Below are 144,179 nucleotides of genomic sequence, written 5' to 3' on the forward strand. Positions count from 1 at the left end.
TTACAGGTCCACACACCTTACCGCCACGTTCCCACACCCCCTTCATTCTTGGTGAGCCACTCCCTGTTGTTTGGCATTTCCCTTCCACGGGTAAAGTACCATAAAAACAACCCCCGACCTCCTCAGCGGTTCTGAATGGTAACCACAGCCGCCCACGCGGTCTCTAGATGAGTGCGAAGGGCTGGTTACCCCTTCACCTTCAATGTAATTACCGTGAAAACACATGGAAAATATTTCACACATACACACTTGCGTACATAGACACACGAGTGTACATGTAGTGAATAACTCGCAGACGATAAGACTTGGAAGCACTTCTTTATTAACGAGCACCATCGGGGTTAACAAACTTAATATGTAGTCCGTCTATTGTCGGCGACGCTACTCAGGCAGGGCAGTTGGTAGGCTGCCTGACGAGCGGCGCCCCGAGAAGGTAGAGACAGAGACGACGACGAGAAGAATGGTGAAGACGAAGAGAAGAATGTCGACGATGGACTTCAGCAGCACGACAGGAATCTCACTCCAACAACAGCCCCGAGGTGTCCCACAGGGGCCCCTCTGATACTGTCAGCGTGGCCTGGCTCCGTCCCGGCCACGCCCCCTTTCTGTACCCTAATAGCGGGTTCCTGGTGGGCCCCTTCTGTGACCTTTCCCCTAGATCCTTGTCTTGTGTATATCCTGGCCTGCTGACGTGAGGACTGCCGTACGCCTCAGATCTCCTTTTCTGCCAGCAGCCAGTGCTATGCCGCTACATACATACACAGCAGTGTACAATCAGACACATGAGTGGATATACACACGGGAGGCCATCTGCTACAGCCTGGAAACTGATGATCATCTTTGCTGTCTTACGGTATTATAAACCACGCTTTCAAGATATACCATTCAGATGATTATGTAACGTTCATGACAGCAATTATAATAATTTTGGTTGACTGAATATAACAAATCACCGTTGTTGTCGAGATGCACCCTTATCAACACGAGTGTCCTTAAATAAATTGATGAAACAACGTCGACACAACAGTTGAATGCAAAGTACATGAAAGGCAAAGTTAAGAATAAAGGATATATGGATCCTAGGGGCGAGTATGAGAGATATTTCACAAATGAGAATGATTATCCGAACCAGTGTGATGTGGTAAAGGCAAACAAATGGATGTACGCACTTGAAAAAGGCGTGATGCACATTAATTAAACGAATCCATTAACAACACTCATTGAACACACGATGCTCCTTGATCTTCAATAACGTGTACCAAGAATTATCAAGCTGAACTTGAGGCCAAGCTGAGCATGAGGCCAATATTCTCAATATTATAAGTAACGAGCTAAGTTATCCGGCTTCGCATGGGTCTCAGTAATCAAATGTAAGAGTAATGTCTTGGCATGTTGTCTTAGAATAATTTAATGCTGCAAATGAAGTCGGTAAACGTGTATTTTGTTACGGTTGTTTTTATTGTGTGATACAGTCACATGACTTGTTTGTTTGATATGAGGACAGCTTTAAAATGTGTTAACATTGGAGAGCTTCAGGATATACAATATTGGATGTATTGTCATCTAGTGCCAATATGAATTTTTTTCGCATTGCCAACTCTGGAGCGACCAACATAGAGTTGGAATGAGAGAAACATGGGCTTAGCAGGCTTAAGCTAACAACTTTGAGTGATTGACCCTGTGCCTTGTTGATGCTCAATGCAAAACTGAGCTGGACAGGGAATTGAAGGAGTTTAAATTGAAAGAGCAGGTCAGAGGTAATGGCTGGAATGCGTGGAATTAATCCTGCTGCATGGTCAGTCATGATGGTCGATTCAATTACACGGGGCATCATTTTCTTCACAGATAATCGCGTACCATTGCAAAGTGTTGGTGGGTCTAGATTCCTAAGAAGCATGATGGGTGTGCCAATATTGAGGTTGGGTTTGTGTGGAGGCACACCAGGTGGTTGCAGAGAGTTGAGAAATTCTGTAGGGTAATTGGCTGCCTCATTAGTGTCCAGTACAGTGTCAATTGACCTGTATGTATGAGAAATACCTGGTAATTCAGAAAGGAGGTCGTTGTTAGTGATATTGACAGCGTCATTTTTTGGTGCGAGGATGCCTCTTTTGCATAGCCAATTGTGGTCATGTAAGTGGCGAAACATCACCAAAGACAACTTATACAAGTTACTGAAGTGTTGCAACTGTTGTGCCAATGTTGGTCATAGAGATACTTCTATCTGCATTGTCATTGCCCATTTTGAGCAGACTTACAGCAAACTGTGGCTTTGCCAGTGGTCCTGGTAATGTTGCAGGTAGGTGCCTCTGCGTTATCCAAATTAAAGTTCAATTTGAAGACAGATTGAGCTGTTCTTCAATCCTGTCAATAGTGACAGCAATGTATAATAATGCAACTGTATTGGAGATAATGTTGCTCTGCCGGATTTTGGCCAAAAGAAGATTTATAAATAAAGTTTTGCCAGAAATAAAATGGCACCACTGGCCGTGAAAACAGCAATAATAATCTTGTTGAAGCCTTCTCTTTGGCTTGGAAGCAGACTTTGCCCATGCAGTACGATGTATTCAGTAAGCTGCTGCTTGTTTTAGTTGGGTTCTCGCAAAAGGCTATGTGGCACATTATTATCTTTGTTTTGTTCTGGTTCAGGAAGGGCAAAAGTTTAGAGGCTAGCTCCACCTAAATCCTGAACTTATCTTCAATGATAATAAGAGCCTGATTGAAGATGGCATCATTGTAGTGATGTAGCAGGTTTGGATTTTGCACGTGCCTGGTGTAGAATGTCCTCTGCCAGATTCTCCTTGTGGTCGTGCCATAGTTGCAGAGGATTAGACACGGCACATGTGTGCAGCATCATGGCAAATAGGTTCCACACCATTGCTGGTGACAGAGTTGCAGCTGCCTCGTCCAAAGTGCTGTTCCATTGCTCATCATCCTATAGCAGTCCTCGGAGTTGGCAAGCATATTGGTAAGTATCACAGATGGTGCCATCACCTATTCGCAGCTCTTCAAATGACTTAGGCCGTTTGGCCTCATGTAGAAGCAGTCTGAGGTACAAGCATTTAAAATTGTTGGGATGTAAGTGTAAACACGGCCAAGTGCTTCACTGTTTTTGTGGGTAATTTGACACATTTTGTCCAATATTGCGGTGCACCTACTTTTCTCGCAACATTCTATGTATAGCACTTGGGTACCTCATGATGAAGCAGTGTCTGAGCAAAGCATCATCCCTACAGTGAAGGAAGAAAGCAGTGAGAGTTGTGTGTTGTGGGACTTGGGCTCGCGTATGTGCATGTGTCCATGAAGAAGACTCTTTTCCCATTCTCAAGGTGCACGCTGAGACAAAACACAGTGGGATGTCGCTCGTGAATGGGGAAGTTGAGGATTCTCAATATGGCTTCATTGGTGCTGATGTGTCTACCAATTCAAAGTTGTTGAACCTCATGATGCACTGTGCCATCTGTTGTGAGGCCCAAGATAGCTATGTCAGATCCTTTGTTGACATACTTGCACACAAGCTTACCCCGAGCTCTCAATACTGATGGTGCATTGTCTTTGAGGTATGCGCCTTTTGGCGTCATCTGGTCCAACACCATGTGAGACTGGGTACTAAGAAAAGTTGTCTCGAGTGTGTACCAATCAATTGCAAGGACAGTGCATACATTATCAGTGTTGTCTTTTTGTTTGCATTTTGACCGTAAATGTTGCGGTTAATGCAAGCATGATCCCTTGTAAAAAGGTATCAGTTTTGTTGCCAGATAAAAGGGTAAAAACATATTATATCTTGCTCCTGGCAAAGGTCTCATAATAGTTTTATTGTTCAATACCTAGCTTTATTAAAATATTTGCGTTAGCGTAAATTGCCGTCATCATTTCAATGTACATCGAGTTTCTCAGACTAAAAAGGTAAATGTGTAAAATATTCGTACGAGTTTGCTTTCCCTACTGATTGAAGCACGGGTTAGGAACACTGGCTTGTCACATGTGGCATAACGTAATGGCCATTTAAACATCAATCAAAGGACGTCACACGGGATCATCGTGAAGGTGACTGGGCCCAGCAGCAGCGCGTTCACCACTTGTTGAGGTTGGCGGTTTGCATCCGGCAGGCCGTCCTGTTTATCACTGCGGGTGTATGCAATATTACGCCTCGTCTGATTGAGAGTGGACGTCAAAGATCCCTGACGTCATTAGAAACGAGCCAGCCATTGTGTCATGTAATTCGAGGACAATGTAATACAATCGACCTTTCTGCATCGCGACTTTTCCCATGACGTTTTCGATATATCGCGGGGTCGGCATAAGAACATTTTATGGGAAATTTTGGGGAGTTTTGCGAAGGCCACAGACGACACGCGAAGGCTAGCAGACGACACACAAAACGTTTAGTAACTCATAAATGCATAAAACATATGTACAGTACTGTATAATATTAATGCATTTGATCTTTTAATACCATAAATATACCCACATTTTTTTAAAGGAATATTTTGTAAAAGTTTAAGTTTGCGAACAGAACGCAGAAGCCAGTAGACGACACGCAAAGGCTGGATATGTAGAGATATCTTAAACCCCCCGGCAGGAGGTGCTCGCTCCACTCACCAAGGTGACCACAACATTTTACGTGTTTTTTTCTAGATCGCGGGGGGCCTGCGCCCCCTAACCCCCGCGATGTGGAAGGGTCGACTGTAGAAGTGAGGGAATTTCAATGGCCCTACCACAATAATAGGCAATTTGCAGCTCTGCAATGTATTGTCAAAAAACCCTCACGAGGGAAATATTCAGAGTTCCAACTTGGGTGCATTGTTCACAAACTCTTCCATATTGATCCCGCTGCACGCGACTTGCTGATCGACTGTGGTGCACCTGGTTTATACTGCTGATAATTGAAGCTACCATTTTACCTAGGAATGGAATAGAACCCATGCCCCTTGGATTGCAAGTCTAGTGTACGAACCATTGCACAACAACAGTAACATTTTGACAGCAACTTCATTTACCCAATGTAGCTGCGATGAACTGCCAGCAGGCAGTGACGTGGCCCAGCAGTCGCGGTTCATGGCCTTGTTAGAGAATTGCAGATTGAGCCGGGCGACCTGCCAGCATTATAGCTGCAGTGTTTATCTACGTGACTTCACCCAAAGACCCAAAGAATATTGTCCCCAGCCCTGCTAAGGTCAGAAGTGGGCAGCATTGAGCCTCTCAAGATGGCTGCTTCTGAGTGTCCACCAACAAGGTCAGCAGTTTGCCAATGCAAAATAATCGATTACCTCTGCAAAGTTATGACGATTTATGTACGTGGATTACATCTGCATCACAACCCAAGCCTGTGATTTTGGCAGCCTTGAATGTACCTTGATTAGTCACCTGGCCATGGTAGCAGACTACAGTACTGCAAGAAATTGACACGTCGGCCAAGCAAAAGCAAGACAGTTTCCAGTGTGTTTCACCTACACAACGTTGAAGACAACTACGAGCTCAAACTGCATCTGAATGCCCGGTTGCTAATGTATGATGCAGAGCCTTTCTTCCTTGGAGTTATGTTGGAGAGGAGTCTGGCATTCCTTCAACAGCTTAAGGTATCCAGAAAGTTGTGCTCACGGCACAGTCTTCTAGCACGGCTGGACGCGTCAATCTTTGGCACTGTCGCCCACACACTACGTAGATCAGGTCTCATTATGGATTTGCAGTGAGTCCACCTGAGTCGCAGACCTTGTTCCATAGAAGCACCACATTTATCTGTAACACGTATACACAAAGGGGTAACTGCCCCTTTACCAGATACAGCCTAGGTTGGTGACCACCCAGGCAACTACATTATACATAGGAGTTACAGCTACGAAGGGTCGGACCCTCACTCGGGCCCCCGACCACGTGTTGAAGCCTTGTAGGATGTAGAGCTTCCAGCTTGTAGAATGCAGCGACCCCAGTCCCTCCGAGGGACCCACCTTATATCCTCCCGGGTCAGGGCCGGCTCCGCCCTCGGCCCCATCTACCTTTGCGAGCATTCTAGCTCGCTCTTAATCCCCCTCGAGAGCTCTCCCCGAACACGTGATCACCCTTAAGCCCCCCACCTGGGACCCTCTCTGTGGACACTCCGGATCACGTGTCTACGGGGTCAACCAGAGGGCCATGGCCCAGGGCAACCCTGTCCCGACATTCTCCCGCTCCCCCTTGTGATTTTTGCGTGGTGTCTGCGCTATCCCAGCGCTCACCAAGCCCCGCTAGGGCTGGTACTACACCCACCTATGGGGTGTACGCCATAACGGTGCATCGCACGCCATGCTCTGCTAGAACCGGCCTCACACAGCCACCCACACGGTCCATGATGTAGGAACATCGTATGGGACGGCCCTTCTGGGCCAGCACCATACAGTGACATCCCCGATGTCACTACATATTTGTAACGGTTTGTACAAGAACTTGAGTAAATAGAAGATGGTGGGGTATTCCACAGACAGGTAGTGTGAGGGAAAAAAGATTTAAACAACATTGGGTTAAAAATTCCATGGGTAACGATGTGCTCTAACTACTGGACCACATTTTTCCTGCACCCCAGTTAGAATTGCTCAAAAATGTCCTTCAATTGTGGGTAGGTTTCACGGAGATCCCACAGCACCTTCCAGAATTGTTTGACATGTCTTTTCACGCCAACCAGCTCCAGCACGTATTCAGTCGCCTTCTTGCTGCCTCGCCACTGCTCCTTTTCTTTCACTTCCTACACCGACACAGGCACAAAGCGTGTTGCTTAGAACAGGGCGATGTTCCAGGCATTAGTAAATTTTCAGATCCACTGCCAGGCTACTCTGTGTGTGTTTCAGTTAAATGGCAGTGCTAATGGCAAAGGTTTGACTTCGTTTGATGCTTGTGCATCGATGACAACACAATCCGTTGATGATGTTAAAATTATCCAACTGGGGGCACAAATCAATGTGAGCAAGAGTTTATTATAAAGTTTCGCTGCTATTAGGGACTCGTCTTGAAGGATGTTGGCCAAATTGATTAAAAAGTCACCATAGAGTTGGAGGCAGCTAGTGCCAAAAGGCTTCACTTTGCATCTGGCCTCGCTGACAAGGCACCTCCCCGTTTGCGATCCAATGACGTCATCATGCGTGAGGTTATCTCAGAATGTTACCCATCATGTGCCGTGTGAGGTTTTTTTTATTCTGCAGATAGGAATGTGATGTTATTTTTTATAATGAAATACTTCCGAGGACAAACGTTAAACATGTTCATAGAATACTTGGATCACCTACATGGAACATGTTAATGAGGGCCGTCGTATCTTCATTTTAAGGGCAGACTGCACACCATTCTACTCTCTCACCTTGTAATTTAACATTTTCAATTTGATCCTGATCCCCCTTTAATTACTACACCAGCCCATGGACATACCTGCACATTGAAGTCAGTGAATATATTTCGGCTCTGTAGTTGAGACAGCAGGGGTATCACGTTGGAGTGCAGTGCCTGGATCAGCTCCCGTTTATAAGATCGATTTTTTTCTTGCAGCGAAGAGTTGGTATACTTGTTCAGAAACAAGCTCGTCTTCTCGCAAAGCCTTTTGAAAAACACTGCAGTAAAAAAAGACAAAGTTCATGCTGTTTCAGCCTTAGAGATGGACAAGGTGAGGTTGGAGTGCTTTTGGAGAACGGAACTCAATCCTGAAAAGTAGCACCCATTTTCCTGAAGAATAACAATTTAATTAATTGTACATTACCTGACATGACATGGATCTGACACATGGACATAGACAGAAAGTGGAACACATGTATGCATATTCTTGGTTCTTTCGGTAAAGTCACGGAGATAGAAAATAAAAATAATAAATGTAAAATTAAAAAAATAAACTGAAAATAACAAAAGCTGTGTATGGTCTGAAAGACGTTCAACATACATGTATGCGTATGGTCCATAAGAAGTTAAACATACATGCATACAATTTTGGAAGAAGATGCAATGTTTAAGACTGCTGAGAAAATTAATTAGGCTTTGTTGGGACAGGTCACTAGGAGGATTGGGAGCCTGGTGGTGGAGACTAGCGATGGAGTGGCAGACAGAGGAGGGAATGCACCAAAGGGTGTGCACAGCGTTGAGTTGGAGGAGTAGAATTGGCTAAGGTTCTGGAGCTATATGGAATGTATCACATGACTATGTGGATTAACAGTGGCTTGGGGATGCATTCATTCAGCAGTGGATATAATATAGCTGAGGATGCCTCATAGAAATCGATTACAGGGCTATTAAGTAGGGTTAAAACTGTCGACTCGTTGACAACTGACTCCTTCGTGAGTGTGCTGGCCACTTGGTCACCCAGTGTTCAATTGGCCGTTATTTACATAAAAAAGCAGGAAGGCGTTTAAAATGTAGTGATTTCTCACCAAGAGAGCCCAGCCACTGCGTGATTTCAGGATACTTGTCCTGCACGGCTTGCAGAGCAAACAGCAGCTGGAGGCAGTAGTCATTGCCTCTGGATATGAAGTAGTTGAGCAGTGCCTCTGCAGACTTCTCAACATTATTCATGCCCTTGGCTTGAGTGAAGATCTTATTGGGAATTTGTCCTCGACTCGTCAGCTGTAGCAGGAGATGTTGGGGGTCTTTAGCGATCCACAACTTCAGATCCAACTTCTTCTCTTTAATGGACCGCACGGACTCACCTGTGACAAACAGAACTATGGATGCATTTTACATTTATCTTTTCATATGCATTGTCTTTTCGTTTAACTATCCTGTTATTCCAAAATGTGCCAAAAGAATAAAGGAGCAGGCAACATTTTTTATTACAGTATTCAACCATTTTGAAAATTAATATTGGAAAATTGTACAGTTGTACAGTATCCGTGCATATGCACGATGTATTATTAGTGTGGGTCATACCGTGCTTCTGAAACCAGCTCTTTAGTGGCTCGTAGTTCCTCCTCACATAGTAGAGACCTTTCCACAGTTCCCACAACGCCGTCTCTTCTTGGTTAAAGAAGTGATCTAGTATAACATCCACACACTCCTGTCCATGCTTGTTCTTGGCTGCTTGGCAAACTTCGTGTGGAATAGAATGTGATTCGTCAAAAAATTTCAGGAAGTGCGATGTATCCGCTCCAATCCATTCCTTGAAATTCCCCTTGTTTTCTTGGATGAGTTTCAATGTGTCACTCTAATTGTGGTCGTGAATTAGAGAACATGGGAGTTAAGTTTGTTATTTATATGTGCAATGGATTCCAAAGCATGCTTCATCCTAAGCATATATACTAAACAAATGAAGAGTGTTCAATGTGCATGCAAACTGCATCTAGTTTACCTGAATTCCATTTGAAAGCACATCAACACGTGGCACACTGATTCCATTGCTCTTTGTTTTGGTACTACCTGTGAATAAATACAATACTACTAGGTTACCATTGATTTAAGTGGACAGTTGGTGTGGTTAAATATTTTCTCACTTCATAGCAGCAAATTACCTTATTAGAACTGAATAATAATGATGATAAACACAGAATGTGAGACACTGAGATGAGAGTGATGGAGGATATTTACATTACAAACTTTATAAAATGTTCTACAGACATGAACAGGAATTTAGTTTGAACAATTGCAATAAAGATCAAGATGTCTCTTGATGCTACCACGCATCCCCAGTACCTTCAACCCTCTACCAAATCATGCAGTTGCTACACAGTTGATAAGCGACCTCAAGATCTGCTTAAACTTTATCTCACTATCTACACGTCGGTCTTCCCTTTGTTGTTACACTTCTGGAGACCACGCCAATGCCTGTCTCAACGATTGGCCATGACCCATTGTGTACACACGTCCCACCCAGCGCAAACGTGTTTATCTAAAGATATCTAAACCGCTTACAGATCATGTTCTCTTGCCAACTAATGCATTGCTTATGCTATCTTGCCAATACCTTTCTAGAATCACTCGTGCATTTGTGATCAAATTGCAACATAATCTTATTTTCAAACTGGAAGTAATGTTTGTCGTCACTATCATGGTGTGGTTGCTGGGACATGGCATCACGTGGTAATTGCTCCTTTTCCATTGTGTGCACGTTCCATTGGCATCTGAATCTCATCTGCCTCTAGTAACCCACATTACCAAGGCTCCCAGTGCCCTGTTGTGGACAACATTGTCTCTCGTGATCATCATCTGTATGCAGGTAGAGTTAAGACTACACAAAATGTCCCACACTCATGAAACCGATCTCTGTAGCCATCACTTCCAGAAAGGTCACTCATGATGTTGCCCATCTTCCACAACAAGGACATGGAGTTGTTTTTCTGGAGAGCAGAGCATTCTCAACGACCAAGGAAATCTCACTTCTAGACAGTGCTAAACCGAAGTTAAACATAACTAAAATAGAAGTGTAGCTAAGCACTGTCTCAACAGGTTAAAATATACTCAAGAATATGCTAGCCTGCAGAAGTATATTATTTGGGTCTCTCGGTAAAGTCACGTAGATACAGTAGGTTCAAAGCAGATAACAACAAAAATACAAGATACTACGACGTTGCGATCACAACACAAGCGATCGTCATCTTTTTTTTCCTCCTGATGACAATCGCTTGTGTTGTGATCGAAACGTCGTAGTTTTTTGTTATTTTTATTATTTTCTTTGACCATATCTACGTGACTTGACCAAAATACCCAAATAATATGAATTCCTGCCGTCACGAAAGCTTTAAGCCAAGATTTAGCCTGCAGAAGGATAGCGTTATATGGTCACTAAAGCTTTAAACTAAGTGTTACAATTGGTATAATAGATTTGTTGAATATTACACGGGATTTTCACGTATATATGCCAAGCCACACTTAACTTATCAGCTCAAATATGTATTATGTACATTTTATCAATCTCAATGTGTGCATTAGATCATTTTTGCAAATAAAAAAAATTGTTTGGATAAAACTACCACGTTCTTAAAGTCAACTTTGTGTCATTCATCCATGATTAAACTAAAGAATCAAAACTTTATAGGATCTATGAATGACCAAACATCCACAAACTTCATGAGTAGTTGTCCTGCATAAGTATAATGTGGGTTTACTCTCCAACACACCGGTGTGCTGAAGTTGTAACGAATTGGCATGTTTTGTAAATGTGACAAACCTTACTAAATTGGCTGCATCGGGTGGTGGCAGGTTTAACGGCACATTTATATCTAGATGATCTAACCCAAAAACCTCTTATGGTCATGATACCTAGCTGGATAAGGTGACATTGCGTGTATGACTTCCCGAACATTGTCTTGATGATGTTTGCTGTTTTTAATAATGTTAAATCGAATTGATGAGTTTGGTCTTGAGGATTGCTCTACAACTTATCAGTGAGATGAATCAACAATAATTGGCATATTAATCGCTAGTACACAGATCTAACGACACAGATTTGGTGCTATTATTCCGTGGCCCAACCCAAAAATGAATTATGAATCATGATGTTGCAAAAACCTACGTGTTAAGATTACAGGGCTGCTGTGGCAGAGTTACGATTGTCTGCTTGTCCTACAAATTATCATCTTTCCCGTTGTTTACATGAAAGAGGTGTAAGGCATTTTAAATTAAATAATAACTTACCAAGAGAGCCCAGCCACTGTTTGACTTCAGGATACTCATCTTGCACGGCTTGCAGAGAAATCAGCAGCTGGAGGCAATCATCATTGCCTCTCTTGATGAAGTAATTTAGAAGTAGCTCTGCACACTTCTCGCCGCCATTCATGCCCTTGGCTTTAGCGAAGACGGCATTAGAGATGAATGTTTGACTCTTCAGATGCTCTAGAAGATGGTGTGGGTCCCTACTGATCCACAGCTTCAGAGCTGACTTATTCTCTCGAATGCACTGCATTGCGTCACCTGTGATTGACAGCGTTGAATAAATGTCACGGGTATTTTTTTCATTGCTCTTGACTTTTACCAGAAGTGTGCTAAAAGAATCAAGAGGCGAAGCAGAGATGGGTTCATAATTGTACTCAAGCATTACGGCGTTTAACATGAAGCTGTTCAGTCACATGCCACTTGGTGAGTGCCATCTTGTTTTGTGGCACGGAACATAACTGATTAATTATTTGAAAGGGCAAGCACAAGCTGCAAAGTTGTACGGAATCCAAGCATATGAATGACTTTTATTCCTTGTTCATTGTGTAGTGACGTTAAATGGATCACTATGGCGCGTAGCGCCGAGTGCTGCAGAAATGGGCACAGAGCCTCACACACCATGCAGTACCACTCAATGCGCCACTAGGGGCATGGTACTGGGTGCTAGCAGAAGGAAGCCAGATGAGTACTACCGACAGAGTAGGGGATAACAGCCTCTGCCAGCGCCGCAGGTAATCGCCACAGAGTCGGTCACTGGGGGAGTGTGGTGGGGGTGGCTGGCGGCAGGGGGAGGGCATGCGAGGACGAGTCACCCCAGCACCGGGTTAAGCACGTGATGGGCTGGGGTGAGGAATGTGGGCCAAGGGTGAACGACGGGACACGGAAAGAGGAGCTGAGAAACGTCTAGAGAGTTCTCAAAGGGGGCGTGGTTAAGAGCAGAGCCAGAGAGGGAACAGGTGTGGTGTAATTCCAGAGGTAGGCGGGGCCGAGGGTGGAGCCAGGCCGCGCTGGGAAGGATAAAAGGGGAGCTCCGATCGTATATTGGGGCTGTCTGCAGGTAAAGTGGAACCCAAGTGATATATCTACGTCCTTGTCTTCGACATCGTGGGTCAGGCAGCACGTTGGTTGCTCTGACCCGATTATAGTTATCCTGTATGCGAGAGAAATAGGTGTATTGTGGTCCTATGTGTAACAAGAGAGATAGGTGTATTTAGTCTCGTGTGTAACGGTGTTGCACGAAGTGTAGAATTAACGTTTTTGCATCATAAATCGCGTCTCTGAAATGATTCACTACAATTGTAACAAAAGCCATACAAAATCAATTCACTGCCAGTACGCAACTCTTGTTATAATGAACGTGGGTCATACCTTGGTTATGAAGCCACCTCCACAGCTGCAAATAGTGCTTCCTCACAAAGTAGAGTGCTTCCCACAGTTCCTTACAGCCTGTGTCTCCTTTTTTTAAGAAGTGGTCCAGTATGTGCTCCACACACTCCTCTCCATGCCTCCTCCTGGCTGCGTTGTAAACGTGGTGAGGAATCCACTTATAGTCCTTGAGATGCTCCAGGAGGTATGAGGGATCAACTCCGATCCAGGCCTTGAGATTCTCTTGGTTCTCTCGGATGAGTTTCATTGTCTCACTCTCCTGGCTCCCCTGTAGGGGAGAACACGGGATCTGATTAATGAGGGATGAAGCCCACAGCTGTCCTTGTGAGTAAGCCTACACAATGAATAATTAATGTTGGAGTGAATGTGTAAAAATGCTGCGTTGATTGTACCTGAACTTCAATGAACACAAGATCAACAAGTTCTTCGCCTTCATCATTATTCTTTCTATAAGTAGTGCCTGTGAAATAAATGCCGTAAAATTAAGTTACAAACGATTCACTTAATACTTGATATGGTTGATCATTTCCTTCTGGTAGCAGAGCAAAACATTCAATTATTGGAACCCATATTCAATTCAAAGAGGTCATTTATACTACGAATATTTTAATACTGTTTTGAAAATGTCACAAATAAGTGGCTGCAGTGTTGCCGAATGAAAAGTAGTATTGAACGTTAGTGTCCAATCAGAAGTAATCAGTAGGAAGCAACTAAAATAGAAGTGTAGCGGAGTGCTGTGAAACTGCAGACTAAGGAAGCAGCAAAGTCGTTCCCCACATTGTGCTGATGGCCGCTAATCAGTGTCCCTGTGTTAAAAAGCATTTTCAGTGTCTCCACCACAAATTGATTTTCTCCCGTTGCCTTGCCGTTTCCACTCGACTCCTCAGCAATGATCTACGTTCATCATCCCCTGTAGTAGCCTTCTGGCTTATCTCTACACCTGCCACTGCTGAACAGTTCTTCCGAATATTATATTCCTTGTATCTTCTAAAACAAATATTAATCTCACGTTATTGCAAGCATCATATAACCATCTTCTTTTCTACCGCAATTCCATGATCTCTTAGTAAAGGACAAGTAATAAATATAACCTCATATAATAAGTCTAAACATTTTATCTGAGCAAATGTTTAAAGGTGGTTTTTAAAAGAACAAAGCCTGTTGAAAAATATGGATTTGGGAACCTCTAACATGTTGTCAAAGGTAGGAAAATTTTCGATGGCCACCAAAAATATCAGCTCATAGTCAACAAACATAGCTGGCCATAAAATTAATTTTGGGTTAGATTGATATAAATGTGTCGTTTCTAAGAAAAGCTGTCTCGGGTGTGGACCAATCAAATTCAAGGACAGTGCATATTATTATCAGAGTTGTCTTTTTGTTTGCATTTTGACTGCTTGTGTTGTGGTTATTGCAAACATGATGCCTTGAATAAAGGTGTCAGTTTTTGTGCCAGTTAAAAGGGTAAAACCTATTCCTATAAATGTGTCGTTAAACGCGACACCTGACACAGCCAATTAGCAAAGTTTGTTAAGTTCACAAAATATGCCAATTTGTTACTAATTCAGCACACTGCTGTGTTGGACCTTAAACCCACAATGTTTACAATTTGAATATGACGTTTCGCTGGTGATTACAACCAGCTTTGTCAGGTGATCATCAAACATTGTGAAGAAGTCTTCCTGTTTCAGTCGTAAAGAGAGTAAATGTGAAGCCATCATTGTGAGCATATCAGGTGCCAAGACTATAGGGGGTTTAATGTAGTAATATAAATTACAATGGATCATGTTAACCTGAGAATATGCAGTACCAATTATTAGTTGGGTTATTCACAGGTAACATAGTGGATGATTTTATGTTCACGTTGTTGTCCCTCCCCGAAACCTATGATTAGGATACATTAGATCTGAGATTATTCATATTGATCGGGAAAGCCTACGTGCTGCTAAAATGTTTATATTGAGGGTTAAGGCATTCATTTCCTATGAAAACAAATATTATTTATTGAAGAAAAATTTCCAAATATATTGGAGGCACAGACATTGTAATTCCGGAACACACATGTCATAGTGGCAGAAAGATAGACAATTACAATTTTCATAATATCTGGATTTGCAAGTTAGTAACATTTTAAAGGAAACTTTTATGATGGAAACATTAGTCAAATTGTAATCTCATCTAACATTCTAGGCCTTATTAGAGTCCTACCAGTCTCCAATACATGAAGTGCTCTCTCACCTACATATCCTTAGTCATTATTGGAGTCAGTTTGTATCTGATTCTTCAGCAGATTCTGCATGATGTTACTATTTATACTTTCTCTTGTTCAACACTATCACTGAGCCTGTTTGGTAGAGGTGCGCTTGTCTATTGGAGTGATGAACAGTTCCCTCAAGGTGAGCTGCGATTAACTAGACGTTGATCAAGAGTTAACTGCATTTGTTTTGAAAGCGTTTAACATCGGAAAAAATTATGGTAATTTCATTGGCAGAGTATTGAGTGAGATTAATGTATTTTGATTTAAAGCTTTCGTGAATGCAGGGATTCATATTCTTGGTTCTTTCCGTAAAGTCATGAAGAAGGGAAACAATAAAATAATAATAAAAAATAAACAATACAATTCTCACGACGTTTCGACTGCAACACAAGCAATCATTTTGCTGTGGTTTTCACACCTGATGATGCTTGCTTGTGTTGCAGTCGAAACGTCGTGAAAATTTTATTGTTTTATTTTTTATTATTTTATTGTTTCCCTTCTACGTGACTTTACCGAAAGAACCAAGAATATGAGATTCATGTCGTTGACTAAACTACTGATTGTGAATATGCATGCATTGAGAACTCAGGATTTGGAGTCTTGTTTTGTGGCACGAAATTGAGATTAATGTTGCAGTGGCTGCAAATATACAACAATTAAACTGATGCAAGATGGCTCATTAAGTTCTGGTCTCGCATAATGAGATAGTAAAGTACATGGGTATGGTGTATTTTAACAATCAAATATAGGGAACACCTTACTCTTTTGTGTCAAAATATGTATGGTGAGAAATGACTTAACAATTATCTTAATATGTAACAGTTAGTCTCTGAATATAATTACTTACAGCATGCACCTGTAAGATCTCAAGCGGTGTCGCCATGGTAGCATAAGAATACATTTTAATGGATTCATCCCGTTTTGGATATAATAATGGAACACTATACTTACCATAATGCTCCGATGTTTTTTTCAAAGTCAGCCATTTCCGTTTTATCTTGAGTAGAAAGAGACTAAATGCAGACAGTACCAGTCCAAGGACAGACCCCAAAACTATAGCTGCTGCAGGTGCAGTGTAGTTTCCTAAAGGATGAGAAACAAACATCTGTCAAAACCAGAACATTTGAAGTCTAATCCACACCTGCTGATAACACATATCAGATCACATTATGTGTATATTTATTATTCGCACCATTCTTATGGTGCAAGACTCTCATGAAGGAAGGTGCGGTGTTTCATAGACACTGTCTGCAATACGTTCTCAATAGGGAGCGAAGCTGCTATGTGGCTTCATGCACTTAACTCAATTGTGGGTACAGTAAACACTCACTATTCGCGAGTTCTGAATCCGTGGGTTTCGCGAGTAACTAAATGTATAATGACAATAAAGCCTGCATGCGGTGTGAGTGGACTATTGGCCATGGGAGATAATGACAGGAGAATCAGCCTACAGTGTGAATGCACTGGCGGCCACGGGAGGTAATGACAGGGGTATCAGTTGAGTGTGAAGGGACTGGTGGCTACGGGAATGATTGAGAAGGGAGCATGGTCAGATCACGAAAGAGGACAGTAGAGTCTGCTGTGGAGCTAGCATCCAGAGTGAGCGAGAATGAACGAGAAGGGGGGCGTGGCCTCGGTTGGTATATAAAGGAGATGCTCAGGAGACTCGGGGCTGTTGCCTGATGTCAAGTGAACGTGTCTTGAATAAAGTCCCATCTCAAGAGAAGTGTGCCAAGTCGTCATTACAAATGTGTAATGGGTTCAACTGAGTCGCAGATGTAGACTTTGGAGGCAATACATTTATTTAGTTCCAACACATGGAATAACTTCCCCTTAACAGAATAACAACCTTATGTGGTGACCACCTGGCTAACTACACTCATGATTACGTAACTGCTACTATGGACCGGGACCAACGACTTCGGCCCGGGTCCACGTGTTGGAGACTCGTTGGGCGGAGAGTGTAGATGAAGGGTTTTTTTCCTGGATGAACAACAACCCTGATCCCTCTTGGGACCCGGCTTATATTCTCTGTGTCATGGCCAATTTCGCCCTTGGCCAGGTCCACCTTCCACAATTATTGGGAGGTTCTGGGTCCCAACCACGTGACCCCCCCTAGGCCCCTCTTTGGGCCCCTCTGTCAACTTAGCCGGTCACGTGTCCTCCGGGGTCAACCAAAATGCTATGGCCTCACACAACCCTATCCTTCAGTCGGCACCCACACACCCTATCCTGCAGGGTTGGCATTGCACTTAAAGCGTGGTGCCATCCAGGGCTCTTATGCAGCACACACCGTGCTCCTCTAGGGCCGGTACTGCACCCGCAGCATTCAGACATCCAGTAATGTCACTACAAATGTATACTAATTCCCTATTCGTGGCCCACTGGACTTCAGTATTTGTGAGTGTACATCGTGCCAGACCACCAATACCTCCTCGGCTACCCACTTAGTCCTCAAGTCATGCAGTGATCCCACTAGGAACTCGCTATTGTGCAGGTTTACTTTATACTTACAATCCACTCGTTTATACATTTAGGTATGAACAAGTCGACTGAGTTGCATAAAATGCAGGAAAGTGTTATGGCTCGTGTTCTCCAAAATGATAACTGTGCATTGCTATCAAACACCTGCATCTACTGAGTCAACCTCCTAAGCTCATCAACATCACCACTACCCTCCATCAGAGTAAAATCATCATCCAAGGTAGTTACAAAAAACACATGGTTGTTTATAACGATTTTTTTTTCCAGATAAGGCCCACTTGTCAGATATGACTTGGCCACAAACGATAGCTCAATGAAGTGGCTTATCGAGGGGTAATTTAACGCAGCCAAATCATCTAAATGCATGTTTCTAAATGTGGAGGCGAAAAACCTGAGTACCCAGAGAAAAATCCATCTGACCACAGGGAGAACATCCAAACTCCAAATATACAGGTGTCTGGGTTGGGATCGAACCCCCGACCTTACGTATACCAGGCAAGGAACCACTGGGGTGACCACTCGTACAATGAACGTCACCCCATTTTTCCAATTGGAACTAGGTTTCCTCATGAGCGAATTCTGCAATCATGTGCATTTTCAAGAACAAATCCCTCGTGAATAGAGAGAGGGTTTTTCTGTGTACCTCAAATTTTGCGTAATTGGAAGCCAACACACTTGGCACACTCTTTTAGGAACAATATCACGGGATCTCTAATGTTCAGTGTGAACAATATGCAATGTAGTATTTATGGATAATATACCCATAATATTAATTAATGTGGTTGCTGGATTCGAACCCTGAACTTCTGCAACGACGCATTACCACTTAGCCATTCAAATTAAGATTGGCGTGAGTTGGTGAGGAGAGGCGGTAATGTCATGAGACGTCGGGGTGGTGAGTAGAAGGGTTTATGACGCCACGCGGGATTTGGGTGCAGCAGGGAGAGGGGGTGAATAATTGTCATTTCTTTTCCGCATACTGTTAGCAGAGATACAAATCATATTTCTGCATGAAATAATCAGTTTACGAAATCATCAGAGTCTGTACATATTTGCCATCTTCTTACCATAGACATTCTGCGGGTTCCTAATAGTTAAATAATAGCAATGCTCACCTGATTTAAATAAGGCATTCAATACCCAGCGTATGCCTGAGGTCGCTGCATTCTGGTTCCACTGATTCTGCTACTGATAGTGATAAAGACGATGCTAGGTATGATGATGATGCTGTCTCAAAGTGGTGAGTTGTAAATGAAACGTGCACAATGAATCCTGTTTTGGATTTCACCTTTCAAGAAAGATTATTTTACAGTTACTCTTGGTCATATTCACATTCAAACACGAGTCTGTATTTTGCCTTCATTCCTATGCAGCGAGCGTCTGCTATTTCAGTTACCAGACTGTTGTTGCTTTGACTGTCAAGATAACAAATCAACGTCTCTACTGCATAACTGATGGCACCGGTTACAGTGGCTGGTTAGCTCACCTGTGTGGGGCTTTTCATGGAGACAAATCCCTGAGCCAGGGTCTCTCTTGAGCCCCTGAATGCACTGACACACGGTGTCCTGGGCCACGGAGCAGGCGTGAGCCACCTCCTCATCTGCAATGAGAAGCATCACATCAAACCACTAACCTCTCCATTCAAACCAAAGTCAATTTAATAGTTTTGTTTTTGCATCATCAGTCACTGAATGAGAGAAAACAATGGTTGCCAGTTTGCTGCACATATAGAAATATCTATAACAATAAGCATACCATTTAAGACTGGGAAAGAAAAGTAACCACTGCTGTGTAAGGTTAGCACACTGAACTTGTAAGCCAGAGGTCACTGGTTACATTAATAATTATCATTGTGTAATTAGAGAGCGCCATCTAGGAGGTTACAAGGGGTTCCTGCATGGCCACCGCTGGGTAACCAGTATCCAATCCTAAGCGGGGATTCCATCTGGGCCAAAGGAAACGGGCAGAGTTGGAGAGAATAAACGGGAACCATTGGGAGGGTTCCACGAGGGAGCGTGGCTGAAGGTGGAGCTTAGCTCCGCCAAGAGGGATATAAGCGGAGGCAGGAGAGGACTCGGGGTCGGTGTGGGAAGCGTCGGGTCAGGACTGCATCGCTGCTCAACCTCTCCTCGCCGACGACCATGTGGCGAACTCCCAGCGAAGCAGCCGCTCCTCCCGGCACGCCGACAGCCAGCGGCAGTATCGGAGAGAGAGGGAGGCGTGCCACGACGGTGGACATAGAACGGCTCGTCAACGGCAGTAGAGAGAGAAAGGGAAAGGAGAGAGGAAGAGAGAGTGGAGATGTGCAGAGATTCTATAAATAAAAAGACGCCAATCAACAGTTGTCGTGATAGTCGTTTATTACAAATGTAAAAACAAAATGCCTCTGTCCACCCCGCACAATGCCATGTATCGTGAAACATCAATATATTTTCACATTGACTATTCAACTTAAAACAAAATTACTTATTAAAAATACAAAACGTAAAATAGTTAAACTGATAGGCTGGTGTTTCATGCTAACACCCTTGGAGTTACCATTGAGAGGTGGAATACCTCTTCCAAGAAGTCTGGGCAGTGTGGCAGTCGGCCAAATACCCTCTAGAGGGGCTGTCGTGGGCAATAACAAAATAGTATGCTAACCTCTTCCAAGATAGCTGGTCTTCTTGGAAGAGTAGGCCACATATCTGGCAATTAATTGCTAAAATAGTTACCAGTTTTGATTTGACAACCCTTGGCGGAATGCAGACGACTGTGATTTGACCATTTTCAGAGGTTATATTCATGTTATCCAATATGTACCTGAGAAAACATCCAAGAAATATAGTCCTCTTTGTCCCCTGTTGAGGTTGTTTGTTCATACTTCACCACACAGAGCAGGTTGGTAAAGGTGAGGAACATAGATGTAGAAAAATACTACAGAAAATAATACAGTCCAATTGATTTTGCTGCACTCCTCAGTACGCAGCCCTGTAGCGGTCTATATCACGAGTTCTATGCATGGTTGACCCCCACTTACACTTTTCAGCCTGAAACTTGTTTAGCTTCTGATATCTGATGAGATCAGTTACATACCCGAGAATGTGTCATTGGCAGGACATTATTAATTGCTAAAGATTCACAAACCAGGATATCAGCACTGCTGGTATCTTGGTCTGTTTGATATCCTGTTTTGTTTCTTCACTGTACACCCCAAATATAACTTATCTGCCTTATTACAAGATGCTGATGGCACTATTGGAATATGATGCATACAAAGAGATAAATCTCAAATACACACAATGCAGATATGGCAGTAACCTACTTGCTGTGCTGTCATTTACCTTGTCCGCAACTGCTGCACGGTGCACACTTCTCCTCATGGTTGACTCTGCTCATGAAGCTGCCCTCAGGGCATAGATTACACCCCGCTCTCCCTTTATTAGCTGCACAGTCGAACATCTTGTATGTCCCTGGAGGACAAAGCAGCGTGAGCAGGCCAAGACAAAATACTTCACTTTCGTATTGGTGCTGGACTAAACGTCCAAGCAGGAACTGATTCTTTGGGAGACAGAGTGGACAAACTTTAAGCACGCGCCTTTTAGGAACAATGCATCAACTCGATGCATATTGTTGTGTTTTTTTTATTTATTACAAATTAACCCGTCTGGTGGGGCCACTGGAATGGCACTACCAATTGGAGTTCCTTCACACATCTGTAGTGCGTCAACCTGGCCACCAAACAGGCACCTGAGTGCCATGCTTTTTGTTTCACACAGCAGTAGGGGTAGGGCAACGGTTCTCAACCTGTCTGCAAAGTCATGAAAAGTTCTCCACGGACTTCTGTTGTTTTCAATGTTATCGTGACAATCGAATGTCAAGGGGAGGGAAGTGTTATGACCCTAGATGGCCACTTCTGTGTTGCTTTACCTGCAGGGCACAGCTCACAACAGATGCCTCGTTGTGATTTGTAGAATCCATCACCGCACTCCTTGGCAAGAGACAATTTGTGCAGTAAAGAGATCTGCAGAACGGATCCATACAGAATGGTTGGGCAATCAGGCGGAGGAACTGAACAGCAATACGATCCAGCTAAATGAATCATAAATATGCGCCGTCTGCTTCACTCATATTAAAGAGCCCTGACATTCGCACCTTCAATTAGCACGGTTGGATGCGTAGGGTGTAAAAGAAGTTCACCCAACATACGTAATTTGAAAGGAGCCGGCCATTGTATGACGTGCCACAATCTAAATTTGCCAAATGTAAATTACCTGCTATACTCAATTGGGGAAAGCACCAATCATTGCCCCCGACTGACAAACTAATGCCCATTTGTAGGCCAGGTGCTGAGTTACCTTGTGATGTGTTTATGTTGCCTATAATTTGCACTCCTGTCATGTTTTTCTATATCTTGCAATTTCACGCCTGTCCTTGTCACGGCTGGTGGAAGGGCCTCAACTACTGGGAGCTCCAGGGGGTATTTGTCGACTCTTCCATGCTCACCAAACGTCTTGGAAGAGGTAGGGGAATTCCCAATTCAACCCATCACATCATCTTATCCTATCAAGGATGTGTATATATCGTCTTATGAATAACTTGAGACCTGACGATCAGACTTAACTGCGATGAACTCATTTACACTGCTGGGTGGACAGAGGTGGTGGTGTAGATTTAAATTGAGCCACAGACCACTGTATGGAATGTTCAGTGTGCTCACGACTACACCATGACAGCCCCCTTAATTTATCAGTTAAAAAAGTACAAATCTTCGTGCCCTTGACATTTATATATTTGTTGCAAAGTGACAATCAGTTATTTTATGTTTTAGCAGTTACCAGGAATGCAACAAATACCCTAATTTCCCTCACAAATTCAGCAAATATATTAAGATCCATCAGCCTGTTGGCTCTTCAGACAAATTATATCCTTTTAAAGCTTTCGTGACTGCAAGGATTCATCTTCTTTGGTTCTTTCAGTAAAGTCACGTAGAATGAGAATAAAATAATAAGATGAAAAATAAAATTCTCACAACGTTTCGGCCACAACACAAGTGGCCATCTTCAGGTGAAAGGAGCAAACCCATTATAGCTCTGTCGTCCCGACAGGTTTGCTCCTTTCACTTGAAGAAGGCCACTTGTGTTGTGGCCGAAACGTCGTGAGAATTTTATTGTTTTATTTTATTATTTTATTCTCATTCTACGTGACTTTACCAAAAGAACCAAAGAAGATAAATTCTACCCAGTTGTATTTGTTAAAGCAAGAACACTGTGGAGTGGTTTTGAACTTCTGGTTAACATCAGCAGGCAGGCTTTTTAACAAATGGAGCAATATACTACATACAAACTATTGGGCCCTGGTCAACACAATAACTAATGAAGTGTATACCCTCATCATTAATTGGCATGAAACATTAAAGATAAACGCAACGATACACAAAGCTACAATCTCTTTTCACATAGATGTAAAACTATTGTAACGATTTAGTCTATTGGCCTATTGGCTTTCCATACCAATTATGATTGGTGGATTACACAGAGATTGTTGTGTGCAGAGAGACAAACTTGCTGCGCTCTGAGGAGCCACATTATTTTCTGACCACTGAACATTACACTCATGCAGCATTGTCTAGATCCACTGCCTGCTGAGACTCTCATCCATGCCGTTATTCTTGCTTGGACTACTGTGACTCATTCTTACATGGTCCAGGTTACAGATGATTCAGAATGATTCTCTATAACTCCTCAACCATAGACACAAACGTGGTCGCATCACTCCAATACTGCATTCTCTCCACTGGCTTTCTGCCAAATCTCAGATTCACTGAAATATTGCAGTGACTGTTATTCTATTCGTCATGATCTTGCCCCTGTCTCTTACCTCTCCCCTCTCATCTCACTATGTTCATCGCCACGCACTCTCCTACTCGTCCCCTCTCATCTCACTATTTCCCCCCTCCATGCAGTCTCCTACCTCCCATCAAACCACTCTCCTACCTCTGCACTCCCATCTCTCTTCCTGAAGTTCACAAACTTAAAACTGAACGTATAATTTACTGTCTTGCCATATGGTACAAGAACAAGCCAATAGGTATTACATCTCAGTAGACCGTCTCCTAGATGTGCATCAGCTCTCTCTATATTAGCCTAATTAAAATCAGTTATTTTTCCATTAGCACTAACTGAATGAATAAAAAAGTTACTGGATTACCAAACGCATAAATGTCTTGAAAAATAATCAAAACAGTTTTACTTTTATAACCGACAATTGAAGGAGCTACCGTAGTGTAGTGGAAACTTATTGGCCATTCACAGGCGGCTGTGTGGTGCCATTAATTTTTAATAAAATGCAAACAACTCTCAATTGCAATGTACAACGCGTTGATAGGGTAGTGGTGCTACAAGTTGATGTAGGGTGGGGATGGAGACATTTTCGGGACCGTATGGGAGGTCAGTGGTGCTGTGGTGGTGAGTGTATGTGACTGGTGGGGTGTGGAAGAGGGTGTTGCTGTATGCTGATGAGTGATGGGGTTTAGAGGTGATTGGTGCTGTGTGGAAGGGAGTGGTCATGTATGGAGGTGAGTTGAAAACCTGGTTTAGTCACAGTTCAGCCTATATTTGTCTCTATGCGAGTCGGTGCCTCTGTATAAGTCGTTGGTGACAGGGCTTGAGTATCCGGTTTTACCGCATGTGGCTGAAACCTTGATATTAACCCAGGACCTCAGCGACACGTGAACCCTTTAACTGACAAATGACTGAGACAATGTGAGTGGTCGTCCTCACCATGAGGAGAAGTTTTACTCCCATCGTGAGCCCCGTTGGGTTTCTCCGCGAGGTCATGATACTCCGCTCTCCACGCCGCAGATGCTCAAACTCCTCCGTCGCTTGTCCAGCTCGTGTCCAGCTCAAAATGTGAATCCAGACAGTGCGACCTTAATTTACCGGCCTCGACGTTTTGCTGCATTCTTTGCAAGCATCTGTTGAAAATAAAATCACTGTGGATTATTATTTCGAATTATTGGATCAGGTCAAGACAATGCTTGATGGTGGTTGCAAATGAAGTAGTATCAAATGATTGTGTTGTTGAGCACACGCCCAATATCCCAATAGGTTGCCAACAATACTATAGTGAGACTGTAATTTGTTGATAACTACAGGGGGATAAACCATGCCTCCTCAGTCAAGGATTCATGGTTGGGTAGCAGAACGCCCAATAAAATAGTGAAAAAGAGTAATAGAAGGAAAGTTCATCCGATGAGGCGACTGTAGATCATTGGCAAGTCTACAGGTACATGGAATCAAGTCTAGATTTGAAGCTTTCGTGACTGCAAGGATCCATACTCTTTGGTTCTATTCGGTAAAGTCACGTGACTTTACCGAATAGACCCAAAGAGTATGGAATCAAGTAGCCAGAGGGCCCAGATGAACGGGCTAGCAAAGACTCAATGCTCGTAATGATGGTTAATATATTTCAAAATTACATCGTGAACACGACGTAACAGATGTTTCATCTATGGTCATGACATCTGCCTTGAGTGGGCCGTTGAGTGAGTGTGACCTGCAGTGTGGTGATTGAAGAGAGAACGGATGAGACAACAGGGGAATTCTGGTAGACCGAGACCTCAACATGGATGGAAGGATCGATGAGTGAAGTTCACGGGAACACTAAAAATAATAGTGGTAGCGATAGAAGAGTGATAAGGAGGTGACTGACGAGTGAAGCAGGAACTGAGAGCTCCAACCCAAATGTGACAATTCCAAATTTGGCCGAATTTGCACTTTGTACAGTAATCATTGTTTCCGATTAAAAAAATGAATCTGGCACGGAAAAGAAAGGCTTTGTTGCCTCGTATATGAGTATGTTGAACTTGTTTTGCATCGTATGTAGCCAACCGTGCTCAATCGGAAGTAGGATTGTTGTGTCAACCATATTAGTGGATATGAATATTATTATTCTTAGCTCTTTCGGTAAAGTCACGTTGAAGGGAAACAATAAAATAATAAAATATATTATTGTTAAACATGATGGATGGGACTGTAATTTCTGGAGTTGCGAGTATTGCATTATATCATTGACTTTACTTGATATTGTTGCCATTTATATGAAACTAGCGGTAAGTACCCGGCGTTGCCCGGGAGAAAAAGGCAGACACACACATGGACTTACACACAGACATCGACACACACATAGAAACCCATCGACTTACACGCACACACACACACATATGGACTCACACACACAGACATCGGCTGAAGAGACACACTTTTAGTTACACACACAAATCGACTCACACACACACACGTAGACTTACACACATGGACTCACATACACACATACATAGACTGAGACACACATTGACCTCCACACACATATGGACTTACAAAGACACACATATCGACTAAAAGACACATGGACTTACACACACACATGAACTGACACATACACATTGACTCACACACAGACACATGGATCTACACACACACATGGACGTACACAGACACATATCGACGCACACACATATGGACTGTCACACACACTACACCTTCTCTACTGCTGTAACACTCCACCTTCTCTACTGCTGTAAAACTACACCTCCTCTGCTGTACCACTACACCTTCTCTACTGCTGTACCACTACACCTTCTCTACCGCTGTACCACCACATCTTCTCTACTGCTGTACCACTACACCTTCTCTACTGCTTTACCACAACACCTTCTCCACTGCTGTACCACTACATCTTCTCTACTGCTGTACCACTACACCGTCTTTACTGCTGTACCACTACACCTTCTCTACTGCTGTACCACTACACCTTCTCCATTGCTGTACCACTACACCTTATCTACTGCTGTACCAATACACCTTCTCCACTGCTGTACCACTACACCTTCTCTACTGCTGTACCACTACACCTTCTCTACTGTTGTACCACTACACCTCCTCTACTGCTGTACCACTACACCTTCTCCACTGCTGTACCACTACACCTTCTCTACTGCCGTACCACCACACCTTCCCCACTGCTGTACCACTACACCTTCTCTACTGCTGTACCACTACACCTTCTCAACTGCTGTACCACTACACCTTCTCTACTGCTGTACCACTACACCTTCTCTACTGCTATACCACTACACCTTCTCCATTGCTGTGCCACTTCACCTTCTCTACTGCTGTACCACTACACCGTCTCTACTGCTGTACCACTACACCTTCTCTACTGCTGTACCACTACACCTTCTCTACTGCTGTACCACTACACCTTCTCTACTGCTGTACCACTACACCTTCTCTACTGCTGTACCACTACACCTTCTCCACTGCTGTACTACTACACCTTCTCTACTCCTGTACCACTACACCTTCTCCACTGCTGTACCACTACACCTTCTCTACTTCTGTACCACTACACCTTCTCTACTTCTGTACCACTACACCTTCTCTACTGCTGTACCACTACACCTTCTCTACTGCCGTACCACTACACCTTCTCTACTGCTGTACCACTACACCTTCTCTACTGCTGTACCACTACACCTTCTCCACTGCTGTACTACTACACCTTCTCTACTCCTGTACCACTACACCTTCTCCACTGCTGTACCACTACACCTTCTCTACTGCTGTACCACTACACCTTCTACACTGCTGTACCACTACACCTTCTCTACTGCTGCTGTACCACTACACCTCCACTGTGTAAACATCATCATTGGGATACAAAGACGGCCAAGCATTGTCTGGCCACAGCACCCATTTATAGGTACGCATTAACATCACTTGCCCCAGCAATACGTTAGGCTACACAGGGGATCTTTGTATTGTGTGTGTATGTGTAGGTGCGTGCACGCATTGTGTTTGCGTGTGTGCGTGTTACATTCCTGTCTGTGGAGGTTTTTGTTAATCAGAGGGAAACAAAACTTATCTCACCACTTCCCTACCATGTCCACACACGGGCAGAACAAGGTGAAACAAGGTGAACCATTTGGTTCTGAACTAAGACAATACAAATATTTCGCTTTACCGTAATTCTATGCCCCTGCGTCTACTATCTCCGAATTTAAAACCCCCCACTGACCTCGCAGTGAAGTAAGGTCACATCACTCCCCACAGCGCACACGGCGTGAGGAAGTCCGCATAGAGCAGGGGATTGACAAAAAAGATGCCACAAAAAACATCCTTAATACACACACAGTACATTACCCTCTTCATATATTACACCACATACACTTCTGTACCACTACACCTTCTCCACTGCTGTACCACTACACCTTCTCTACTGCTGTACCACTACACCTTCTACACTGCTGTACCACTACACGGTCTCTACTGCTGTACCACTACACCTTCTCTACTGCTGTACCACTACACCTTCTCTACTGTTGTACCACTACACCTTCTCTACTGCTGTACCACTACACCTTCTCTACTGCTTTACCACTACACCTTCTCTACTGTTGTACCACTACACCTTCTCTACTGCTGTACCACTACACCTTCTCTACTGCTGTACCACTACACCTTCTCTACTGCTGTACCAGTACACCTCTACTGTTGTACCACTACACCTTCTCTACTGCTGTAACACTACACCTTCTCTACTGCTGTACCACTACACCTTCTCTACTGCTGTACCACTACACCTTCTCTACTGCTGTACCACTACACCTTCTCTACTGCTGTACCACTTCACCTTCTCTACTGCTGTACCACTTCACCTTCTCTACTGCTGTACCACTTCACCTTCTCCACTGCTGTACCACTACAACTTCTCTACTGCTGTACGAGTACACCTTCTCTACTGCTGTACCACTACACCTTCTCCACTGCTGTACCACTACTCCTTCTCCACTGCTGTACCACTACACCTTCTCTACTGTTGTACCACTACAACTTCTCTACTGCTGTACCACTACACCTTCTCTACTGCTGTACCACTTCACCTTCTACACTCCTGTACCACTACACCTTCTCTACTGCTGTACCACTACACCATCTCTACTGCTGTACCACTACACCTTCTCTACTGCTGTACCACTACACCTCTACTGTTGTACCACTACACCTTCTCTACTGCTGTAACACTACACCTTCTCTACTGCTGTACCACTACACCTTCTCTACTGCTGTACCACTACACCTTCTCTACTGCTGTACCACTTCACCTTCTCTACTGCTGTACCACTTCACCTTCTCTACTGCTGTACCACTTCACCTTCTCCACTGCTGTACCACTACAACTTCTCTACTGCTGTACGAGTACACCTTCTCTACTGCTGTACCACTACACCTTCTCCACTGCTGTACCACTACTCCTTCTCCACTGCTGTACCACTACACCTTCTCTACTGTTGTACCACTACAACTTCTCTACTGCTGTACCACTACACCTTCTCTACTGCTGTACCACTTCACCTTCTACACTCCTGTACCACTACACCTTGTCTACTGCTGTACCACTACACCATCTCTACTGCTGTACCACTACACCTTCTCTACTGCTGTACCACTACACCTTCTCTACTGCTGTACCACTACACCGTCTACACTCCTGTACCACTACAACTTCTCTACTGCTGTACCACTACACCTTCTCCACTGCTGTACCACTACACCTTCTCCACTGCTGTACCACTACACCTTCTCAACTGCTGTACCACTACACCTTCTCTACTGCTATACCACTACACCTTCTCTACTGCTGTACCACTACACCTTCTCTACTGCTGTACCACTACACCTTCTCTACTGCTGTACCACTACACCTTCTCCACTGCTGTACTACTACACCTTCTCTACTCCTGTACCACTACACCTTCTCCACTGCTGTACCACTACACCTTCTCTACTGCTGTACCACTACACCTTCTACACTGCTGTACCACTACACCTTCTCTACTGCTGCTGTACCACTACACCTCCACTGTGTAAACATCATCATTGGGATACAAAGACGGCCAAGCATTGTCTGGCCACAGCACCCATTTATAGGTACGCATTAACATCACTTGCCCCAGCAATACGTTAGGCTATGCAGGGGATCTTTGTATTGTGTGTGTATGTGTAGGTGCGTGCACGCATTGTGTTTGCGTGTGTGCTTGTTACATTCCTGTCTGTGGAGGTTTTTGTTAATCAGAGGGAAACGAAACTTATCTCACCACTTCCCTACCATGTCCACACACGGGCAGAACAAGGTGAAACAAGGTGAAAAAAGGTGAACCATTTGGTTCTGAACTAAGACAATACAAATATTTCGCTTTACCGTAATTCTATGCCCCTGCGTCTACTATCTCCGAATTTAAAACCCCCCACTGACCTCGCAGTGAAGTAAGGTCACATCACTCCCCACAGCGCACACGGCGTGAGGAAGTCTGCTTAGAGCAGGGGATTGACAAAAAGGTTGCCACAAAAAACATCCTTAATACACACACAGTACATTACCCTCTTCATATCTTACACCACATACACTTCTGTACCACTACACCTTCTCCACTGCTGTACCACTACACCTTCTCTACTGCTGTACCACTACACCTTCTACACTGCTGTACCACTACACGGTCTCTACTGCTGTACCACTACACCTTCTCTACTGCTGTACCACTACACCTTCTCTACTGCTTTACCACTACACCTTCTCTACTGTTGTACCACTACACCTTCTCTACTGCTGTACCACTACACCTTCTCTACTGCTGTACCACTACACCTTCTCTACTGCTGTACCAGTACACCTCTACTGTTGTACCACTACACCTTCTCTACTGCTGTAACACTACACCTTCTCTACTGCTGTACCACTACACCTTCTCTACTGCTGTACCACTACACCTTCTCTACTGCTGTACCACTACACCTTCTCTACTGCTGTACCACTTCACCTTCTCTACTGCTGTACCACTTCACCTTCTCTACTGCTGTACCACTTCACCTTCTCCACTGCTGTACCACTACACCTTCTCCACTGCTGTACCACTACACCTTCTCTACTGCTGTACGAGTACACCTTCTCTACTGCTGTACCACTACACCTTCTCCACTGCTGTACCACTACTCCTTCTCCACTGCTGTACCACTACACCTTCTCTACTGTTGTACCACTACAACTTCTCTACTGCTGTACCACTACACCTTCTCTACTGCTGTACCACTTCACCTTCTACACTGCTGTACCACTACACCTTCTCTACTGCTGTACCACTACACCATCTCTACTGCTGTACCACTACACCTTCTCTACTGCTGTACCACTACACCTTCTCTACTGCTGTACCACTACACCGTCTACACTCATGTACCACTACAACTTCTCTACTGCTGTACCACTACACCTTCTCCACTGCTGTACCACTACACCTTCTCCACTGCTGTACCACTACACCTTCTCAACTGCTGTACCACTACACCTTCTCTACTCCTGTACCACTACACCTTCTCTACTGCTGTACCACTACACCTTCTCTACTGCTGTACCAGTACACCTCTACTGTTGTACCACTACACCTTCTCTACTGCTGTAACACTACACCTTCTCTACTGCTGTACCACTACACCTTCTCCACTGCTGTACCACTTCACCTTATCTACTGCTGTACCACTTCACCTTCTCTACTGCTGTACCACTTCACCTTCTCCACTGCTGTACCACTACAACTTCTCTACTGCTGTACCACTACACCTTCTCTACTGCTGTACGAGTACACCTTCTCTACTGCTGTACCACTACACCTTCTCCACTGCTGTACCACTACTCCTTCTCCACTGCTGTACCACTATACCTTCTCTACTGTTGTACCACTACAACTTCTCTACTGCTGTACCACTACACCTTCTCTACTGCTGTACCACTTCACCTTCTACACTGCTGTACCACTACACCTCTACTGCTGTACCACTACAACTTCTCTACTGCTGTACCACTACACCTTCTCCACTGCTGTACCACTACACCTTCTCCACTGCTGTACCACTACACCTTCTCAACTGCTGTACCACTACACCTTCTCTACTGCTGTACCACTACACCTTCTCTACTGCTGTACCACTACACCTTCTCTACTGCTGTACCACTACACCTTCTCTACTGCTGTACCACTACACCTCTCCTGCTGTACCACTACATCTTCTCTACTGCTGTACCACTACACCCACTCCACTGCTGTACTACTACACCTCCACTGCTGTACCACTACACCTTCTCTACTGCTGTACCCACTACACCTTCTCTACTGCTGTACCACTACACCTTCACTACTGCTGTACCACTACACCTTCTCCACTGCTGTACCACCACACCTTAACCACTGCTGTACCACTACACCTTCTCTACTGTTGTACCACTACACCTTCTCTACTGCTGTACCACTACACCTTCTCTACTGCTGAACCACTTGACCGTCTACACTGCTGTACCACTACACCTTCTCTACTGTTGTACCACTACACCTTCTCTACTGCTGTACCACTACACCTTCTCTACTGCTGTACCACTACACCTTCTAAACTGCTGTACCACTACACCTTCTCTACTGCTGTACCACTACATCTTCTCCACTGCTGTACCACTACACCTTCTCCACTGCTGTACCACTACACCTTCTCTACTGCTGTAGCACTACACCTTCTCTACTGCTGTACCACTACACCTTCTCCACTGCTGTACCACTACACCTTCTACACTGCTGTACCAATACACCTCCACTGTGTAAACATCATCATTGGGATACAAAGACGGCCAAGCATTGTCTTGGCCACAGCACCCATTTATAGGTACGCACTAACATCACTTGCCCTAGCAATATGTTAGGCTATAAAGGGGATCTGTATATTGTGTGTGTATGTGCAGGTGCGTGCACGCATTGTGTTTGCGTGTGTTCGTGTTACATTCCTGTCTGTGGAGGTTTTTTGTTTATCAGGGGGAAACAAAACTTGTCTCACCAATTCCCTGCCATGTCCACACACGGGCAGAACAAGGTGAAACAAGGTGAACCATTTGGTTCTGAAATAAGACAATACAAATATTTCGCTTAACCGTAATTATATGCCCCTGCGTCTACTATCTCCGAATTTAAAACCCCCCACTGACCTCGCAGTGAAGTAAGGTCACATCACTCCCCACAGCGCACACGGCGTGAGGAAGTCCGCATAGAGCAGGGGATTGACAAAAAGGATGCCACAAAAAACATCCTTAATACACACACAGTACATTACCCTCTTCATATCTTACACCACATACACTTCTGTACCACTACACCTTCTCCACTGCTGTACCACTACAACTTCTCTACTGCTGTACCACTACACCTTCTCTACTGCTGTACCACTTCACCTTCTACACTGCTGTACCACTACACCTTCTCTACTGCTGTACCACTACACCATCTCTACTGCTGTACCACTACACCTTCTATACTGCTGTACCACTACACCTTCTATACTGCTGTACCACTACACCGTCTACACTCCTGTACCATTACAACTTCTCTTCTGCTGTACCACTACACCTTCTCCACTGCTGTACCACTACACCTTCTCCACTGCTGTACCACTACACCTTCTCAACTGCTGTACCACTACACCTTCTCTACTGCTGTACCACTACACCTTCTCTACTGCTGTACCACTACACCTTCTCTACTGCTGTACCAGTACACCTCTACTGTTGTACCACTACACCTTCTCTACTGCTGTAACACTACACCTTCTCTACTGCTGTACCACTACACCTTCTCTACTGCTGTACCACTACACCTTCTCTACTGCTGTACCACTACACCTTCTCTACTGCTGTACCACTTCACCTTCTCTACTGCTGTACCACTTCACCTTCTCTACTGCTGTACCACTTCACCTTCTCCACTGCTGTACCACTACAACTTCTCTACTGCTGTACGAGTACACCTTCTCTACTGCTGTACCACTTCACCTTCTCCACTGCTGTACCACTACACCTTCTCTACTGCTGTACGAGTACACCTTCTCTACTGCTGTACCACTACACCTTCTCCACTGCTGTACCACTACTCCTTCTCCACTGCTGTACCACTACACCTTCTCCACTGCTGTACCACTACACCTTCTCTACTGTTGTACCACTACACCTTCTCTACTGCTGTACCACTACACCTTCTCTACTGCTGTACCAGTACACCTCTACTGTTGTACCACTACACCTTCTCTACTGCTGTAACACTACACCTTCTCTACTGCTGTACCACTACACCTTCTCTACTGCTGTACCACTACACCTTCTCTACTGCTGTACCACTACACCTTCTCTACTGCTGTACCACTTCACCTTCTCTACTGCTGTACCACTTCACCTTCTCTACTGCTGTACCACTTCACCTTCTCCACTGCTGTACCACTACAACTTCTCTACTGCTGTACGAGTAGACCTTCTCTACTGCTGTACCACTTCACCTTCTCCACTGCTGTACCACTACACCTTCTCTACTGCTGAACGAGTACACCTTCTCTACTGCTGTACCACTACACCTTCTCCACTGTTGTACCACTACTCCTTCTCCACTGCTGTACCACTACACCTTCTCTACTGTTGTACCACTACAACTTCTCTAATGCTGTACCACTACACCTTCTCTACTGCTGTACCACTTCACCTTCTACACTGCTGTACCACTACACCTTCTCTACTGCTGTACCACTACACCATCTCTACTGCTGTACCACTACACCTTCTCTACTGCTGTACCACTACACCTTCTCTAATGCTGTACCACTACACCGTCTACACTCCTGTACCACTACAACTTCTCTACTGCTGTACCACTACACCTTCTCCACTGCTGTACCACTACACCTTCTCAACTGCTGTACCACTACACCTTCTCAACTGCTGTACCACTACACCTCTACTGCTGTACCACTACACCTTCTCTACTGCTGTACCACTACACCTTCACTACTGCTGTACCACTACACCTCTCCTGCTGTACCACTACATCTTCTCTACTGCTGTACCACTACACCCACTCCACTGCTGTACTACTACACCTCCACTGCTGTACCACTACACCTTCTCTACTGCTGTACCCACTACACCTTCTCTACTGCTGTACCACTACACCTTCACTACTGCTGTACCACTACACCTTCTCCACTGCTGTACCACCACACCTTCTCCACTGCTGTACCACTACACCTTCTCTACTCTTGTACCACTACACCTTCTCTACTGCTGTACCACTACACCTTCTCTACTGCTGAACCACTTTACCTTCTACACTGCTGTACCACTACACCTTCTCTACTGTTGTACCACTACACCTTCTCTACTGCTGTACCACTACACCTACTCTACTGCTGTACCACTACACCTTCTACACTGCTGTACCACTACACCTTCTCTACTGCTGTACCACTACATCTTCTCCACTGCTGTACCACTACACCTTCTCCACTGCTGTACCACTACACCTTCTCTACTGCTGTAGCACTACACCTTCTCTACTGCTGTACCACTACACCTTCTCCACTGCTGTACCACTACACCTTCTACACTGCTGTACCAATACACCTCCACTGTGTAAACATCATCATTGGGATACAAAGACGGCCAAGCATTGTCTTGGCCACAGCACCCATTTATTGGTACGCACTAACATCACTTGCCCTAGCAATATGTTAGGCTATAAAGGGGATCTGTATATTGTGTGTGTATGTGCAGGTGCGTGCACGCATTGTGTTTGCGTGTGTTCGTGTTATATTCCTGTCTGTGGAGGTTTTTGTTTATCAGGGGGAAACGAAACTTGTCTCACCACTTCACTGCCATGTCCACACACGGGCAGAACAAGGTGAAACAAGGGGAACCATTTGGTTCTGAACTAAGACAATACAAATATTTCGCTTTACCGTAATTCTATGCCCCTGCGTCTACTATCTCCGAATTTAAAACCCCCCACTGACCTCGCAGTGAAGTAAGGTCACATCACTCCCTAAAGCGCACACGACGTGAGAAAGTCCGCATAGAGCAGGGGATTGACAAAAAGGATGCCACAAAACACATCCTTAATACACACACACAGTAAATTGCCCTCTTCATATCTTACACCACATACACTTCTGTACCACTACACCTTCTCCACTGCTGTACCACTGCACCTTCTCTACTGCTGTACCACTACACCTTCTCTACTGCTGTACCAGTACACCTTCTCTACTGCTGTACCACTACACCTTCTCTACTGCTGTACCACTACACCTTCTCTACTGCTGTACCACTACACCTTCTACACTGCTGTACCACTACACCTTCTCTACTGCTGTACCACTACACCTTCTCTACTGCTGTACCAGTACACCTTCTCTACTGTTGTACCACTACACCTTCTCTACTGCTGTAACACTACACCTTCTCTACTGCTGTAGCACTACACCTTCTCTACTGCTGTACCACTACACCTTCTCTACTGCTGTACCACTACACCTTCTCTACTGCTGTACCACTTCACCTTCTCTACTGCTGTACCACTTCACCTTCTCTATTGCTGTACCACTTCACCTTCTCCACTGCTGTACCACTACACCTTCTCCACTGCTGTACCACTACTCCTTCTCCACCGCTGTACCACTACACCTTCTCTACTGTTGTACCACTACAACTTCTCTACTGCTGTACCACTACACCTTCTCTACTGCTGTACCACTTCACCTTCTACACTGCTGTACCACTACACCTTCTCTACTGTTGTACCACTACACCTTCTCTACTGCTGTACCACTACACCTTCTCTACTGCTGTACCACTACACCATCTACACTCCTGTACCACTACAACTTCTCTACTGCTGTACCACTACACCTTCTCCACTGCTGTACCACTACACCTTCTCCACTGCTGTACCACTACACCTTCTCAACTGCTGTACCACTACACCTTCTCTACTGCTGTACCACTACACCTTCTCTACTGCTGTACCACTACACCTTCTCTACTGCTGTACCAGTACACCTTCTCTACTGCTGTACGAGTACACCTTCTATACTGCTGTACCACTACACCTTCTCCACTGCTGTACCACTACTCCTTCTCCACTGCTGTACCACTACACCTTCTCTACTGTTGTACCACTACAACTTCTCTAATGCTGTACCACTACACCTTCTCTACTGCTGTACCACTTCACCTTCTACACTGCTGTACCACTACACCTTCTCTACTGCTGTACCACTACACCATCTCTACTGCTGTACTACTACACCTTCTCTACTGCTGTACCACTACACCTTCTCTACTGCTGTACCACTACACCGTCTACACTCCTGTACCACTACAACTTCTCTACTGCTGTACCACTACACCTTCTCCACTGCTGTACCACTACACCTTCTCCACTGCTGTACCACTACACCTTCTCAACTGCTGTACCACTACACCTTCTCTACTGCTGTACCACTACACCTTCTCTACTGCTGTACCACTACACCTTCTCTACTGCTGTACCACTACACCTCTCCTGCTGTACCACTACATCTTCTCTACTGCTGTACCACTACACCCACTCCACTGCTGTACTACTACACCTCCACTGCTGTACCACTACACCTTCTCTACTGCTGTACCCACTACACCTTCTCTACTGCTGTACCACTACACCTTCACTACTGCTGTACCACTACACCTTCTCCACTGCTGTACCACCACACCTTCTCCACTGCTGTACCACTACACCTTCTCTACTCTTGTACCACTACACCTTCTCTACTGCTGTACCACTACACCTTCTCTACTGCTGAACCACTTTACCTTCTACACTGCTGTACCACTACACCTTCTCTACTGTTGTACCACTACACCTTCTCTACTGCTGTACCACTACACCTTCTCTACTGCTGTACCACTACACCGTCTACACTCCTGTACCACTACAACTTCTCTACTGCTGTACCACTACACCTTCTCCACTGCTGTACCACTACACCTTCTCCACTGCTGTACCACTACACCTTCTCAACTGCTGTACCACTACACCTTCTCTACTGCTGTACCACTACACCTTCTCTACTGCTGTACCACTACACCTTCTCTACTGCTGTACCAGTACACCTTCTCTACTGCTGTACGAGTACACCTTCTCTACTGCTGTACCACTACACCTTCTCCACTGCTGTACCACTACTCCTTCTCCACTGCTGTACCACTACACCTTCTCTACTGTTGTACCACTACAACTTCTCTAATGCTGTACCACTACACCTTCTCTACTGCTGTACCACTTCACCTTCTACACTGCTGTACCACTACACCTTCTCTACTGCTGTACCACTACACCATCTCTACTGCTGTACCACTACACCTTCTCTACTGCTGTACCACTACACCTTCTCTACTGCTGTACCACTACACCGTCTACACTCCTGTACCACTACAACTTCTCTACTGCTGTACCACTACACCTTCTCCACTGCTGTACCACTACACCTTCTCCACTGCTGTACCACTACACCTTCTCAACTGCTGTACCACTACACCTTCTCTACTGCTGTACCACTACACCTTCTCTACTGCTGTACCACTACACCTTCTCTACTGCTGTACCACTACACCTCTCCTGCTGTACCACTACATCTTCTCTACTGCTGTACCACTACACCCACTCCACTGCTGTACTACTACACCTCCACTGCTGTACCACTACACCTTCTCTACTGCTGTACCCACTACACCTTCTCTACTGCTGTACCACTACACCTTCACTACTGCTGTACCACTACACCTTCTCCACTGCTGTACCACCACACCTTCTCCACTGCTGTACCACTACACCTTCTCTACTGCTGTACCACTACACCTTCTCTACTGCTGAACCACTTTACCTTCTACACTGCTGTACCACTACACCTTCTCTACTGTTGTACCACTACACCTTCTCTACTGCTGTACCACTACACCTACTCTACTGCTGTACCACTACACCTTCTACACTGCTGTACCACTACACCTTCTCTACTGCTGTACCACTACATCTTCTCCACTGCTGTACCACTACACCTTCTCCACTGCTGTACCACTACACCTTCTCTACTGCTGTAGCACTACACCTTCTCTACTGCTGTACCACTACACCTTCTCCACTGCTGTACCACTACACCTTCTACACTGCTGTACCAATACACCTCCACTGTGTAAACATCATCATTGGGATACAAAGACGGCCAAGCATTGTCTTGGCCACAGCACCCATTTATAGGTACGCACTAACATCACTTGCCCTAGCAATATGTTAGGCTATAAAGGGGATCTGTATATTGTGTGTGTATGTGCAGGTGCGTGCACGCATTGTGTTTGCGTGTGTTCGTGTTATATTCCTGTCTGTGGAGGTTTTTGTTTATCAGGGGGAAACGAAACTTGTCTCACCACTTCACTGCCATGTCCACACACGGGCAGAACAAGGTGAAACAAGGGGAACCATTTGGTTCTGAACTAAGACAATACAAATATTTCGCTTTACCGTAATTCTATGCCCCTGCGTCTACTATCTCCGAATTTAAAACCCCCCACTGACCTCGCAGTGAAGTAAGGTCACATCACTCCCTAAAGCGCACACGACGTGAGAAAGTCCGCATAGAGCAGGGGATTGACAAAAAGGATGCCACAAAACACATCCTTAATACACACACACAGTAAATTGCCCTCTTCATATCTTACACCACATACACTTCTGTACCACTACACCTTCTCCACTGCTGTACCACTGCACCTTCTCTACTGCTGTACCACTACACCTTCTCTACTGCTGTACCAGTACACCTTCTCTACTGCTGTACCACTACACCTTCTCTACTGCTGTACCACTACACCTTCTCTACTGCTGTACCACTACACCTTCTACACTGCTGTACCACTACACCTTCTCTACTGCTGTACCACTACACCTTCTCTACTGCTGTACCAGTACACCTTCTATACTGTTGTACCACTACACCTTCTCTACTGCTGTAACACTACACCTTCTCTACTGCTGTAGCACTACACCTTCTCTACTGCTGTACCACTACACCTTCTCTACTGCTGTACCACTACACCTTCTCTACTGCTGTACCACTTCACCTTCTCTACTGCTGTACCACTTCACCTTCTCTATTGCTGTACCACTTCACCTTCTCCACTGCTGTACCACTACACCTTCTCCACTGCTGTACCACTACTCCTTCTCCACCGCTGTACCACTACACCTTCTCTACTGTTGTACCACTACAACTTCTCTACTGCTGTACCACTACATCTTCTCTACTGCTGTACCACTTCACCTTCTACACTGCTGTACCACTACACCTTCTCTACTGTTGTACCACTACACCTTCTCTACTGCTGTACCACTACACCTTCTCTACTGCTGTACCACTACACCGTCTACACTCCTGTACCACTACAACTTCTCTACTGCTGTACCACTACACCTTCTCCACTGCTGTACCACTACACCTTCTCCACTGCTGTACCACTACACCTTCTCAACTGCTGTACCACTACACCTTCTCTACTGCTGTACCACAACACCTTCTCTACTGCTGTACCACTACACCTTCTCTACTGCTGTACCATTACACCTTCTCTACTGCTGTACCACTACACCTTCTCTACTGCTGTACCACTACACCTTCTCTACTACCGTACCAGTACACCTTCTCTACTGCCGTACCACCACACCTTCTCTACTGCTGTACCACTACACCTTCTCTACTGCTCTACCACTACACCTTCTCTACTGCTGTAACGCTACACCTTATCTACTGTTGTACCACTACACCTTCTCTACTGCTGTACCAGTACACCTTCTCTACTGCTGTACCACCACACCTTCTCTACTGCTGTACCACTACACTTTCTCTACTGCTGTACCACTACACCTTCTCCACTGCTGTACCACTATACCTTCTCCACTGCTGTACCACTACACCTTCTCTACTGCTGTACCACTACACCTTCTCTCCTGCTGTACCACTACATCTTCTCTACTGCTGTACCACTACACCTTCTCCACTGCTGTACCACTAGACCTTCTCCACTGCTGTACCACTACACCTTCTCTACTGCTGTACCACTACACCTTCTCCACTGCTGTACCACTACACCTTCTCCACTGCTGTACCACTACACCTTCTCTACTGCTGTACCACTACACCTTCTCCACTGCTGTACCACTACACCTTCTCTACTGCTGTACCACTACACCTTCTCCACTGCTGTACCACTACACCTTCTCTACTGCTGTAGCACTACACCTTCTCTACTGCTGTACCACTTCACCTTCTCCACTGCTGTACCACTACACCTTCTACACTGCTGTACCAATACACCTCCACTGTGTAAACATCATCATTGGGATACAAAGACGGCCAAGCATTGTCTTGGCCACAGCACCCATTTATAGGTACGCACTAACATCACTTGCCCTAGCAATAAGTTAGGCTATAAAGGGGATCTTTGTATTGTGTGTGTAAGTGCAGGTGCGTGCACGCATTGTGTTTGTGTGTGTTCGTGTTACATTCCTGTCTGTGGAGGTTTTTGTTAATCAGGGGGAAACGAAACTTGTCTCACCACTTCCCTGCCATGTCCACACACGGGCAGAACAAGGTGAAACAAGGTGAAACAAGGTGAAACAAGGTGAACAATTTGGTTCTGAACTAAGACAATACAAATATTTCGCTTTACCGTAATTATATGCCCCTGCGTCTACTATCTCCGAATTTAAAACCCCCCACTGACCTCGCAGTGAAGTAAGGTCACATCACTCCCTACAGAGCACACGACGTGAGAAAGTCCGCATAGAGCAGGGGATTGACAAAAAGGATGCCACAAAACACATCCTTAATACACACACAGTACATTACCCTCTTCATATCTTACACCACATACACTTCTGTACCACTACACCTTCTCCACTGCTGTACCACTACACCTTCTCTACTGCTGTACCACTGCACCTTCTCTACTGCTGTACCACTACACCTTCTCTACTGCTGTACCAGTACACCTTCTCTACTACTGAACCACTACACCTTCTCTACTGCTGTACCACTACACCTTCTACACTGCTGTACCACTACACCTTCTCTACTGCTGTACCACTTCACCTTCTACAATGCTGTTCCACTACACCTTCTCTACTGTTGTACCACTACACCTTCTCTACTGCTGTACCACTACACCTTCTCTCCTGCTGTACCACTACATCTTCTCTACTGCTGTACCACTACACCCACTCCACTGCTGTACTACTACACCTCCACTGCTGTACCACTACACCTTCTCTACTGCTGTACCCACTACACCTTCTCTACTGCTGTACCACTACACCTTCACTACTGCTGTACCACTACACCTTCTCCACTGCTGTACCACCACACCTTCTCCACTGCTGTACCACTACACCTTCTCTACTGTTGTACCACTACACCTTCTCTACTGCTGTACCACTACACCTTCTCTACTGCTGAACCACTTGACCGTCTACACTGCTGTACCACTACACCTTCTCTACTGTTGTACCACTACACCTTCTCTACTGCTGTACCACTACACCTTCTCTACTGCTGTACCACTACACCTTCTAAACTGCTGTACCACTACACCTTCTCTACTGCTGTACCACTACATCTTCTCCACTGCTGTACCACTACACCTTCTCCACTGCTGTACCACTACACCTTCTCTACTGCTGTAGCACTACACCTTCTCTACTGCTGTACCACTACACCTTCTCCACTGCTGTACCACTACACCTTCTACACTGCTGTACCAATACACCTCCACTGTGTAAACATCATCATTGGGATACAAAGACGGCCAAGCATTGTCTTGGCCACAGCACCCATTTATAGGTACGCACTAACATCACTTGCCCTAGCAATATGTTAGGCTATAAAGGGGATCTGTATATTGTGTGTGTATGTGCAGGTGCGTGCACGCATTGTGTTTGCGTGTGTTCGTGTTACATTCCTGTCTGTGGAGGTTTTTTGTTTATCAGGGGGAAACAAAACTTGTCTCACCAATTCCCTGCCATGTCCACACACGGGCAGAACAAGGTGAAACAAGGTGAACCATTTGGTTCTGAAATAAGACAATACAAATATTTCGCTTAACCGTAATTATATGCCCCTGCGTCTACTATCTCCGAATTTAAAACCCCCCACTGACCTCGCAGTGAAGTAAGGTCACATCACTCCCCACAGCGCACACGGCGTGAGGAAGTCCGCATAGAGCAGGGGATTGACAAAAAGGATGCCACAAAAAACATCCTTAATACACACACAGTACATTACCCTCTTCATATCTTACACCACATACACTTCTGTACCACTACACCTTCTCCACTGCTGTACCACTACAACTTCTCTACTGCTGTACCACTACACCTTCTCTACTGCTGTACCACTTAACCTTCTACACTGCTGTACCACTACACCTTCTCTACTGCTGTACCACTACACCATCTCTACTGCTGTACCACTACACCTTCTATACTGCTGTACCACTACACCTTCTATACTGCTGTACCACTACACCGTCTACACTCCTGTACCATTACAACTTCTCTTCTGCTGTACCACTACACCTTCTCTACTGCTGTACCACTACACCTTCTCCACTGCTGTACCACTACACCTTCTCAACTGCTGTACCACTACACCTTCTCTACTGCTGTACCACTACACCTTCTCTACTGCTGTACCACTACACCTTCTCTACTGCTGTACCAGTACACCTCTACTGTTGTACCACTACACCTTCTCTACTGCTGTAACACTACACCTTCTCTACTGCTGTACCACTACACCTTCTCTACTGCTGTACCACTACACCTTCTCTACTGCTGTACCACTACACCTTCTCTACTGCTGTACCACTTCACCTTCTCTACTGCTGTACCACTTCACCTTCTCTACTGCTGTACCACTTCACCTTCTCCACTGCTGTACCACTACAACTTCTCTACTGCTGTACGAGTACACCTTCTCTACTGCTGTACCACTTCACCTTCTCCACTGCTGTACCACTACACCTTCTCTACTGCTGTACGAGTACACCTTCTCTACTGCTGTACCACTACACCTTCTCCACTGCTGTACCACTACTCCTTCTCCACTGCTGTACCACTACACCTTCTCCACTGCTGTACCACTACACCTTCTCTACTGTTGTACCACTACACCTTCTCTACTGCTGTACCACTACACCTTCTCTACTGCTGTACCAGTACACCTCTACTGTTGTACCACTACACCTTCTCTACTGCTGTAACACTACACCTTCTCTACTGCTGTACCACTACAACTTCTCTACTGCTGTACCACTACACCTTCTCTACTGCTGTACCACTACACCTTCTCTACTGCTGTACCACTTCACCTTCTCTACTGCTGTACCACTTCACCTTCTCTACTGCTGTACCACTTCACCTTCTACACTGCTGTACCACTACAACTTCTCTACTGCTGTACGAGTACACCTTCTCTACTGCTGTACCACTTCACCTTCTCCACTGCTGTACCACTACACCTTCTCTACTGCTGAACGAGTACACCTTCTCTACTGCTGTACCACTACACCTTCTCCACTGCTGTACCACTACTCCTTCTCCACTGCTGTACCACTACACCTTCTCTACTGTTGTACCACTACAACTTCTCTAATGCTGTACCACTACACCTTCTCTACTGCTGTACCACTTCACCTTCTACACTGCTGTACCACTACACCTTCTCTACTGCTGTACCACTACACCATCTCTACTGCTGTACCACTACACCTTCTCTACTGCTGTACCACTACACCTTCTCTAATGCTGTACCACTACACCGTCTACACTCCTGTACCACTACAACTTCTCTACTGCTGTACCACTACACCTTCTCCACTGCTGTACCACTACACCTTCTCCACTGCTGTACCACTACACCTTCTCAACTGCTGTACCACTACACCTTCTCTACTGCTGTACCACTACACCTTCTCTACTGCTGTACCACTACACCTTCACTACTGCTGTACCACTACACCTCTCCTGCTGTACCACTACATCTTCTCTACTGCTGTACCACTACACCCACTCCACTGCTGTACTACTACACCTCCACTGCTGTACCACTACACCTTCTCTACTGCTGTACCCACTACACCTTCTCTACTGCTGTACCACTACACCTTCACTACTGCTGTACCACTACACCTTCTCCACTGCTGTACCACCACACCTTCTCCACTGCTGTACCACTACACCTTCTCTACTCTTGTACCACTACACCTTCTCTACTGCTGTACCACTACACCTTCTCTACTGCTGAACCACTTTACCTTCTACACTGCTGTACCACTACACCTTCTCTACTGTTGTACCACTACACCTTCTCTACTGCTGTACCACTACACCTACTCTACTGCTGTACCACTACACCTTCTACACTGCTGTACCACTACACCTTCTCTACTGCTGTACCACTACATCTTCTCCACTGCTGTACCACTACACCTTCTCCACTGCTGTACCACTACACCTTCTCTACTGCTGTAGCACTACACCTTCTCTACTGCTGTACCACTACACCTTCTCCACTGCTGTACCACGACACCTTCTACACTGCTGTACCAATACACCTCCACTGTGTAAACATCATCATTGGGATACAAAGACGGCCAAGCATTGTCTTGGCCACAGCACCCATTTATAGGTACGCACTAACATCACTTGCCCTAGCAATATGTTAGGCTATAAAGGGGATCTGTATATTGTGTGTGTATGTGCAGGTGCGTGCACGCATTGTGTTTGCGTGTGTTCGTGTTATATTCCTGTCTGTGGAGGTTTTTGTTTATCAGGGGGAAACGAAACTTGTCTCACCACTTCACTGCCATGTCCACACACGGGCAGAACAAGGTGAAACAAGGGGAACCATTTGGTTCTGAACTAAGACAATACAAATATTTCGCTTTACCGTAATTCTATGCCCCTGCATCTACTATCTCCGAATTTAAAACCCCCAACTGACCTCGCAGTGAAGTAAGGTCACATCACTCCCTAAAGCGCACACGACGTGAGAAAGTCCGCATAGAGCAGGGGATTGACAAAAAGGATGCCACAAAACACATCCTTAATACACACACACAGTAAATTGCCCTCTTCATATCTTACACCACATACACTTCTGTACCACTACACCTTCTCCACTGCTGTACCACTGCACCTTCTCTACTGCTGTACCACTACACCTTCTCTACTGCTGTACCAGTACACCTTCTCTACTGCTGTACCACTACACCTTCTCTACTGCTGTACCACTACACCTTCTCTACTGCTGTACCACTACACCTTCTACACTGCTGTACCACTACACCTTCTCTACTGCTGTACCACTACACCTTCTCTACTGCTGTACCAGTACACCTTCTCTACTGTTGTACCACTACACCTTCTCTACTGCTGTAACACTACACCTTCTCTACTGCTGTAGCACTACACCTTCTCTACTGCTGTACCACTACACCTTCTCTACTGCTGTACCACTACACCTTCTCTACTGCTGTACCACTTCACCTTCTCTACTGCTGTACCACTTCACCTTCTCTATTGCTGTACCACTTCACCTTCTCCACTGCTGTACCACTACACCTTCTCCACTGCTGTACCACTACTCCTTCTCCACCGCTGTACCACTACACCTTCTCTACTGTTGTACCACTACAACTTCTCTACTGCTGTACCACTACACCTTCTCTACTGCTGTACCACTTCACCTTCTACACTGCTGTACCACTACACCTTCTCTACTGTTGTACCACTACACCTTCTCTACTGCTGTACCACTACACCTTCTCTACTGCTGTACCACTACACCATCTACACTCCTGTACCACTACAACTTCTCTACTGCTGTACCACTACACCTTCTCCACTGCTGTACCACTACACCTTCTCCACTGCTGTACCACTACACCTTCTCAACTGCTGTACCACTACACCTTCTCTACTGCTGTACCACTACACCTTCTCTACTGCTGTACCACTACACCTTCTCTACTGCTGTACCAGTACACCTTCTCTACTGCTGTACGAGTACACCTTCTATACTGCTGTACCACTACACCTTCTCCACTGCTGTACCACTACTCCTTCTCCACTGCTGTACCACTACACCTTCTCTACTGTTGTACCACTACAACTTCTCTAATGCTGTACCACTACACCTTCTCTACTGCTGTACCACTTCACCTTCTACACTGCTGTACCACTACACCTTCTCTACTGCTGTACCACTACACCATCTCTACTGCTGTACCACTACACCTTCTCTACTGCTGTACCACTACACCTTCTCTACTGCTGTACCACTACACCGTCTACACTCCTGTACCACTACAACTTCTCTACTGCTGTACCACTACACCTTCTCCACTGCTGTACCACTACACCTTCTCCACTGCTGTACCACTACACCTTCTCAACTGCTGTACCACTACACCTTCTCTACTGCTGTACCAATACACCTCCACTGTGTAAACATCATCATTGGGATACAAAGACGGCCAAGCATTGTCTTGGCCACAGCACCCATTTATAGGTACGCACTAACATCACTTGCCCTAGCAATAAGTTAGGCTATAAAGGGGATCTTTGTATTGTGTGTGTAAGTGCAGGTGCGTGCACGCATTGTGTTTGTGTGTGTGCGTGTTACATTCCTGTCTGTGGAGGTTTTTGTTAATCAGGGGGAAACGAAACTTGTCTCACCACTTCCCTGCCATGTCCACACACGGGCAGAACAAGGTGAAACAAGGTGAAACAAGGTGAACCATTTGGTTCTGAACTAAGACAATACAAATATTTCGCTTTACCGTAATTCAATGCCCCTGCGTCTACTATCTCCGAATTTAAAACCCCACTCTGACCTCGCAGGGAAGTAAGGTCACATCACTCCCCACAGCGCATACGGCGTGAGAAAGTCCGCATAGAGCAGGGGATTGACAAACAGGATGCCACAAAACACATCCTTAATACACACACAGTACATTACCCTCTTCATATCTTACACCACATACACTTCTGTACCACTACACCTTCTCCACTGCTGTACCACTACACCTTCTCTACTGCTGTACCACTGCACCTTCTCTACTGCTGTACCACTACACCTTCTCTACTGCTGTACCAGTACACCTTCTCTACTACTGTACCACTACACCTTCTCTACTGCTGTACCACTACACCTTCTACACTGCTGTACCACTACACCTTCTCTACTGCTTACCACTTCACCTTCTACAATGCTGTTCCACTACACCTTCTCTACTGTTGTACCACTACACCTTCTCTACTGCTGTACCACTACACCTTCTCTACTGCTGTACCACTACACCGTCTACACTCCTGTACCACTACACCTTCTCTACTGCTGTACCACTACACGTTCTCCACTGCTGTACCACTACACCTTCTCCACTGCTGTACCACTACACCTTCTCCACTGCTGTACCACTACACCTTCTCTACTGCTGTACCACTACACCTTCTCTACTGCTGTACCACTACACCTTCTCTACTGCTGTACCACTACACCTTCTCTACTGTTGTACCACTACACCTTCTCTACTGCTGTATCACTAAACCTTCTCTACTGCCGTACCACCACACCTTCTCTACTGCTGTACCACTACACCTTCTCTACTGCTGTACCACTACACCTTCTACACTGCTGTACCACTACACCTTCTCTACTGCTGTACCACTACATCTTCTCCACTGCTGTACCACTACACCTTCTCCACTGCTGTACCAATACACCTTCTCTACTGCTGTAGCACTACACCTTCTCTACTGCTGTACCACTACACCTTCTCCACTGCTGTACCACTACACCTTCTACACTGCTGTACCAATACACCTCCACTGTGTAAACATCATCATTGGGATACAAAGACGGCCAAGCATTGTCTTGGCCATAGCACCCATTTATAGGTACGCACTAACATCACTTGCCCTAGCAATATGTTAGGCTATAAAGGGGATCTGTATATTGTGTGTGTATGTGCAGGTGCGTGCACGCATTGTGTTTGCGTGTGTTCGTGTTACATTCCTGTCTGTGGAGGTTTTTGTTTATCAGGGGGAAACGAAACTTGTCTCACCACTTCACTGCCATGTCCACACACGGGCAGAACAAGGTGAAACAAGGGGAACCATTTGGTTCTGAACTAAGACAATACAAATATTTCGCTTTACCGTAATTCTATGCCCCTGCATCTACTATCTCCGAATTTAAAACCCCCAACTGACCTCGCAGTGAAGTAAGGTCACATCACTCCCTACAGCGCACACGACGTGAGAAAGTCCGCATAGAGCAGGGGATTGACAAAAAGGATGCCACAAAACACATCCTTAATACACACACACAGTAAATTGCCCTCTTCATATCTTACACCACATACACTTCTGTACCACTACACCTTCTCCACTGCTGTACCACTACAACTTCTCTACTGCTGTACCACTACACCTTCTCTACTGCTGTACCACTTAACCTTCTACACTGCTGTACCACTACACCTTCTCTACTGCTGTACCAGTACACCATCTCTACTGCTGTACCACTACACCTTCTCTACTGCTGTACCACTACACCTTCTCTACTGCTGTACCACTACACCTTCTACACTGCAGTACCACTACACCTTCTCTACTGCTGTACCACTACACCTTCTCTACTGCTGTACCAGTACACCTTCTCTACTGTTGTACCACTACACCTTCTCTACTGCTGTAACACTACACCTTCTCTACTGCTGTAGCACTACACCTTCTCTACTGCTGTACCACTACACCTTCTCTACTGCTGTACCACTACACCTTCTCTACTGCTGTACCACTTCACATTCTCTACTGCTGTACCACTTCACCTTCTCTATTGCTGTACCACTTCACCTTCTCCACTGCTGTACCACTACACCTTCTCTACTGCTGTACGAGTACACCTTCTCTACTGCTGTACCACTACACCTTCTCCACTGCTGTACCACTACTCCTTCTCCACCGCTGTACCACTACACCTTCTCTACTGTTGTACCACTACAACTTCTCTACAGCTGTACCACTACACCTTCTCTACTGCTGTACCACTTCACCTTCTACACTGCTGTACCACTACACCTTCTCTACTGTTGTACCACTACACCTTCTTTACTGCTGTACCACTACACCTTCTCTACTGCTGTACCACTACACCGTCTACACTCCTGTACCACTAGAACTTCTCTACTGCTGTACCACTACACCTTCTCCACTGCTGTACCACTACACCTTCTCCACTGCTGTACCACTACACCTTCTCAACTGCTGTACCACTACACCTTCTCTACTGCTGTACCACTACACCTTATCTACTGCTGTACCACTACACCTTCTCTACTGCTGTACCATTACACCTTCTCTACTGCTGTACCACTACACCTTCTCTACTGCTGTACCACTTCACCTTCTCTACTACCGTACCAGTACACCTTCTCTACTGCCGTACCACCACACCTTCTCTACTGCTGTACCACTACACCTTCTCTACTGCTCTACCACTACACCTTCTCTACTGCTGTAACGCGACACCTTATCTACTGTTGTACCACTACACCTTCTCTACTGCTGTACCAGAACACCTTCTCTACTGCTGTACCACCACACCTTCTCTACTGCTGTACCACTACACTTTCTCTACTGCTGTACCACTACACCTTCTCCACTGCTGTACCACTAGACCTTCTCCACTGCTGTACCACTACACCTTCTCTACTGCTGTACCACTACACCTTCTCTCCTGCTGTACCACTACATCTTCTCTACTGCTGTACCACTACACCTTCTCCACTGCTGTACCACTAGACCTTCTCCACTGCTGTACCACTACACCTTCTCTACTGCTGTACCACTACACCTTCTACACTGCTGTACCACTACACCTTCTCTACTGCTGTACCACTACACCTTCTCTACTGTTGTACCACTACACCTTCTTTACTGCTGTACCACTACACCTTCTCTACTGCTGTACCACTACACCGTCTACACTCCTGTACCACTAGAACTTCTCTACTGCTGTACCACTACACCTTCTCCACTGCTGTACCACTACACCTTCTCCACTGCTGTACCACTACACCTTCTCAACTGCTGTACCACTACACCTTCTCTACTGCTGTACCACTACACCTTATCTACTGCTGTACCACTACACCTTCTCTACTGCTGTACCATTACACCTTCTCTACTGCTGTACCACTACACCTTCTCTACTGCTGTACCACTTCACCTTCTCTACTACCGTACCAGTACACCTTCTCTACTGCCGTACCACCACACCTTCTCTACTGCTGTACCACTACACCTTCTCTACTGCTCTACCACTACACCTTCTCTACTGCTGTAACGCTACACCTTATCTACTGTTGTACCACTACACCTTCTCTACTGCTGTACCAGAACACCTTCTCTACTGCTGTACCACCACACCTTCTCTACTGCTGTACCACTACACTTTCTCTACTGCTGTACCACTACACCTTCTCCACTGCTGTACCACTAGACCTTCTCCACTGCTGTACCACTACACCTTCTCTACTGCTGTACCACTACACCTTCTCTACTGCTGTACCACTACATCTTCTCTACTGCTGTACCACTACACCTTCTCCACTGCTGTACCACTAGACCTTCTCCACTGCTGTACCACTACACCTTCTCTACTGCTGTACCACTACACCTTCTACACTGCTGTACCACTACACCTTCTCTACTGCTGTACCACTACATCTTCTCTACTGCTGTACCACTACACCTTCTCCACTGCTGTACCACTACACCTTCTCTACTGCTGTACCACTACACCTTCTCTACTGCTGTACCACTACACCTTCTCCACTGCTGTACCACTACACCTTCTACACTGCTGTACCAATACACCTCCACTGTGTAAACATCATCATTGGGATACAAAGACGGCCAAGCATTGTCTTGGCCACAGCACCCATTTATAGGTACGCACTAACATCACTTGCCCTAGCAATATGTTAGGCTATAAAGGGGATCTTTGTATTGTGTGTGTAAGTGCAGGTGCGTGCACGCATTGTGTTTGTGTGTGTTCGTGTTACATTCCTGTCTGTGGAGGTTTTTGTTAATCAGGGGGAAACGAAACTTGTCTCACCACTTCCCTGCCATGTCCACACACGGGCAGAACAAGGTGAAACAAGGTGAAACAAGGTGAACAATTTGGTTCTGAACTAAGACAATACAAATATTTCGCTTTACCGTAATTATATGCCCCTGCGTCTACTATCTCCGAATTTAAAACCCCCCACTGACCTCGCAGTGAAGTAAGGTCACATCACTCCCTACAGAGCACACGACGTGAGAAAGTCCGCATAGAGCAGGGGATTGACAAAAAGGATGCCACAAAACACATCCTTAATACACACACAGTACATTACCCTCTTCATATCTTACACCACATACACTTCTGTACCACTACACCTTCTCCACTGCTGTACCACTACACCTTCTCTACTGCTGTACCACTGCACCTTCTCTACTGCTGTACCACTACACCTTCTCTACTGCTGTACCAGTACACCTTCTCTACTACTGAACCACTACACCTTCTCTACTGCTGTACCACTACACCTTCTACACTGCTGTACCACTACACCTTCTCTACTGCTGTACCACTTCACCTTCTACAATGCTGTTCCACTACACCTTCTCTACTGTTGTACCACTACACCTTCTCTACAGCTGTACCACTACACCTTCTCTACTGCTGTACCACTACACCGTCTACACTCCTGTACCACTACACCTTCTCTACTGCTGTACCACTACACCTTCTCCACTGCTGCACCGCTACACCTTCTCCACTGCTGTACCACTACACCTTCTCCACTGCTGTATCACTACACCTTCTCTACTGCTGTACCACTACACCTTCTCTACTGCTGTACCACTACACCTTCTCTACTGCTGTACCACTACACCTTCTCTCCTGCTGTACCACTACACCTTCTCTACTGCTGTACCACTACACCTTCTCTACTACCGTACCAGTACACCTTCTCTACTGCCGTACCACCACACCTTCTCTACTGCTGTACCACTACACCTTCTCTACTGCTCTACCACTACACCTTCTCTACTGCTGTAACGCTACACCTTATCTACTGTTGTACCACTACACCTTCTCTACTGCTGTACCAGTACACCTTCTCTACTGCTGTACCACCACACCTTATCTACTGCTGTACCACTACACCTTCTCTACTGCTGTACCACTACACCTTCTCCACTGCTGTACCACTACACCTTCTCCACTGCTGTACCACTACACCTTCTCTACTGCTGTACCACTACACCTTCTCTCCTGCTGTAACACTACATCTTCTCTACTGCTGTACCACTGCACCCACTCCACTGCTGTACTACTACACCTCCACTGCTGTACCACTACACCTTGTCTACTGCTGTACCACTACACCTTCTCTACTGCTGTACCACTACACCTTCTCTACTGCTGTACCACTACACCTTCTCTACTGCTGTACCACTACACCTTCTCTACTGCTGTACCACTACACCTTCTCTACTGCTATACCACTACACCTTTTCCACTGCTGTACCACTACACCTTCTCCACTGCTGTACCACTACACCTTCTCTACTGCTGTACCACTACACCTTCTCTCCTGCTGTACCACTACATCTTCTCTACTGCTGTACCACTACACCCACTCCACTGCTTTACTACTACACCTCCACTGCTGTACCACTACACCTTCTCTACTGCTGTACCCACTACACCTTCTCTACTGCTGTACCACTACACCTTCACTACTGCTGTACCACTACACCTTCTCCACTGCTGTACCACCACACCTTCTCCACTGCTGTACCACTACACCTTCTCTACTGTTGTACCACTACACCTTCTCTACTGCTGTACCACTACACCTTCTCTACTGCTGTACCACTTGACCTTCTACACTGCTGTACCACTACACCTTCTCTACTGTTGTACCACTACACCTTCTCTACTGCTGTACCACTACACCTTCTCTACTGCTGTACCACTACACGTTCTCCACTGCTGTACCACTACACCTTCTCCACTGCTGTACCACTACACCTTCTCCACTGCTGTACCACTTCACCTTCTCTACTGCTGTACCACTACACCTTCTCTACTGCTGTACCACTACACCTTCTCTACTGCTGTACCACTACACCTTCTCTACTGTTGTACCACTACACCTTCTCTACTGCTGTACCACTACACCTTCTCTACTGCCGTACCACCACACCTTCTCTACTGCTGTACCACTACACCTTCTCTACTGCTGTACCACTACAACTTCTCTACTGCTGTACCACTACACCTTCTCTACTGCTGTACCACTACACCGTCTACACTCCTGTACCACTACACATTCTCTACTGCTGTACCACTACACCTTCTCCACTGCTGCACCGCTACACCTTGTCCACTGCTGTACCACTACACCTTGTCCACTGCTGTACCACTTCACCTTCTCTACTGCCGTACCACCACACCTTCTCTACTGCTGTACCACTATGCCTTCTCTACTGCTGTACCACTACACCTTCTCTACTGCTGTAACGCTACACCTTCTCTACTGCTGTACCACTACACTTTCTCTACTGCTGTACCAGTACACCTTCTCTACTGCTGTACCACCACACCTTCTCTACTGCTGTACCACTACACCTTCTCTACTGCTGTACCACTACACCTTCTCCACTGCTGTACCACTACACCTTCTCTACTGCTGTACCACTACACCTTCTCTCCTGCTGTACCACTACATCTTCTCTACTGCTGTACCACTACACCCACTCCACTGCTGTACTACTACACCTCCACTGCTGTACCACTACACCTTCTCTACTGCTGTACCACTACACCTTCTCTACTGCTGTACCAATACACCTTCTCTGCTGCTGTACCACTACACCTTCTCTACTGCTGTACCACTACACCTTCTCTACTGCTGTACCACTACACCTTCTCTACTGCTGTACCACTACACCGTCTCTACTGCCGTACCACTACACCTTCTACACTGCTGTACCACTACACCTTCTCTACTGTTGTACCACTACACCTTCTCTACTGCTGTACCACTACACCTTCTCCACTGCTGTACCACTACACCTTCTCCACTGTTGTACCACTACACCTTCTCCCCTGCTGTACCACTACACCTTCTCCACTGCTGTGCCACTACACCTTCTCTACTGCTGTAACACTTCACCTTCTCTACTGCTGTACCACTTCACCTTCGCTACTGCTGTACCACTACACCTTCTCCACTGCTATACCACTACTCCTTCTCCACTGCTGTACCACTACACCTTCTCTACTGTTGTACCACTACAACTTCTCTACTGCTGTACCACTACACCTTCTCTACTGCTGTACCACTACACCTTCTCTACTGCTGTACAACTACACCTTCTCTACTGCCGTACCACTACACCTTCTACACTGCTGTACCACTTCACCTTCTACACTACTCTACCACTACACGGTCTCTACTGCTATAACACTACACATTCTCTACTGCTGTACCACTACACATTCTCTACTGCTGTACCACTAGACCTTCTCCATTGTTGTACCACTGCACCTTCTCCACAGCAGTATAAAATATATAGTTAAAATGCATATGCACGCATCCTTTATTCAACCCCTGAAATGTGCTTATACCCAAATAAATAACGTGCTGACCCATAAGAGGTTCATCTTCTTTGGTTCTTTCGGTAAAGTCACGTAGAATGAGAATAAAATAATAAATTGATAAAATAAAATAACACAATAATATTCTCACGACGTTTCGGCCACAACACAAGCGGCCTTCATCAGGTGAAGGGGACGAGACTGTCTGGAGGACACCAATTTTATAAAAATAAGAAAAATGTATTATTTTTTTCTCATTCTACGTGACTTTACCGAAAGAACCAAAGAAGATGAATCCTTACAGTCACGAAAGCTTTAAACCATAAGAGGTTTTTTTGGTTAGATCGCATAAATATATAATTGTGTTGTTAAAACCCGCCACCACCCAACACAGCCAACTTGTTAGGGTTGTCACGTAAACATGGCAATTCGTCAATAGTACCACACACCGGTGTGTTGGAGAGCCAAGCCACAACATTTACAATCTAAGTACAACGTTTCGCCAGTAATTACAACTATCTAATCTGAGTACTCCAACACACCGGTGTGCTGTACTAGTGACGAATTGGCCACGTTTTGTTTCCGTGACAAACCTTACTAGTTGGATGTGTCGGGTGGTGGCAAGTTTTAACGACGCATTTATATATTTATGCCATCTAACCCCAAAAAACCTCAATTATGGATATTGGTCGCGAAAGACTACGTGTTAAAACGTGCTGCCCCATGTCACTCCAACACGTGTCGTGCTAAGAACATGAGACGTAACATTAACCATCACATGCCATGAGCGATCAACTGCTGGATGAATACTTCCCCGAGCCATAACCATCTCTCACGTATCTGCGACGCGAGAATCCCAGTACCTGCACACGGGATGATTTCATCGCTCCATCTCCTCTCAGACTTATTCTGTTCTTGGTTGCCTCACGTACTTTGTAGTTGTACGGCACTGCAACACTCAAGAGAGCCTCGCATTGCAAAACGCTGCTGCTGCTGCTGTGTAGAGAGGCGTCGAGAAACGACTGACACCTCTCCCTTTCAACGGCCAAACCGGTTCTGTGGGATTTTTCCCCACATTGCATGAGGGTGTGGGCGAGTGCCGATGGGTTGTGTAAATATTACACTGGTTCTAGATTTGAAGCTTTCGTGACTGCAAGGATCCATACTCTTTGGTTCTATTCGGTAAAGTTACGTAGGTAAAAAATAAAACAACAAAAATCACGACGTTTCAGCCACAACACAAGTAGCCTTCTTCAGGTGAAGGAACAGAACTGTCGGGACGACAGAGCTTCAATGAACGCTGCTAAGATTCGTGGCGTCTTTTTAAGCTGGGTGAGAGAAGTGAGTTTACATATCAAACAGGAGAATTTAACATTGAAATAGCTGAGGGATTAGCTTGTGACTAGTCACAGAAATAGCTATGTTAAAGTAAAAGTATACACATCCACAGAGGCACCTAGTACATGGACGCAAAGGGGCTGTGCTACCCAACTATCATACAGTAGACCGATGTAAAAAACTAAGTCTAAATTACATCAATATAATAAATGTACTCAATATATTCTTCAATAAGCTGAGCTATTAACAGCAACTGGGTAAAAACTTCGATGGTGTGAAAAGGGAATTTTAAGAGCTGCGAAAGTTTGGGGTACCACTACTTGAAAAAAAAATATACTGTACCATTGAAAATTAGTTTACTGTTTGGTTGGATTTAGAATATCTTTCCAATGGTTGCTTAATTTGAAACCATCTTCTCGGTTGAAATTGTGTCTGTGTTTGTAAATCTGAATTGCCTCGTGAACAAATCTCTGATAAAAACCCGTGGGTTTTCAAAGAACCTTGGTATCGGAGAAAATTATATCGTGATCACCCACAGCGTTGTAACAGTTGTAGCGCCGTGAATTCACTCGGACGACATCCGTCTCTTTTTTCGCCGTCACTTTTATTCCATCGTTCCGTACACACAGTAATTCTCTCCGTGCTCCGCCAACTCAGACACTCCGATTTACTTCAGCATCGTCCGTGCATCCCCTTCCACACACAGTGTTTCTTTGCCTATCTCTTCACACACAGTGTCTTCCCTTCCACACACAGTGGTTCGTCTTCTATCTCTTCCACACACAGTGGTTCGTCCTCTATCTCCTCACACACAGTATCGCCGCTATCTCTTCACGCGCAGTAACTTCCCTTCCACACACAGTGGTTCGTCTTCTATCTCTTCCACACACAGTGGTTCGTCCTCTATCTCCTCACACACAGTATCGCCGCTATCTCTTCACATGCAGTGACTTCCATCTATTCACACAGTGACTCTATCTATTTCCGCTAACGCTGACTCTCCCTATCGCTATTTACTGTCTTTGGGGTCCGGCTCTCTATCTATTTTTCACTAACATTTCCAGCTGTCTTCTTCGTATCTCTTCACCTCTCGCCAACAACTGCCCAGCAACGACTCTCCAGCAACAACTCCCCAGCAGCAACTCTCCAACAGCAACTCCCCTCCGTTCAAACCACCTCGCGTTTTATCCCCTCTCGCATTAGCCTTAATTAATTGCCACGTGGCTCGCTGGCCGTTTCCCGCCAGCCCGCACCTGTCCCCTTCATCAGACATTCAGACGCCACCACTTAACGCTAACAGCCTCTCGACCAATCACAGCCCTCGTGCCACGACTCCCTTAATTACTTGTGTTTGTTTACGCCACTCGCGACTCGACCACCTGTTCGACCTCGTGTGACCCGTTCTCCTTGTCTGTCTGTATGTACTGTATATGGCCAATTCCTATGCGCATTATCTACTCCACTACATCACCCCCCCCCCCCCCCCCCCGTGATGAAAGAACCTAGCCATCCCCGGCTACGATATACTCGAATTGGAGTAGTGGAGTGATAAGGACGGAACGATGACAACATATATACATAACGCATTTGCAATATACAACCATTTTGTACAATCACGCAACGACACGCACACAACACCTTTATACAGCATTCCCAACCCCCAAAGTCAATGTATTGTATTCCTCCTGGAATGGGTTCCCACTGCCGGTCCATCTCCCCTGCACGGGATACCCTGCGGTAAGGGAGGGCCTCGCTCGTCTTGCCAATGAACCCTACACCCATCCCTGTCCCAGCGACACTCAGCTGTCGGGGCTGTCTGTCGTTCCCGGTCGGGATGGCCATTGGTCCTTATCTGTGGCCGTTCAATCGGCGTCCGGTCGGTAACCCTGCCGAAAAAGGGCGATCCTGCAGGCACACGGGGGGCAGATCTCTGGGACACGTGCACTTGTGACCTCCCCACAGGTTCGTCGGACACATCCATTACAGGCCGCTCTTGGATGGGGGATGACGCATCATATGGTAACACATTTCTTCAGGCGCGACGGGTGAACAAACCATGTCCGACGACCGAATTGTATTCGCACACTCTGATCCCGTAAAACCTCCACAATATCAACGGGCCCCTGCCAGGGGCGGTGAAATTTCGGGGACGTTCCCACCGGCACCATGGGGCAGTGCAACCAGGCTTTATCTCCAACACTCCATGGCTCTCGTGGCCGCTGCCTGCGGAACAATCTTTCGTTAGCGGCTTGTCGTCGTGCCGTATTTTGCAATGCAGCCTCCCGGGCTTCCCTCAGACGGTCCAAAGCCACCTGCATCGGAGCAGGCACCGTCGCAGGTTTCTCCCGTTTTCGAATTCCCAATTTCACAATAGCCGGCGCTTCCGGTTCCCGTCCATACATCAGAAAAAATGGCGAGTACCCCGTTGAGGCATGCGGGGCCAATCTATACGCGGCCAGCATCGCTGCAACATGCAGATCCCAATTATCTTGAGCGGTGTTTACTTGGTGACAAAGCATGGACGTCAGTGTCCTATGCAGCCGCTCGACCATCCCGTCAGTCTGCGGGTGGTATGGGGACGTCCGAATCTTTTTGGTCCCCAGCGAGTCACACACGTCCTTAATAAATTTCAATGAAAAATTTCTGCCTTGGTCAGTAAGCAAATGTTCCGGGGCCCCCTTATGTAATATGTATCCATTCAAGAAAGCCTCAGCGATCGATGTCGCTGACTGGTCTACTAGCGGCCATGCCATCGGCCAACGAGTTAAGTATTCCACCCCGATGAGCTAATATCTGTGCCCTCGGGGGGTGACGGGAAACGGACCCAAAATATCCAGTGCCACAATTTCGTTCACTCTCGAAACTTGAATCGATTGCAAAGGGACACGATATGGCCGTGCCGGCGCTTTCCTCCGTGCACATTCCTGGCACGCTTTTACATGCTGTTTCACATCGTTAAACATTCCCGGCCAGTAAAATTCACTCCCCACCGTCAACGCGGTCTTTTTTTCCTCCAGATGCAGCAATTTCTCATGTACCGCGTTAATCAGTTTTCCCCGCAACACCTTCGGGACAACAATACAACATTTTTGTGCTTCCACATCCCAGTGAACAAGCAACCCATCCGTTAACATCAAAAATGGGCGATCCTCCGATCCCCTTGAACGAGAGGCACGCAGCCTCATCCTGGTCAGCGAGGAATCTTCCACCTGCAGTTGCTTCCACTGCTTCAATGACAACCCCAACAGTCCAATTTCTGCTCCAGGGACTATCCCTGGCACCCCCGAACCCGCTGCAGCGACCGTTTGCGGAACCTCCTGCAGCGGCGGGCTGCAACGCAGCGAGCCCTCTTTGCACCGACACGTCTCAGCTGGTCGCAGCAACCTCGACAAAGCATCCGCGTTTACATGGTGCGTCCCTTTCCTATGCTGGATCGTGAAATAATACTCCTGGAGGGTCTCAATCCAGCGAGCCATTTTCCCCGATGGCTGATCCACGCTCAGCGAGTACTGTAGCGCCGCGTGATCAGTGCGGATCAAAAATTCCCTGCCGTATAGATACGGTCGGTACTGGTGCACAAAATGGACAATCGCCAATAATTCCCTACGTGTCACACAGCATTTTTGCTCCGCCGGCGATAACACCCGGCTGCCATATGCCACTACTCTCTCGATGCCATCAACCATTTGTGACAGAACCGCGCCTATGCCCGTATCACAGGCATCCGTGTCAAGTATAAATTGCTTCGTAAAATCCGGGTATCCCAACGGCGGTGCATCCGCCAGTGCGGCCCGCAACGCTTCAAACGATTTTTGTTCAGCAATTCCCCATTGAAACTTTACACCTTTCCCGGTCAGCGTATGCAATGGTCGAGCAATCGTGGCAAAATCCTTAACGAACCGCCGATAATACGACGCAAAGCCCACAAAGCTACGCACTTCCCCTGCTGTTTTCGGCACTGGCCATGTACGCACACAACTCTTCTTTTCCGGATCAGTGGCCACTCCTGACGCACTAACGACGTGCCCCAAATACTTCACCGATGTTCTCAACAATTGGCACTTCTTTGGTTTAAATTTCAATCCAGCGTGCCGCACTCTGCCAAAAACGGCGCGCAGCCGTTGCAAATGTTAATCGAAATTCCTACTGAAAACAATCACATCATCTAAATATATCAAACATGACTCCCACTGCAGGCCCGACAACACGAGTTCCATTAATCGCTGGAAGGTCGCCGACGCTGAGTGGCGTCCCATCGGGAGCAAGTTTAATTGATACAATCCTTGTGGTGTCCGAAATGCCGTTTTAGGTCTTGACTCTTTATCCAGGGGCAATTGCCAAAAGCCCGACAACAAATCGAGGGTCGAAAAGATTCTGGCACCGGACAGGGCGTCCAGCGAATCATCAATTCGTGGAAGCGGGTACGCTTCCGCCACCGAATCTTTATTCAATTTCCGATAGTCAACACAAAATCGCATGGTTCCGTTACGTTTTTTAATGAGGACAAGAGGGCCTCCCCACGGGCTGGACAATGGGGCGGTAATATCCTGCTCTAGCATTTCGTCAACAGATCGCCGAATACATTCTTTCTCAAGACGACCTACACCATGCGAATTTAACCTGATCGGGGGTGCGTTCCCCGTGTCAATACAATGCTGCAACAATGTCGTCCGACCCACGTCGTATTTCCCTGAACTGAACACATCTTTAAATTCCATTAGCAACGCATGCAAACTCGACCGTTGCACAGGCGATAACTCTGGGTTTTGTTCGTAAAGATCCCTTAACTATTCCGGATTGTCCTCCTCCCTTGACAACATTTCATCCTGCCCCGTAGCAAAACATGTTTTTGTTTCTGGACCCGGTGCACCCGTTGCGTGCGCCAACGTAGTGCCCCCTTGAATAACAACCTCTTCATTCCCCGCGTTTACAATTTGAATGAAGGGATCACAATAAGTTGGTATTATGGTCAAAGCTCCTACCACGGTGGGCATTCTCGACACAGCATTTGAGGGTGTCAACAGCACTCCCGCCTGTAGCTCATCCCAAGGCAATTCCTTCTTTAACCATAGCGGTACCAATATTTGCGATGCAGGCGGGACGCGCACGGTGCGGCTCACTACGGCCTGCACCACAGCGTTCGCCACCGCAAATGTCGAAGGCATCCCCAAAAATTTCATACATTTCCCCGACGGTAATTCCAAACAACCTTTTTCGACTGAAATCTTAATTGGCATCTTTTGCAAAAAATCCGTGCCCAACAAACACGGTACCGCCAAGGCCGTTGAAACCAAAACACTTCCTGTCACAATAACCTCCCCAATTTGAATTGTCGCAGCCACGCAGCCCATAATGCCCAAACAACCCCCGTTTGCCGCTACACATGGCCCTTCCACTGGCGCTAACGATCCAGGCGACGTCGGCAGCGACCAAAAAGTTCGCAACGAAATGAGAGTTGCCGACGCCCCGGTATCCACAATAACCCGTATCATAACACCTTGAATACATGCCATCACATCCGACGATCCCGGCGTGGGCCCCAACACACGATGTACCAACGCGCCCCACATATCCCGGCCATGCGTACTATCCGAACCCGATGAATACGGTTGAGATGACGCGGATGAGTGATGTGGATAGGGCGGCCGTGTATTGAATGCATCTCGACTCACCCGGGATCCTTGGTCTTGGGGGAACCGCCCGCCATAGTTGTTCGGCGCCCACGGAAGACCACCTCTTCATCTCCAGCAGTCGCGGGCGAGATGACCCCTCCGCCCGCACTCGTAGCATGTCCGATGCACGCCGTCTCCATATGCCCCGGGACGACGCCGTCGGTCTCCGGTCGACACTCCGGCCGCCGCTGCCATCGGCGGTGCCTCATCCACCACCACCACCACCATGCTCGCAGCCCTGGCAGGGGTCGTCAGCGACGGCTGCGCTACTGCCGCCGCTGCTTCGTCTCGTATATCAAGGTTGACTTGTATGTTCCTGGCGATCAGCAACGATGACACGTCGTCGTCATCATCCTTGTCCGGGAGCGACAAGACGACTTTCAGTTCCTTCGCCAGCTGTAACATCTTCTCTTGCAGCAGGGAGTCCCAGCCCTCCTCGTACATTGCCGGGTATGCAACCTGGGCGAGGGCCAGCAAGGCGCTGCGGAATGCCAGGGGGGACTCCGTTGCCTCTCGTTTCCTCTGTTGAAATCGACGTTTGGCGACCGACCGCGGCTCGTAGACCTTCCTCATTGCCGCAATAGCACCGTCCAATGTTTTTTTTCTGACAGCGGCAGGGAGTCAGTTAAAAGTTGCCAAGGAGTCATCATCCAATGCCGTCGGCAGTGCGCGTAACGCGGCACTCTCCGTCCACTTCAGGGACTCGTAAGCCGCACGGAATCTTCGTATGAATGCCGTCCAATCTCCCACTTTGGCCTCAAATCGTTGTACATGTAGCCGTCGTGGTGGTCCCTCCGACTGGTCGCCATCGTCGCCAGAATCTTCCAACCGCTCCGGCTGAGCGGCAACCTCCGGCAGTGGACCCGGTACGGGTAGTTGAATGCGGTTCTCCGTCAAGAAGTTCTGGAATTCCTCCGACAACTTCTCCATTCTGGCCTCCCACTGGGTCATGAGGACTTGCCAATCGTCTGGCGATCCCGGGCCTTCAGCACCACCCGAACCGCTGTCACCGTCCGGAGTACTGCCGGCCATCTGGCCGGGCTGCAAATCGTCATTGTCGCTGTCGCCGCCCGAGTCCACTGGCACATTTCTTTTCTTTGCCGCTTTCCTTGACATCGTGGCGTGTTCCGTACTTTTTCTGACACCAAATGTAGCGCCGTGAATTCACTCGGATGACATCCGTCTCTTTTTTCGCCGTCACTTTTATTCCATCGTTCCGTACACACAGTAATTCTCTCCGTGCTCCGCCAACTCGGACACTCCGATTTACTTCAGCATCGTCCGTGCATCCCCTTCCACACACAGTGTTTCTTTGCCTATCTCTTCACACACAGTGTCTTCACTTCCACACACAGTGGTTCATCTTCTATCTCTTCCACACACAGTGGTTCGTCCTCTATCTCCTCACACACAGTATCGCCGCTATCTCTTCACGCGCAGTGACTTCACTTCCACACCCAGTGGTTCGTCTTCTATCTCCTCACACACAGTATCGCCGCTATCTCTTCACACGCAGTGACTTCCATCTATTCACACACAGTGACTCTATCTATTTCCGCTAACTCTGACTCTCCCTATCGCTATTTACTGTCTTTGGGGTCTGGCTCTCTATCTATTCTTCCCTAACATTTCAAGCTGTCCTCTTCGTATCTCTTCACCTCTCGCCAACATCTGCCCAGCAACGACTCTCCAGCAACAACTCCCCAGCAGCAACTCTCCAACAGCAACTCCCCTCCGTTCAAACCACCTCGCGTTTTATCCCCTCTCGCATTAGCCTTAATTAATTGCCACGTGGCTCGCTGGCCGTTTCCCACCAGCGCGCACCTGTCCCCTTCATCAGACATTCAGACGCCACCACTTAACGCTAACAGCCTCTCGACCAATCACAGCCCTCGTGCCACGACTCCCTTAATTACTTGGGTTTGTTTACGCCACTCGCGACTCGACCACCTGTTCGACCTCCTTGTCTGTCTGTATGTACTGTATATGGCCAATTCCTATGCGCATTATCTACTCCACTACCCAGTGATCAGCTACGGCAGAATAATTCGTTCTGCCGTGTTTCAAATCTGGTTTGTGCTCGCAAATTCGGTTAGAGACATGTCCCTTACTCTCCCCGATATAGCAATCGCCGCAGGTACAACTCAATTTGTAAACCCCAGGGTACTGTAAGTCAGGAATGACATCCTTCACGGATGGGATGAGATCACGAATTTTGTGTACTGTATTGAACCGGACCTATTTCAATGCTAAATTCTCCTGCTTTGATGCGTAAACTCTTTTGTCAAGACGTTTCATGCCTCTCAACGAGCTTAAAAGACACTCATTATATAGTGTAGTGTATACCCAGTTGCTTTGTGATTAATAGCCCAGCTTATTGAAGAATATATTAAGTACATTTATTATATTTATGTAATATAGACTTAGTTTGTTTCATATCGGTTTACTGTATGATAGTTGGGTAGTTGGAGGCCTTTAGCGTCCATATACTAAATGCCTCTGTTGATAGGTAAACTTTGACTTTAACATAGCTCATTCTGTCACAAGCTAATCCCTCAGCTATTTCAATGCTAAATTCTCCTACTTTGATACTTAAACTCCTTTGTCAAGACGTTTCATGCCTCTCACCGAGCTTAAAAGACACTCATTATATAGTGTATTGTATACCCAGTTGCTTTGTGATTAATAGCCCAGCTTATTGAAGAATATATTAAGTACATTTATTATATTATGTAATATAGACTTAGTTCTTTTCACATCGGTTTACTGTATGAAAGTTGGGTAGTTGGAGGCCTTTAGCGTCCATATACTAAATGCCTCTGTTGATAGATAAACTCTGACTTTATCATAGCTATTTCTGTTGCAAGCTAATCCCTCAGCTATTTCAATGCTAAATTCTCCTGCTTTGATACTTAAACTCCTTTGTCAAGAGGTTTCACGCCTCTCACAGAGCTTAAAAAGACGCTACGCATCTTACCAACGCTCATTGAAGCACTGTCGTCCCTACAGTTCTGTTCTTGCACCTGATGAAGGCTACTTGTGTTGTGGCCGAAACGTCGTGTTTATTTTATCGTCTCATTTTATTTTATTATTTTATTCTCATTCTACGTGACTTTACCGAAAGAACCAAAGAAGATGAATCCTTGCAGTCACGAAAGCTTTAAATCGAAATTTACGTCTGTCCTGTAATTAATAATATTATATCCTATTCTTCTCTTGAATAAGATGACTCCTAAGGCTCCAAGTCCATTTCCTATACATGTCTTCAAGTTTGCTGTAAACTGCAATCTCGTGGGAGTGATTGAAGCTAAACACAAAGTCTTCTGAAAGCAATGCATTCCACAAATCTTGGATACGATTTTTCAATTCTGATATTTTTAAAACCTGATTTTTTGTCTTTATGATGCTGTCTTTAAGTTTTTTTTAACATGTTGAAAGTAGCTTGGATTTGACGGAGCCATTGGAGGATCGTCTTCTCAAAAGTGAGAAAAGAAATGGATCTGAGAGTTCACGTCGAACCCAATCACCTCGTCAAATGATACAGTTTTGTACTGCTCCTGTTCTGCAGCCGTGCGAGTCATCTCGTCTAACGTATCCTGGAAGAGTCTCCTTCCATCCATGACATTTTATTTTACAGTCACATCCCCGACGTTTTGATGGACAAACACACAGCTTGGTGACAACTTCAACTGCTTCATTTTCAGAAATGCCTGCACAGCGATCTGTATTATGTTGTGCATCTCAGAGGGATTCACTCCAAAAGTAATGATCACAGTCATCTTTGCAAGGCCGATCACAAATGTAGCCAGTTCATTGTCAAGAGTGTGTGTCGCATTTGATAGCTCTGGGGCACAGAGCCCTTCTGTGTCGACTATCAACACAAAGTCATATCCCAGCTCTTTGCTGAACTCTTCGTCCACCTTCAACAACTGCATGTGGACCCCTCGGGTGCATCTCCCAGCACCCACAGGGAACTGGAGACCGAACATTGCATTCAGCAGCGTGGACTTGCCACTGCTCTGTATGCCCAGTATGGAGAGGACAAATAGTTTTTTGTTCCCAATTTTTTCAATAACTTCGTCCAAAACTGAGCAAATCCAAGTGAGGGGGACATGTGAGGCATCACCGTCCATGAGTTCAAGAGGGAACCCAGAGAGCATCAAGTCTGCTGCGATGCCTGGCAAAGCAGCCGAGGGCTTGTCAGCTGTGCGCGGTGTCTGTGACGCTTCATAGATCTGCACAACTTCCCTGAAAAGGTGATGGATTCCAAAAGAGGATGCCTCACGTTTTTCAGATATTCGTTCCAGCTCTGCTTGTTGTATAGACAGTAACCTACTGCCAATAACTGTTCTCCTGGACTCAAGTATTCCTTTCGGAGCCTGGTGATACGCCTGATGAAGCTGTGATATGCTACCTGCAGACAGGTTATCTAAATAGATTTGTAGCTGTTGTATACCGGCCCTTTTTTCATCTTTAATATCAATAACAATATTTTGCCGATATATTGTTTTTTTTTCAGAAATAATGACTGAAAACAACCCCAACCCAGTTCCACAGCAACAGCATGTGGAGGTCATGGAGGGGCCATTGAGGAGAATTTAATAAATAATAGGCTAGTTTAACACGTAGGCTTTCGCGACCAATATTATTCATAATAAAGGTTTTTGGGTTAGATCGCGTTTATTTATAAATGTGTCGTAACCCTCCACCACCCGACACGGCCCATCAGCAAAAAAAGTGTCACGTTGACAAAAGACAAATAATTCACTACTTCAGCCCACCGGTGTGTTGAAGAGTTAATCCACATTTACAGTTTGAGTACGACGTTTCGCTGGTAAATACTTCCAGCATCATCGGGCAATTCGCCAGAATGGTAAAGCCCTCGCTTGCTCCCGGTTTTATGGGTTGGGGTTGTTTTCAGTCATTAGTTAAGTGATGACGTCACCCTGCTGCTCTATATAAAACCGGGAGCAAGCGAGGGCTTTACCATTCTGGCAAATTGCCCGATGATGCTGGAAGTATTTACCAGCGAAACGTCGTACTCAAACTGTAAATGTGGATTAACTCTTCAACACACCGGTGGGCTGAAGTAGTGAATTATTTGTCTTTTGTCAACGTGACACTTTTTTTGCTGATTGGCCGTGTCGGGTGGTGGAGGGTTACGACACATTTATAAATAAACGCGATCTAACCCAAAAACCTTTATTATGAAATAATAGGCTCCCGGGGCGCTCGGTGGTTTGACGACTGTTACGGAATATCCAGATGGCCACAAAGGACAGTGACAAAGTGTGTTTCCCTCTCTCAAGAGTCAGAGAGAGAAAGAGACCCCGGCCGTCTTTGTCTTCCCGCAGCGCGGGAGAGCAGGAATAATACCACAGACAAGAATCATTGCAGGGAGGGGGCCTCTGTGACCCACGGGTGAAGGAATGTCTTAATAAGGGGACAGTGATGGATGGGCAGATCGGGGTGGGCTTAATGGAATGACATACACGCGAGCACACACACCGGCCACGCCCTCCACGTCGCAGAGTGGAGAATATTTTTGAATATAACGGCTGAACCATAATTTCAAAAGTTCAGTTCAAACAAGGCAGAGCAACAGGTCGTCAGCTGGCGAGCTGCAGAGCAGGGGGCAGGCGAGCGGAGGCCAAAGGGGCCCGGTCGCTACCCACTGACGATGGCAAGACTAGCAGGGTAGTGAGGCGCCACCGAGTGTGAGTTCAGAGCCGAAAGGCAAAGTATCGTTTAAAGACCTTTATTTCTACATCGAGTCCAGCTGCAGCGCGACCGACGCACCAAGCAAGAACCAGCAAGAGCGCGTGCGACTTCAGTCATCCAGCAGTGGAGAAAAACCTGCTGTCAGAGAACCAGCAATGAGCACGTTCGAGCTCTACACGCAGAAAGAGGGAGCGTGCCGATGCAGCTCCTCCAGCAGCGGAGAGAGCCGACCAGCCGCCCGTAGGCAAGAGTGTCAGCACCAGCGAGAGTGTGGTGGGTGTCGACCCACACCGACCAACACTGGCTGGAAACCAGGACAAGAGTGAGGGACGGCGACCAGCGGACGAGCTGAAGGGCGCTGTTTGACGATGGCGAGCGTGGTGCCGACTCTTCCAGCCAGCTGTGTACAGAGACTGTGGCCGCCGTGTGAAAGAGGGAGTGCCAAGCTGTCCGTATGATACACTACACATACACCCTCACACCCTCACCGCTCTGCAGGGAACAAACATTTTTGATACAAGGGATGCCCAACCTTGGCGTCTGCTTTACGCAAAGAATTAATGCCAGAAGAACAACAACACTCACTCATTAACACATGCAAGAAGACTCATGATAAGGCGTCAACTGTTAGCTGATAACGAAAAATATTGCTGCCATTGAATTACGTGGATACGGTCACTTAGAAGTATTTGAGTCGTGCGGTTTTTTTTTAATTGCATAATCTTGCTGATGTATCCATGAATGAACATGACGAATCTATGAACGCATATTTGTGCCTTTAGAAATAATAATTTTCATTTGATGACTTTTCGTATGAATACCGTCGCATAATATTAAGAACTGTATTCATATTTTCCATACGCTCGTATTACGCTGCATACGAATTAATTGCTCTGATACCAAAAGGGAAACAACGGATAAGAATTGCCTGGAAGAATTGCTTATGGATCTATAAATGAATGCAGGACGGTGTGGGCATTGTATTTTCAAATATGAACTTGCATATTATAAGTGAAGGTTTTTGTTTAGAATAGCATATGCATGTTTTAACTCTCTCTCTCTCAACAACGGCTCGTGTCATGCGGGGAAAGGAATCCATGTGCCGTTGTCAAAATGAAATCACACAGTCGTTGATGATACTGTATTGATACAGTGTTGAAGTTCCGGGATTGAGAGTTCACATACTATATTAGAGTTAAGGTTTAATGAGAAAATAAATTGATTAATGTAGAAGTTGTGGTGTGATTCTTTCCTATATTCTATGCATAAGAACTGGTTCTGCGATGAGATATGAACTTGGTGACCTTACATAACACACTTATCCATACTCAATAAATGTCAAAGCGAGAATAATTGTATTATACTGATCAATAATACGAAGTTAGACAACGAAGCCGAGTTGACACTAGCATAACTGCATATGATTCATTGCATTAACCCGATTGATAACCGACCCTCGTCAATGAGGCAGGGCCTGATTATAATAGAGGAAGTCATTAACGTAACAACACCAACTTACATAAATTAATACGATTATCTGTCGAATTATCATAATTTATACATGCATTAACATAATTTCGGATAAATTATGCAAATTTCTAATTTTATTTAATTTTCATTATTTTCATCAAATTTTCACACACCACATATACAACATAGCCAATGCAGTGAGTATTGTTTTACTGAGTCTGCATGATGCCCCATATTATCAATGAACGATCTCATTAATTTATTGAGAGGAGATGCTTTGTGAAGCTGGGCTTCCCGTATTGATTGTTTTTCCATTGCAATATTGTCCCTGTACTCTTCCACACTTTGGTCCCCCTCTACTCTCAAGCGAGCGAATTCGTTGTCTTTCTTGCACCACTCGTGCCACAATTTACCTTGAAGAGGCAGAAAAGTCTCCTTCATGGAAGACAATGGCTTGTCCTTCAGAAGACTCAATAAGACGTCTGCCCTAGACTTGCCTTGTTGACATTGTTCATCATCTTCATCAACACTGAAGCCGTGCTGTCTAGCGATGTCTGAGCAAACATCAATTGTAATCGTTTGTGTTGAATTGGCCAACATATATTTGAGGGTTGACTTCAATTCATCCATTAGTTCAGCCTCATTTCTGTTCTTGACAGCAATTTTTACCTTTGTTTTACAATGTCCACCCAAGATTCGTTCTTTGTCAGCCCAAAGGCAAAGTAAAGGCTTTGGAGAATTTAGACAATCTACCAAAATGCTTTTAGCATCATCATTGTTATCACAATCTGATATTAATATCACGTTGACAGTGGGTATCTCGAGGAGAAACTGCACCTGCTTTCTGTGCTATCTCATATCTCCATGGAGATTGGTGAATGCTATGCAGTCATTAAAGACGTCATCATTCCTCCCGCCTGGACAGTACCAGGGGATCTCTGTGACTCCTTCCATTAGGAGACCATTATTGCTGCTACCTCTGCAGTGTCTATGAAAGAAAACTTCCTTCTTTTGTCTTCTTTGGTTATTTCGGTAAAGTCACGTAGAATGAGAATAAAATAATAAATTGATAAAATAAAATTACGCAATAAAATTCTCACGACGTTTCGGCCACAACACAAGCGGCCTTCATCAGGTGAAGGGACGAGACTGTCTGGATGACAGCGCTGGAGCGAAAAAGCCACGCTCAGATCGCGGCCTTTAAGCTGTGTGAGAAGAAACAAAACGCCTTGACAAAGGAATTAGCATAGAATTTAGCATTGAAATAGCTGAGTGATTAGCTTGTGACTGGTCACAGAAATGGCTATGTTAAAGTTAAAGCATACTCATCCGCAGAGGCACCCCTTGACAAAGGAATTAGCACAGAATTTAGCATTTAAATAGCTGATTGATTAGCTTGTGACTGGTCACAGAAATAGCTATGTTAAAGTCAGAGCATACACATTCACAGAGGCACCTAGTACAAATCAAACAGAATAATTTAGCATTGAAATAACTAGGAGAATTTAGCATTGAAATAACTGAGTGATTAGCTTGTGACTGGTCACAGAAATGGCTATGTTGAAGTCAAAGCCTACACATCTCAGCTATTAACAGTAACTGGGTATACACTACACTATATAATGAATATTATATAGTAAGCCAATAAAAACTGAAATATAAATTACCTCAATGTTATCAATAAACTCTATATATTCTCCAATCAGCTAAGCTACCAACAATAAGTCGTTATATATCACAATGCTATATGGCGAAAAAATGGGTGGATTCTTACCCTCAACTTTAACAACACGGATAGCTACGGGTCCCGTTCAGACGGACGAGTTCATCCATGGTCGGAACAGAGGAGGGGGAGAGAGACAGCTGCAAGGCGCTGTTATACTCCATGTTGTAAACCATACCATTAACCGTGGTGTGAGAGGTATTAAGAGTCAATGCCAGCGAAAGAGCTGCGGTCTGAAGGTCATCGTAAAATACAATTAATTAAGAACGGAAATGGTTTAAAACATCTTTCCAATGGTTACTAAGCCAGAATCCATCTTCTCGGTTGAAATTGTCTCTGTGCTTGTATATATGAATGGCCTCATGAATGAATCTCTCATGGTAGCCGGTTGGTTTGCAACAAACCTCCGTCTTGGAGAAGTCAATGTCATGTGAGCCCACTGAATTATAACAGTGATCTGCCACGGCAGATACCGTGTTTCAAGTCTGCTTTATGTTCGCGGATGCGGTCCGAGATATGTCGTTGGTTTCTCCAATGTAGCTACTACCATAGAGGCACTTTAGTTTGTAAACGCCCGGGTACTGTATGTATGGAACAGGATCTTTTACAGATGGAACTAGATCACAGATTTTATGTACTGTGTTGAATCGGACCTGGATCTTGTGTTTATTCAGGATTATGGAGATATTTTTAATTACCCCTGCAATGTAGGGTAAGGTGATGGTTTTGAGTGGCTCCACAAGAGGATCCTTCTTCATGACTGGAGTGATGGCTTTGCGGATTGTGTAGTTGGAGTAACCATTAGCCCTGAGAGCCTGGTGTACGTGCTTGAGTTCACTGGTAATGTGTTCCTGGTCGGAAATGCATTGGGCTCTATGGTATAGAGACTTGATGAGGGAGTTCTTCTGGGATGGATGGTGGTGGGAATCCGGTTTCAAGTAAGCATCTGTATGGGTAGCTTTCCTGTAGACAGAGTGGCTCATTGAACCATCATGTCTCCTTTCAATTAAGACATCCAAAAAGGGTAGTTTGCCATCTTTTTCGACCTCCATAGTAAATCTAATGGCTGGGTGTATGGAATTGATGTGGTCGCGGAATTGGTCTAGAGCAGGCTGGCCATGTGGCCAGATGACAAAGCTGTCATCCACGTACCTCTTCCATAAGGTCGGGCGTAGAGTGGCAGTCTGGATGGCGTCAGTTTCAAATTTTTCCATGAATACGTTAGCTACAACCGGAGATAGGGGGGAGCCCATTGGGGTGCCCTCAGTTTGTTTGTAGAAAGTTCCATTCCAAAAATTCCTTCTTTTGCTTTCCAAGCAGAGAGTTCAGCATCTGAGATTTCGATGCGGGTGATTCACCAAACCTAAGGAATGACACTAGAGGAGTGTCAGCGTTACCAATCACACAGAGGTTGTTTTGCTGTGTTTCAGTATATGCAGCACGGGATTTCCAGCTCTTTTTAATCTGTCGGAATGCCCATAGAGGGAATTCTATTTCTGAGTTACAAGATTTTGGAACTAAAAGCGGCAGCGAAAACTGGCAAAACGAGAGTTTGGTGTAAATGTACTGCCTCACAAAATTGTCTCCACAATGAAAAATTGTCATTTGCAAATCCATTGAGTGAACATGGGTTCGAGTTTCTGTCATAGACCAATCTTGACTACTCACAATACCATCATGGTTAAAAAACTTTTCATAATTAGAGTTTTCATTCTGCATGGTTTCATTGTTTTCATATTCACTCGGAACACTAACATACCGGCTTCGTAATCAAACATCATCAAACTCGATTTGGTGCTTTCGTGACTGCAGGAATTAATCTACGTGACTTTACCGAAAAAAACAAACAAACATAATCAATTTCTGCAAATAATGAAGAACCAGTTCTTCCTCTGTGCTTGGGGCTTCTTTAAGTATTGCTGCCTCAACAACATACATATCCTTTGTGTGCATTTTTTTCGGGTAGTATTCTTGAAGCCCCAGTATTTTACGCAGATTCATAAACGTTTTCATCCCCTCTGTTTAACTCTCAACCTTCGATGTCTGCGAAGGAGCCAATGGGTCCCAGCAACAAGAGATTTCAAAGTTTCCTCGAGCCGGCTCCAGTCAATGGGACTTCCATCATGGACCAGCACCACGTTTGATACTTCGGTGCAGATGGTTGCATCCAAATAGGATTTCATGAACGTCAGATGTTCCTCTTTTTCCAGGGGGGTCCGTGAATTAGACTGTACTCCTGTAGTCAAACCGTTCAAGAGGACGTACGCCTGAGCCTTGAGAGCACTTTGAGATCTGAGAGCCAAGTACTCGCTGTTCACTCCGTGCTGAAGGCAGTTAACGTCTTCATAGTCGAGGAGGCGATGGAACGATCTCTCCTTTGTACGGAACCCTGAAACAGCAGCAGCTGAAATGAACAGGAGCTCCTCCTCCACCCGCTCCATTTCACGGAGGCACCGGCAAAGGGAATTGAGGGAAAATGTGATTTCATTGGTTCCCTTCACCTTTGCTTCATTCAGTGCAGTTTCAAAATAATTCGGTGCATCCATCGCTTCTTTTAATTGTTTCTTTGTTTCTGTAAATGTCTTGCCAAGGGCATTTAGCTCAGCATCAAGAACCCTGACTGTATCAGACCCATACACCCACTGCGTTATCGAGGAGCGCTTGGAGAAGTTCTCCACTGCATAGATGTTGGGTTCCAATAGGTACCGCATTTTTATTTTTATCCATTCGGTTTCGTCACAAGAAGAGTGCTTGTATGCCGATACAATCCGCGTCAGGAATTCCTGAAGGGCACGGTGTGAGAGACACGTGTTAATCCAGCTCCTGTTAGTTTTTGTGCATTCGTACAACTTCTGTTTTAGATCCGCCAGCATTTCCAGATGAGCGTCATTGTCAGATTCCTTCCACTGCTTCGCATCTTCCATTATCGATTGCGCTTTGACATTTATGTCAGCCAATTCATCCTCTGGATAATTACGTACTTCTTTTTTTGTTAAAATGGTGTAAGCTTTTTGAAAATCACTGGCCAACTTCAGGACATCTTTAAAATCGCATTTATGATTGGACAGGACGATGTACCATATTGGTATAAACCTGATTCCTCGGTCAATGAGAGTCCATGTCCTATTGTTGACAACAATAGCAGATTCCCACTGAGGGAGATTATGTACATCAGGATTACCCCCTGTTGTGGTTACAGTCATCTGTATCATTTCGGTGAGCACCGGGCTGTAATGTCCAGAATCACTTGGAGCTGGCTCAGTTGTCATTGCAGTACCTGTATCAGTCGTTGTACTACTGCCGCAGTCGGCACCAATGTTTGGTTCGAATAACTCAGATAAGAGCAGTTTTATTTCATCTTGCTGATGTAAACTGAAACCTTTAGCTGATGCCTTCCTCCAAAAAAATCCTCCAAATTGGAGAGGATCCTCGTTAGCATGAGAGCCAAAATTGTGGAAGAATTTGCAGCTTATGCTGGATAACACGTTGCTTTTAAAATCTTCCTTTGTATTTTCCAACGTATTCTCAATAATTTGTAGCTCCTTCAGGGCTGCTTCAGACAGCCTGAGTTGTGCCATATGAAGATTACCTGCGGCTAGGGGCCTCAGGTAAGATAGGAATGATCAGTCTGAGTATTTTGCATTTCCTTAAGATTCATTGATTTGACTTGCATTAAGGCTGGTTTTCTACTCAAGGACGAGACGCATCCTTTCTCGGAGACAGTGCTGCTGAAGCCCATGACTTCCATGGTCTTCCTGAACATGGATTCATCATTGAAAGAAATAAACTCGTGTTGTTTTGTCTCTGACTTGCCGACCAGACCCACGAGCCGGAATGTTTGTGGGATCGTCAAGAGTTTTCCTCTCTTTTCTAATGCATCCTCTAACTTTCCACTCATGTAAACCCCCTCTAGAGCAAGACCCCCTGATGCGTTTTGTAAAATCTCTGTATCTGACAAACAATTTGTTGAAACAGATGGACATATTTCTTGGGCAGGCTCGTGAATTCTCTCAGACACGACAGAAGGCAACAGATTATCATTTTGTATATGTGGAGCCAAGCTCATTGCATTTTTAGCACTAACAACACCATCAGCAGCAACAATGCCAAGCATTTTAAAAAATGCCCGCTTTTCCCACTCTTTACGGAAATGTGAGTCCAGTTCTCTGCTGTCCTGCTGGTCGAGGTGAAGCAGGGCCTGTGCATTAGAAATGAGCAGAACCTCACGCAGTTTCTGTTTCCAGTAAACTGTGTCAAGACCCACATCTCTGAGCTTTTGTGCAAGTTCATCGTCAGCCTGGCTTCTGCATTCCTCTTCGTCCTCTCCAGACATCGCCTAGGGAAAGGCACGTTATTACAATTACAATGTTTTACAACAAAAACTTTAAAATAATAAAAAAAATAAAGAAACTCGTCAGAGAAGTACGTTCTAAAAACATAAATGATAAGTGCATGCACATCATGGCAAGGGTACACAGTCGCTGTACCTCTCGTTGCCCAGGAAACAGATAAATAACATTGTGAGCACAATGAGCCATCGATCAGCCTCCCATATGTACATTCCTGTGGTACAGCGATGGAAAGCGTGTACACTGTACGACGTACAACTGTCTTTGTCCATTAAGTATGTATGTGTAATGAGTCCACCGGACGAAGGTTGAGATGACACACTCCTCTTTTTTTTCAACATCAGCTCACGCTGCGTGTGACCACTCAACTCAAAATCCCAACAGGAAGCGCCCCAATCGCCCTGCCTCTTTCAGTGACGTCACCACTCCCCTGCTGGGCGTTTCCTCTCTCTCACACTCCGCCTTCTCTCTCTTTTCGTTCGTGACGTAATTTTAACGTAACCTGGGATGCTGTAGGCATTTCTACCCCCAGATCGTGTAAGTGTTGTGACCGAAAATTACCCCAAGCCAAGGTGCAGCCTAACGGCTATTAAAAAAATAAACCAAAGTGTCAACAAGGTCTCAACAGCGATTGGCAGGAGGCAGGCTTTTGAAGTGATTGGAGGGAAAGTTTTTAATGAGAATAGGCAGGAAACAAAGGAGAACCCAGAGGCCACGGTTTGGATCCATCAGAGGGAAAGTTCAGAGATTTGCCGAGAGAAATAGGATGAGGGAACATTTGAGAAAGGGGGCTGAGGGATATATAAGGGGAAAGCACGAGGAGTGGGGTCGTTAAGAGGAAGACACGAAAGAAGCATAGGGTCCCTTATTGTGTAATTCCATAATAGGGTTCCTTATGATGTCAACTCAATTAAAGTGGCTCTTCTTATTCCTTGTCGTTGGAGTCATTTCGTAAGTATTAACACTACATATGTATGTATAACTTATTTTGCACCATATGTAGCCAACCGTGCTAATCAGACGTGTGGATGAAGGACAACAAACTAACCACAAAAAGCAGTTCTAAAGAAATAAGTTTTTAATCTATATTTGAATGTGCATAGCTCCAGTGGCTTCCAATATTTGAAGGAAGGGCGTTCCAGATGACCACAGAAGTGCATCTGAAAGTACACAATGCAGTGACCATCTTTGTTCTATCACTCACCAAAACCCTCTTCGAGGATGACTGGAGTTCGAGTGATTAATTAGGTTCCTTGACAAGCTCAGAAAGGTATTGCTCATTTATGGCAAGCACTTTGTGTATAATGAGCGTGACCTTATGCATAATTTCGGCAATAGGAAGCCAATGCAGCTCGGCGCGCACAAGATGGACATGGTCGGATCTTATAGTACCCATCACAACACGTTCGAATGAATTCTGATTTTGAGCTCTAAATCGCCCTACACACTTTCGCCACGGATGATACATTATCCAACCAATCGCAAGGAGTGGCTGCTTCCGCCAATATTTGATGCAGAATATGTACTGTGTGCGTAAGTTCGTATGCACAGTCGCTGCTTCCCGCAGTGCTGCAGGCCGACGCTGCTCGGCCTGAGCCGACGCTGCCCGGCCCGCACAGTCGCTGCTCCCTGCAACACTGCTCAGCGAGGCTGTTCAGCCTGCACAGCCACCGCTCCCTGCAGCACCTGAGTGGTGGCCATTCCCGGCGGCACCGTGGGCTGGCGCTGCACAACCTGGATGGGGGCTGCTCCCTGCACCACCACTCGCTGAACTGGCCCAAGCACTTGCTGAGCCACCGTGGCCACCAGCTGAACCACTGTGGGCGCTCGTTGGCCGCAGTGGGCCCTTGCTGGGTGAGTAGGCCGGCTGGAGCCAGTCGGGGAGTTGACGGCCGGTGGAGGCAGCCTATGTCCGGACCTTCAGGGCTGCGATGGAAGTCGATGGGTGGAGGGAAGGTGCTCCAGGTGCTGCCCGCTGCGCTGGGTGGCGATTTCTGGTTTAGTGGGGAGTGGAGGTGCTCTTGGGCCTGCGGGTTGCCGTGCCAAATAGTGTTGCAAGGAGGGCCTGATGACGTCTGCCCCAGCAAGGTGCTGCTACTATGCTCTCACCCTCTCCTCCTCAGACACAGCCAAAATGAAGATAGAGGAGGTTTCACCGCTGGCAGGATGGGGGTGTCAGGCAGACTCAGGGTCATCCAGGCATGCGCTGGGGAGCTGTTTCACCATGACAGGCATACCGTTTCAACCACATGTGGGTGGACTAAATGCATAATAATGTTGTGGAGGCAATGCACCTGGTTGTGTTCGTAGGTTGTGCATGGGTGTTTTCCTTAATTTGGCACTAAGCGCAGGGGTAATCTAACTTAGTTGGGCTTGCGAAATGCAGTCCATAATCAGCCGTGGTGCCTTTCCCCCTTTTCGAGGGCCTGTGTTTTGCATTGACCAAGGATACTGAGAGTTGAATCTCATCACTTTTGGAGGGTTGAATTCCATGACCCCTGGCCTTGTAGCCTTGTGCTGTTTGAACCTTTTTATACTCATGTTTCAGGGTGAGATACCCCTTGACAGTCAGAGAGAAGTCTCCCTTCTCTCTTGTGCATTCCCATGGCCCAGGGGCTTATCAATGTCTTGCGTAGGTCCAAGATTGTTGTCTTAAAAACAGTTATTGGACGTCCTCTATTATAACAAGCGTTAATAGCTGGAATCTTGGGCTTATGGCGGTTGGGGCTTGCAGTAACCATGGCTCAGGGTGAGCTATCTCATGGTGGACAGAGATAGGGTTTTCTTCTCACTTGTGCATTCACATGGCACACAGGCTTATTCATTTATTGCGTTGGGCCAAGACTGTTGTCTTAAAAACAATTGGACATCTCCTACCATTGCAGGAAATGTTATAGCCGGGACGGCTGTTTTTCGCCAGGGGGAGGGGGTGATGTTGGGTACTAAATGGATAACCGTTACACAAAGCTACTAAATATTTTGGAAATATAAAGAACCGGTTTTGGAAAGATAATTAATAACGCGGGTGGCTGGATGCCTAACATCTGGAGACGAACAAACCTGTCGCAAACGACTACAGGTGGTAGCTAATTAAGGATGGGGAGAGAGATATAAAAAGGGAGCATCTCCGAAAGTTGAGGCGCTTGCCTGGGACGAATACGAGTTGGTGGCTACGCTCGATCAGTACTCGTCAAAGAGATTTGAACTCCCACACATACGAAAATAAAGATCATAACTTCGTCTTCATGAACGTCTCGTCGGAGCATCTTTATACATGTTTATGTACAATTAGATATGTATAGTATTCGTGAGTACATCCGTGGATGCAGGCAAGGCCGATGAGTCAGATGCCTTCTATGACCTCCTGTCACAGGTGCTGGCTAAAGTGGCCCCTCGGGATAGAGTCATCTTGTTGAGTGACTTCAATGCCCCAGTTGGTCATGATGCTGACACCTGGTCTGGAGTGATTGGTAGGCATGGGCCAGATCATCTTTAAGATGTGCCTGCCATTCTTACACTCCGGTGGTGGGTGTACACCCAGGACCCCATTCCAACCTAAGGTGCCCTCGTCTCAGCTAGCTGATGGAAGTTGCAAGTGAGAATTTCATCATCGCTTGTGGCTGGGGTTGGCATCATCCCCCACTCCTCCTGATGTCGAGGATAAATGGGCGAGGTTAAGAACTGTGACGCATGCAGCTGCAATGGCTGCTTTGGGTACGCGGTCCAGACCTCCCCAGAGACCCTGGCCGACAGAGGAGGTGTTCCGGATGGTTGAGAAAAAGCGACAGGCTCACTCTAATCGTCTACAGCATCTCATGTCAGAGAATGAGGAGGCTTACCGCAGCCTTTGCTCGGAGGTTCGGAGAGCCGTGAGGCACTGCAAGGATGGGTGGTGGTCGCGAATTGCTGAGGAGATGGATTCTGCCTCAATGGCCTGTGATCACAAATCCCTATATAACTCCATCAAAAAGTAACTTGCAGTGCCACACCTATTACCATCAATAAGGGAAAAAACGGTGATCCAATCTCCGACCCCCAGGAACAGGTTTGCAGATTTGCTGAGCATTTCTGTGAGGTCCTGTGGGAGGGGAAATCCCTCAGCCTGGAAAACATCATGGGACAAAGTGGGGATGACCCTGCTGAGGCTGCGGGGCCTCAAATATTGGAGGAGGAGGTCACCCCCTTTGAGTAGCTGGCTGAGGTGCCATCCATTGAGGAAGTACTGAAGGCGATCCAGAGTCTGAGACTAGGAAAGGTGAAATACTGAGGGAGGGTGGCGATTGTGCGCAGACTGCCCTACATTACATTATAACAAAAGTCTGGGCCACTGGACGGGTTCCGCAGGATTGTAAGAATGCCCTGGTGGTTCCCCTCTTTAAGAAGGTGGACCGCACAGACTGTAACAACTACAGGGGCATCTCACTCCTCAATATGCCGGGAAAGGTCCTAGCAAGGATTATTCAACATCGCCTTGCTAGGCACGCTGAGGAGAGGATTGTGGAGCCCCAATGCGGTTTCAGGAAAGGGGAGTCCTGCACAGATGCCATATTTTCTGTCCGTCTGCTACAGCAGAGGTGTAGGGAATTCCAACAAGACCTACATCTCTGCTTCATTGACCTGGTCAAGGCCTATGATACCATCAGTAGGCCTGGGCTCTGGGTTGTTCTTTGTGCTTTAGGAGTCCCTGACCCACTGCTCACGATCATTAAGGACCTTCACAATGGTGAGCAGGCCCGGGTAAAACTACGTGACCGGGAGTCAGAGCCATTCCCTGTACACCTTGGGGTTCGACAGGGGTGTCCTCTGGCTCCAACATTATTTAACATCTATTTCGCCCACGTAGTTCGTGAAGCCTTCAGTAGCTGTACCGGAAGAATTTACATCTGGTACAGATACAACGGGAGGCTGATCGATGCCCGGGTGCAGTCAAGGGATGGCTCCCTATTGGTCAACCGCGTTATGTATGCCGACGACCTGGTAATTGCAGCTCACTCAGAGGAGGAGTTGGAGGCGCTGCTGCTGAAGATGGAGTGTGCCACTAAGCGGTGAGCCCTTACCATCAGCCCCACCAAAACGAAGCACCTGCCTGGGTATTTTGTACCATCGAGCACTGCACCCCCACAACTCCCAATGGGTGATGGGGCAGTTGTGGATAGTGGACAGTTTTCCATACCTGGACAGTGTGCTCATGAAAGACTCCGGTTTGACAGCAGAAGTCTCACTCCGAACCAGCCGAGCGGCATTATCTTTTGATCGGTTGCGTAACGCTGTGTGGAAGCTACCTGGTCTTGCACTCTGCACGAAGCTTCAAGTCTTCTCGGCCACAGTCATTCCCTCCCTTCTCTATGCTTGCGAAACGTGGTAAGAAACATTTAGGCTGGCCTGCCTACGATCAATCTTGGGTTTAACCAGGCTGAATTGTGTGAGGTGCTCACAAATCCTCGAAAGATCTGGACAAAGTCCCATCAGTGAGCACCTCTGGCAGGCAAGGCTGCGTTGGCTGGGCCATGTAGCCCGCATACCCAATCACCGCATGCCAAAACAGCTTTTGTTCGGATGGATCGAGGGGGCTAAACGGGCACGGCACGAGCTAGAGAAGAGATGGAGTGACGTGGTACAGGAGGATGTGGGGCTGAGTGGACTTGCCGATGACTGGTACCAGCGGTGTCAAGATCGGCCTCTGTGGAGGAGGCTCGTGAAGGACGCTACTGGGCAGTTGAAGGCAGCCGCCCTCCAACAACAACAGAGAGCAGAGGAGCGACGCTGACAACAACGAGCGGAGCGCCGGGTGGCTAAAGCACAGCAAGTTGGCACAGTAGGGGGCACAGGTGGTGCATCAGCCAGTCATCTCGGTCATCTCAGTCAGTCGACCCGTGGCACCTGGGTCTACCCCATGACCTCCTGCCAGCGGGCGTTCGACACTTCACGTGGCCTCAAGGTGCACATGGCCTGGCACAAGCGTCGTGGTGACGTCACCGCCACTTAGTTGCGAATGGCGGTTGTTGTTGTGTATAAGTCGATGTGTGTGCGAGTCCATGTGTGTGCGCGTGAGTTGAGATGTCTGTGTGTCGGTCGATGTGTGTGTGTTAGTCAATGTGTGTGCGTGGTGTGTGTGTGTGTACACAACTAATATTTAACAATTAGTTCATTACATTTTTAAAAAATAACGTGTGTGTCTAAGTCCATGTGTGCGTGTGAGTCCATGTGCGTGTATGCATCGATGTGTGTGTGTAAGTCGATTTGTCTGTGTGCGTGAGTCGATGTGCGTGTGTGAGAGTCGATGTGTGTCTGTGAGAGTCGACGTGTGTGTGTGTAAGTGAAAATTTTAAAAAAATTGTGCGTGCGTGTAAATCGATGTGTTTAACACGTAAACTTTCGCGACCAATATTATTCATAATAAACGTTTTTGGGTTAGATCGCGTTATTTATAAATGTGTCGTAACCCTCCACCACCCGACACGGCCAACCAGCAATAAAAGTGTCACGTTGACAAAAGACAAATAGGTCACTACTTAGCTCACTACTTATTGATCTAACCCAAAAACGTTTATTATGAAATTGATGTGTATTAGTCGATGTATGTGTGTAAGTCCATGTGTGTGTGTGAGTCGCTGTGTCTTTGTAAGTCGATATGTGCGTGTGTAAGTCGCTGTGCGTAAGTGTAAGTTTGTGTGGGAGTCCATTAGTATGTGTGTGTGATTCGATATGTGTGTGTGTCAGTCGATGTGTGTGTGTTCGTCAATGTGTGTGCGTGATGTGTGTGTGTAGACAAATAATATTTTAAAATTAAGTTAGTAATTTTTTTTTTTATATTTACGTGTTTGTCTAAGTCCATGTGTGTGTGTGAGTCGATGTGTGTGTGTGTGTCTAAAGTCGATGCCTGTGTGTGTGAGTCCATGTGTGTGTGTGTGTAAGTCGATGTGTTTATATGTGTGTGGGTCGATGCCTGTGTGTGTGTAAGTCGATGTGTGTGTGTCTTTTTCGCCCAGGCAATGCCGGGAACTTCCCGCTAGTATTTTATAATCGGAAGTTTGTATCATGTTTACAGGTAATTTATAGGTAAGTTAACACTCAGAAAGCAGCCAACCAGCCTGTCTGATGGTGCTAAGTTTAAAATGATGTTAATGTGTCCCATTTGGTTGCAGTGCATGACGTCTTATTAGTATTATTATATAAGATGAATAAAAAGGTCAGAGAGATAGAGTGGACAGGAGTTTATGCCATGGGGCTTGATAAGAATTAAAAAAAATTTCCCGGTTAAATATTTGTAAATTGGCATATGATTAACTACATGTTAGAAGCAATTGAGTAATCTATTAATGTTGAACTGCTTTCGCACCGTACATAGCCAACCGCGTAAAGAAATGAGTTTTCAATCTTGATAAAAAAAAACACTGAAATAAAGAAACCTGTTTCCATTAAACTGAAAGTTGAAAATGCTACTGGAATGTTTCATTATGGTTGGAACACTGCATTCAGTGTAGTTAGTGGTGGAGGAAATGTGGAAAGGTGTGGACAGGGTGTGATGATGTGTACATCAAGTAACAGTGAGTCTGTTGGTTTTAATTGACAGATTTGCGTAGTTTATCATCTTGGTCCTGAATGGAGAGGGCTGTTTGCTGTTATTAGTAAATTGTGGTGCTGGATAAACATTGTGAACAAATTTAATGATGGCATTAGTTTACTCTCTGGAAAACGTGGCAATGCAAAGACATTCATTGATGTCTTCCAAAGAAGTCAAGTTCGGAGCCAGTATAGGATTTGTTGTTACAAATGCCCTAAAAAGAGGTTTGCATAGCTAGGATAGATGCATGTGCCCATGTGCCACAACAATAGTTTGGATCTTGTCACATCCACTGGAGGGGAAATTAACAAAGGTGAGTTGGCGCTTGGTCAACCTCGGCAGTTTCAGTTGACGGGGTTTGTTCACCACTGTGTCAGCACTCCTAAACCATGATTATTGGGAATGATGCTGTGGATGGAACGTATGCCCATTATGAATATCAACGTTAAGGACCTGGATATCTATGGTTCTTGAAGAGTCGTGAGGTAAGTCATGGTTGGTGTCTTGAAATTAGGTCGGTAAGGAAACTATTGTTCCAATCAATACCAACACTTACAGCACGAACACTTTTGTTGATGACCAGCCTTACCCGGAGCCCCTTCGCTTCGTCTTTCAATCTGGATCTCTGGGGTTTTTGTGTAAACCGCTAACCCCTTTTCCCACCTTCCTTTCGAGGTTATTTCTATGGGCGTAGTCTCTTGTCCTTTTCGGGACCCCCACATTTAATCCTAACCGTGTCCCCACACGAACTTTACATGATGTACAGAGAAACTGTATTATCCAAACGGGTCGAAACTTGCTCAACAAATTAACTACAATATAATTTAACCGAGTGGCCTGGGTTGTGTGCTGCTAATTTGGTAGGAAATAGGTGGTTGGTTGAATTTTAGGTTTTTGGCAGGCTCCGGTAGGACGGCAGCCTGCCTAGTAATGGTTAGCAGCGCGTCTCAGGCTGCCTGTTGATGACTCATCTGTCTGAATGCTTCATCTCTACAGAGATCTGTCCACCAGATCACAACCGATCCCCATTTTTAGGCCAGCTTAATAACGATATTATAATGCACCTTGAGAGTTCTGAGCTTAACTTGGTTAGGGGTGAGGTAGAACTTTGGATTCTTTGGTAAAGTGGTGTTTCTGTACACAGTGACTTATTTGAGGACTAACAGAAATAAATGAATCCATAGACTGTCCCGGTTCTTTTTTTTATTCTATCACTATCTTAATCTGTTTACTGTAACTTTCCCTCTTCCTATGTCCCTGTGTATCTGGGTGCACATTTCCTGAATCTCTGTATCAGTCGATTGCATGTATGGATAAAAAATACATAGAATTAATATAAATAATTATGAATTCATGTATGTGTAGTAACATAGAATGGGTCACTACAGCGCGTAGTGCTGGTTACTGACAGAGAGAGGAAATGTGGGCGTAATAGCCGACCTGCCAACAGAGCAAGGTGTAGCAGCCATTCTGCCAGCAGAGCATGCAATGCCACAGAGTGGGTCACTAGGGTGCGTGGCGCTGGCTGCTGGCAGAAGGTGGCATTTGAGGACATGGCACCCCGGCTGGCTGGCGGAGCATGTGATAGTCCGGAATACAGGATGTGGGGCAAAGGTGACCGAGGGAAGACGTGAGGTATAGCCCAGAACCTTCTGGTGGGTTTCAGAAGGGTGTGTGGCTGAGGGCGGAGCCAGGCCACGCCGGGGGGCACAAAAGGGAAGTCCCGAGGCTGGATAAGTGCTGTCTGTCAGTGGAATGGAACACAACGTGCTACGTCTTCATCTTCATCTCCGGCGTCGTGGGTCAGACAGTGTGCCAGCTGCTCTGACCCGTTTATAGTTATTTCATGTGTATCAGTGGTAAAAGTGTAGACTAAAACGTGTGTTGCCTCCTACTATTAGTGTCTCAGAGGTGACTCACTACATTTGGTGCCAAAAGTGTTAACGATAAATTATAAAATTGGGAAAATTATACTTAATATAATATTCTTGGTTCTTTCGGTAAAGTCACGTAGAAGGGAAACAAAATAATAAAAATATAAAACAATCAAATTATCACGACGTTTCGACACCAACACAAGCAATCATCATCAGGTGTTGATGTTGATACGCAGAAAGACACTCACCGTGGTGTCTTCAGACGAGGAAGACAGCGGGGAGGTTATTCCCCAGACAGCCCCGGGACCTGGGACCCCGGAGAATAATCCCGAGGAGGCGCTCCTGGCAGAGCATCAGGGGGAAGACGGCAATTCCGCGCTGCGGTCGTCAGAAGGAGGACGCCGTATACGAAATACGTGGCAGCGCTGGTGGCGGAGCTGGACGTGGAGGAGCCGGAGGAAGATGTGGTGGTTCGCGAGAGGCTTGTGGACAGCCCCGCTGCCGCCATTAACCAAGCGCGGGAAACCACGGAGCCCCAGCCAACGCGGACGGCCGCCATTTTGTCGACTGGGCAGGAAATGGCTCCCACCACATTCGACTCGCTGCCTAATTTGCGTGCGGAGATGCACACCCTCAAGAAGCGGTTGCCATTTGTATGGGAGTTTGCAGCCATGGGGGGCGATTGGGCTGCCTTTCAAAGCTGGTTTGCTGCAACGTTTGAGCTCACGAGATAGATTAATGTTGAGGCGCTGTGAGTGCTGCCTACGACTTTGGATGATGATGCCTTGGCGGCATTTTATGCGATTCCCAACGGACAGGACGACGCTGTCACAGGCATATGGCCATCTGACAACTATCTTTGATCCGCCGTCCAATGTTTGACAAAAATTTATAACGCAAAGACGAGGGGAGGCCAAGACACCTCTCGCCTTCCGGAACACGCTAATGTTCCTGGCCCAAGCCGCATACCCCAAGATGGAGAAAGCGGGGTTGAACTTCCTGGTGTTGGAGTGATTGTTGGAGTTGGAGAGGGAAATTAACGTTTTTCTGCCCGCCACCGAAGAGGACGACCTGACTTCGATTAAGGTAGCTCGATGCATACAGGCACATTGTAAAATGCGACGGCGAGTCGGGGTGCATCATAAAATGGCCTCCACAGTAATTTCAGGCATCTTCATCGCAGACCATGTCAGGTTCGCACGTCTCTGCTCCTTGTCAGGTCACGGCGCGTGATAGTCGGGTTTTAGAGGGTGGCAGATGGCCGCGGCGTCCAGGGCAGTCGACCGCGTTGGCGCATTGTGTCGTGGCGGTGGCGGCGGGATTGTCTGCGGTTGAGGGGACCATGCAGGGTGTTGAGGTGCGGGTGCTCATTGATACGGAAGCATCCGCCACTATCATTTTGGAGTTTATTTATAGGTCCTTGCCACCAAAATTGGGTTGTCTTAGTCCAGTGGGTCGTCCATGTGTTGCCGCTAATGGTGAAATTATTGTGGGCCAATCATCGACAGTACGGTTTGGTGATATTGAAATGACAGGCCCAGTGTTGGTTTCGAAGTCATTGGTGGTGCCTTGTTTGTTGGGAACTGTTTTTTTTAAGAAGATGCCCCTCAAGATTTTGATTGACCAGGGGTGTGTTGAGCTGCCATCGGGGCGTCGATTAGCATTGTTGTCTTCCCCAACTCAGTTGCATATAGCTAACGCTATGGTTTAGACCCTGGTAAGCGAAACTGTTCTAGTTCCCCCGGGTGCACAGATGCTTGTGCCCTTGTGACTGAGGAAACAGCTCGATCAGGAAGTTACTGAGGTGGGGGTTGTTTTAACCCCTTCGAACAGAGCGGTTCGTGGTTTCACTTTGGTGGGGGCCCAAACGATAGTGAGGGGGGATCAGGAGCCCTTCCTCCAGGTGATGAATGCTGGATTGAGTCCCGTGGTTATACAGGTGGGTACGGTTTTGGCCCACGCAACGGCCATGTGTTGTTGAGATACCAGTGACGTGACTGCTCAGGTTGTGGCTTCAGTGGAATGGGGAGCGGTGTCGGATGAATCATGGATGGATGCGTTCTGTTCGGAAAATCTGGATTTGTCGTGGTAGCAGAGGGTCAGGTTTCGTGTACTGTTCCGGGAATTCTCTGATCTGTTTAGTAAGAATAAATTTGATATTGGCCGCACGTCCCTGATGCATCATCATATTGATATGGGTAGCGCTGCTCCCATATGTAAGAATTCGTTTTGGTTTAGTCCTAAAGAGAAGGACCATGTGTGTCAGGCGGTCGACGAGATGTTGGCGGCTGATATAATTTCCCCTTCCACCAGTCCGTGGGGAGCGAACATTGTCCTGGTTAAAAAGCAGAGGAGTTTGAGATTGTGTGTGAATTTTCGGAAATTAAACAAGTTCTCTGTTGCAGATGCGTACCCACTCCCACGGATGGACGATTCATTGGATGCACTGTCGGGTGCGCGAGTTTTCTCCAACATAGATTTGTTGTCAGAGTTTTGGCAGTTGCCTATGGATGAAAGTTGCAAGCAAAAAACAGCATTCTGCAAACCGCAGGGGTTGTTTCAATTTAACTGACTTCTGATGGGACTTCACTCGGCTCCAGCCACGTTCCAGTGACTTATGGATTTAGTGGTATTGGGACTCCAATGGGATTCGTGTTTGATTTATTTGGATGACGTAGTCGTCTTTGGATGCACGTTTCAAGAACTTGTTATATTTGCTGGGTCGTGTAAAATTAGTAGAAATAATAAAAGTTAAATGTGAAAAAATATCAGAAATTATGTTAATTTATGTAATTATGCAAGTAATTTATGCTATTTAGGGAGGTGTAATTGTATTAAGTTATGCCAGTGTAGGTAATTATGTTAATGCAGGCAATTATGATAACTAGGCTCTGCTTCGTTGTCTAGGGTCGTATTATCAATCGGGATAATACAATGAGTTGTATGAAGTTATGCAAGTGTGATGTAAGTATGCTGATCAAGCTCGGCTTCATTGTCTTGTAATCGGGATAATACAATGATTGTCACTTTAACATTTACTGATTATGTTTTAGTGTGTTTATGTCAGTTCTCCAAATTAAAATCTCACCGCAGGATACAGTTCTCATAATCAAGATTTTTATGCATGAACTTAGGAAGGCACCACTTAGACACTTCTGTGTTAAGCAACTTTAATTTCTAAACAAAAACATAATGCTATAATATGCAAACTCTTATGTTTGGAATGTCAACACAGTACTCCTGGAGATGTCCTCCTCATTGATCCGTACATTTAACCCTAAATGATTACGTTTGTTAAACTGGGTAACAGAACAATCTTTTAATTCCTCAGAGTAAAGTGGGCATATAAGGCGATAGGAAAAATTAAACGTATCCCGAAAGCAAAAGTAGACCTCAATGAATTCATTGGTAAGATTATGCAATTAACGAAATGTCTTGGAACAATGGTGTGCGGCAGTGTGCCTGCTTCAGCAAATGCTTATCAATTGGCTAAGGCTTCAATAAAATGGCCGGCAAGATCCTGTGATCAAAATACAGATTTTAACACGATAGTCTCCCTGTGAGTATATATATTCGTAACGTAGTTTTTTTTCCAAACGTTTAGTTTCATCAGTGAATTCATTTGTACAATTAAGCAATTAACAAAACGAATGACTAAAATACTTCTAAACGACCGTATCCACGTTTCTCAATGGGCAGTAATGTTCTTCATCATCAGCGAATAGTTGGCGCACTCTTATTATCAGTCTTCTTATTATTTGTCCCGATATGAGCGTTATGTGTTTGTTGGTGGTTTTGTCTCCTTATTCAAATCTTTGCGTTAAGCAGATGCCGGGCGATGCGTTGTAGGTCTGTGAATGTGGACGTCTCAGACAAACAGCTTCCTCGCTCTCTCTCTTTGAGGCGGCAGCTGCAGCTGTTTGTCCACTGCTAGATGAAGAGAGTCGGCACAACGCTTGTCTTTGAAAGTGCTCGTAGTGCTCACCGTTTGTCCGCTGGCCGCTGATACCCTTGCTCGGTGGCACTGGTGGCGCTGCTGCGCGCTCTCTACTGCTCCGTGCTATCTGGAGATGCACGATTGCGCGTGCAGCCGGTCCTCTGCGATGCTGGCTTGGTCGCTGCTTGGCGCTTTCCGCCATTTCTCCCGGTTGATTGCTTGTCGTTGCTCGTCACTCTATCTCTCTCCTTGATCGTGCAGCTGCCGGGTGGGAGTTGGCACTCAGTGTAGAATAACTTGAGCGATACTTCTTCTGTCAGCACCGAACTCGTACATGGTGACACATCGCTACTCGGCAAGCCTCGCCATCCTTGGTCGATTGCAGGGCCCACCCCGGAGCTTGCCGCTTGCCGTACTGAATTGTGTGTGTCGTGTCACTGCTTATATCTGAAATTCTCTCCCCTCCACGCGCCTCTTGCGAGGGGGAAAAAAAAAAAACAGATGTCCTCCGTCTCGTTCTCCTCCCGTGACCGCAGGAGCCTGGTTGCCCCCCCCCCTTTTTGACCTTTGACGGCTGCTTTCCATCATAGTTGTTTGCATTCCTTCCCCTTCTCTTCGTAGTGTTTGTTATCTCGAGGGAAGACACCCTTCATACGTATTTTATGGCTACCATGTGTATGTGTCAAATTGTTGGAAGACAAATGTGGCCGGGGAGGCTCTGATTCCATGGAATACATATTATCTGGTCTTGTGTGTTTGACCTATTTTTCTTGTGTTCCTTTTGAGTTACCCCCGGTCTACCTCGTGATAATTATTTGGTTTATGTTTAACCAAGATTTGTAATGTGCCCTCGTTGTTACCACCACTATTCCGAGGGTTTTGCTAAGCTTTGTTCTCAGTCCATGTCACCAGGGATCAGTGTTTTATTCTCGACTTATATTTCGATATCCTGAGGTTGGAAATATAGCTTAGTTTGGACTTAAGCTTTCGTGATTGCAGGAGCTCATGTTCTTTGGTTCATTTGGTGAAGTTACATAGATAGAAAGAGGTAAAACAACAACAATGGGCAACTGTTTGGTCGCTTCCCCCCTCTCCTCTTGGTGACCCCTGACTGGCTGCTTTCCATCACATTTTATGTTTGTTTGCATTACCCCCCTTTTTTCCTGCCTCCGTGGTTTCTGCTAAAAGGGAGGGAGGCACTCTCCCTTCATACGTATTTTATGGCTACTCTGTGTTGTGTCAAATTGTTGGAAGACAAAGGCGGCCAGGGAGGCTCTGATTGCATGGAATACATATTATCTGGTCTTGTGTGTTTGACCTATTTTTCTCGTATCTCTTTTGAGTTACCCCCGGTCTAATCTCTTTTGATTATTATTTGGTTTACGTTTAACCAAGATTTGTAATGTACCATTAGATGTTACCTCCGGTATTCCAAGGGTTTGATTAATCTTTGCTCCTTTTCTGTATCCAAGGATCCGTGCTTTTTATTCTCGAGTTATATTTTGATATCCTGAGGATGGAGATATAACTAAGTTTCCACTTAAGCTTTCTTGACTGCCGGAATTAATATTCCTTGGTTCTCTTGGTAAAGTCACGTAGATAGAAAGATACAATAAGAAATAAAATAATGAATACTGCAGTCTATAATGTCGACTAATTCTTATAGCCAAGCTTCGAACTTTTACCGTATGAAACAAAGTATATCAGTTATAATGTTCGTTTGCCCTGTGCTCTGCGTCCGTGCCAGTGAGTCTGGCTATTTGTTTGTGAACTGTCCACAACGTCGGCGGGGAAGGCATGTCATGTGGTCCTTTGACAATCTGGAGATTTCCAAGATCGTCGTTAACCTCCCTTTGCCCCGGAGTTTATTATTTAATGGCTCTTCATGGCCTCCACCCTCGAGTTGATTTAAATGCTGTAAGGCAGTGGGTGTGAGGGGTGGGATGTGCCTCACCCTTTCATGCCCCATGCTCGCCCCGATCAATAATAAACAAAAATATTGGCAGAATTATTCTAATATGAATCTTTGGAAAAAGGCCTATATATACAACATTCTGCAGCGGCTGCGTTCGGTGTTTGTCAAAATGCGGGCAGCCAATTCTAGGTTTAAGCCTCAAAAATGTCACCTCTTGCAAAAGTCGGTTCACTATTTGGGTCACATTGTTAGCGAGGCCAGAATTGCCATGGACCCTGATAAAACTGCATGCGTGCGAAAGTGGCCAACCCATCGTCAGTGGGTGAAGTCCGCAGTTTTGTTGGGCTCGCGTCATACTACCGAAGCTTTGTGCCCGGGTTCGATACAGTCGCGAAGCTGCTAAATGCTCTCACTGCAAAGAGTCAGAGGTTTCCGTGGGGGAAGGAGGAGGAGGCCGCATTTGTTGCATTGCGCGATGGCCTCGTTAATGCACCTCCTCTTCGGTACCCCGATTTCTCCTTGCCATTCGTGCTGGACACTGATGTCAGCGACACTGGAATAGGCGGCGTGTTGTCACAGGTGGAGAACGTGGTGGAGAGCGTAGTCACTTACGGGAGCCGGGTACTGTCCTCCGCAGAGCAGCGCTATTGTGTTACACGCTGCGAGTTTTTATGCAGCAGTACCGTCCATACCTCTATAGTAGGCAGTTTGTGGTACGCACGTATCACGCGGCCCTGCAATATGCACTGCGAATTGACCAGCCGTCTGGACAGCTCTCATGATGGTTGGAGGTTTAACAGGACTACTCCTTCACAGTCACCTACAGGAAAGGGTTGCGCCACTGTAATGCGGACACTTTGTCGCGATTGTCGCGCAAGGGCTACTGTGCATGTTTGGTGGGTGCCAGGCGTTATAAACCGGTAGGTGAATGAGAGCCTTGCGCCGTTGTAGCGTCAGTGGACTCTCCACCATCCATAGTGATGGTCGTGTGCGACAACACCATTGGTCTTGCACACGAGGAGTGGGGGCGCCTCCAGGCAGAGGATGCCTCCCTTCTAAAAATATGTCACCATGTCGGTACAACGAGCAGTAGGAAGGGTCCAGGGTGTATGTCCCCCGTGGTCCTCCGAGATGGGCTGCTCATGAGATGGGATGCAGAAGTGCAGCGTTACCGCATCGCTGTGCCGACTGCTCTGCAGGGTAGAGTTAGGAGAGCTGCCCCATTGTGCAGCTTATGCACCTTGGGGTGTGTGGAATGTGCTCCCCGAAAGCCCCAACCGAGGCTGGCCCGATCATGGTTGCAGTCTATTGGGGTAATACATTCTTACTTGTTGGGGTGGAGTACCTGTTACGCTGGCCAGTGGCATGGCCCCTGGCAGATCAGTCGGCTGCGTATTTTACGGATGCTTTCCTTCATGGGTACATGTTCGATAAAGGGGCCCCAGAACGTCTCCTTATGGACCAAGGTCGGAATTTTTCTTTTAAGTTGTTGAAGTGTGTGATCTGTTGGTTAGAAAGAAAATTCGTACTTTTCCCTACCATCCCCAGACTGACGGGATGGTAGAGCACCTGCACAGGACTCTTACGTCCATGTTGTGCCAACAAGTCAATGAGGCACAGTCCGATTTGGACCTAGATGTTCCTGATGTTGGCGCGGCCTATAGGATGGCCCCTCACGCCTCTACCGGGTTCTCCTCTTTTTTATGTACGGGAGAGAGTGTGACCCCCCCCCCCATGGAAGCCCAGTTAAATATTGAGTCGGGTAAAAAGAGAGTCGCTGTGCCAAGACTTATGCACCTCACCCTTAAACGATTGATTAAAGTGCAGGAGGCATCCCGCCTCCCGCCTCCTGCACTTTCATGGCCAATGAGAAACTGGCAGGGCTTTGGGAGTCCGGGAACCCATGGAAAACTGGGAAGAAGGCATGGCTGCATTGCCCCCATGTGCCCTTGGGCACGTCCCCTAAATTGTATAGACCATGGCATGGCCCGGTTGAGCTGATAGAGGTCAGGAGGCCGCAATGTTTTCGGATCCAGGTTGGTCGCAGGCAGGGGTGGAGCCAGGATTTCAGGCCGGGGTGACATTCAACAAATTTGTATTTCAAGAATTATTAGAGAGTCAGGCTGTTGAACTAGAGACCATTGGTTGGCGACACACTCTGACAATGCAGTTGCACGGAGTCCACCAGACCGAATGTCGTACACTTATACGCAGAATGTCACTCCTGTCACCCCCCCTGGCACCGCCCCTGGTCGCAGGCGTTGGAACGTGCACCCATCGCGGCTGAAACCTTATTTTCCTCCTTGCCAGGTTGTTTCATCCTCACTACCCGAAGGCAGGGTGTCTGATGTGGCCGACGAGCCTGGGCGTGCGACCATGGAGGTTAGGCCTCAGCAGATTTTTGTTCCTCCGCCCACAGGAATCCAGCACTTGACAACCGCGGAAACCACCCGTTGAGCCATCTGAAAGCCATCCAAGGAGGGAGGAATGACCAAAACCCGCTTCCCCCCCCCCCCATCTTCTTTCCGTGAGGGGCCGTGCCCGTTAGACCATTTTCAAGTCGTCCTCAGGGAACCTGCCCTTGTCCCACCCGGGGGTCCAACGACGAGGACCTGTTTAAGAACTGTTCGTTTTAAATAACTGCCCCAGTCATCCTATTTATTCCGCCATCGTCTGGAAAGTGGGCACAGACACGAGCCGGGCTGTGTTTGCCGGTTGAACTGAGTTCTACCTGTGTTCGTGGGCTGTGGCATGCCAGCAGTCGTCGGGTGGTGTGTATGAAGGTTGTTGTTGTTGCTGTTGTTGTCGTAGGAATTGTTGTTGGTTAATTGGGTAGTCGTCCCGCTGCACGAGATATGGAGGTCAGCCGGCACGGCTGTGTTTTTTGAGGGGGGGGGTGATGTAATGACAAAAAAATGGTCACTATGGCGCATAGCGCTGATTACTGACAAAGAGAGGAATTGTGGGCGTAACGGCCGACCTGCCAGCAGAGCAGGGTGTAGCAGCCGTTCTGTCAGCAGAGCATGCAAGGCCACAGAGTGTGTCACTAGGCTGCTGGCAGAAATGTACATATGAGGACGTAGCACCCCGGCCAGCTGGTAGAGCACGTAAAAGGCCGGGGTAAGGGATATGGGGCAAAGGTGACAGAGGGGACACGTGGGGTATAGCCCAGAACATTCTGGTGGGTTTTAACAGGGGGCGTAGCCAAGGGCAGAGCCAGGCAAGGGACACGTGGAAGGTGGCCCAGAATCTTCTGGTAGGGCGGAGCCAGGCCATGCCGGGGGGCATAAAAGGGAAGTCCCGAGGCTGGATAAGGGCTGTCTGTCGGTGGAATGGAAACCTACACGCTACGTCTTTGTCTTCGTCTCTGGCATCATAGGTTATACAGAGTGCCGGCTGCTCTGACCTATTTGTAGTTATCCCATGTGTGAACAAGTGTTAAATGTGTTGAATAAACGCGTGTTGCCTCCTACTATTAGTGTCTCAAAAGTGACTCACTACACATAGGCTAACACTACACATAGACTCAACACTTCCCATAGAATCATCACTGCCCATAGAAAAACAATAAATAATGAAAATATAAAACAATAAAATAATAAAAATATAAACCAATAAAATAATAAAAATATAAAACAATCATCATCATGATGATTGCTTGTGTTGCAGTCGAAACGTCGTGAGAATTTTATTGTTTTATATTTTTATTATTTTATTGTTTCCCTTCTACGTGACTTCACCGAAAGAACCAAGAATATGAATCCCTGCAGTCACGAAAGCTTTCAATCAAAACTGCCCATAGACTTAATACTGCACCTCCGATTAGCACAGTGGGCCATGTATGGTGCGAAAGACGTTAAACATCATACACGCATTACCGCAGAGGCCCCCTGTACTTTACCAACCGCGGTTTTGCCTGCCACGTCATTTTCCAGGAACTAAACTCCCAACGGATTTGCGTGGGATTGCTGTATATATGTTATCTTTATTTTTTTTACAAACGCTTTAAAATAAATAAATTACATCTCAGGGAGTAAAGCAGCAGGTAGCCATGACGTCTCCGAGCGATCTGAAGGTGTACAGTGTGCCACAGACCACTCCGCTTTATTTGTGAGCTCGCGGTTTTCAGTGGAAGCCTGGATTAAGATTTTAATTTTTAAAGCCACCTTATCGCTTCCATACAGCCTTTAGTAGGCTCCCCAGTGCGGTCACCCACTCCCTTGCCTACAGATTGGACCACTCTGGTAGAAAATCACCTCTCTACAAAGGTAACATTTCAACGAGCGCACTACTGATTGAATGTGATGCTCTATACCAGGTCGTTTCAGAAGCTGACAATGGGTTGTGGAGGGCCTTCATCATCCCAATAGTGGATTAACCAAGGTTGCCCATTGATGATAATCATCATCGTGTCCTTTTAGCTAGCAAACTCTTGCGAGTTGTTGACCACAATTTGTCTGCTTTGATAACCTGGGCCGCTGGTTGGCTCAGTGTCCCACCGACACACACAGAGAGAGAAGGTAGGTGGCTGTTTTAACTTTACCAGGTTAGCCCCACTGAACTATGTAGCTCTTTTTCAGAAGCGATCTGGCCAAAAATGATTGCTCAACAAAGTAGCTCATCATGTGGAAGTTTATCGCAGCCAAACACTCAAAAGCATTTTTATAAATGTGGAGGGAAAAACATGACGACCCAGAAAAAATTCCACATGACCACGATGAGAGAGACACGCAAACTCCAAATATACAGGCGTCAGGGTCGGGATCGGGAACGAACCCACAACCCTGTATACCAGGCGAGGTATATAACATATCTTAGCCACTGTGAAGTCAGGGTGTGAATCGAACCCACGACCTCCTGCACAGCAGGCGAGATAGTGAACATCTTGCCACTGTGGGGCCCAGCTGACTCAGACTGTGAGCGAGGAGTTCAAGTCCAATGATAAATGTTGATATGAATCAAGGTGTGGGCTGCCATGACCAAAATCTTAATTCAAAGTAGATTTTTTGGATCAGACCGCGTATGTAAAATGTGTGTCGTACACACCCCTCCACCCGGCATAGCAAATTAATATAATTGGCATGTGAACAAACAATGTAAGTGCATTTCTGCTTCAATACACCATTGTGTTGGAAAGTAATCTCACAACATTCCCGGTCACGACCAACACCACTGACATTCATCTGAATGGGTCTCTGGGCATCCTCTAGGTCGACTCAGCCTCAAATGTACACCTGTTGCAGTGTGTAAACACCGCCACTGTGGAATCAAAGGCGCCTGGGCGTGGTGATGGCCACCCACCCCCTCGTGTGCAGTGCCGGCCTTCATAGGTGCTGCTTGCTAACAGCACTTGCCCCAATAGTCTCTCACAGGCTACACAGGTGATCTTTGTCTCTGTATGCGTGTGTCTTTGTATCTGTGTGTGTGTCTGTATACAGTGCTGCTCACTAACAGTACTTGCCCCAACAGTCTGTAAGGCTACACAGGGGATCATTGTCGTTCTGTGCGTGTGTGTCTGTCTGTGTGTGTGTCTGTGGCTCTTCTTTTGAACAAAAGAATGAAGGGGGCATGGGAGCCTGGCGGTGAGGTGTGGGAAGCTGTAAGCCCCAGGCCACTTTGGGCTCGCCTTCCCATCAACCGGAGGCGAGGAGTGTTGGTCGTGGTTACTTATGCCCCCACCGAAGACGAACATCCGTAAAGGGATGCAGGCAAAGCCGATGAGTCAGATGCCTTCTCTGACCTCCTGTCACAGGTGCTGGCTAAAGTGCCCCCTCGGGATAGAGTCATCTTGTTGGGTGACTTTAATGCCTGAGTTGGTCATGATGCTGGCACCTGGTCTGGGGTGATTGGAGGGCATGGGCCAGATCAGCTCAATAACAATTGTAGGAGGCTGCTAGATTTTTGTGCAGCCCATGGGCTTGTAATTACCAACACGCTGTTCCGGCATCGGCGCATCCACACAACATCATGGATGCATGCCGGGTCCAAGCTTGAATATCTGCTGGGCTACATAGTGACGGACCAGCGGATGCGAGCCCATGTCCTTGACACCAGAACCTACCGTGGAGCTGACCTGCCCTCTGACCGTCGACTAGTCATCTGTAAGATGCGCCTACCATTCTTCCACTTCGGTGGTGGGTGTACACCCAGGACCCCATTCCAACCTAAAGTGGCTTGGTCTCAGTTATCTTATGATAGTTGCAAACAATAATTTCATCATCGCTTGCGGCTGGGGTTGGCATCGTCCCTCACTCCTCCTGATGTCGATGGTAAATGGGCGAGGCTTAGGACTGTGACTCATGCAGCTGCAATGGCTGCTTTGGGTACGCGATCCAGACCTCACCAGAGACCCTGGCTGACAGAGGAGGTGTTCAGAATGGTTGAGAAAAAGCGACAGGCCCACTGTCATCGGCTACAGAATCCCACGTCGGAGAATGAGGAGGCTTACCGCAGCCTTCGCTCGGAGGTTCGGAGAGCCGTGAGGCGCTGGAAGGATGGGTGGTGGTCGCGGGTTGCTGAGGAGATGGAGTCTGCCTCAGTGGCCCGCGATCACAAAACTCTATTTAACTCCGTCAAAAAAGTAACCTGCAGCGCCACACCTATTACCATCATTAGGGGAAAACACGGTGATCCAATCTCCGACCCCCAGGAACAGGTTTGCAGATTTGCTGAGCATTTCTGTGAGGTCCTGGGGGAGGGAAAATCCCTCAGCCAGGAAAACAGTGGCACAAAGTGAGGATGACCCTGCTGAGGCTGCGGTACCTCAAATATTGGAAGAAGTCACCCCCTGTGAGTGGCTGTCTGAAGTACCATCTGTTGAGGAAGTACTGAAGGCGATCCGGAGTTTGAGACCAAGAAAGGCAGCGGGCAGAGATGATCTCCCAAGCGAAATGCTGAGGGAGGGTGGCGTTTGTGCACAGACTGCCCTATATGACATCATAACAACAGTCTGGACCACTGGACGGGTTCCGCAGGATTGGAAGGATGCCCTGGTGGTCCCCCTCTTTAAGAAGGGGGACCGCACAGACTGTAACAACTACAGGGGCATCTCACTCCTCAGTGTGCCGGGAAAGGTCCTGGCAAGGATTATTCAACATCGCCTTGCCAGGTATGCTGAGGAGAGGCTTGCGGAGCCACAATGCGGTTTCAGGAAAGGGCGGTACTGCACAGATGCCATGTTTTCTGTCCGTCTGCTACAGCAGAGGTGTAGGGAATTCCAACAAGACCTACATCTCTGCTTTATTGACCTGGTCAAGGCCTATGATACTATCAGTAGGCCTGGGCTCTGGGTTGTTCTTCGTGATTTTGGAGTCCCTGACCCTCTGCTCATGATAATTAAGGACCTTCATGATGGTGAGCGGGCCCAGGTAAAACTACGTGGCCAGGAGTCAGAGCCATTCCCTGTACACTGTGGGGTGCGAGAGGGATGTCCTCTGACTGCCACATTATTTAACATCTATTTTGACCACGTAGTTCGTGAAGGCTTCAATAGCTGTACCGGGGGAATCTCCATTTGGTACAGATATAAAGGGAGGCTGATCGATGCCCGGGTGCGGTCAAGGGATGGCTCCCTATTGCTCAACCACGCTATGTATGCCGATGATTTGGTAATAGCTGCTCATTCAGAGGAGGAGTTGGAGACGCTGCTGCTGAGACTGGAGCGTGCCCTGCCTGGGTATTTTGAACCATCGGGCACTCCACCCCCACAACTCCCAATCGGTGATGGGGCAGTTGTGGAGAGAGTGGAGAGTTTCCCATACCTGGGCAGTGTGCTTATGACCGGCTCCAGTTTAACAGCAGAGGTTTCACTCCGAATCAGTCGAGCGGCAATATATTTTCATCGGTTGCGTAACGCTGTGTGGAAGCTACCTGGTCTGTCGCTCCGCACTAAGCTTCAGGTCTTCTCGGCCATGGTTATTCCCTCCCTTCTCTACGCTTGTGAAACGTGGACCCCCTTAATGGAGCATCTTCGCCGGTTGGAAACATTTAGGCTGGCCTGCGTACGATCCATCCTGGGTTTAACCAGGCTGGATTGTGTGGGGAGCTCACAAATACTTGAAAGATCTGGGCAATGTCTCATCGGTGAGCTCCTCCGGCAGGCAAGGCTGCGTTGGCTGGGTCATGTAGCCCAAATGCCCAGCCACCGCATGCCCAAACAGCATTTGTTCGGCCAGAACGAGGGGGCTAAACGGGCGCGGTACGGGCTAGAGAAGAGATGGTGTGATGTGGTACAGGAGGACGTGGAGCTGAGTGGACTTGCCGATGGCTGGTACCATCGGTGTCAAGATCGGCCTCTGTGGAATAGGCTCGTGAAGGATGCTATTGGGCAGTTGGAGGCAGTCGCCCTCCAACAACAACGGAGGGCGGAGGATCGATGCTCACAACAACGAGCGGAGCGCTGGGTGGCTAAAGCACAGCAGGTTGGCACAGTAGGGGGCACAGGTGGTGCAGCAGCCAGTCATCTCAGTCACTCGACCCGTGGCACCTGGGTCTGCCCCGTGACCTCCTGCCAGCGGGCGTTCGATATTTCACGTGGCCTCAAGGTGCACATTGCCTGGCACAAGCGTCGTGGTGACGTCACCGCCACCTAGTGGCGAATGGCGGTTGTTGTTGTTGTTGTTGTGTGTGTGTGCGTGCGTACAATTGTGGGGACTTGGTACGCCCCTTCCGACAAGAAAGCCAACTTATTTCCCACCATATGTAGCGAACCGTGTTAATCGGAGGTGAACATATATTTTACTTATTATATTCCATTTTACTTATTACGTGTAGATGTACAATATTTATTCTTATTTATGAGTTTTACAATTTTTCCCTTTTTCCTTGTTGAACCGTAACTAATTGTATAACACTGACCATATGTGCATTTAAATGCAGTGCATTGTTGCGTTCCGACTTACGAACCGTTCGACTTACGAATCGCTCTCAGGAACGGGACCCATTCGTAAATGGAGGACTGCCCGTGTATCAGTTAAGAGACAACGAGCTAGTGCATTGGCTATTACTTATGAGCATAGTCTCGTGTTTTGAATGGGAAGATTTGTCTTTTATTATGTTATCAGGAGATAAATGTGGCTCCAAACCCATCTCTGTGCACGCACGACCGGCCACGGCCATTGCCTGGGTTCGATCTCGCGCACGTGGCTTGAGGCTTCTGGGTTTAGCTCACCAGGTAAGAGTGCAGCCCTGACAGCCACTGCGCTCACAACCATTGCTCAACTAAACTATTTACCAGGTAAAGCCCACTGAGCTCTGTAGATATTTTGTTTTAGAACCGACGTGGCTAGCTTATGAAGGCCGCCTTTGTTTCCCTCGTGGCGATGTTTACACACCACACCAGATATTAGTTTTAGGCTGAGTCGATTTAGGGGAGGCACAGGACCGGTAAAAAAAATCATCACTGGGTGGTGGTCGTGAACGGAAACTGTGGTCGTCGGGGTCGGAGCAGAGCACGCTAACCACTACACTACTGCTGACCCAGAAACATACGCACACACACTCAATTGCTCACACACAGCCCTGTTCTTGGCTGTGGTAAATAACAACGCGGCATTTTTTTTCCCAGAGAGGAAATGGAATTTCTCATCGACCGAGTGACGCATCTGGCTCGACCGCACGCCCATTGCTCACTGCGGCTATCGCGAAGGAGCTGCAGCTTGGAGCAAGACGCGAGCGCAGACAAAGCGAGAGCTACGCATCCGTATGTATGTTGTGTGTATGTTATATGCATGTTGTATGTATGTTGTATGTTTTGTGTACGTGTGTTGAACTTCTTTGGCACCGTATGTAGCCAACTGCTCATCGGTTGTGCAGGGGAAGGACAACAAACTAAACACAAAAAGCAGTTCTAAAGCAATGAGTTGTCAATCTCTATGATTTAAAACTGCATAGCTCCAGTGGCTTCCTAATATCGGAAGGAAGAGCGTTCCAGACAGCTGCAGAAGCGCGATGCGGTGACCTCTCTCTATTCGATGGCTAGCCAAAAGTGTAGTCTATAGTGTAGTGTATTTTGGTGTAGTATATAGTGTCGTGTAGTTTAAAAAGCATCTGAAAGCGTGCGATACAGTGACCATCTTTGTTCGATTGCTATCCAAAATCTGCTACTGCGATGATGACCGGAGTTCACGTGATGTTTTATGCTCTTTGACGAGGTCAGCGAGGTATTGTGGTTCATTTGTGGCAAGCACTTTGTGTGTATAATGAGTGCGGTGTTAGCCACCCATCCCCTTCGTAGGCATTACTTGCTACAAGCACTTGCCCCAACAGTTTGTTCAAGGATATAGGGGGGATTTGTCGTTTTGCGTGTTTACTGCAATGTGGATGTACTAACACAAGTTGCGTGTGTGCATAACAATGTCTGTGTGCTCCTATGTACGGGAGTGGTAGTTTAGCGATTAGTGTGCGGCCCTACGAACCCGGCGACCCGAGTTCCATTCCCGCTCATGGCCACCATCAGTGACTATTATCTGGACCAGTTTTGGGACGACGCTAGCTTGACTCAGCCTTTAATGAGCTCCTGCTGTGAAGCATAAATATCAGCATTGGGGAGACAAAAGCGGCCGGGCAAGGTGTTGGCCATACACCTCCCCCTTTGTGTTTTGTGCTGGTCTCCATAGGTGCTCACTACTAACTGCTCTTGCCCCAACACTCTGTTAGAGGCTACACGGGGTATCTGTATCTTTGTTGTTGTGTTTGCCTCTGGAAATGCTCTATGGGGGCTCGTGGTATTTTGTATATGCGGAGTGTATTTGCTACAACACACTTTGCCACGCTGGTCAATGCAAGTTGGTGGTTAAATGGAGGGGAGATGAGGGAGCCATTACTTTTTCAGATATCAATGCAACATCTATGCTATCCGTGGCCTGGAATCGAACTCATGTTTACACGTCGCGGCGTTGTCGATGTTGGGGAGACGGTATTGTCATGTTAGAACGTTGCTGGTAATGAAATTACGTCATGTTGTGTTTTGATGTTGATAGGTTATATTACTAGTTCATAAAGCTGTCTTCGCCAGGCAAATATTTCAATAAACATAATAATTGTGATAGGTTTTGTTTACAACTTTTATCTACGATCGGACATGAAAAACTACAAAAAAAATTCCGCTAAAAAATGTAATTGTTGACAACTTTGATTCAACTTCTCATGGTAAAGCCGTACCCATCGGAAACTGCTCAATTTAAATATTCCATTCTTTTTTTAGAAGAAAGAACAAAACATTTCTACATCATACAATGTGTTTTTTTTTCATTAAAAACCACTTGAAACCGAAATATCTCAAAAACAATAAAAGAATGGTTCTCTATACTCTTTGGTTCTTTCGGTAAAGTCACGTAGGTATAGAGGTGTTAACTACGCGCTGTTGCGTAACCTGCGTTGCCACCAGGGCGGTGCAGCATTACCCCTGGGTACAACGGTTGGGGTCAGTCGAGGTGAAACGGATCGTGGCCAGGGTTTGGTGCGAACCAATCAGACGGTTCCACGTGGGAATGTATGATTGGTTCTACCTGGCCACGAAGGGGTATAAGACGGGTGACCCAACGGACCTCGGGGAGTTCTCTCCCTGCACGAAGACAGAAGACTGGGCTGGAGCCTAGCTAGGACCCTGGACCAGCCTTTCAGCCCTTCTAAGGGCTAAGGCTCGGCATACCCAGTGGTCAGGACCCACCGGGCCAGCGGTGGGTCAGATAGCCTCCCCTAGGTCCTAGCCGGAGGACTAGGATAGCAGTAGACGTGTGAGTCCCGCCAAGTCCGGAGGTTGTACCTCCTTAGGTATCAAGGAGGTTAGCGGTAGACGTGTGAGTCCCGCCAGGTCCGGAGGCTGTACCTCCCTAGGGTATCGGGTGAGGGGACCGAATATCCCTCTGTGTGTGTTCAGCGTTGTATAAGGAAATAATACAATAAACAGAGTGTGCCTCCTAAAGAAGTCTGCTCGTCCTTACAACACTACAACTGGAGTCAGAAGTGGTTGGAAATGGAAACCAGAAGCTCAGCCCACGCGCGGAGCCAGAACGAAGATAACGCTGTCTCACCTGCAAGCACCGCCAGCTCCGCTGAAAACGCTGCCGCGTTGATGGCCGCCCAGCCACCGGTTGAGCAGCCGGTTGCTCCCCCTGCCATGGGGGACTGAATCAGGGCAGCACACGGCCGTCTCGCTCAACTCCTACACGCCGCGGCCTCCATTCTCGAAGAGATCAACTTGGAGGTTGAGGGCAGGCCGAGTCAACCGCCGGCAGACGTTTCTGCCATAGGCCGGGGCAGACATTTTGATTTTCCCGCCGGGGAACCACGTGATTCTGCCGGAAGCGGAAGCCAGGGGCATCCTGGGAACGCGGGGGGCCAATCACAACCCGCAACGTCATCAGCACGCGACGCTGCAAATTCAATTTCCTCAGCGGACGCCGCGTCATCACTGTACCGACACGGTACAGTAGACTCTATCGGCCGGGAAATCGCAGATCTCCGGCTAGAGACGGTACAAGCTGAGGGGGAGACGATGTCCGCCCTCCAACAACGCCTGCCCATCTTCCGAGAATTCACATCTGAAGGGGGCGACTGAGCGGCGTTCCAGCGTCACTTCCTGAGCCACCAAGAGATGGTGGGCTGGTCGGACGCACAGGCGCTCCGAGCACTACCGGCCACTTTGGATGACGACGCTCTCGCCTCGCTCCTCACCATCCCCAGGCAACAAAGGGCGACTCTTCAATCGGCCCTCCGACGGATGTCCGACGTGTATGGGCCTCCATCCAACGTCCGCAGCCGATTTTACGACAGGCGACGCCGCCCTAAAGAGTCTCCGTTGGCATTCCGGACCGCTCTACTGGCGATGGCAAGAGCGGGTTACCCTCGCATGGACGACGAGGCCATCGATGCCATCGTTCTCCAGAAGATGCTGGAGCTGGCGCGCGAGCTGCGCATCGTCATCCAAGCGGTGGATGACGACGGTATGTGCTCGCTACGAGCCGCTCGGTGCATCCACGCACATCTGCTGCTCCACACGGGATCGACCATCGCCGCCTCGGCTTCAACGTCGGAGCCTGCCAGCAGGGACGCCGAGTTCTCCCCCGACCGGGCCTTCATGGCGACCAGGTCAACGGGCCGGCGATCGCCCGACCACGCTCGTCGCCGCAACGACCAGCAGCGGGGACGGCCTGCTCCACGCGGCGACGTGACGTGCTTCAACTGTGGCCGACGAGGCCACATCTCCTCTGACTGCCGTGCGCCTCGACGACGCCCCTCCGCATCCCGGGGCCAGGACTACAGGACGTCCACGGCATCGCGGCAAAACCAGGCAAGTCGCGACGCCTCTCACGCTCGGCCCTCATTCACACCATACACACTGCAACGCACCATAAGAAGGGCTCGCGATTCGGCGTGTGATGGGGGGTATTCTGGCGTTTGTTCGCGGCCACTCGGACCTGGGCAGTGGTCTGAGTTGGCCCATAGGGTAGTCGCAGTGACGGCAAGGTTCGTCCGTGGTTGTCGGATCAATCGAGGGTGTGGAATTTCGCGTGTTGGTCGATACTGGTGCGTCGGCTACGATCATTTCGGATCTGATTTACAATATACTGCCCGTACGATGCCGCCCCTTGGAACGGGTTTCTATCCCGTGTTTCGCCGCTAATGGCAGTTCACTTGGCATTATTGGGCAAATTCGGGCGCAAATTTCGATTGGAGACATTAAATTGGCAGGGCCTATTTTGGTCTCTTCTTCCCTCGCCGTGCCGTGTTTGTTAGGCACTGATTTTCTCGCGAAAATGCCTATTAAGATCCTTGTAGATCAAGGCTGCATCGAACTCCCGTCGGGTCGATGGATGGCGTTCTTGCCAACACCCTCACATCCGCGCAAGGCTAGTGCCTCGGTGCAGGCGTTTGTTGCGAGCACAGTCCGCATTCCACCAGGGACACAAATGCTCGTGCCCTTGCAACTTAAAAAACCACTAGCCCCGGAGGCCTCGGCACATGGCATTTTGCTGAGGCCTTCAAACGCGGCTGCTAAGGGGTTAGATTTGGTGGCTGCACAGACCCTCGTAGCAGCCGACAGGGAGCCGTTCTTGCAGGTTTTGAATGTCGGATTGTCCACAACCGTCATTCCGCAAGGAACTGTGCTCGCTCACGCGACCCCGGTGCCGTTGGGGACCGGAGTCGCGGGACACGTGCATGACACGCCGCAGGTCCTACCTCCTTCCGAATCGGATGAGAGATGGTTGGACGCGCTCTGCACAGACACGGGTGATCTGTCTCATTCGCAGCGAATTAAATTGCGCGCTCTTCTGCGAGAATTTTCCGATGTCTTTAGTAAATCTAAATTTGATATTGGCTGCACCAAGCTGCTGCGTCACCACATTGATACTGGTGACGCTGCCCCAATTCGACAAAACACGTTTCGGCTTAGCCCGGCAGAGAAACAGCATGTTAAATCGGCTGTGGATGACATGCTGAAGGCCGATATATTTTTTCCTTTCACTAGTCCCTGGGGTGCTCCAATAGTGCTGGTCAAAAAGCACGATGGCAGTCTCCGTTTTTGCGTTGATTTTCGGCGCCTAAATAAAATCTCGGTAGCGGACGCCTACCCTCTCCGTCGTATGGACGAGTCATTGGATGCCCTGGCAGGGGCGCACTATTTCTCCACCTTGGACCTTCTGTCGGGGTTTTGGCAACTCCCCCTCGACGAATCGTCAAAACCTAAGACTGCTTTCCGGACACCACAGGGCCTTTTCGAGTTTAATAGATTGCCCATGGGTCTCCACTCGGCCCCAGCGACGTTCCAGAGGCTCATGGAGCTGGTCCTCGCTGGGCTCCAGTGGGACTCATGTCTCATTTATCTTGACGACGTCATCGTCTTTAGCCGCACGTTCGGCGAACACATCGAACGGTTGCGTGCTGTCTTCTTGAAAATGCGGGCCGCTAACTTGAAATTCAAGCCGCAGAAGTGTCACCTTCTGCGTGAGTCTGTGCGCTATCTGGGCCACATAGTTAGCCACTCGGGCATCTCTACCGACCCTGAAAAAACCAAATGTGTTCAACATTGGCCGACCCCTACATCTGCGGGCGATGTTCGTAGTTTTATTGGTTTTGCGTCGTACTACCGCCGGTTTGTTGCTGGCTTCGCGACAATTGCCAAGCCGCTCCACGCCCTTACATCAAAAGGGGTGGCGTTTCATTGGGGGGACGCAGAACAGGCTGCGTTCGACTCCTTGCGGAACGCGCTCGTGACAGCACCGTCCCTTGCGTACCCCGATTTTTCCGTGCCATTCGTGTTGGACACCGACGCTTGCAATACGGGGATTGGTGGTGTTCTGTCCCAAAAAGTTGACGGCATTGAAAGGGTTGTTGCCTATGGTAGCAGAGTCTTGTCTCTTGCTGAACAAAGATACTGTGTGACCAGACGTGAGCTGCTGGCCATTGTTTTTTTATTCAGCAATACAGGCCGTACCTGTATGGTCAGCGTTTTACCGTGCGATCTGATCATTCGGCTTTACAGTACGCTCTGCGGGTTGACCAACCGTCCGGGCAGCTTTCTCGGTGGCTCGAAGTCCTTCAGGACTACGATTTCAATGTCACTTACCGTAGGGGTGCACAACACACGAATGCCGATGCGTTGTCTCGCCTTCCACCGGCTCAAAAATGTGCGTGTTTTTTGGGCTCGGGCCGCTGTAAGCCGCCACTGCCTGCGCAGGTCGCGCCTCTCACAACGGTGTCAGCCGCACTTCCCGCCGTCTCAGCGCCGATGTTGGATCACGCAGATCCAATGGCCAGTGACGATTTGCTGGGGCTAACTTTGGCCGAATGGGGTCGGCACCAGGGCGAGGACATGTCGTTATTGAGGTTGCGTCGCCACGCGAATAATGCGGTTCCAAGACAGGGCAAATTTAATTCATTTGTTATGAAGCGCGGCTTGTTGATGCATTGGGATGCTGACTCGTGTCAACATAAAATCGTCGTGCCATCCGCCTTGCGATGCAAGGCCGTATGGGCGGCGCATGAGCGTTTATTGCACCTGGGTGTTCATAAGACCATTGGGTTGTTGCGGTTGCAATTTTTCTGGCCGGGCATGCTGCGCGACGTCACTGACATTTTGCTGGGGTGCACCCATTGTGCGCAACGTAAACCGCCAGCTAAACCGGCATGTCCACCCCTGCAACCCATTTCGGTCTCTCGTATAAATGAGTTGGTGGCTCTCGATATTTTGGGCCCTTTTCCTACTACGCCACGGGGTAATAAGTACCTTCTGGTTGGGGTAGAGTATTTTACACGGTGGCCTATGGCTTGGGCCCTCCCCAACCAGTCGGCGGCGGCCGTTGTGGACGCCTTTGTTCAAGGCTACGTCCTGGACAAGGGCGCACCAGAACGGTTGCTGACCGATCAGGGAAGAAATTTTTCAGGAGTCTTGCTGACTGATGTGTGCCGCCTGTTGGGCACTAAGAAAGTGCGCACTTCGCCCTACCATCCCCAGACCGACGGCATGGTGGAGCGCCTTGATAGAACTCTCACCGCTATGTTATGCCATCAGGTCGATGAATCCCACCTCGATTGGGACTTGCAGGTTCCGGGGGTCCTCGCCGCATACCGTATGGCACCTCACGCGGCGACGGGATTTTCCCCGTTCTTTCTAATGTACGGCAGGGATGCCTTTCCTCCCGCCGACGTTCGGCTGGAAATCGAACAGCCACCGCAAAAGTCAAAGCTTGTTGACCACTTGCGATTCAACCTCCGTAAGTTGGCCGAGGCACGGGTGGCCGCCATTGAAAATTCGGCTTCCCGCCAAAGGGCGAATTTGCGACTGCGGGACCCTCGGTCGTACACGCATCGGTGGGCACCGGGAGACAGGGCATGGCTCCACTGCCCCCAGGTGCTGGTGTCCACGTCGGCCAAACTCCTCAGACCATGGCGAGGCCCGGTTGAGGTAGTGGAAGTCCTGCGTCCCCAATGTGTTAAAATTAGCTGGGGACGGCGTCGCTGGTGCGTTCACTTCTCTCGGTTAAAACCCTTCGTCACGCCACGCGTCCCTCCACAACACACACGACATGGGGGCCGAGTGTGCGACGCGTCCGACGAGCCGGATGTTGTCCCGTTGGTGCCTAACCCGCAGCGCAGGCGTGTCATTCCTCCTGCAGATGACGCGGGAGTGACGGCTCCATGCAGGCCACGTTCGGCCTCAATGGACCGTGGAGCAGCAGGTGTCCCCGTGGAGATGCATAAAGGCCCACCGGATGCTCTGGCTCATCCTCCTCCTTCCCTTGTGCCGCCGACAAAGCCTGCCATCCCCTACGATGGTCCCGCGAAACGCACGCGCGCGAAATCTCGCCGGTTGTTATAATGTTTTTTTGGCATGTCTAGTGCCTTGTACATACGTTATGTTAAGGGGGGTATTTATAGGGGTTTAATTGTTCTTGTTGTTCGTGAGGCACACTCACAATTCTTCTACCGTTGGTAATTTCGGAGTTTTCCATTGTTGCAGCCGGGACGGCTGGAGCTTCCGAAGGAGGGGGTGATGTAGAGGTGTTAACTACACGCTGTTGCATAACCTGCGTTGCCACCAGGGCGGTGCAGCATTACCCCTGGGTACAACGGTTGGGGTCAGTCGAGGTGAAACGGATCGTGGCCAGGGTTTGGTGCGAACCAATCAGACGGTTCCACGTGGGAATGTATGATTGGTTCTACCTGGCCACGAAGGGGTATAAGACGGGTGACCCAACGGACCTCGGGGAGTTCTCTCCCTGCACGAAGACAGAAGACTGGGCTGGAGCCTAGCTAGGACCCTGGACCAGCCTTTCAGCCCTTCTAAGGGCTAAGGCTCGGCATACCCTGTGGTCAGGACCCACCGGGCCAGCGGTGGGTCAGATAGCCTCCCCTAGGTCCTAGCCAGAGGACTAGGATAGCGGTAGACGTGTGAGTCCCGCCAAGTCCGGAGGTTGTACCTCCTTAGGTATCAAGGAGGTTAGCGGTAGACGTGTGAGTCCCGCCAGGTCCGGAGGCTGTACCTCCCTAGGGTATCGGGTGAGGGGACCGAATATCCCTCTGTGTGTGTTAAGCGTTGTATAAGGAAATAATACAATAAACAGAGTGTGCCTCCTAAAGAAGTCTGCTCGTCCTTACAACACTACATAGGTATAAAATATGTCACTTATTTTATTTTATACCTACGTGACTTTACCGAAAGAACCAAAGAGTATGGATTCCTGCAGTCACGAAAGCTTCAAATCAAGAGTGGTTCTCACTAAAATTGGATTTGCTGTTTAATGCTCTATCAAAGTAAACAAACGCAATCTTATATTTTGAACGTTTTGTGAATGACATGCACAAACATGTTTATAGGGCACTTAAAAGCGATATTTGGGGGCCTTAAAATGAAAAATCTCGGATTTTAAGATTTATCTTCTGAAGTTTGTGTCATAAAAGCGACCTATGTACCAAATTGCAGCTTTCTACCTTGTCGGGAAGTACTCTAGAGATGTTTTGAGACGTACATAGAGATTATGGTCTTAATTTATATTTAGTGTTGTTGATATGTTAATGATGGTGGTGTTATATTGTCATGTTATTTTTTCCGTTACATTATTGTTATTCTATCTTTGATGTATTATTGTTACCGATCTTTGTTGATGTTATACAGTTGGTGACGTTGACAATTTGTTTCATGTTTAATTGTTCTTGATATCGATGTGTTGACGCTGTGGACTTTGATGATAAGTCAAATTGTTGTTGTTGATATCGATTGACCATAGGCCAGCAAATGTTGTTGGGAATTGAACACCAACAACTCAATGGTCGCTTGCAATGCACTAGAGGAGTGGTTATCAAACTTGTATGGCAGGCGGACCACTTATCCGATGCAAACTATGACTACGATGTTTTTTTTTTATTGTGCCAGGTAAAGTCCACTGAGCTATGTAGTTATTTTTCAGAAGCGACCTGGCCATCACAAATTACGGCTCAACAAAGTGGCTTATCACGTGGACATTCATAGCAATAGCCAAATACTCTAAACGCACATCGACTCTTAATGTGTAGAGACAAAACCTGAGGACCTGGAGAAAAATCAAAGTGACCACGGGGAGAGAGAGATACGCACACTCCAAATATACGGCAGGCGTTAGGGTCGGGATCAAGCCCACAATCTCCTGCATACCAAGCGAGGTAGTTAACATCTCATCACCGTGGCGCCAAACATTTCTGCTAACCACTCAACCTCTCTACCCCTCGTGACAAAACGCATTCACTTATCTTTGTAAATACCAGCAATATAACAGGATTCATATTACCGGAACATCCTTATAGCTGCGTTTTTACACAACTAGAATGATATATTTTTATGGGGGGGGGGGAGGGATTTATCTCTTAGGGTTCAGGCAGTTTGATGAGGGCAATTGACCTCATTTCTTTGGTTCTTTCGGGAAAGTCACGTAGGTGAATAAATAATTATTATTTATTTATTTATTTATCATTTTTTTCACCTAAAGAGTTATATTATTATTAATGTCTGAAACAAGGGTCTAAACATGTCCTTATGGACACCTGTGACAAAAAGAGTTTCATGGCTCATCGGATGTCCTCCTGCAGTGTAAATTATGATTCTGATTCTGAACCTGTGTTTGCATCTGTAGCCGGTCTGCCCTGCTGTACCCTATTGTTCCGTTTTCGTGAATCGTTGCGAGGGGGGACAGGTCGGCTAAATAGACAGCAGTCAGAACAATAACAACAATAAAACTAATAAAGTTCTGAGACGATGATTCGATGTACTCTGCGTTGTGTTCTGTCTTCTGGAGAAGTAGTGGCAACTCCACATCAGCTGAGCCACCAGTGGTTTGTGGTGGTGGTTGTGAAACGGCAAAACTTTTTTCAAAAGTCGTCTTCAGAAGGGATATTTCATATCTGCAATGAGGGCACAGACTAAATAATTAACCTGTCAGCAGTAACGACATCTTGTCCAGCTGCGGCTGGACGAAGTACGTGTGAAGCTAATGGAGTGACGTGACAGTGGCGGTATTAACATGGGCAGCAGCAGTACCAAGTGTAGAAAGTTATCACTGAAGGCCTATGAAACAGAAGTTTCTAGGGCCTACAAGAACATTCATCCGGGCCTGAGCTAATGTCAAATGTGCGGTTCACCAGCACGAAGTCCGCGCAAATCTAAATTGGGGACGTGGCTCGTACTCTGCTTTGCACGTGGGGGGCTCGTGGTCCAATCGCTGATCACTGTTGGCATTCACTTAAATAATAAAAGAAAACACCCGCCTACCCCTAACTATGAGCAGAGTGCACACTTATACGTGTGATTAATCACAGGTGAGCTCATACCCGGCTACACTTTCATTGAAAGTGTTTTTTTTAAAGCGTGGCTTTTTGCTGATGTGCAGTGAACGTGGGGTGCCGCAGTGACGAGATGTTATCCCCCTTGCCTGGTATGCAGGAGGTCGTGGGTTCGATCCCGACTAACGATACCCGTTGTATATGTAGTGGGTTCACTTTGAGCACAATAACTCAGGAGGCAACACGTTTATTCTACAAACACAACGGGGTAACTACATAACCGGTACTACCACGGGATAACTACATAACCGGTAACCACCACGGGATAACTACATAACCAGTAACTACCACGGGATAACTACATGACCGGTAACTACCACGGCATAACTGCATAACCGGTAACCACCACGGAATAACTACATAACCGGTAACTACCACGGGATAACTACATAACCGGTAACTACCACGGGATAACTACATAACTGGTAACTACCACGTGATAACTACATAACTGGTAACCACCACGGGATAACTACATAACCGGTAACTACCACGGGATAACTACATAACCGGTAACTACCACGGGATAACTACATAACTGGTAACTACCACGGGATAACTACATAACTGGTAACCACCACGGGATAACTACATAACCGGTAACTACCACGGGATAACTACATAACCGGTAACTACCACGGGATAACTACATAACCGGTAACCACCACGGGATAACTACATAACCGGTAACTACCACGGGATAACTACGTAACCGGTAACCACCACGGGATAACTACATAAACGGGTCAGGTCAGTCGGCACACTGCCTGACCCACGATGCTGAGCACAAAGACCGAAGACCCAGGGGAAGACGTAGCACGGCGGGTTCCACTCCAGCAGACAGCCCCGATGCAGCCTCGGGACCTCCGTTTTATACCTTCCAGCGTGGCCTGGCTCCGCCCTCGGCCACACCCCCTTCTGGAACCTACCAGAAGGTTCTGGGCCATACACCTTTGGCCCACTTCCCTTACCCTGGCCTAGCACGTGCCCTTGCCACTCAACAGGGCTGCTACGTCTTCAGATGCCCTCTCTCTGCCAGTCACTAGAACTATGCCCCCTAGGGACCCTTTACGTGACATTGCATATCCTGCTGGCAGAGAGGGCTACTTCACTCCCAGTTCCCCTTTCTATCAGTAACTGGCACTCGTTTCTGTAGTGACCCATTATATGTCACTACAAATATTTCAAGTTTGCATCTCTTTCTTTCTATCTTCCTGTCTCCGGGGTCCTCCGGTTTTTCCTTCCAAATTTAGAATCAACATGCCATATAGATTATTTAGCTTCTATAAATGTCCACATGACAAGCCACTTAGGTTGAACTGCTATCATTTGTGATGGCCAGGTGAGCTCACACCGGGCTACACATCACAGCCACTCCTGGGTCAGGGGACCGCACCTCTGAGAACCACTGCGCTAGAGGAACAGACACACGGGCAGCGGTCATGCAGAGCAATGTCGTTCTCCTGCACCAGTTCCTGGAGACAAGAACACAATGCAACGCCAGCGAGCACCGACTGTTTCATACTATGCCTATGTGTATCTATGTTGAACTTATTTCTCACCGTAATAATAATTATTATTGCATCCCATAACGCTGCACATCTATTATCCAGTTCCGTACAAAAATACGAAAATAAAACCCAACTGCTTATAAAAAAGTTAATACATAAATAACGAGAAAAAATGCACATAACAAGAAACATTATTCGTTTTCAATGTAGTACAGTGCTGTAGTGGAGTGTATAATCACGTAATGTATAATAGTGTAGTGTGTTGTGTAAAGTAGTGCAGTGTATAGTAGTCCAGTATGTAGTGTAAAGTGTAGTGTATAGTAGTGTAGTGTATTGTAGTGTAATGTGAATATAACTGGTCACAACGGGACCCTGTGTGTTGTGCTTGCTCTTACCTTGCCCTGTCCTCATCCCTGTCTCTTGTAACCCACCCTAGGAACTCCCAACCATGAACCACCGCAAATCCGCCTTCTTCATAACGGTAATGGCGGTGGCGGTGCACGTGACTAACTCAAGTAAGAAAGATGGAGTGGAACGTTGGTAAACAACAGAATTCAGCGTGCGTGTGTGCTCTCCAATGTGCGCTCCTTCGGTTGTTTACATTCGCGATAGTAATGGTCGCGCCCAGTGCCGGATTATCCCAGTAGTAAAAGCTGCTACGTATGCTACGGGCTGTTGTATATATGAGCCTTTTTCCATTTTTTTTAAGAATGAGTTTGCCAAAAAATTTTCGTGGTGTCGCTTGGAGGCCAGAGGGGATGAGGTGAACAACCCCTCCCCTCACAGCAGCCGCCATTCTCGCACACAACAAGCCGCCGGAGATAAGCCATAAAAAGTAATGAAACCCAAACAAAGAGGAACAGGGGGGGGAGGGGGAATTACTAATGAGACTCGAGGGGAAATCTACAGGACTTCAAAGGCCCCCTTTTTAAGAGCACAGACAACCAGGCGCCACGAGCACAGGCGACTTCTAAAATAATTTTCCTTTTCGTTGCTCTTAATACAATGGTTAAAGTTCAGAACTTAGCCACAAATTAGTCGACATCATAGACTGTCCACACACTCACTACGATAAAAACAGACTACAATCTACATAGTGGGTTATTACTTCTCATACATAACATTGATACTAACGTTATTCACCTTAATTTACATTACATCTTTCCATTTACGTGACTTTGCAAAAACCAAAGAAATGAATGCCAGCAGTCAAGAAGCTTAACCAATAACTCGAGAACAAACAGCACAAACCCAGGATACAGGCGAGGGAACGAAAAATAATAAACCCTAAGAAATACGTGGTGATGATGATGTTAAATCACAAATCTTGGGAAACATAAACCAAATAATAATTATGCAGTATTAAACCGGTGGGCCATCCAGAAGAGATGAGGCGAGGTGGGTCGATCACATGACCAAGATAAATGTATCCCAGAGAGAAAGAGAGCCTCCTGGCCGCCTTTGTCTTCCAGCAGCACGTAATAAGAATTTGCATACGCAGGCAGAGGGCATCTCCTCTTAAAATAAAAATCAAATACCACGATGGAAACACTACTACAACATACCTTGAGTCACGTACAGAATCATAACTACAAGTGGTACGGTTAAATTTCGATTTAAAGCTTTCGTGACTACAAGGATTCATCTTCTTTGGTTCTTTCGGTAAAGTCACGTAGAATGAGAATAAAATAATAAATGGATAAAATAAAATAACACAATTGAACCAAAGAAGTGGTACGGTATCAAACTATGAGGTAAAATAAATGTTTAACTTCAAAAGCCTCAACACACCCTTTGTGCGAGGCAAAAGAATGTCAAACCAGGAGGGAAGAGCAGGGGGGAGAGGACTCGACCGGACAGGGGGCACCCCTCTCCTTCCAGATTAATTAGTGCAGAAGGTGTGAAAGAAGGACGCACTCGGGGGCAATCTGGAGCATCTGTTTCCTTTTGAATGCGGGATGGCTTGAGGAAGGCGACAGGAAACCATGCCTTGAGGAAACTCATTACCTCAATAAATATGACACACACACACGGACACACGTACAACCCCCCCCCCCCCCGCAACACAGAGAAAGATCAAAGGAAGTTCCGGTCCTTTGTGAGAAGGCGAGCCAGAGAAATAAATTTCGGCATAAAAAGAGAGACAGAACCACACAATCACAGCTACCAGCGGCAGAAGACGGCGACCATCAGCTCGGCAAGGACAGCTCAGAAGAGGACAGCAAGCCAGCTCCGGGGCATGGCCTAGAGATCAACAATGCGTGTGAAGCATCGCAGAGAAGAGGGGTGAGGTGATGCTCTATACTGAGTTCGGCATGGACCGACAGAGTATTGCTGAAAGTTATTCTGAGCGTAAATCAATCAACCTCGAGAAAGGGCGGAGAGGGCCAAGCAACAACAAAGCCAGCATTGCAGAAAACCAGCTGCACGCGCAATCGGCACCGCCAGAGAGAGACGGAGCAAGTGAGAGAGCACTCAGAAGCACCACCAGCACCACCAAGCAAGGGTGCCAGCTGCCAGCGGACAAGCGTTGTGCCGACTCGGCTCATCCGGCAGGGGAAAGACCCTGATCAGCCACCCGTGAGCAAGAGTGTCAGCGCCAGCGAGCGCGCTGTGGGTTCGACCCACACGCACACCGACCAGCACCGGCTGGGAACCAAGACAAGAGTGAGGAACTGCAGCCAGCGGACGAGCTGCGGGCGCTATCTAACGACGGATCATCGCGCACGACGGGGAGCATCGTGCCGACTCTTCCACCCAGCTGTGGACAGAACTGTGGCCGCCCGTGTGAAAGAAGGAATGCCAAGCTGTCTGTATGATACACACAACCTCACTCCCTGACCGCTCCGCAGGGAACAATCATATTTTGAAACAAGGGATGCCCAACCCCGGCGTCTGCTTTTTGCAAAGAATTGAACAAGTGGCAAAGAAGACACACAACACGCATATCGGGACAAATCCGATTGTTCCAAAAAGTTATCTTTGTGTTTCAAGAAGGGTTGCCATTCAAAGGTGGTGCATTAAATATCAGCTGATCGTGAAAAGCATTGCTGCCCGTCAAGTTACATGAATACGATGGTTTAGAAGTATTTTACTCATCCGTTTTCGTTAATTGCATAATCTTGAAAATGAATTAATTGATAACTACTCTTGCCTTCGGGACATGTTTCTTTATTGCCTTCGTATGAATATCGTTGCATTAATTTTTAAGGACGTTTTGTTCCTATCGCCGTGTATGCTCGCGTACTCTGAGGAATAATCGATTGTTCTGTTACCCAGTTAACAAACGTGATCATTGCAGGTTAAAGGTATGGATCAATGAGGGGTACATCTCCAGGAGTACTGTGTTGACAATTTCAAGCATAAGCGTTCGCATATTAGAGTGTTAAGGTTTTGTATAGAAATTAAAATTGCTTAACACAAGAAGTGTCTGCGTGGTGCCTTCCTAAGTTCATGCATAATAATCTTAATTATAAGAACTGTATCCTGTGGTGAGATTTGAATTTGGAGACATGACATAAAAACACTAAGACAAAATCAGTAAATGTTAAGCGAGAATAATTGTATCATACCGATTGATAATACGAACCTAGACAGCGAAGCCGAGCTTAATCTAGCATACTTACAGCACACCTGCATAACTTCATACAATTAATTGTATTATGCCGATTGAAAATACTACCCTGGTAAGCGTGACCGGGCCTAATTATCATAACTGCCCACATTAGCATAATTACATACATCCGCATAAATTAATACGATTATATAATCAGCATAATGTATGCTAATTGGTATAATTTATGCATAAAATTAGATCACTTAACATAATTTCGGATAATTACGCATTTTTGTCAAATTTCATTAAATTTGTATTATTTTAATTACATTTTCAAGACCCGGCATATACAACAGGGCCCCTCACTTTCAAGGGCCCCGCGCTAAATGCTTTCAAGCTTTCAATTCCAGTTCAATGATTCGGCACTTGCTCTATTACTATAGTACTATACTGCCATCGATTTTTATGAACGACTGGGTGTTTAAGGTTAGCGATTTGTTGCATTATCTGGCTGTATAGCAAATACAATTACCTTACTATGCAAGTAAAAAAAAATGTGTTTTAATATTTACGTGTGGTTTTTTTAGGGCCCCTTTATACCATATGCTACAGGCCCCGCACGAGGTTAATACGGCACAGGTCACACCCATACCACGGTGGCTAGGAGAAAAACTGCCTCGCCTGGTATACAGGAGGTCGTGGGTTCTATTTCGATCCTGAGGTATGCTCTATATTTAGAGTTTGCGTGTCTCTCTGATCATCATCACGATGGCTAGGAGATGTTAACTGCCTCGTCTGGTACGCAGGGTTTCGTGGGTTCGATCCCGACACTGATGGCTGCTATATATTTGGAGTTTGCATGTCTCTCTCTCAGGGCCGGCCCTAGACTAGCTGCCAGCAACTGGCGCCCGAGGCGAACCATGCAATCAGCGCCCCCACCCCCAAACTCCAAGGAGATGTTAACGACCTCCCCTGGTATGCAGGAGGTCGTGGGTTCGATCCCGACCCTGAAGCTTGCTGTATATTTGAAATTTGCATGTATCTCTCTCTGTGGTGGGCCTTACCTGGTAAAATCATATCTAAAAACACATATCAGGCCCTGTAGTGCGCGGTGAGACCACGAGGCTCGCATAGTGGCTCCATCACTTTGTGCAACAGGCAGGAGTTGTGTTGGCCGTGTCCCTCATAGCAACCACGCGCATTTTGAAGTGGGGCATGGGTTGTGAGTTAGAAATAAGCTACACACACCTGATAAGTTCCATTCAGTCATAGCGTCATTCGTGTCCGCTGTAGTTTAATGATTCAGCTTAATTTATATCAATACGTTTGTGATCAAAATTAGCCGAGTTAAGAGTGGTGGTGCAGTGGTTGTATGTACGTGTGTATGTATGTTGAACCTATTTCGCACCGTATGTAGTCAACCGTGCCAATCGGAGGTGAGGGGGAAGGACAACAAACGAAATGCAAAAATCAGTTATGAAGAAATGAGTTGTCAATATAAATAATTTCAAAGTGCACAGCTCCAGTAGCTTCCCAATATCGGAAGGAAGAGCATTCCAGACGGCCCCAGAAGCACATCTGAAAGTGCATGATGTGGTGTACATTTTTGTTCGATGGAGAGTCAAAAGCTGCCACTGCGAGGATGACGGAGTTTGCGTGATGGTTTATGCTCCTTGACGAGATCAGCAAGGTATTCTGGTTAATTTGTGGCAAGCGCACTATGTGTGTAATGAGTGCTTGGCGAACACCGGGACTGACAGTGTCGTCCTCCTCAACCGCGCGTGACCCTTTTATGTCTTCAATCGTTTCCCCTAATTGTGTTATCAACATAATATCACGAGATACGCAACCTCACAGCTACCGCTAAAATCCCCCTTGAAAGAACATCTCACCCTCACAATAGGGGGCAGCACTTCTCCACCCACTCTGTCACCCAGAGTAATGTTCGTCAGTAAACCATCTCTCGATCCGCGAGCGTGATAGTTCTTGAAAATTGCTCGAAATTCAGAATTTTGCGAATCCAGAAACATTGGTTCCATTTGGGGAAAAATGGGGGGGATTGCTCCTGTTACAAGTGAACATTGGGTAAGAAATTGGCTAAAATAAATAATAAACTGCACAGAACAAGTTTTTTTTTTACCTTTAACGATGATTATTTTTATTCTTAGCTCTTTCGGTAAAGTCACGTTGAAGGGAAACAATAATATAATAATATATATATATATAAAACAATAAAAATTATCACGACGTTTCGACCATAACACAAACGGTCGTCATCAGGTGTGTCGGTTTGTGTTATGGTCGAAACGTCGTGAGAATTTGTATTGTTTTATATATATTTTATTTTAGGGTTTCCCTTCAACGTGACTTTACCGAAAGAGCTAAGAATATGAATTACTGCAGTCACGAAAGCTTTAAATCAAAATTTACAGATGATTATTTTGATTTGACAATGATTCGTAAAATGTATAACTGAGTCAACTGTAAGTACGTATAAAGTAACAAATGCACAATAGCGAGTTCAGGACAAAGCGGGCGGCCCAGAGCGGGCTCGCCTCATCTTCACAGTGGACCGTTTCAAATGTAGTAAAACTATATTATTTTATTATGTTTTATTTTATTTATGTTATTATTTCCCTTCTAAGTGACTTTACCGAAAGAACCAAGAATATGAATCCCTGCAGTCACGGAAGCTTTAAATTGTAGTAAAAATCTGCGGTCTGTCGGGACTTTCATAGAACTCTCGAATACTGAAGTTTAGCAGGTTCGCGAATAGGGAATTAGTATGCATTTAGTAACGTGCGAATATGCGAAACTAGAAATTGTCATAAGCTTGCGCATACGGAGGGTTGTACTCAATTCATTTCCCAGAGATGAGATTTTGAAAAGGTATCCGTGTATGTGTGGAGATGGCATGGTTTGTTGATGCTTCCAGGCTGCTCATATCCAGCTATTAAAGTTCAATGATGGTGGTCTCTGCATTCGTTTTGCACATTTTTCTTTATGTAGCAAATAGCCCCATTCAGCACATGGCGGCTGTTGAAGGCGAAGATGTGCTCCTTAACTGTTCAACATCATCCACAATGTACCGCGTGCGATGGAGATATGGACAGTCTAACACAACGGTGAGTATTGCATTATCCCTGATTACACGTGGTGTTACCGATTTTGCACATTTTAGGGATTATCAGCCCAATGCAATATCCGTCTGTATTGCTACACACAGTGTGAATATCGCTCGTGCAGAATGTGCCGTATTTAAAATAATGTTAAGAAATACATTACAAGTAAACGGTCTTAGGTCGAAGTTCCTTTTAGAGATCTCTCTCGTTAGTCTAAGCCCGTGCTTTTTAACCTTAACTGCACCCCTGCTTCTCAATCGTTACACATGTTTCATGTTCATAAATACATAGGTTTGATGAAACAAAGAGGTTGTAATTGCGTGCCCGTGCCTAATTTGTCTGTCAATGATTTACCTTCGAAAACAATCTGGCCATGTCTCACACTCCTAGAAAGGGCATCTCGCACCCACATGGGGTGCATGCTCCCCAGGTTAAGAACCACTTGTCTAAGCTGTCCAGAGACCCCATTCAGAGGTGGGGTGCATGCACCCCAGGTTAAGAACCACTAATCTAACCTGTCCAGAGACCCCATTCAGAGATGGGGGTCCGTCAGCAATCTTAACAGACCGCAGCTCTTTCGCCAGCATTGCCTCTTAATACCTCTCACACCACGGTTAGTGGTATAGTTTTACAATATGGAGCATACTAGGGCCTCGCAGCTGTCTCTCTCCCCCTCCTCTGTTCCGACCATGGACGAACTCGTCCATCTGAACGGGGCCCGTAGCTATCCGTGGTGCTGAAATTTGAGGGTAAGAATCCACCGATTTTTTCGCCATATAGCATTGTGATATATAACGACTTATTGTTGGTAGCTTAGCTGATTGGAGAATATAGAGTTTATTGATAACATGAAGGTAATTTATATTTTAGTTTTTATTGGTTCACTATATAGTACTGTGAATAGCTCAGATGTGTAGTCATTTCTGTGACCAGTCACTAGCTAATCACTCAGTTGTTTCAATGCTGGATTCGCCTAGTTATTTCAATGCTAAATTCTCCTGTTTGATTTGTACTAAGGGCCTCGGTGAATGTGTATGCTCTGACTTTAACGTAGCTATTTCTGCAGCAGGTACAAGCTCTATTTCTGCAGCAGGCGCTTTGTTCCTCTCACACAGCTTAAAGGCCGTATCTGAACATGGCTCTTTCACTCCAGCGCTGTCCTACCAGACAGTCTCGCCCCCTTCACCTGATGAAGGCCGCTTGTGTTGTGGCCGAAACGTCGTGAGAATATTATTGTGTTATTTTATTTTATCAATTTATTATTTTATTATCATTCTACGTGACTTTACCGAAAGAACCAAAGAAGATGTTATAAATGGTTCAATATAAATATAACAGGAGATTTTCAATAGAGTTCATCTGCATAGTTTTTTGGAGAGTGCAATGCCAGCCAACTGGTATAAATATACAAACACTAATGTGCAACAATTAAAACAAATTTCTGAACGTGTAACATATCTTGTTCCACAGATATTATATTGTAACATTCAATCTATCACATCCTGCAACCCACTTCTCTGCTACGTGGTTTTCTCTGGGAACCTGAGCAGTGGAAATGGCTCCATCACTCTGATTTCAGTCCCAGCGAACGCGAGTGGAATGTACCGCTGTTTTCTGAAAACCAGCACAGCTGATCGTCATGAGATGGGTTACAATTTGACAGTAACTTCTCAAGGTAATGCCACAAAGCTTGAGATGTAATGAAACGTCTGCATATATAAATTCATATTAACCATTCACTCGATGTAAATAAATTACACACGTTGTGGTTTTAGTTTGTAACAATTATAGTGGTGCATCGATTAATATGTCTGAACATCACAAAACATTCATATTATTTGTGTAAGCAAGAATCGATTGTTTACCTGCATGCGTGTGTTCTATGTATTCAGCTCACTTTTCTCCGAAGATACTAGAGGCCGCTTCATTCACAACAATGTAAAGAAAATAGATTCCAGAATAAAATCACAATCCTTGAATCGCAACAATGCATGCTACTATTAATTTTAATCATAACAAATGTTTTTTTTCTCTCTCCCAATGTTAACTCAGATGCACTGTAAAATCTCAAACTAGCTCAGGCAGCTTGGCACCCGAGTTTAAATCCTTGCTTGGGGAGGGGAACTCAGCCATCATCCTTCAAAGGGTTGACTAAATGAGAACTACTTTGTGGGGAAATAAATTAATATTTATATATTTTTAAGGAGGGCCACGTTAGCGAGATGTTATCTTCGTCGAAGGTTGAATCTTTACCCTGACACCTGCTGCTGTATATTTGGAGTTTGCGTCCCTCTCAATCTCCGTAGTAGCTTTGATTTTTTCCGGGTACCTCCACATGCAAATCAACATCACACGTTTAGATAACTGGCTGCTATAAATTCCCAAGTGATGAGCCCCTTTGTTGAGCTATCATTTCTGGCCAAGTCACTTATATAAAAAAAGAGCTACATAGCTTAGTGGAGCCTGACCTGGCAAAATACAAAATAATACTCTTTGGTTCTTTCGGTAAAGTCACGTAGGTAGAAAAAAGTAATAGATCACGATGTTTTGATTGTGTTGCGATCAAAACGTCGTGATCTATTATATTTTTTCTACCTATGTGACTTTAACGAAAGAACCAAAAATATGGATTCCTGCAGTCACAAAAGCTTCAAATCAAGATTTGAATTTTTATTTTATTATGTTATGTGCACAGAATAGGTGGCAGGTGGCTCCAGAGCCACAACATTCACTTACCGGGATGTCAAGCGATAGCTAAATAGAGAAATACCGTTGACTGTATACTTATTAACTCTTGATGGAAAACTCTGTCAAATCGCAGAGCGTCTGTAGCCTGGAGTTTGATACAGACCATTGCTAATTTATCACAACCAGCTTAAACGATTGTCCAACAAGAGGTCTCCTACAACGCCCAATCTATAATATAGAAAAACAAGTCCTCAACATTGACAACCAATTCACGACTCTTTCAAAATGAGCAACTGACAGACTGGGACCCAGTTTATTCTCGACTCTGTAGAACAACGGCGCAAAGAAAAAACGCAAAACACGACTACAAGTCTTCACGAAAGACTTCACGAAGAACCAAAGCAAGACTCAGATCTGGGATGGCCGCCATCAGTGGTCAAGATGAGAAAGCCGCAGCGACATGGGAGCGGTGACTCTCTCAGATGGGTAACAAAGCGAGCGATTCCCTTTTACCCACTTCGGGCATCTGTAGCTGGAGCCTACCGCAATGCGTTCCTGCCACACTTATGATGCTAAGTGGCCACCTGGTTCAGAGAGGTGAATAGCTTACTGGGGGGGGGGGGCAGGGGGGGTCAAATGGGCGATGTGCACGGCGGTTCTTTGCCTTGTGTCTGCTCCCAATTTGCTCTTGTAGAGAGCCGGGGATGAAGACCTCACCATTGAACAAAGACAGTCGTATATATGCACGTATGTGGAACTTATTTTGCACCGTGCATTGCCAACCGTGTTAATTGGAGGTGCGGAATGGAGGTAAAACCGCATCGTGCAGCGCTTTCAGATGCTGCCGCTGCTCCTTCTGCAGGGCCCCTCCGAAACGCCCTCCCTCTCCTCCCTCCCACCTTGTTTATGAAACGTCTGCGCGATCTAGCCCACAACAGCTTAATAATATAATATTGGTCGCGGAAGCCTACGACGTGTTGAATCAAAGTACTATCGTGCACACGCAAATGGGTAGATTGTTTAAAGCTTACCAATGCACATTCGTCCTTGAAAGTGTTTAATCAGCAGTACGGATCCTGTATGGTATCTTCCAGAACAAAACACTACTTGCGATTTTGCAATTAATGCTTTTTTTGCTCTGGCGTGTTCCTTAAACGTTTGTACACCACTTTTATACGTTTTATTTTTTTCACAATTCGGTAAGCCCCTAATAGCAACATATCATTTTGTTGAAGCTTCGTCCCTGTAGGATCATATTTACAAGGGTCGTCGTGTTACAGACAGACAGGCAGAAAGGACTTATGCATTATCACCTTCGTCGTCAATTGTAGAAAGGTTAATCTAAACTAATTTTAAACTATTTTAAACCAGGTATGGCCCACTGTGTTACTTAATAATATGTCAACCAAAGAGTAACAGTTAGATTAGAGTATGGGGAGACACAAGAATTTGACATTGGGAAAGGAGTAAGACAGGGCTGTATACTGTCTCCTTACCTATCCAATTTGTACAGCAAGCGTATTTTGTGAGAGGCAGGCCTAGATTCCATTGAAGCACGCGTGAATATTATAGACGGAAGAATAAACAACGTAAGATTTAAATTTCGATTTAAAGCTTTCGTGACTGCAAGGATTCATGTTCTTTGGTTCTTTCGGTAAAGTCACATAGAATGAGAATAAAATAATAAATTGATGAAATAAAATAACACAATAATATTCTCACGACGTTTCGGCCACAACACAAGTGGCCTTCATCAGGTGAAGGGACGAGATTGTCTGGAGGACAGCGCTGGAGTGAAAAAGCCACGCTCAGATCACGACCTTTAAGCTGTGTGAGAAGAAACAAAGCGCCTTGACAATGGAATTAGCATATAATTTAGCATTGAAATGGCTGAGTGATTAGCTTGTGACTGGTCACAGAAATGGCTATGTTAAAGTTAAAGCATACACATCCGCAAAGGCACCCCTTGACAAAGGAATTAGCATAGAATTTAGCATTGAAATAGCTAAGTTAAAGTATACACATCCGCAGAGGCACCCCTTGACAAAGGAATTAGCATAGAATTTAGCATTGAAATAGCTTGTAACTGGTCACAGAAATAGCTATGTTAAAGTCAGAGCATATACATTCCCCGAGGCACCTAGAACTAATCAAACAGGATAATTTAGCATTGAAATAACTAGGCGAATTTCGCATTGAAATAACTGAGTGATTAGCTTGTGACTGGTCACAGAAATGGCTATGTTGAAGTCAAGGCCTACACATCTGAGCTATGCACAGTAACTGGGTATATAGTGAACCAATAAAAAACTAAAATATAAATTACCTCAATGTTATCAATAAACTCTATATTCTCCAATCAGCTAAGCTACCAACAATAAGTCGTTATATATCACAATGCTATATGGCGAAAAAATGGGTGGATTCTTACCCTCAACTTTAACAACACGGATAGCTACGGGTCCCGTTCAGACGGACGAGTTCATCCATGGTCGGTACAGACGAGGGGGAGAGAGACAGCTGCTAGGCGCTGTTATACTCCATGTTGTAAACCATACCATTAACCGTGGTGTGAGAGCTATTAAGAGTCAATGCCAGCGAAAGAGCTGAGGTCTGAAGGTCATCGTAAAATACAATTAATTAAGAAAGGAAATGGTTTAAAACATATTTCCAATGGTTACTAAGCCAGAATCCATCTTCTCGGTTGAAATTGTCTCTGTGCTTGTGTAGTGGGTTCCAGGACACGGAGACGGCAGAATAGAAGCAGCAATATTTATTTAAACCTTAACAAGGGTTACACTAGAAGGGGTAGCGGCCCCTCCACCCGTATAACTCAGGAACACACCCCAGGCTCTCTAGCCTAAGCTCTAGGCTCCCAGTTCCTCCTGGTAGGGCTCTAAGGGAGGCTATCAGATCCGGCCCTGGTTAGGCACAGATCTCGGCACCCCGCCGACCAGACCGGCCCTTAGAAGGACTCTGACTCTGGGGCTCTGGGGCCGCACCACTGGCTTGCTGTGCCGGCCCTGAAAAGGGCAGCGGTCACAGGAGTTCCAGGGTCTCACCTAGCTGGCCTTCTTTCTTCACTGGTTGCTTCAGCCTCGGGCCCCACACTCTGCCCCGAGCTCCCTGGCTCCCCGCACTTTATACCCACTGGAGCCTTAGCGGACGTTGTTGTAGCCCCCAAGTTGTGGGTGAACCACACCTTCCCGTGCCATTTGTTTATTCCCCATAGCACCCCTACATCACCCCCTCCCATGTAACCCGCAGCCGTCCCGGCTGCAACAATACTCGAACAATAAACACAACAAACCCCCACCCGTGCGTGCCTCATAAGAACGAACACCCCAATAAATAACCCAACCCACCTATACAAAATTACACTATATACACATATACATTGTACCCCCACCCCCATCAACGCAGCAAGAAAACTTAACAGTGAACAACAAGAGTAACAAGAACCATTATTACAACAAGCGGCGCATTTTGGCGCGAGTCCGTTTTGCGGGTCCATCGTAGGGGGAGGGTCCGGTCGGCCCGGCAGTGGGCACCGGCTGTGCAGGTGCACCGTCTTCCGTCACCCCGGAAGGGCAAACTCCGTCCCCACCGGGTGGCGCAGGCGCGCTGGAAGCCGCCATTCTTGAGGCGCCTGAAGGTGGAACAGTTAGCGAAGCAACAAGGGCAAGTGACGAAGACGCCGTCCGGGAGTCAGCGGACACATCACATGCTCGGCCTGTGTAATGTGGTGGAGGGACGCGCGGCGCCACAAACGGCTTCAGACGCGAGGGGTGTACGTACCAGCGGCGTTTCTCCCACTGGATACGAACGCACTGCGGCCGCATAACCTTCACAATAACCACAGGGCCCCTCCAAGGCCGCAACAATTTCGCCGAGGTCGCCAACGGCACCTGAGGGCAGTGCAGCCAGGCTTGATCGCCTGGCTTCCACGCATGTGTGCGTGATTGGCGCGATCCCAACCTCTCATTGGCCTTCTGCCGAGAGGAAGAGTTTTGGGCCGCTGCCTCCCGCGCCTCGGTCAACCTCAGGATATTAAATTTAACGTGGTCGGCCAATTTCGATTTTCTGCTGGTTTCCGAGACGCGGAGCTGAGTCGCAATTGGTGGGTCAACGTCGCGACCGTACATCAAAAAGAACGGCGAGAAGCCGGTTGCCGCGTGAGGAGCCATTCTATAGGCGGCCAAAACCCCCGGAATGTGAAGGTCCCAATTGGTCTGGGAGTCACACACCTGGTGACACAACATAGATGTGAGCGTCCTATGCAGCCGCTCCACCATGCCATCGGTTTGTGGGTGATAGGGGGAAGTGCGAATCTTTTTCGTACCAAGAAGCGCACACACCTCGTGCAGAAGGACGCCAGAGAAGTTCTTCCCTTGGTCAGTCAGCAGCCGTTCGGGAGCACCCTTGTCGAGGACATAGCCCTGGACAAAGGCCTCGGCAACGGCTGCTGCTGACTGGTTAGCGAGAGGCCATGCCATAGGCCATCGGGTGAAATATTCCACGCCAACCAGCAGGTACTTGTTACCCCTAGGGGTCGCAGGGAAGGGCCCCAATATACCGAGTGCGACGAGTTCGTTAACCCGAGAGACCGTGATAGATTGTAGCGGTGGGCAGGCGCCTTTCGCTGGTGGTTTTCGTTGGGCGCACTGAGTGCATGCACCCAGGAGGTCATCCACATCCATTGCCATACCCGGCCAGAAGAAATCCAGCTGGAGCACGGCAAGGGTCTTGTGGGTCCCCAGGTGCAAAAGCCGCTCGTGTGCGGCCCAAACGGCCTTACCCCGCAAAGCGGATGGCACCACAAGCCTGTGACGGCAGGTCCTCCCATCCCAATGCATTAGGAGCCCCTGGAGCAGCCCGTACGAATCAATCCCCGCGACCCCCCGCACGGAACCCCCTGCGCGACGACGCAACGCGAGGAGGGATGCGTCCTCCATCTGGAGGCGCCCCCATTCCGCAACGGACAACCCCAGCAAGGAGTCCGCACCTCCCTCCCCGACAGGACCCTCAGGCAAGGGGTCCTCAGTGGCAGCAGCGAGAATCGGGATATCTAAGGGGGGGCTATCGTCTGGCGGCTTACAACGCCCCGATCCCCTGAGACAAGCGCAATCTGAGGCGGGCGGCAGGCGAGACAGCACATTCGCATTAGTGTGCCGAGCACCCTTCCGATATGTGGTCGTGAAATCATAATCCTGAAGGATTTCGAGCCATCGGGACAATTGCCCCGAAGGCTGCGTCACCCGCAAGGCATATTGTAATGCCGCATGGTCCATACGGACAGTGAAATGCCGACCGTACAGGTATGGGCGATACTGTTGCATAAAAAATACAATAGCCAAGAGTTCCCGACGCGTGACGCAGTATCTCTGTTCCGCCGGAGACAAAACCTTACTGCCATAAGCCACGACGTGTTCCACACCACAGATCACCTGTGAGAGCACACCCCCAATGCCCGTATTGCTGGCGTCTGTATCGAGCAGGAAGGGTTCCGATAAATCGGGGTAGCTCAATGGAGGGGCACGCACGAGAGCGTCGCGAAGGGAACAAAAGCGACCTCCTCCTCCTGGCCCCAGTGAAATTTCACTCCCTTCGCCGTCAGAGCTTGTAAGGGCTTAGCAATGGTCGCGAAATCCGCGACGAACCGCCAGTAATAAGACGCAAATCCAATGAAACTCCTGACCTCAGCCACCGAGGTGGGGGTTGGCCAGGAGCTGACACACTGCGTCTTTGCGGGATCGGTGGATATGCCCGAGTGGCTGACGATGTGCCCCAAATAGCGTACGGATTCCCGTAGCAGGTGGCACTTTTGCGGCTTAAATTTCAAATTCGCAGCAGGCATTTTGAGGAACACCGCGCGCAAGCGCAAAAGGTGTTCGTCAAATGTCTTGCTGAACACGATGACGTCATCCAGATAGATCAAACGGACGTTCCACTGTAAGCCAGCCAAAACCAGTTCCATAAGGCACTGAAATGTCGCCGGAGCGGAGTGTAATCCCATAGGTAACCGGTTAAATTGGAATAGGCCGTGTGGTGTGCGAAACGCAGTCTTTGGCTTGGACTCATCATCCAATGGGAGTTGCCAGAATCCGGATAACAAGTCCAACGTAGAAAAAAAACGTGCGCCAGCCAGAGCATCCAGAGATTCGTCCATCCGGGGAAGTGGATACGCGTCGGCCACGGAGATCTTATTAAGGCGGCGAAAATCCACACAGAATCGCAAGGACCCATCGTGCTTTTTGACAAGCACTATGGGTGCTCCCCATGGACTGGTGGAAGGGGCTATAATGTCTGAAGCCAGCATGTCATCCACTGCCGATTTGACATGATCTTTTTCGGCCGGACTTAACCGAAAAGGATTCTGGCGTACCGGGGCATTGTCACCCGTGTCAATGTGGTGACGCAACAATTTCGTGCACCCAATGTCATATTTGTGTTTACTAAAGACATCGGAAAATTCGTCAGAAGGGTGCGTAGGCCGGCACGCTGGGAGTCGGACAGATCACTCGTGCCCGAACATAGTGCGTCCATCCAACTATCGTCCCCCTCAGAATGCGGTTGAGCCAGAGGATTGGTCCCCACATTACCCATAACCGTGTCTACCACGGGGACCGGCGTCGCGTGCGCGAGTACAGTTTCCTGAGGAATGACGGCCGTCTGTACGCCAACGTTAAGGACGAGGATAAACGGGTCATCGCTCCCCTTAACGAGCGTTTGAGCGGCCACCAGATCCAGCCCGTTTTCCCCAGCCCTCGAGGGCCCTAACAGAATTCCCTGGTCCAGAACACCGGGCAAGAAAGGCCGACGCAAGCGAAGGGGCACGAGCATTTGCGCCCCTGGAGGTACACGCACCGTCCGAGTGATGAACGCTTGTATCGACGCGCACGCTGCCCTTGAGGTGACAGGGGAAGGCAGGAATGTTACCCGTCGGCCCGAGGGAAGCTCGATGCAACCCTGATCAATTAGAATTTTAATCGGCATTTTGCCCAAAAAGTCCGTCCCCAACAAGCACGGAACCGCCAGCGAGGACGAGACTAATATCGGCCCGGAGAGTTTGATATCGCCAATGCAAATTTGTGCTCGAATTTGGCCTATGATACCCAGCGAACCCCCGTTCGCTGCGTAACACGGAACGGTGACTGGGAGCAAGGGGCGGCTTTGAACGGGAAGAATATTATGAATCAAGTCGGACACAATGGTCGCCGAAGCTCCCGTATCGACGAGGATACGCACCACGACCCCGTCAATGCGACCCGCGACCACGGACGAGCCTGCCGACGCAGCAACAATGCGGTAGGCCAATTCCGTCCACTGCCCCGGCCCGAGCACCCTCTCGACCCCGCCGCCACCCAACAAACCAATGGGCATACCCCGAGGCCCGTACACCGAAACGCGCGAGGTGGGGACAGGTGTGTGCACAGGCCGAGCAGGTGGGGTGCCGCGACTTGCCGGGTTGCGATGCGGAGGCCTGTAGGCTGGAGCGCCGTCCGACCATCCCGGCTGTTGTTGACGAGGCGCCCGGCATTCCGCAGCCACGTGGCCCTTGCGGCCACAGTTGTAGCACGTGATGAGCACCTTGGGGTGCTCCTGGCGATCCGGTGTGGTCCGAGCCGGCCTCCCTCCAGATCTCGACTCCACCGGGCGACCCGCCGCGAAGACCTCCTCGGAGGGGGGGATGGTCGGCGTCCCAGCGCACACCGCAGCTGCGCCCTTGGGGACGAGAGGTGATCGACGCTGCGCTATCAGGTGCGCGTGGATGTGTCTTGCTGCCCGCAAGGAGCACATGTCCGCGTCGTCCTCTACGACGATGACGATCTGTAGCTCCTTGGCCAACGCCAGGAGCTTCTCCGTCACCATCGCGTCCACCCCTTCGCCGTCCATCCGCGGGAAAGCCGCTTTTGCGAGGGCCAGGAGAGCCGTGCGATATGCCAGCGGTGGCTCCTTCTGGCCCCTGCACCGCTCGTGGAAGAGTTTGCGGCAGTCCGACGATGGCCCGTAGACTATGGTGAGGACCTGGAGCGCCGACTGTAGCGTAGATCGCGTTGATCTGGGAGCTGTGATGAGCGTAGCAAGGGCGTCATCGTCCAGCATGGCCGGTAGCGCACTCAAAGCCTCGTTGTCCGTCCAGCCGGCCATCTCTTGATGAGCGAGAAAGCGGCGTTGAAAGGCCCCCCAGTCGCCGCCGTCTGAAACGAACTCCTTCAACACCGGCAGGCGTTGTTGAAAGGATGGCTTCGTCTCTGAGAGGTGCCGCGCGCCATCTCCGGCCTTTCCGCCGGTGATAGAGGGGCTGGGGACACCCATCGGCGGTCGCGCAGGTGATGACGATGCGCCCGCCGATTGGTCCTGACAGCGGGCGTCCGTTGGTGATGACGTCACCACCGCTGATTGGCCCACAGCGTCCACGTGGAGCTGCGACCCTCCAATCGCCGTGGCGGACACTGTCATGGCGGCAAATCCGAAATCTGGTGGCTGTGTTTCGGCGGGAATGGCTGTTGAACAGCGTTCGTCTCTCTGCCGCCTTTGCGCCCGCAGCCCCGCGCGGTAGATTTCCTCCAGCGTGGAAGACGCGGCATACAGCAGCTCAGCCAGTCGAGAGTGAGCCGCCTGCAACCCGTCCTCCATCGGCGGCCACTCCTCCAGCGGCAGCTGCTGTTGGGGCGTCTGGGGCATCCCAGGATCGTCGGCCGCGGCTTCTGGCGCAATCCCAGGTGAGCCGTCCTCCTTCTGGGGTTCCTGTGATCGGTTTGTACTCCTTGTGTCCATTTTAAGACCACTTCTGACACCAGTTGTAGTGGGTTCCAGGACACGGAGACGGCAGAATAGAAGCAGCACTATTTATTTAAACCTTAACAAGGGTTACACTAGAAGGGGTAGCGGCCCCTCCACCCGTATAACTCAGGAACACACCCCAGGCTCTCTAGCCTAAGCTCTAGGCTCCCAGTTCCTCCTGGTAGGGCTCTAAGGGAGGCTATCAGATCCGGCCCTGGTTAGGCACAGATCTCGGCACCCCGCCGACCAGACCGGCCCTTGGAAGGACTCTGACTCTGGGGCTCTGGGGCCGCACCACTGGCTTGCTGTGCCGGCCCTGAAAAGGGCAGCGGTCACAGGAGTTCCAGGGTCTCACCTAGCTGGCCTTCTTTCTTCACTGGTTGCTTCAGCCTCGGGCCCTACACTCTGCCCCGAGCTCCCTGGCTCCCCGCACTTTATACCCACTGGAGCCTTAGTGGACGTTGGTGTAGCCACCAAGGTGTGGGTGATCCACACCTGCCCGTGCCATGTGTTTATCCCCATAGCACCCCTACACTTGTATATGTGAATGGCCTCATGAACGAATCTCTCATGGTAGCCGGTTGCATTTTACCATGACTTTCAGACCGCAGCTCTTTCGCTGGCATTGACTCTTAATAGCTCTCACACCACGGTTAATGGTATGGTTTACAACATGGAGTATAACAGCGCCTCGCAGCTGTCTCTCTCCCCCTCCTCTGTACCGACCATGGATGAACTCGTCCGTCTGAACGGGACCCGTAGCAATCCGTGTTGCTAAAGTTGAGGGTAAGAATCCACCCATTTTTTCGCCATATAGCATTGTGATATATAACGACTTATTGTTGGTAGCTTAGCTGATTGGAGAATATAGAGTTTATTGATAACATTGAGGTAATTTATATTTTAGTTTTATATTGGTTCACTATATACCCAGTTACTGTGAATAGCTCAGATGTGTAGGCCTTGACTTCAACATAGCCATTTCTGTGACCAGTCACAAGCTAATCACTCAGTTATTTCAGTGCTAAATTCGCCTAGTTATTTCAATGCTAAATTCTCCTGTTTGATTTGTACTAGGTGCCTCGGTGAATGTATATGCTCTGACTTTAACATAGCTATTTCTGTGACCAGTTACAAGCTAATCACTCAGCTATTTCAATGCTAAATTCAATGCTAATTCCTTTGTCAAGGGGTGCCTTTGCGGATGTGTATGCTTTAACTTTAACATAGCCATTTCTGTGACCAGTCACAAGCTAATCACTCAGCCATTTCAATGCTAAATTATATGCTAATTCCTTTGTCAAGGCGCTTTGTTTCTTCTCACACAGCTTAAAGGTCGTGATCTGAGCGTGGCTTTTTCACTCCAGCGCTATCCTCAAGACAGTCTCGTCCCTTCACCTGATGAATGCCGCTTGTGTTCTGGCCGAAACGTCGTGAGAATATTATTGTGTTATTTTATTTTATCAATTTATTTATTTATTCTCATTCTACGTGACTTCACCGAAAGAACCAAAGAAAACGTAACAGTTGCTGATGATACCACACTACTATCATAAAGCAAACCTAAAATTATGACCCTTGGTAAATGTTAAAGACAAAGATGATGGCGATGGAACAACTAAACTCATTTTAGTCTGGAAAATGCATCAAAAGTTGCGAAGAACTTTGTCGTCCTGTGCTTAGACTTCTGAAGACGAAGAATGTAGCCACGAGAACAGAAGGTAGCCAGATCTCGGTAGAATAGCCATGTCACAGCTCAATAAGATATGGAGAGACCAGGGCATTACCATAAACAACGAGAAGAGGCTTCTCAAAGCTCTGGTATTCCCTATTGCCATATATGTGTAGTGACATATACTGTCACTATACTGTAGCGCCGGGTATTGGAGGGGCACGTGACCGGGGCCCCGAGAGCCTTGTCTTCACACAGTAGGGGGCGGGGCCGAGGGCGTGTCGAAGCCAAGGCCAGAAAAATAAAGGGGAAGCTCCGACAGGGATCAGGGTTTGTTTGTGGGGATCATCCTGGAACTCTACGCTCTTCGCTCTTCGTTCGTCAGTTGAAATTTAGCAAGGAATCGTGGGTTAGACAGCGTGTGTGCTGGTTGGCCTATTCGCTAAGGTTAACTCGCACGCACATAGCGACAGTATAGCTATACTTAGCTACTGAACCCGAGTAGCTAGTGTTGTGTTAAATAAACGTGTTGCCTCTCAGTTAGGGTGTGCGCCCCAGTGTTAAATAAACGTGTTGCCTCTCAATCAGGGTGTGCGCCTCAGTGTATCATAAACTGCATATGGATGAGTCGTGGACGCCGAGATTAAGCGTGCGAAAGAGGATCAGCGCATTTGAGATGTGATGCTGGAGAAGGATGCTACATAAAACACGGACAGCCAAAATATCAAACAAGTCCGTCCTGAGAGAGATTGGTCCCGCTCTTCCACTCGAGGCCTTTTTCATGAAGAAGAAATGTACAGACTTTGGACATGTTATGAGGACTTCTGGACTAGATGAATCATTCTTGCTTGAGAACTGGCCTTACACTAACCCAGCTACGAGAGGCAGTGAGAGACAGGTTTGGATGGGAGAGTCTGGTTGTGGATGTCACCAGAGGTCGAACACAACCTGACAGCACAAGATGACAAGGTGAAGGCCCACTGAGCTCAACGAAGTGGCTCATCACGTGGAAATGTATAGCAGCCAAATACTCTAAATGGGTTCATGTTGATTCTAAATTTGTAGGGAAAAATCCGAAGGACCCGGAGAAAAATTCACACGACCACCGGGAGAGAGACACACAAACTCCAAATATACAGCAGGCGTCAGTCAAGATCGAACCCACGACCCCCTGTACGCCAGGCGAGGTAGTTAACATATCCTAGCCACCACCAATCGTGCTGTCCATTTCTCTGCAACAGGTACCGCTGCTACGATGCACGCATCGACATTGCCGGTGCCATCGATGGTGCCATCAACAGTTTCGCCTTCGCGCGGCAAAGCGTCCATCGCCATAGCAGCATGGGCTCTGATCTTGTTTCTGTCACTGACGGTGATTCTCTACCGGTGCTGCCACCGCTGCCACAGCAGGAATTTGTGCTGCTGGAGCAAAATGAGAAGTCATTCCAGCCATGGGGGTGGTGGTTGTCATAGTGGTGGTAGTGTTGATGGTGGTGGTAGAAGGAAAGGAAACTCGGGAGAGACGCAGCACCCTGCTGGAGAGACTCGTCCCTTGGAGGAGAGGAAGATGAGTGAGGTGCGTAAAATCTATCGATCTCAATCTTTTGAACACTCAATTCTTCTTCACATTCTGTCTATTACTTGATGAAGCTGGTTATTGTTATTACCACCAGCGAAATGTTAAAGTGCTCAAATTGTAACATTGTGAGGTTACTTTCCAACACACCGGTGTGCTGAGGTTGTAAATAACACTGTGTAACAATTTTTTTTGTCCCTGGGTAGTGTTATTTTCTAATTGCTTATGCTTCAAAGGTACAGAAAATGGCTATTGATCTCCACAAACTTTGCTTTTGTGACCAGGCCAGTGATATTTTGAAATTTACCTATTTTCAATGATAATTCCTGATAGATTCAGTGCTGAGTAAACTTGCAGTAACTGCTCGAACATTCTAGAACTTTCCAGTAATATAAATAGTATAAATACAGGGGCCTTGAGCCCACCAGTTCAGTTTAGTTCCAGCTGCCTAAGTGGATACATATCTGCATTTCTCTGAGATGGCATCAAGAGGCTGCAAGCATCCAGCAGACACATTTAGCTATGTTTGAGGCCAATTTATCAAGACAAGAGCGAAGAAGTACTCTGTGGAAGCATCTGCTAAGATGTGTGAGGCCTACAAGGCATATGTCGGCTTGCCTGTCGGGGTTCAAGACAAACCCTGGACGGTAAGATGGAAATTTGATGTTATATAATTTGTAAAAAAAAATAGTAAAAGTTTTTTTTTTAAATGTTTTACAATTATCACTGAGTGGGTGAGTGAGTGAGTAAATGCAGGGGTGGGTGAGAACCGCTGCTGCGAGGATGAACCCGAGTCCGCGTGATGGGTTATGCTCCTTCACGAGATCGGCAGCGAAGTATTGTGGTTCATCTGCGGCATGCACTTTGCGTGTAATGAGGACGACCTCGTAATGCATCCGTTCGGCAACTGAAAGCCAATGCAGCTCAGTGTACACTGGGCGGACACGGTCGGATCTTGCAGTACCCGTCACACTACGTACCCGGCGATCCGAGTTCTATTCCGCTCATGGCCAACATCAGTGTCGATTGTCTGAACAGGTCCCGGCCCTCCCTTATGTCGACTCAACCTCAAATAAGTACCTGGTGCGGTGTGTAAACATTGCCACTCGGGATACAAAGGCGGCCGGGCATCGTATTGGCCACCCACACCCTTTGTGTGCTGTGCCTGGCCTTCATAGGTGCGTGCTAATGTAGTGTTGTGGATTCTGGAGACGTCGGAGACGGATCTTGGAGGCAACACTATTTATTAATACAATATTTGGCAGTACAATCCCGGCACACTCAGGGCAACGGCCGTTCTATCACCACTGGCCTGGGAAGGTTCTGCCTCCGGGCTAACGTGTCCTAACACAGGAACTCGACTCTGGGTCCTCCGTCTATGGGTGCCTTGGGGAGGCTACTCTAACCCGACCTAGCCAGGCTCCAGGTTCCGACCACTGGCCCACTCGGACCCGGCCCTTACAAAGGCGTCGGGCCGGGGGTTATCAGGGTCTCACCACTGAGCCACACAGAGTCCCGGCCCTGACAAGGGCAGTGGGGCTCGGGGTCCCAGGGTACCATCTGGCCGGTCTTCTTGGTTCTGTCTTGAACTGGCCCCGCATCCTTCCAGGGGTCCGGCTTTTATACCCAGCACCGGTGCGTCAGCCCTGGCTCTGCCTACCCTCTAGAGAGTTCCAGAGGGGGCTCCGTGGGGTTCCCAGGACACCTCGCAGCCCCCTCCCACCGATAGGGGTCCCAGGGGATCCTAGGACACCCCGCAGCTCCCTCCCCCCGGGAGGGGCCGCGGGGGATCCCAGGACACCCCACAGCCCCCTCCTGCTCCGAGGCTAAGGATATTGCGACTGCCCCTGCTACACTGTGTCTGCCACTACAGGTAAGTGTACACAGTCAGTTTACGTCGCTACACATAGCCCATTCACGCCCCTACACTAACATCACTTGCCCCAACAGTCTGTTAGAGGCTATACGTGGTATCTTCGTCTTTGCTATTGTCTGTCCATGGAAAAAGCTCGTGCCAGGCTAGGTGCACGTCGATGAGGCTATTGGGTAATTTGAGGCAGTCACCTTCCAACAGCAGCAGACAGCAGAGGAGCAACACTCTTAAGAGGCCGATAAAACGCAGCAAACTTGCCATAGTAGGGAGCACAGCTGGTGGCTAAACTATCATTCATCTCAGTCAACCCATGGCATCTGTGTCTATCCTGCGACCTCCTGTCAGCAGAGAGCCTTACATACTTCACGTAGCCTCGGAGTGCACTTGGCCTGGCACAAGCACCGTATGTATGTACTATGTTGAACTTCTTTCGAACCGTATGTAGCCAACCGCGCTAATCGGAGGTGCTGTGGAGATGTTACCGCCGCTTCGTGGCGAACGGCAACTGTTGGAAAATGTCCATCCCGTGTGTTTGTGCGATTAGCGCTGTACTGCGTTCACTATGAAACCGGCCACCCGAGTTCGATTCCCACTCACAGCCAACACAAGTGAGGATTATCTGAACCGGTCTGGGGTCTCCCCTAGGTTGACTCAGCTTCAAATGAGTACTTGGTGAGGTGTTTTGGAAACATTGCCACTGGGGAGAGAAAGGCGGTCGGGCGTGCTGTTGGCCACCCACCCCCTCGTGTGCCACAGTGCCCATCTTCTTAGGTGCTGCTCGCTAGCAGCACTTGCCCCAACAGTCTGTTCAGGCTATAGGGGGGATTTTTGTCTTTGGACAGGTCGTGTACACGAGCCTTCGCCGACCTCCTGGAGAAGACGTCACGGTGTACGCGACGACCGCGGCGGTCGGTGGGGGAGAGCGACCGTCCAGACTGTGAAGGGGAGTCGCGTGAACAAACAACAACAACAAAGTTGGACATTGCCTTAACCACCAAACTAAACTTTGTATTTTACCAGGTATATATAGCTCTGAGCTATAAATCTCTTTTATCAAAAGCGGCCTGGCTATCACAAATGATAGCTCAACGAAATGACGTATCCGGTGGACACGTAATGCAGCCAAATTATCTAAATGCACGTTGATTCTAAATGTGGTGGAAATAAATCAGAGGCCATGGAGAAAAAAATACACGCAGCTCCTGAAGGTTCTTTCATTCAGGAGACATGGCTCAGTCGAACTTTGATGATTTATGACTGAGTGTGAGTTTATAGCCAAATTGTTTATATACGAGATCTATAACTTCTCAAAAAGCAGCCAGGCCATGACAGCATGAAATTAGTACGCTTTTTTTTTCAAAATCTACTACGCATTGCACAATGTCACAAAAGTGAACGGTGGACACTTGTATATTGCGATAATAATAATAATAATAAAAAATATGAAATGTAAGTAATAATTTGTCAAAATGATAATTGTGTATACTCTTTGGTTCATTCCGTAAAGTCACGAGGTATAAAATAAAATAAATCACGACGTTTCGGGCACAACACAAGCGTCCATCATCATGTGGGAATACATTGTCTGCTGCTGAGGCAGATTGTTTTAAAAGGTTTGAAAGGGGTGTAGCCCAAGGGTCGTAAAGAAGTGGCCGGGGCTAGTGATGTTAATGTGAGAAATTAGCATACTCTTTGGTTCTATTCGCTAAAGTCACGTAGGAAAAAATAAAATAACAAAAATCACGACGTTTCGGCCGAAACGTCGTGAACACAAAGCAGACCTAAAACACGGCAGGACCAACATCTTGGCTGTGGCAGATCACTGTTATAATTCAGTAGGCTCACATGACATTGACTTCTCCAAGCCAGAGGTTCTTTGAAAGCCATCTGGCTACCATGAGAGATTCGTTCATGAGGCTATCCACATATACAAACACAGAGACAATTTCAACCGAGAAGATGGATTCTGGCTTAGCAATCATTGCAAGGATTTGATAAACCATTTCGGGTCTTAAATGATTATTCACGCTTACGGTGGCTTTCAGACCGCATCCATTATTTTTTAGTCTCCCCCCTACTCTTTTCTGAACTTAGATGGACTCGTCCATCTTAACAAACTGTCAAATCGCTATCCGTGGTGCTAACGTTTAAAAATAAATAACTAAATCGCTACAAACCGCCACTTCTTTCAAATGTTATTGCCGTTGGTTTTCACACCTGATGATGACTGCTTGTGTTGCAGGCGAAACGTCGTGATAATTTTATTGTTTTATATAAATGTTATTATTTATTGTTTCTCTTCAACGTGACTTTACCGAAAGAACCAAGAATATGTGAGTGGTTTATTCAGCAGTGCTTTAGCCAAAGGTAAGTGTTGCATAGTGGATAGTCCTACCATGAAAAATTTAAACGAGTCATGACATGTAACACGTGTAAAATATTTTGGGGATATCCCGCACCTCCATATACCCCGCAGGGTCTTGTTTTGTTTGTAAAAAGTGGTATACCCCGCGGGTTATATGCGGGGAACATACGGTAAAGATCAGCTGACACGACTCAACAAACCCTTTCAAATTGAATATTTAGGAAAGACTCCGCAATGTTCGTTGCTAATTCTTCGTTAACTGCACCTGCTGCCACTGCTGCTGTTTCCTCCTAAAGTGTGGAGGCCGTGAGCTGCTGCTCTATTTGCAGTGCAAGCTCGCATTGTGACGTCGTCATTACAGCCGTGGGCGCCTTTTTCACCGCCCTGAATGGGTCTCAAACGGCGTGGCAAAAATGCGAAGCTCATCGCAATGAATGAAGGAAGATCTCTCACTCTGACACCTTCACAGCTGCCCGAGACCTCCCAAAGGCACACGTCAGACTGTGTTGTGGCGGTTTCCAATTAAAAAAAAACTTAAAATTGTATCTTCATGAGGCAATTCACGTTGAAGACCCATTATATTTTAATTGTTTTTAACACTACAAAACAATGTATTTTTAAAAAGTACTTTTTGAAAAAAAAAATCTCATATCCAGCTGCTTGGGAGGCTGGCGCCCCAACGCCCCCTAGTGGACGAACCGCGCTTGCATGCAACTCAGTGGGCAAATCTCGTAGAGTTCCAGAACTCCTCTTCCCCACACACGAGGGGGTGGGTAGCCAGCACCACGTCCGGTCTCCCCAGTGATGTTGTTTACACAACACACCATGTACCCATTTGAGGCTTTGTCGACCGAAAGGGGGGGCCCAGGACTGATTCATATAACAGTCGCTGTGTTGGCCATGAACAGGAATCGAACTCAGGTTGCTGGGTTTATAGCACAGCGTGCTCACCGCTACACTACCACTCCCCTACTATTCTTACTCTCCACCGACTGATCACTGTCCCCTGTTTTGCAATGCTCTTAGCGAGGGCTTACTGAGACTGTCACAACTCGTGATGGGTGCTGTGACCAGAACTATGCCTTGGCCACCTTGGTTTCGTTGACGCTGATGTTTTCACTCCATACCAGGTACTAAGTTATGAATGAATACCACCCTACAGGAGGGCCAGGGTAAGTTAGGGTATCACTCGAGTAGCACTGTACAAACCACTGCGCTACCGCTCTCCTCCACATACACACTCTCGCACATATGAGACATACATTTTTATTGTCATAGTACTCAAGTTTATTCATATAAGATATATGTCAAGGTACCGTGTGATTGAACAGACAACTCCAGAATCACAATTACCCAAGTTACATAGACCTACAAAAACCCAGAGACGAAATACACCACTGTATTCCAAGATTAATTAAATCATTAGCAACATGATGAATACATACCAGAAGCGTGTTATCATTAATTCAAATTAAATCATACGTCTGAACACTACGTTAAATCATTGAAAAGCATTACAATTCAAGCAAACTAGTCAAGACAGTCGAGTGATTATACAAAATTCCAATTCACCACGCTTACATAATGTGTGTAATCACCGCAGGACAAACCTCAAGTTATTGTCCTTTGAGGTCCAGCACTGACAAAAACGAATCGGGTTGCCGTGATGTAATGTTTCACGATTGCAATGCAAGACACGGTTTTTCAGATTTGCCGATAGCAATCACAATCTCGCACAGTAACAGGGCCATGTTCAGGGAAACTCATTTAGATTGTTTTCAATCGGAGTGGCAACATCTTCTCACTCTAACGAGAGCAGGGTAATAATTATATCCAATCATTGCCTCATATCTATTTTACAGCCTTAAGCCAGCAGCGTAAACTCTACATTCCAATGGCGGAAGCTTGTAACTAAATGTGACAAAGTAGTACTAATTTTATGCAAACTGGATAAGAAAGAAGATGGGTTGGGTGCTTGACTGGTAACACAAGTCCTTTTAAAATATATAATCATGTTTAATACAAGGCAGTTTGTATTAAGACTGCGTCTAAAGGCAATCACATCTCAAGATGCTGTCCAACACAATGGTACATGTGCATCATGAGGAGAACGGAAGGAGTGAGTATTTACTCGCCAATTCCACTCTGCTAGGTAAAGCACACAAAGATAATTGTATCATCTGACTAAACAAAAAGGATCAATAATGTGACATGGTATGCATGGATACGCACTGACTGCTTCACATGGAAAAAGCATTTGGTGCTTATGAACGAGACAAGTAGCAATGTGAACCTTAAGATTTTGACACGAACAAGTTACACATCACAAATGTTTACAATATCATGTTTTCAGAATTGCTAAAATACGTAATGCACTACAAGAAAGTTATTTTCACAGTGCAGATTCGTGTGTTTAAACTTCACATCTTTTAAAACTACGCTTATATAGGTTGAACATATCTCAGACAATGAGCAGGTTGAGCCTGGATAGCGCTTAAATTATAATCAACAACGATGTATGACATACGTGGCTGTATTGTGATCAGCAGTGGGCAATCCGTTCACATAACATATTCAACCAACTAAGTAATTTACGTTATTTCCTCAAGCAAAGGATGCCGTTTATGCCAATTCCAAATGACTATGAAACACCAGAAGTCCGAGCTACTCAGTGAAATTACCAAGCACTTTCTTCCAAGTTGGGAGAAGTGATTTTCTTTACAAGCACGAAGCAGCCCAAGATTTTAAGTCCCATTCCGCTGTTGATTAAACTCAGTATTCATCAACGTCATCCCGACCCACTAACTGAAAATATCTATGACATAGCATTGGCCAAATGATGTCAACCAATGATAACGTTGTAATTGAGTCTTGCGCCAATGTTAATTACGATATCAATCAGAGAACACACAAAGCTACACCATTCCCAAATGATAGTGAAATATAAAATAAAGGATACGTTTGTTTAATGATCAAGATCTAATGGGCTACTGTAAATAAAATGCATTTATAGCACGAAGAAGGCGAATGACAAACTGACGTCGGATTGAGCAATTGTTCCCATTTAGTAACTTGATAATTGTGTTGAAACTATTTCTTCCATAAGTGTGCAATCGCCTCATCCTTTGTAATTTTTGTCCAGCCCTCTGGAATGGTGCCACGGCCTGTAAATTGTAGTTTGTAAAGCCTCTCTAGGTCTGACTTAAATCTGCAGACAAACCATTTCCAATATGGTTGAACGGTTAAGTCTGGCGTGATGTTCCAACTTGCATATTTTGGCCCTGCTGTACGATAATCCTTATATGGTATTTCATTGTCTTCTGAAAGCATTAACCACCAGTCACTTGCAACTAAACTTGTACAAATATCAATGGAAAAAGTATCTGTTTTACACCATTTTCCCCCTGTCACTGCCTCTGGCCGATGAATCGGAATGCGGTGGTTCTCGTCATGACCGGGTATTGTGTTTGTGCAGATGGCTTTACAGAATGGGCACTGCACCCAGCACCCACTCATCTGTTCACGTAGCATGTCTTGAGGTTTGTTCCTTACGTCTTCTATATCCCTTATGGATGCTGTAGAATATTCTTTTTTCAACTCTGCCACCATGGTTTCCAATTTTGTGGCTAGTTCATATCTAAAGCAGGGAATGTCATGTATGTCTTTGTAGTCAGCTCTAATCAAACTGTGCCTTGGGAAATGGATGTTGTCACCAAGCTGTTTACAAAATTCATCCAGCCACGATGATCCATCGCCTTTGTTTGACTGGACGGCTGTGATTGAATTCGTAATTGCAGTGGAAACTTTTCCCGTGTAAAACTCAAGACAGGACTCAAATATTTCTCGAATTTTAATATTTTCTTTTGCTGAGCAATATTCCTCAACACCTTCTGTAATGTATTTTTCAAAATATTGTTTTGGTTTCTGAATGTATTCCTTAAATTCCACGAATTGTTCCTTCTCTGCTAAATGTATCAAAATGTAGTTTTCTAAATTTGATCGATTTCCATTAAATGCCGGACAATCGGACTTCATTTTGTCTACAATTTCAAGGCTGGCTTTGTCACAGACTGCCTGGTGCATGGCTGTTTTAAGTTTTCTAGACAAAATTTCAGCAAATATAGTAATGTTTGCATCTTCTTTACATCGAATCTTAAAGCTGTTGAAGTACTCTTCTTTCTTGCTGCTGAAATATATTAGAGGATCGTTTGCCCTCTGAAAATCATCATCTATTTTCTGAAACCTCACTTCAGCATTTGCCAATATGTGTATTGCTAAATCTAGCCTATACATATTTGTGACCTTTAGTCTTGCATGTTGTTTGGAACTTGAATCTACAGCTGCCAGCATAGATTTTATTACGTTATGCAGATCGGTTTGATTGTAACCAAGCTTTCGTTTCTCAAGAGATTTAATAACCTCGCCGGCTACATAGCGTGCATCCTCTGTAATTTTTTGGACGATGGCAGTTTCCTGTAAAATAGTGGAAGAGAAAAATGGATTAACCTGATTCCAGACGCCTTTTCGTTTAACCACAATATGTTCTCCATGACAAAACAAAAATGATTTATTTTCAGACATTTTTATCAATTTTGTGGATAATTTGTCTTCACTTTTAAAATGTGCATAAAGCGTATTTTCTGCTTGCATTCTAAAAGCTATTTTTCCAGGTGGGGTAACGCTTTTTTTCACTTCATTTTTCCATTCTTCCCACATTGTCTCAAACTTTTTTTCCAATTGGTCATCTTTCACTCCAGAGGTTTTCAGTTTCGAAGCCAAATCCTTGCTCTTTTTTAAAAGCTGATCCTCAAAGCTGGATCTATATTCATCCAGACAGTTCCATACACTCTTTTGATTCCTCAAAACAGTAATTTTTTTGTAACTATCAGTCACAAGCTCGTCCTTAATTGTTTCAAATTTCACGATGAAGTTAGTTTTCCATTGACTCAACAATTCAGCAGCATGTAGTCGATTAAAATATGTTTCAATGTCTTTTCTGATCTCGTTGTATTTTGGAGAAAGGGTTTGCTCAATGTTTGACCTAGTCAAACTAGACAATACGTCTGTCCTGTTATTAATAATATTATACATCTTATTCTCTTCTTTAATAAGATGACTCCTAAGGCTCCAAGTACATTTCCCATACATGTCTTCAAGTTTGCTGTAAGCTGCACTCTCGTGGGAGTTATTGAAGCTAAACACAAAGTCTTCTGAAAGCAATGCATTCCACAAATCTCGGATACGATTTTTCAATTCTGATATTTTTAAAACGTGACTTTTTGTCTTGATGATGCTATCTTTAAGTTTTTTAACATGTTGGAAGTAGCTTTGATTTGACGGAGCCATTGGAGGATCGTCTTCCCAAAAATGAGAAAAGAAATGGATCTGAGAGTGCACGTCGAACCCAATCACCTCGTCAAATGAAACAGCTTTGTACTGCTCCTGTTCTGCAGCCGTGCGAGTCATCTCGTCTAACATATCCTGGAAGAGTCTCCTTCCATCCATGACATTTTCTTTTAAAGTCACATCCCCGACATTTTGATGGACAAACACACAGCTTGGTGACAATTTCACCTGCTTCATTTTCAGAAATGCCTGCACTGCGATCTGTATAATGTTGTGCATCTCAGAGGGATTATCTCCAAAAGTATTGATCACGGTCATGTTTGCAAGGCCGATCACAAATGTAGCCAGTTCATTGTCAAGAGTGGGT

At 46.8% G+C, this 144,179-nt stretch overlaps 2 protein-coding genes, 1 long non-coding RNA gene and 2 pseudogenes across 5 annotated transcripts in view; 1 reads left to right on the plus strand and 4 right to left on the minus strand.

Moving 5' to 3' along the window:
- Positions 1–3,792: 3,792 nt before the first annotated feature.
- Positions 3,793–56,502, minus strand: LOC142907787 (uncharacterized). 3 transcript variants are annotated; one of them, XM_076057587.1, is made up of 14 exons: positions 56,301–56,502; positions 24,481–24,674; positions 21,629–21,722; positions 21,043–21,171; positions 19,206–19,319; positions 16,187–16,297; positions 13,371–13,438; positions 12,961–13,246; positions 11,575–11,850; positions 9,293–9,360; positions 8,875–9,148; positions 8,379–8,654; positions 7,393–7,571; positions 3,793–6,715 (listed from the first exon to the last, which is right to left on the minus strand). In XM_076057587.1, exons 2-14 carry the CDS (start codon positions 24,535–24,537, stop codon positions 6,557–6,559), a joined length of 2,091 nt encoding a protein of 696 aa, XP_075913702.1. In that variant the 5' UTR covers positions 24,538–24,674; positions 56,301–56,502; the 3' UTR covers positions 3,793–6,556. The 3 variants fall into 3 exon arrangements, with proteins under 3 accessions (XP_075913702.1, XP_075913700.1, XP_075913701.1); XM_076057585.1 differs by having other exon boundaries at positions 16,187–16,318; positions 56,301–56,500; XM_076057586.1 differs by lacking the exon at positions 56,301–56,502 and adding an exon at positions 27,779–27,850 and having other exon boundaries at positions 16,187–16,318.
- A 7,801-nt stretch (positions 56,503–64,303) lies between these two features.
- LOC142907788 (interferon-induced very large GTPase 1-like) lies at positions 64,304–67,332 on the minus strand (annotated as a pseudogene).
- A 933-nt stretch (positions 67,333–68,265) lies between these two features.
- Positions 68,266–70,667, minus strand: LOC142907826 (interferon-induced very large GTPase 1-like; annotated as a pseudogene).
- A 29,562-nt stretch (positions 70,668–100,229) lies between these two features.
- Positions 100,230–137,515, plus strand: LOC116937273 (uncharacterized). Its single transcript, XR_012931266.1, has 5 exons — positions 100,230–100,703; positions 113,264–113,342; positions 119,393–119,508; positions 120,976–121,180; positions 133,894–137,515. It is a non-coding gene; the product is annotated as an uncharacterized LOC116937273 (long non-coding RNA).
- Positions 137,516–139,725: 2,210 nt separating this feature from the next.
- Positions 139,726–144,179, minus strand: part of LOC142907789 (interferon-induced very large GTPase 1-like) — a 10,218-nt gene continuing 5,764 nt past the window's right edge. Inside the window, exon 1 of the mRNA XM_076057588.1 lies at positions 139,726–144,179. This exon is cut by the window's right edge and continues 5,764 nt beyond it. Coding sequence (XP_075913703.1) covers positions 141,557–144,179 — 2,623 coding nt within the window. The 3' untranslated portion in view covers positions 139,726–141,556.

The sequence above is a fragment of the Petromyzon marinus genome, chromosome 83 (assembly GCF_048934315.1).
Source record: "Petromyzon marinus isolate PM22_M1 ecotype Great Lakes invasive population chromosome 83, UKy_Petmar_22M1.pri1.0, whole genome shotgun sequence".
Classification (NCBI taxonomy): Eukaryota; Metazoa; Chordata; class Hyperoartia; order Petromyzontiformes; family Petromyzontidae; genus Petromyzon; species Petromyzon marinus.

Coding starts and splice junctions, on each gene's coding strand:
- LOC142907787 (XM_076057585.1), bottom strand. CDS start 24,537: ATGACCTCGCGGAGAAACCCAACGGGGCTCACGATGGGAGTAAAACTT. Junction 21,172..21,628: donor TTGTGAGCTGTGCCCTGCAG/GTAAAGCAACAC, acceptor TTTGTCCTCCAG/GGACATACAAGATGTTCGAC. Junction 16,319..19,205: donor CCATGAAAAGCCCCACACAG/GTGAGCTAACCA, acceptor CTCATCCTTTAG/GAAACTACACTGCACCTGCA.